The sequence below is a fragment of the Cervus canadensis genome, chromosome 24 (assembly GCF_019320065.1).
Source record: "Cervus canadensis isolate Bull #8, Minnesota chromosome 24, ASM1932006v1, whole genome shotgun sequence".
NCBI lineage: Eukaryota > Metazoa > Chordata > Mammalia > Artiodactyla > Cervidae > Cervus > Cervus canadensis.
In genome coordinates this window covers 6,714,178-6,827,512 of record NC_057409.1, presented here as the reverse complement: position 1 = coordinate 6,827,512, position 113,335 = coordinate 6,714,178, and the positions used below count along the sequence as shown (strand labels likewise).

At 47.8% G+C, this 113,335-nt stretch overlaps 6 protein-coding genes and 1 non-coding gene across 12 annotated transcripts; 3 read left to right on the top strand and 4 right to left on the bottom strand.

Moving 5' to 3' along the window:
* Window positions 1-4,103: 4,103 nt before the first annotated feature.
* Window positions 4,104-22,071, top strand: HMGCL (3-hydroxy-3-methylglutaryl-CoA lyase). Of its 3 annotated transcripts, XM_043444940.1 has the most exons (9): window positions 4,104-4,234; window positions 7,930-8,013; window positions 9,853-9,960; window positions 10,625-10,720; window positions 13,012-13,160; window positions 15,677-15,740; window positions 18,785-18,973; window positions 20,260-20,385; window positions 21,400-22,071. In XM_043444940.1, exons 1-9 carry the CDS (start codon window positions 4,175-4,177, stop codon window positions 21,499-21,501), a joined length of 978 nt encoding a protein of 325 aa, XP_043300875.1. In that variant the 5' UTR covers window positions 4,104-4,174; the 3' UTR covers window positions 21,502-22,071. The 3 variants fall into 3 exon arrangements, with proteins under 3 accessions (XP_043300875.1, XP_043300876.1, XP_043300877.1); XM_043444941.1 differs by lacking the exon at window positions 9,853-9,960; XM_043444942.1 differs by lacking the exons at window positions 13,012-13,160; window positions 15,677-15,740.
* A 1,175-nt stretch (window positions 22,072-23,246) lies between these two features.
* GALE (UDP-galactose-4-epimerase) lies at window positions 23,247-27,806 on the top strand. Of its 2 annotated transcripts, none has more exons than XM_043444938.1 (11): window positions 23,247-23,401; window positions 24,996-25,212; window positions 25,369-25,484; window positions 25,564-25,677; window positions 25,886-26,062; window positions 26,310-26,423; window positions 26,497-26,563; window positions 26,647-26,732; window positions 26,846-26,923; window positions 27,136-27,250; window positions 27,420-27,806. In XM_043444938.1, exons 2-11 carry the CDS (start codon window positions 25,092-25,094, stop codon window positions 27,476-27,478), a joined length of 1,047 nt encoding a protein of 348 aa, XP_043300873.1. In that variant the 5' UTR covers window positions 23,247-23,401; window positions 24,996-25,091; the 3' UTR covers window positions 27,479-27,806. The 2 variants fall into 2 exon arrangements, with proteins under 2 accessions (XP_043300873.1, XP_043300874.1); XM_043444939.1 differs by having other exon boundaries at window positions 23,298-23,390.
* Window positions 27,807-27,858: 52 nt separating this feature from the next.
* Window positions 27,859-32,333, bottom strand: LYPLA2 (lysophospholipase 2). 2 transcript variants are annotated; one of them, XM_043444944.1, is made up of 10 exons: window positions 32,199-32,333; window positions 30,612-30,715; window positions 30,332-30,363; window positions 30,173-30,238; window positions 29,642-29,689; window positions 29,481-29,551; window positions 29,265-29,338; window positions 29,088-29,189; window positions 28,810-28,983; window positions 27,859-28,730 (listed from the first exon to the last, which is right to left on the bottom strand). In XM_043444944.1, the coding sequence occupies exons 2-10, from the start codon at window positions 30,687-30,689 to the stop codon at window positions 28,680-28,682; spliced, it is 696 nt and encodes a 231-aa protein (XP_043300879.1). In that variant the 5' UTR covers window positions 30,690-30,715; window positions 32,199-32,333; the 3' UTR covers window positions 27,859-28,679. The 2 variants fall into 2 exon arrangements, with proteins under 2 accessions (XP_043300879.1, XP_043300878.1); XM_043444943.1 differs by having other exon boundaries at window positions 32,176-32,283.
* Window positions 32,334-34,472: 2,139 nt separating this feature from the next.
* Window positions 34,473-41,582, bottom strand: PITHD1 (PITH domain containing 1). The gene is made up of 6 exons (XM_043445689.1): window positions 41,261-41,582; window positions 40,575-40,618; window positions 40,120-40,197; window positions 36,898-37,002; window positions 36,152-36,260; window positions 34,473-35,399 (listed from the first exon to the last, which is right to left on the bottom strand). The coding sequence occupies exons 1-6, from the start codon at window positions 41,456-41,458 to the stop codon at window positions 35,298-35,300; spliced, it is 636 nt and encodes a 211-aa protein (XP_043301624.1). The 5' UTR covers window positions 41,459-41,582; the 3' UTR covers window positions 34,473-35,297.
* Window positions 41,583-49,554: 7,972 nt separating this feature from the next.
* On the bottom strand, window positions 49,555-66,223 carry ELOA (elongin A). Its single transcript, XM_043445232.1, has 11 exons — window positions 65,192-66,223; window positions 60,475-60,531; window positions 59,380-59,486; window positions 56,823-58,002; window positions 56,361-56,475; window positions 55,251-55,406; window positions 55,060-55,157; window positions 54,055-54,235; window positions 53,644-53,755; window positions 52,908-53,089; window positions 49,555-52,002 (listed from the first exon to the last, which is right to left on the bottom strand). The coding sequence occupies exons 1-11, from the start codon at window positions 65,342-65,344 to the stop codon at window positions 51,941-51,943; spliced, it is 2,403 nt and encodes an 800-aa protein (XP_043301167.1). The 5' UTR covers window positions 65,345-66,223; the 3' UTR covers window positions 49,555-51,940.
* A 27,295-nt stretch (window positions 66,224-93,518) lies between these two features.
* Window positions 93,519-93,591, top strand: TRNAE-UUC. The gene has a single exon. It is a non-coding gene; the product is annotated as a tRNA-Glu (tRNA).
* A 6,994-nt stretch (window positions 93,592-100,585) lies between these two features.
* On the bottom strand, window positions 100,586-104,465 carry RPL11 (ribosomal protein L11). Of its 2 annotated transcripts, XM_043445571.1 has the most exons (6): window positions 104,350-104,458; window positions 103,415-103,565; window positions 102,579-102,685; window positions 102,220-102,351; window positions 101,096-101,206; window positions 100,586-100,664 (listed from the first exon to the last, which is right to left on the bottom strand). In XM_043445571.1, the coding sequence occupies exons 1-6, from the start codon at window positions 104,353-104,355 to the stop codon at window positions 100,635-100,637; spliced, it is 537 nt and encodes a 178-aa protein (XP_043301506.1). In that variant the 5' UTR covers window positions 104,356-104,458; the 3' UTR covers window positions 100,586-100,634. The 2 variants fall into 2 exon arrangements, with proteins under 2 accessions (XP_043301506.1, XP_043301505.1); XM_043445570.1 differs by having other exon boundaries at window positions 100,586-101,206; window positions 104,350-104,465.
* Window positions 104,466-113,335: the final 8,870 nt, after the last annotated feature.

Below are 113,335 nucleotides of genomic sequence, written 5' to 3'. Positions count from 1 at the left end.
AAGTCAGACATGACTGAGCAACTAAGCAGAGCAGAGAGAACATTCTATTAGGGCTTCCCAGGTGGCTCAGTGGTAAAGAACCCGCCTGCCAATGCTGGAGGTGGAAGAGATGCAGTTTGATCCCTGGGTTGGGAAGATTCCCTGGAGGAGGGCATGGCAACCCACTCCAGTATTCTTGTCTGGAGAATCCCATGGACAGGGGAACCTGGCGGGCTACAGTCCACAGGGTCGCAAAGAGTGAGACACGACTGAAGCTACTTAGCACTCATTCAGCGCACACAACATTCTATTACACGTACATACCACATCTCTTTATCCATCAGTTTTTATTTTGTTTATTTATCTCTGGCTGCCCTGGGTCTTCGTTGCTGTGCGCAGGCTTTCTCCAGTTGCAGCAAGTGGGGGCTACTCCCTAGTTGCAATGTGTGGACTTCTCGTGGTGGTTTCTCTTGTTGAGGAGCACAGGGTCCAGTGCCCGTGGCCTTCAGTAGTCGTGGTGCACGGGCTTACTCGCCCCGCAGCATTGGGAATCTTCCCAGACCAGGGATCGAACCTGCAATGGCAGGTAGACTCTTAATCACTGGACCACCAGGGAGGTCCTATTCATCCATCAGTTGATGGACGTTTGAATTATTTACACCTTCAGAATACTGTAAATAACTTTGCTGAGAACATTGATGAACAAGTTTTCTCTTTGAGTTCCTACTTTTCAGTTCGCTTGGGTATATACCTAAGATTGGAATTGCTGGATCGTATGTTAGTTTTATGTTTTACTTTTGAGGAACTGCCAAACTGTCTTCCATAGAAGCTCCACCTTTTATAATACATTGCCGCTAGTCATGTAATGAAGGTTCCAATTTCTCCACATCTCTGCCAACATTTATTATCTGTCCATTTTATGATAGCCATCCTAGTGGATGTAAAGATTCTTTTATTTTCAATCTACTTTTTAAAGCTATAATAGTCTAGGGAATCCATTTCAACAAAGTTTTCAGATTTATTGTCCAAAAACTTGTACATTACACAATGCAATGTCTTTAATTCTGTCCTCTTGTTTTATTCATGCTTTTTTGTTGTGTGACCAACGTGGTCACATAATGTTGTCAGTTTTATTGGTCTCAAAGAGCCAGTTTTCTTTTCTTGTTTTTTTAATTGGACGATCCTCTTTCAATTGTAATACTTTTCCTATGTCATTCAAATTTCTATCTTCTATTTTGTCCATTCTACTTAAGAGTTTTCCAGTTGTTCTTTTTCTTACATCTTGAATTAAAATAAGATTCTGTCTCACTCACTTCCCACAAACACTCCTTCTAGAACCCTGGTTGAAATGAAGCTTTTTGAAATATTGCTTAATAGTACAAAATCCGTACGAGATTTGACAGTACAGCATGGTATTGCCTTGTGGCTTATGTACCATAGATAAGGAATCTATGGAAACTACTATATATAAAATAGATAATAAGTACTTACCACATAGTACAGGGGACTCAATACTCTGTAATGACCTACATGGGATAAGAATCTAAAAAAAGAGTTGGTAGATGTGTCTATATTACAGATTCACTTTGCTGTGTACTTGAAACTAACACAACATTGTAAATCAACTATACGCCAACAAAATTTATAAAAATTTAAAAAGTGATAAAAAATAAAATGATTCCAACTGCAGGAATCTAGTGACCCTAGACAGATTCTCATACATTTGCTAGTATTACTCTTAGGGTAAATATTTAATGCTAACCATGTACCTGGTATTATGTACTCCACAGTGAATAGCCAGTTAAAGTCCATTAAATTAACTCATCCATTTTGAGTTAATTTCTGTACATGGCATCAGGAAAGAATTCAACTTCATTTTTTTGCATGTGGTTATCCAACCTTCTCAGCACAATTTGTTGAAAAGACTCTTCTTTCCCCATTGAATGGTTTTGGCATTCTTGTTGAAAATTTTTGATCATATATGCAAGGGCTAATTTCTGAGCTTTCTAACCCCTTCCATTGGTCTGTATGTCCTCATTTATGCCAGTACCACATTGTTTTAATTAATACAGTAAATTTTGAAATCAGGAATTGTGAGTCTTTCAACTTAGTTCTTCTTTTAAAGAACGTGTTAGCTATTCTGGGTCCTTGAGATTCCTTATGAATTGTTGTTATTGTTGTTCAGTCTCTCAGTCGTGTCTGACTCTTTGCAACCCCATGGACTACAACATGCCAGGCTTCCCTGTCCTTCACTGTCTCCCAGAGTTTGTGCAAACTTATTCTAATAAATCAATAATGCCATACAACCATCTCATCCTCTGTGGTCCCCTTCTCCTTCTGCCCTCAATCTTTCCCAGCATCACGATATTTTCCAATGAGTCAGCTCTTCCCATCAGATAGCCAAAGTATTGGAGCTTCAGCTTCAGCGTTAATCCTTCCAATGAATATTCAGTGTTAATTTCCTTTAGGATGGACTGGTTTGATCTCCTTGCTGTCCAAGGAGATTATGAATTGTAGGATTTTTCTTTTCTATTTCTGCCAAAATCATCACTGGGATTTAAATAGGGATTGCAGTGAATCTGTGGATCACCTTTGGGTAGTATTAACACCTTAACAATATTAAATCTTCCAATTCATGAACACAGATATCTTTTCATTTATTTATGTCTTCTTTAATTTCAGCAATGGTTTGTAGTTTCCAGTGTACAGGTCTTGAAAATCATATTTATTTTAAATGCCATCTAGTGTGCTCGCTTCGGCAGCACATATACTAAATGCCATCTAGTACTTTGGGGTCTCAGACAGTAAAGAATCTGCCTGCAATGCAGGAGACCCAGGTTTGATCCCTGGGTGGGGAAGATCCCCTGGAGAAGGAAATGGATTCCTGGAGAAGGAAATTCTCCAGTATTCTTAACTGGAGAATTCCGTGGATAGAAGAGCCTGGCAGGCTACAGTCCTTGGGGTTGAAAAGACTCAGACAGAACTGAGTAACTAACACTTTTCACTTTCAGCCCTCTAGCTGTAGGCTTGAGGAGTCTGTCAGTTCTCTAACTGCTATGATGGAGGACATTTGGGGGGCTGTGGAAGCATAACAAAACACTTACCATGTCTTGTTTTCTCCTAGCTAAAATCTGAGTCCCTTGAAAACAAGGACAGTGACTTCCCCGCCTCTCCCAAGAATGCCAGTCAGTGAACGTACTTACCCACCCAGTAGCCTCAGTGCCTATTTGCACAATGTGTATCCTCCTGCTTAAAATCCTTCCAATGCGTTGCTATTAAGATAGCTATTATTAAGGAGTTCGCCAAAGCCCTGTGGTATAGTCCCTGCCAATATCTCCCATCTGAGTAAGAGGACCTCTTCTCTCTGCCTGCTCTCTAGTCATTCTGGCCTTCTTTCATCTTTCTAAAACAATGTTTTCAAACATTTCTAATTGCAGCGTACAGTAAGAAATGTATTTTACAGTGCAACCCAGTTTGTTTTGTAATAAAAAACAGAAGCTTTGTAAAGCATTACTTAGCTTTCCTGCTTATACAAGGCACTCTGATATTTTCTGTTTCTTTTAAAAAGTACCCACTAAATTGATATTATTTTGAAAAACGCCGCTCATAAGCATTCAATTTCTTTGCCTCAGGGCCTTTGCATACACCGTGCTCTGTCTGAAAAGCTTTTCCTGTATCCGCTTTACCTAGGTAAAGTTTATTTATTCTTCAAGGTATGTAATCAAAGAATGCTTCTCTCTCCGGAGTCGACCGCCTGCGCCCGCCTGCATTTAAGTCCTTAAGATCATGATGAATGAGTTAATACATGCAAATAACTCAGAACAGCGCGTGGCAAAATAGTAATGCTTGATCTCATTATTGCAGAAGGTAATTCTACAGCTGTGCGTGTGATTGTTCACATCTGTCTTTCCACACCTCCCAGACTACAAAAACTCATTAAGTCAGAGACTGTGGTTAATTTTTGTTCATCTTTATAGTCTTCACTTCTCCCTCGCGCACAAAAGGCTCTCAGAAATGACGGCTAAGGAAACTGCCGAGAAGGAACAGAAAACTGGGACAGGCTGGGGGCGGGGCCAGCACGCGGCGTCACCACGGAGCTCCAGAGGCCCCGCCCCGTGGGCGGGGCCATGCCAGCCGGGCCGTCAGTGGTCACGTGGGACTCCGCTGAAGCGGCCGCAGTGGAAGCTGGGCGGAGATGGCGACAGTGAGGAAGGCGCTCCCGCGGAGGCTGGTGGGCTTGGCGACCCTCCGGGCTGTAAGTGCCCCGGCACGCCCAGGGGCGGTCTTGACGACACCGTGAGGGGTGTCAAGGGTCTAGGACTTGGCCCCTAGCGGCTGCTCCCGGAGAGCCAGAGCCTGGGACTTCCCTGGTGGTCTAGCGGGTTAAGACTGCGCTGCCAATGCAGGGTGCAGGGGTTTGATCCCTGGTAGGGGAACTGAGATCCCACGGGCAGTTCTGCGCAACCAAAAGATTAAAAAAAAAAAAAAAAATCAATACCATTTCTCTGAGAGGCGAAGCTGGACGGCTCTTTAGGCCGGAGTTGGGAGGTCTTTGAAGTTTCGGACACTCCACTCTCTGACCCGCCCAGATCCCTTGAAAGGCATGGGAAACTAACGGCCAGAGATGGGGAGCGACTCTCCCGGGTCGTGGAGACTTGGAACGCCATCCCAGGCGTCCTGCTTCCCTGGCTAGGGTTCTTCTTGGTGACCCTGGCATCTTTCTCTCTATCATAGAGATTCAGACTTCTTCAGGTTCCTCCTTAATGAAAGTCATGAATACTCAAGAATACCCTGCCAGCTCGAGTGGAAAAAATCAGGCCATCCCCCTCTGTCCGTCACCATTTCTAGTTCTTGTTGCGTTTGGGGACGCTTGGCGAGCCGTTCCAGCAAGCCGAGCAGGACTTGGATCGCGTGTTGCTGGATGTGATTTCCTTGGAATTGTACTTTGGGCCAGTTCGATCCTGATGTTCCCCCCTTCTCTTCCAAGCTCAGGTAGTGGAGGGAAAGTGTTGGAGACCTAATTGGGTAAAGAGTTGAATACATTGTGTTGGTTAAGGCTCAAGCTGTGATGCCCCAGCGGTTCTGAAGCTACTTTTTAGGTTGAGTGACAAATCTCTAAATTCCAGTAATATTGACCTTTAACATGGAAAAAAAAAAAATCCTCAGGGTTGGTTTGGAGGTTAAGGAAAATGGAACTAAAGCATTTGACATTCTTCTAGCTTTTAGTAAGTGATAGGTCACTTGTTGCCTTAGAGTTTAGAAGGAGTTAAAACTGTGTAGTGGTAAAAATTAAATTGTCTTGGCAGTGGGGAAGCGGGTAGGGGGCTCTCAAAAAGCCACTTAAGTGTCTACTAGACCACCCTCCCCCACCAATCGCTCATTACAAATAAATCCGTGAAGTCCAACTTGAGAAGTTAAGAAAATTAAATGAGATGGTGAATGTCAGTGTTCTTTGAAAAAATTCCTGTTATAATGAGATGGTAGTGATAGGCATTCCATGGGGTTACTAGCATAGATTTGATGTCAGAATCGGAAGTTAAGTCCAAACTTCCTCACTTCCTAGCTGTGTGATTTGGGGTCTTTCTGAGGTCATTTCTTCCTCTGTGGAGTTGGGAGAGTGACATATGATAGTCCCGCATCATATAGGGACCAAATGAGGTGCTGATGGCTGTAAGTTGGCACTGGACTTTCGTCAGTATTAGCTGTTGATATAGGTACCATAGCTCAGGAGGCTGTGGCTCAGGATTTGTATGGTTAGAGGGGATTATTTCTATGCAGAACTGTACAAAGGGAATTAACTAGGTGTTTGACCCAGGCAACTCAGGGTAGCTCAAACTGTAAAAAATCTGCCTGCAATGTGGAAGACCTGGGTTTGGTCCCTGGGTCGGGAAGATCACCTGGAGAGCAACCCACTCCACTATTCTTGCCTGGAGAATTCCATGGACAGAGGAGCCTGGTGGGCTGCAGTCCATGGGGTCGCAAAGAGTCGGACATGACTGAACAACTAACACTTAACCCAGGCAAGAGAAAACTGGGGGGACCAGGATGGCAGAGATAATGTGGCCTAGGGGTTAAGAGTGTGCACTCTAGATCCACACTGCTGGGTTCAGATATGGGCTCAGTAACTAGCTAACCAATGTGACCTTGGGAAAATTACTTAATCTTCTTGAACTTCATATCTCTCATAGTAAAATGGGGACTTTAATAGTTCCTACCTAATAAGGTGTTGAGAGGATGATATGGGTTAATATGTAAAAGGCTCTTTTATGTGCCTAGAAAATAGTAAATGCTTCATAAATGTAAATTGTTTTGTTGTTAGTATATGGAAGAGTTCTTACGATGAAGTGTGTTGTAGAATCAAGTTGATTCTGTTCTCATAAAAGGAACTTGAAACAAGCTTAACATTCTTTCAACAACATTCACCAGTTATTTATTGAGTGCCTGTTAGGTCTCAGGGCCTCAGGGAAATATAACAATTAATAAAACAGAGTTCCTGCCTCTTGGAGCTTACCTTCCATTGGGATCCTTTTAGGGTAATGTACCAGCAGAGGCTGAACATCCCTACTGGAGGGAGATTCAGTTTGCAAGGACCTTCCAACCTAGTCTGTTGACTTCATGAAATTCAGTGGCTCGTCACCTTAGTCTCTAGGAAGCTTTGCTGGCTAAAACCAAGGCCAGTTTGGGCAAGTTAAGTTCCAGCTGATTGATAGCCAGGAATATTTCCTTCCTTAAGGGTTTCGGGAGTGGGGATCCTTAGCAGATTGCTAGGGTCTTCCCTCATAGCTCAGTCGGTAAAGAATCTGCCTGCAATGCAGGAGACCCGGGTTCAATTCCTGGGTCAGGAAGATCCTCTGGAGAAGGAAATGGCAACCCACTCCAGTATTTTTGCCTGAAGAATCCCATGGACTGAGAAGCCAGGCGGGCTACAGTCCATGGGGTCGCAAGAGTTCAGACACGACTTAGCAACTAAACCACCACCACCAAGTAGATTGCCAGTACCCCGTCCCCTTCCCTACTGCGGTATGTTTATCCAGGTTAAATCTGGTGAAATGAAATTAATTTAAACAGTAATAAGTAGTACTAAGAACAACAGAGGAAAGGGAGAAAAAAACCTCGTATTACTTGGTGGTGAGGAGGGAAGGATTTTCTATAGAAGACTTTATATAGGGCAGACTTTATACAGAGGAGACTCCAGGCTGTTTTTTTTAATATCTTCAACTGCTGAAGGTTTCGTCTCCTCTCAGACTCACTCCCCTTGTCACCACCCACCCTGCGATCATAACAGAACAGAGCCTCTTCGATGCCTGCCAGCCCACAAAGGCCAAGACTGCTCCTCTCCACACTTAGTAATTGTCCTCCTCTGGGGCAGCTATGCCCCGGGTGTGTGCGCTAAGTCGCTTCAGTCGTGGCCAACTCTGTGCGACCCCATGGACTGTAGCTCACCAGGCTCCTCTGTCCATGGGATTCTCCAGGCAAAAATACTGGAGTGGGTTGCCATTTCCTTCTCCAGCAGATTTTCCTGACCCAGGAATCGAACCCCCGTCTTTTGGGTCTCCAGCACTGGCAGGGTTCTTTACCACTGGGAGGGTTCAGCACCACCTGGGAAGGTTCAAGTCAAACTGGGCTTTAGGGGAAATCAGACAGTTCTGTTTGGGACTTCTAAGTTTGAGAGGTACAGATAGGTTTGTTTAAAGAACAGTCCAAATGCTCAGCTGTCAGGTGGTTGGAAATGGACCTGTACGGGGAGCGTGAATCTCTTACTCTGTTCCTAAGTGAAATATTCTTTTTGTTCTTGATTCTAAAACAGAGCAAATATGGATAAAAGGTTGAGAAATATTGCTTCTAGTCTCAGTATCAATGAGAGGATGGATACATTCTTTCTGATTTGTCCCCCTGGAGAATTGTGACAGTCTCTTCCTGTTACTTTTTGTTTCCTCTTTTAAACCAAAGGTCAGCACCTCATCTGTGGGTACTCTCCCAAAGCGAGTGAAAATTGTCGAAGTTGGTCCTCGAGACGGACTACAAAATGAAAAGGTAAAGATGGAAATCACCCAAAAGAGTTTTTACAGGTATTGAGAGTTCCATGTCGTGGGTACAGAGCTGTTCCTGACTTCGGGCCCGTCGGGGAGGCCAGGCAGGCACCTGCAACTGTTCAGCCCCAAGTGTTGTGACCCTGGGTCCACCCCAAGGCCCTGTGGGGCGGAGTGGACGGTAAGTGCCGCAGGAGTGTGGAGGAAAGGTGAGGGCGTGCCTGATCCAGCAATGACGCATCAGGGGATTTGTCCGAAGGAAGTTATGAAGGTCACATGCAAAGATTTAACTTGGGGATGTCCATTACAACCCTGGTGTAACAGCAGGACGGTTGCAAATAACCAGTGTGTTCAGTATGAGGAAAATTAGATCAAATACATTAATGACTTCATAAAATGGAATACTGTGAAGCTGTTAATGATATAGGAGTATATTAAGTGATATAAGCAGATTATAAAATGTGTGTGTATATATATAATATATATAAATATACATTAATATATATTAATATACATTTAATCTTATATATAAACAAAAAAGTTTGTGTATGTGTGGAAGCATCTTCTGAGAAAAGGATCTTAGAACAGTGCTGTGTGATAGAACTTTCTATGAAGATGGAAATGTTGTAGACTTGAGCTGTCCCATACAGTAGCCACTAGATACATGTGGCTGTCAAGCACTTGAATTGTGGCTTGTATGGCTGGGGAACTGAATTTTTAAAATGTAGTTTCAGTTAGTTTACATTTAAATAACCACATATGGCTCATGTCTAATGTACTGGACTGCATAGATCTAAAAAGTTACGTATACGGGGTATTAAGAGTGTTATCTCTGGCAGGTGTTAGGGTGGTTTTCTTTTATTTTTGGTGTGTTTTTCTGAAATAATCATGTGTTAATTATTCTTTAATTAAAAAAAAAAACCCTTAAAAATTTTTTAAAGCATGCTTAGCCTACCTTTAATAGTGAATGTTTGTTGTAAAAGTAAGTTGTAAGCTCTCTGAGGGCAGGATTGTGTCTGTTCTGCTCACCACTGTATCTGTAGCTCCTAGCACATTCCTTGGAACAGGGTGAGCTCTCAAAAGTTACTTGTGGAATGGATTAAATTAAAGCAGCGGGAGAGAAATTGGGGGTGGAGGCACCTGGTGAGAAGGACTTGGGGGTTTTAGGATTTTGGACGCAATCTTGTGAGTACTAGGCAGCCAGGGGAAGCTTTTGAGCAGGAGAGTGAGATAATGGAGACTGTGTTTTAGAAGGATTCCTGTGTGGGATGAATTGGTAGAGGAAGACCGTGGCGTAATCTACATGGGATAATGATGGAAGATTTGGAAATAGAAATCCACAGAGTCTGGTGAGCAGCTAGACGTGGCGTGGGAGGGAAAGGAAGTAGTGGCGCATGGGAGGGTGAGACCCTGCGCCAGCTGAGAGACGGAAGGAGGCAGGTGTGGCCCGGTGGAGGCCACATCTCACAGGGCCCAGAGAGTTAGTCACCTCTGCCCTTTCAGGCCATGGCTCATTGGTCTCAATTTGTTTTTGATGGGGTCATAAAGTAACAAAGCTTTAGTTTAAAAGCCCATATGACAGGCAAATATTGTTTCCATTGTAAGTATTAACTCCTTTTCAAGTGAGAAACTGCTTCCACTGCAAAATGCAGTTCTAGAACTGGAAGACAAGCCTGTACTGCACCTACTGGCAGGATTACATGTGAATTCAGGTTAGTGTCTGAAGGTTGAGATAGTGAAGTGGGTGCTGTAGAAAAAGCTTTGAACTGACTGCATTCTGAGACCATTTCATGACTGACTGGGCCAGCCTATCTTTTTCTGGTGTTTTCTCTCTGCATTACAGAATATTGTACCTACTCCAGTGAAAATCAAGCTAATAGACATGCTTTCCGAAGCAGGACTCCCTGTCGTAGAAGCCACCAGCTTCGTATCTCCCAGATGGGTTCCCCAGGTGAGCCCCAGCCTGCAGGCCTGTCTCAGATGCACTGGAAGCAAGTGGAGTCAGGAATGGAGGTTTCCAGGCCTCCGCTTTTGTGAGCTCTCAGCGCTTCACGTAACATGTGCAGCAAAGGAGGGCGACTTGGGAGGAAGACTCGGTCTTGGCTGTGCCCCGCCTTGCCTGGTGAGGCAAGGTGAAGCCGAGGTTCACGGTGACGTCTCTGACTCTAGAAGTCTAGAATCTCTAGGCCCGTCTAGAGATGTGGCTTCTGTGTTTGTCGAAAGGGGAAGATGAGCAACTCCTGCGTCACAGAGACAGTCAAGTGGGAAGAAAGATCCTGGTCCAGCTGAGTGTTAGGTGATAGAGAGCTGAGCCCAGGGTCGGGCTTGGAGCATGTTCTCAACGAGTGGCTAGAAGTATCATTGGCGCTGGTGCTGCTCATGTAGAGTCGACAGTGTTAGCCACATGGAGAAACTGGGGTTCTCACCCGTGCGGGAGCCTTCTGGCTCATCAGCTGTCAAACAAGTAGTGAAAGCCTTGGGGAGACTCAGCTCTGCAAAATGCCTCTTTTCTCCAAGGATCCTGGAGAACAGAGCTTTTGTGTTAAAAAGGCTTTCTCTACCCGAGCTCTCTGCTGCCTTGGTGGTGAGTTGGCAATGTCTCCTTTGGCTCCCAGATGGCTGACCATGCTGAAGTCTTGAAAGGCATCCAGAAATTTCCTGGCATCAACTACCCAGTCCTGACCCCAAACTTCAAAGGCTTCCAGGCAGCGGTAAGAGACTCATTTTTGGTTGGGGAGTGCCCCCGAAATGAGTTGGATGGCTTGGGCCCCTGTCTTGTCCCTGGGCCTCAGTCTCTGTCCAGGATTCTGTCTGAACGACTTGTCTCCAGCGGTGGTGGGCACCGTCAGACAGACCCGGGGGCAGTCCTGGCCCCGCCACTCTCAGCTCTCTGATTTGACAAGCTGCTAAACCTCTTTGAGCCTCAGGTTCTGCCCATGAAATAAGGTTAATGGTAGGTACTACCATTAACCATTGTGAGGATTTCAGAGGACAGGATGCACATAAATTGCTTAGCAAGAGCCTGGTAGAAGGTGAGTGTTTAATAAATGTTCACTCTTGTTCCTATAGTCCATCTCTCTTTTTTTTTTTTCCTTTTATTTTTTATTTTTTTATTATTATTATTTTTTTAATTAATTAATTTATTTTTTGTCATACATTGATATGAATCAGCCATAGAGTTACACGTATTCCCCACCCCGATCCCCCCTCCCACCTCCCTCTCCACCCGATTCCTCTGGGTCTTCCCAGTGCACCAGGCCCGAGCACTTGTCTCATGCATCCCACCTGGGCTGGTGATCTGTTTCACCATAGATAGTATACATGCTGTTCTTTTGAAATATCCCACCCTCACATTCTCCCAGTCCATCTCTTTAGAGGTAAGCAAACTGTCCACAAGATTTAGAGGTAGTTGCTAGTATCTACCAACTTTTTTATCATTTCAGATGAGAATTTCTTTGGAGATGTTGATTCTGAATTTAGGCCAAAAGTGACTTCCGGGGTGGTGCCGGCAGCAGCAGTGTTGGTCCTTGGGGGAAGGCCAAGGTTTCTTTGTCATTGGGATATGATTCACTGTATTAATTTCCTACGGCTACCATTACACAATACCAAAAACTCGTTGAAAGAGGTGAAAGAGAACAGAAATGTTCTCTCTCCTAATCAGCAGGCCGGAAGTCCACACTAGGTGGTGGTAGGTTCCTTCCGAGGGCCCTGAGAGGGCATCTTTCCCTGCCTCTCTGCTAGTTTCCGGTGATGATGAGCAGTCCTCTGTTCTTCAGCCTGTGGGCACATCACTTCAGTATCTGCCGCTACCTTTGCCGGCCTTTCCTCTGTCTTCACACGGGCGCCTTCTTATTATGGAGTGGAGACCAGTGTGACTTCATCTTAACTCTGTGCATCTATCTGCAGTGATCGTACTGTCAGACAGGGTCACATTCTGAGGTTCTGGGGGTTGCTGTTGTTCAGTCACCCTGTCGTGTCCGACTCTTTGTGACCCCATGGACTGCAGCACACCAGGCCTCCCTGTCCATCACCATCTCCTGAAGTTTGTCCAAGTTCATGTCCATTGCACCAGTGATGCAGTCCAGCCATCTCATCCTCTGACGCCCTCTTCTCCTTCTGCCCTCAGTCTTTCCCAGCATCAGGGACTTTCCCAATGAGTCCACTGTTCGAATCAAATGACCAAAATCCTGGAGCTTCAGCTTCCGTATCAGTCCTTCCAGTGAATATTCAGGGTTGATCTCCCTTAAGATTGACTGGTTTGATCTCCTTGCTGTTCAAGGGACTTTCAGGAGTCTTCGCCAGCACCACAGTTTGAATGCAGCAGTTCTTTGGCACTCTGCCCTCTTTACAGTTCAGCTCTCACAACTGTACATGACCACTGGAAAGACCATAGCCTTGACTATACGGACCTCTGTTGACAGAATAATGTCTCTGCTTTTGAACACACTGTCTAGGTCTGTCATAGCTTTCCTACCAAGAAGCAAGCGTCTTCTGACTTCATGGCTGCAGTCACTATCTGCAGTGATTTTAGAGCCCCAGATGAGGAAACCTGTCACTACTTCCACCTTTCCCCTTCTATTTGCCATGCAGTAATGGGGCTGGATGCCATGATCTTAATTTTTTTTTTTAATTTAGTTTTAGGCTGGCTCTTTCACTCTCCTTCATGCTCATCAAGAGGCTCTTTAGTTCCTTTTTGCTTTCTGTCATTAGAGTGGTATCACCCGCATATCTGAGGTTATTGATGTTTCTCCCGCCTGTCTTAAGACTTTAAGCATGACCTTCCTTGCATGGGAAATGAGTGCAGTTGTCCAGTGGTTAACACATTCTTCTAGTACTACCCTTTTTGGGAGTTGGGTTGAGGATTGACCTTTTCCAGGATAGTACTGGGGGTTAGAGGGACACAGTTCAACTTACAGTAGTACTCATATATCATAAAATTCACTCTGGGTGGGTCTTCCTTCAAGAGAAAAGTGCTGAAAGGAATTCACCTGGCTGTTGGCAGGTTGCTGCCGGAGCCAAGGAAGTGGCCATCTTTGGAGCCGCCTCTGAGCTCTTCACCAAGAAGAACATCAACTGCTCCATAGATGAGAGTTTGCAGCGGTTTGACGAAATCTTGAAGGCAGCTCGGGCAGCCAGTATCTCTGTGCGGGGGTGAGTCTGGCCACACTGGCGCTGCCTCTCCTTTCCTCAGAGCATTCTGGAACAGGGCCAGCCTCTGACTCCAGCGACCTCCCTCACAGGCTCCTTATCCTGGGTGCAGGGAGCCAGAGCTCCACACCCAGATGTCTTTTCCCAAGTAAACGGGGTCAGAAGAAATCCTGGCAAGTGCTTTCTCCAAACCTGATTTTTTAATCCTTTCATCCCATGAATCTAGCAGGACAAGGTCCTAAACAGGGCTTGTGGAGGTCAGCGTAACCCTGGCTCCACCACCAGCTCGTCACACATCCCCGAGGAATCCCCTCGGCCTCTGAGGTGTCTCCAGCATCACATCTTTAATGGCAGTAGTGCCAGGCATTGTCCGGGTATTACCTGATGGTAGCGTCTCAGTCACCCAGTGCGGAGGGCACTCTCCCCGCTTCCAGACAACGAAACTGAGGCTCCAGAAAGATGAAGAGTCTGCTGTAAGGTCACAACTAACTGCAGCCAGAATGCGCATCCGATCACATCACTGCCTGGTTGAAAGTCTGTCAGTGCTTGTCAACTGCAGAGTTTTCAGCCGGTTTACAGGCCCCTACGCAGTTCAGCCCCTGCCACTCTCTGCAGCTCATGTCTCCCCTCCGGCCCCATTTCCTCTGCACACTGCATTCAGCCAGTGGGAACTTCTTTCTGTTTGTCACATGGGCCAGTTCTCTCCTGCCCCTGGGCCTTTGCACATGCTTTCCGTAGACTCAGAGCACCCTCCTTCTACATCCTACCTGCCAGGGCTCACTCCTGCTCATCTTTAGGTCCTCTCCTGCTACCAGTTTCTCCAAGAGCTTGCTTCTCTTCCCTCAGGTGGAGATGGTGCCCCTCCTCTGGGCTTCCAGAGTCCCCTGGACATCCTCTGACATAGCACTTACCCGCTTGCTACATTCTCTGCTGCTTCCCGCCTCCCACTGGACTCTGTGCTCTATGAAGGCAGAGCCCACATCTCCGTCAGTCCCTGGTGTGTGCTGTCTCCCGGCTCTGGGCCTAGCACATAGTAGGTGCTCAGAAACCGATGAGCGGATGGATGGATGGGAAAGCGAGGACGTGTCAGGTCTGCCTGACTCCCAAGTCTGTGCTCTTTGCTCAGCATTTCTTTTAGCTTTTCCATGCTCAGCAGTGATTGGAGAGTGAGGAGAATGAAGATGGCAAAATACACTGAGTTGTTTGAGTCTGAAATTATTTATCCAGCAAACATTCGGCCTCTTAATATGCAGCATCGTTTGTTAGACTCTAAAAGATTTTAATGGGGCCTCTGCCTCAGTGGGATGAGTGGGCTCAGAAGCCGTCTACACTCAAGATCCAGACTCCTCACCACACCTCAACAAGACCCCATGCTCAGGCCGGCGGCCTCCTCTCCAACCCCCTGCTGTGCCCCTCTGCCCCTTGCTCCCCACTCCTCAGTTTTTCTGTCCTTTGTTGTCTGTTTTGAACATACCTACTCTTAAATCGGACTTCCCTGGTGGCTCAGCGGTAAATAATCTGCCTGCCAATGCAGGAGCTGCAGATTCAATCCCTGGGTCGGGAAGATCCCCTGGAGAAGGAAATGACAACCCACTCCACTATTCTTGTCTGGAGAATCCCATGGACAGGAGCCTCGTGGGCTACAGGCCATGGGGTCGCAAAGAGTCAGCCACAACTGAGCGACTAAACAGCGCTTCCATCCTGGGGCCGCTGCCTTGGTTCTTTGCCTGGAACAATCCTCTTCCCCCATCTCAGCTCCAGTGCCGCATCCTCACAGAGGTCTTCCCGGGCCGTCCTCGCTGCTGTCGGCCTCTCTGGGTGCTCCTGCCACACTTGCCTTGTCTCTCCTTCACGGCACATCACTTTTTGAGATTACCTCCTTCCCCTACTAGATCCCTGATTATCATCTGTCTCCCTCACTTGAAACCTTAAGCTCCGTGGCAGTGGGGACCTTCTCGGCCTTCTGCACTTCTCCAGTGCCTGGCACACCGCGGGCAGCTCAGTAAACACCAGCTGAATAAATGAGTGTACGCGCCCCCTGGTAGCTCACCGGAGCCGCGGATCCCTTGGGCCTCAGGCCGGCCCAGCTTTCTTGTGCCCGCTTCGGTTTCATCCACTCTTGGTCCTCTCCTGAGGGGAGCCCCACCCGGGCCCACGTTCTGCTCTCCTCACCCTGTGTGGTCGGCTGGCTGCTCTAGCTTCTCCTTCCCCGCGGCTGGTCTCTGGCTGCCTTTCCTGAGACCCGGGCATCATCAACCTCCTCACCCGCAGGACTGTTGGCTTCTTCCCTTCCCTGCGTGGCGCGGCGCTGCCCACTCCTGGCGCTGAGCGGCACTGCCTTTGTTTGGCGCCACCGTCTGGCTCACCAGCATGGAATCGGCCTTTGCCCCTCGGCCTCCTGCCGGCCTCAGGTTTGGGTGGGGCTCACCAGGGCCATGTGTCAAACAGCCAGCCTGCCCCAGCCCTGTTAGCCAGACGGCCCAGGCACGCTGACACCATTCCTTCCTGTTTTCCCACAGGTACGTCTCCTGTGTGCTTGGATGTCCCTACGAAGGGAAGATCTCCCCGGCTAAAGTCGCTGAGGTCTGTGTGTGTGTGTGTGTGTGTGTGTGTGTCCGGCAGGGGAGGGGCGGGTTCACGAGGGTCTAGCTCCCATGCCAGCCCATGAATGCAGGTTACTCTTGCCACCCTTTCCTGTGGGCACTGATTTCATTCGTCCCCTCAGCTCCTTCCTTGAGACCCTCTGAGAGCACAGCCCTGCACTCACCCCAGCGGGGGGGCCACCTCCTAGCCTGGCAGGGAGTCTCTGGAGCCCCTGCCCTCTACCCCAGAGTGGAAGCCTCTGACTTAGTTTCCAGTGGAAGGTGATGACTGAGGTGAGGATCCTCTGCAGAGGGCTTCCTTCTTGTGCTTGGGGAGACATCCTGGAGTGCTAAGTGAAGTGGGCCTTAGGAAGCATCACTACGAACAAAGCTAGTGGAGGTGATGGAATCCCAGTTGAGCTATTTCAAATCCTTAAAAATGATGCCATGAAAGTGCTGCACTCAATATGTCAGCAAATTTGGAAAAATCAGCTGTGGCCACAGGACTGGAAAAGGTCAGTTTTTATTCCAATCCCAAAGAACGGCAATGCCAAAGAATGTTCAGACTACCACACAATTACACTCATCTCACATGCTAGTAAAGTAATGCTCAAAATTCTGCAAGCCAGGCTTCAACAGTATATGAACCGTGAACTTCCAGATGTTCAAGCTGGAAGAGGAACCAGAGATCAAATTGCCAACATCTGTTGGATCACTGAAAAAGCTAGAGAGTTCCAGAAAAACACCTACTTCTGTCTTATTGACTACGCCAAAGCCTTTGACTGTGTAGATCACCACAAACTGTGGGAAATTCTTCAAGAGATGGGAATACCAGACCACCTGACCTGCCTCTTGAGAAATCTGTATGCAGGTCAAGAAGCAACAGTTATAACTGGACATGGAACAACAGATTGGTTCCAAATTGGGAAAGGGGTACATCAAGGCTGTATATTGACACCCTGCTTATTTAACAGAGTACATCATGCATAGTACATCATACAGAGTACATCATGCGAAATGCCAGACTGGATGAAGCACAATCTGGAATCAAGATTGCCGGGAAAAATATTAATAACCTCAGATAGGCAGCTGATACCACCTTTATGGCAGAAAGCTAAGATGAACTAAACAGCCTCTTGATGAAAGTGAAAGAGGGGAGTGAAAAAGTTGGCTTAAAATTCAACATTCAGAAAACTAAGATCGTGGCATTCAGTCCCATCACTTCATAGCAAATAGATACGGAAATAGAGATTTTATTTTTGGGGGCTCCAAAATCACTGCAGATGGTGACTGCAGCCAAGAAATTAAAATATGCTTGCTCCTTGGAAGCAAAGTTGTGACCAACCTAGACAGCATTTTAAAAAGCATTGACATTACTTTGCTGACAAAAGTCCGTCTAGTCAAAGCTATGGTTTTTCCAGTCGTCATGTATGGATGTGCGAGTTGGACTATAAAGAAAGCTGAGCACCAAAGAATTGATGCTTTTGAACTGTGGTGTTGGAGAAGACTCTTGAGAGTCCCTTGGACTGCAAGGAGATCCAACCAGTCCATCCTAAAGGAAATCAGTCCTGAATATTCATTGGAAGGACTGAATGCTGAAGCTGGAATTCCCAGTACTTGGCCATCCTGATGCAAAGAACTAACTCAATGGAAAAGACCCTGATGCTGGGAAAGATTGAAGGCAGGAGGAGAAGGGGACGACAGAGGATGAGATGGTTGGATGGCATCACTGACTCAGTGGACATGAGTTTGAGTAAGCTCCGGGAGTTGGTGATGGACGGGGAGGCCTGGCGTCTTGCAGTCCATGGGGTCACAGAGTCAGGACACAATTGAGCGACTGAACTGAGAAGAACACAGGATGGGAAATGAGTTGGAGCAGCCCAAGAGCTTGTGTCATTTTGTCCTTAAAGCCACCCTGCAGGAAATTCCTTGGTAAGAGCTCCATGCTCTCAATGCCACGGGCCCAGAGTTCGATCCCTGGTTGGGGAACTAAGATCCTGCATGCAGCACAGAGCGGCCAAAACAAAACAAACAGATCACCCTGTACATCTGGAGTTATTGTTATTCCATTTTACAGTTAAGGAAACTGACCCTGATTGACTTGCCATGCAGGTTGCATGTGGAGAAAGCAGTCTCAGCCCCTATCTGTTTGCTCTTCCTACACACCAGCTAGCAGCCAGAAGTGAGCAATGGTTAACAGTAGCCACTCCTTACTGAGAGTGGCCGCTGCAGTCCAGACCTCAGCCTCCTGTTCCCCCAGTCCTCCCCAAAGGCTTGTCCTCGTTTTTCAGGAACAGAGATTGCAGCTCAGGAAATTAAGGTCCGCTGCCAAGGTTCCCCAGCCAGTGAGCAGCAAGACTGGGGCATTACTCCGGCAACACGTCACTTGTTGCATCCTCTCCTGCCCACTGGTTGCCACGGGCTCCTTGTCACTCTGCCTGCGTGGCAGTGGAGGAGGGGGCCCACCGTTTCCTTTATCCCCCAGACCATCGTTGAGTATCGAGTATCGTTTCCGTCCTCGGCCCCACCACATCCTTCCTCCCCCTCTCCCCAGAGCAGCGGAGGGCAGCATCTCCTCGTGGAGCAGATCCCGCCCTGGTTCTGCCATGACCTTAGCGGTTTACGGATGGGCTTCTGAATTTTTCATGGCCAGGTCCTTCTCTTATAGAACTAGCACTTCAGACCCCTGACTTCACACATCTTCTTACCAAAGATAGAGCCACATGAAGGGAATCATTCTCCTCATTCCCGCCCGCGGGTCTGACGCTGTGTGTGAAGGTGGTGAGGGAAGGACCAGCTGGAGTTGGAGACTCTCGGAGGAGAGCCACAGGGGTTAGAGCCTGGGGCCTGCACGGATGGCCAGCGCTGCTCCTCAATGTCTGTCTCCTGATGAGCAGAGTGAGGATTATCAGTCCCACTCCCAGTTAGTTGCAGGGAGTCTCTGGTCCAAGAGGAGCTTGGTGCCTTGGACATGGAGGTGTTCTGCGTAGGCCAGGGACCCCGGCTTTAGGAATCGGGGTTCTCCAAGCCCACTTGTCTCCCCAGGTCACCAAGAAGCTGTACTCCATGGGCTGCTACGAGATCTCCCTGGGGGACACCATCGGCGTGGGCACCCCTGGGGCCATGAAGGACATGCTGTCCGCTGTCCTGCATGAGGTGCCCGTGACAGCCCTGGCCATCCACTGCCATGACACCTACGGCCAGGCCCTGGCCAACACCTTGACGGCCCTGCAGGTAATCAGGGCATGTCCTCGGATAAAGGCACACATCCGTTTTCCCAAAGGGCAGGGTGGCAGGACAGCTGTGTTTCATTTATTCTTTTAGCAAGCCTTCACTGCGTGCCCACACCTGTGTGCCAGGCCCCAGGCTGGCCACGGTGGACACGGACATGCCTCCCTGCCCTGAAAGTGCCTGCATCTGTCAGGAGAGACAGCGGAGAGTTAGGTGGTAATCCTAATGCACTGTGACAATGCCATGGGGACTGAGGGCGGTCCCCATCCCAGCTGGGGGTGGGGGTGGGCAGAGAGGATTCCCCAGAGAAGGCTTCAGTGCGCCTTGAAGGACTTGAAGCTGAGCAGTTGAAAAAGGGAAGCGGAAAGGTGACCAGGCAGCCTTGTAAACAAGACTAAGGTGGGGTCGGGAGGACCGGGGTGCCCTGGCCCCACCACGGCATACACGGCTGTGAGTGCGCATGCGTGCACCAGTGGCGGGGGTGGGGGGGCAGCAGGTAGAGATCACTCCAGAGAGCACTCTGATGCTCTTTGCCCAGAGACTGGACCATGACCTCAGATTGCGTTTCTCTTGAGGTTAGCTTCTTGTGGGTTGGCCCAGAACAAGGGTCCCATGGCCCAGGAGTCCCTTAGAAAGAAAGTTCTGGGTGTCTGACCACAGGCTGCCTTGCTGGAGGAAGTCTAGTATAGTGTTTAGGTTAGTAGAGCAACCCTGGGCCGCCTTTTTTTTTTTACCCATTTTTATCTCATGTTCTCTCCTTGAGGCTCATGTCTTTAAGCCAGATGCTTCTATGACTTTCTGGGTCTTATTTTCTCAGCGTTGAGGCTTAAGGAGAGAGAAAATGGAACAGTCATCTAGGAAAGTGGGAGCGACTGAGAGAAGCGACCCTGGGGTCAGAGGCCTGACGTGGGGTGCAGGAGAGGGGGCAGGACATGAGCACAGTAAAACAGGAGTCTGAAACCTCAACAGCGGGGAGGGGTTACTTTAGGTGAGCGATCAGGAAGGGCGTCTCTGAGGAGGCGGCTTTTAGGCTGAGAAGGAGAAGTTGAGTCAACCACGAAAGGAAGGAGAAAAGATTCCTGGCAGAGTAAACAGTGTAGCATAAAAGACACACTGTTTTAGGAACCAAAAAGAGGAACAATTTCTTTCAGTGGGATTTCCATAAACTGAAGCAATGAATAATTTGAGTGGAATTTCAGGCAGTCACTGAGAGGGAGGTTTCCCAGGACCGGCTTGGTAGGCTCAGACCCCCCACAGTGACAGCCGTGTTCCACCGTCCTTGTTTCCAGATGGGAGTGAGTGTCGTGGACTCTTCCGTGGCGGGACTGGGAGGCTGTCCCTATGCACAGGGGGCGTCGGGAAACTTGGCCACCGAGGACCTGGTCTACATGCTGACCGGCCTGGGCATTCAGACGGTAAGCCCGCCTGCCCCCTGGTGGTCACAGCCCCGAACTGACCGGAGCGCTGCCTGAAGCCAGAGGACAGCTGCTGGGTTTGTTCTGGGATTTTGTGGTGTTGGGGCAGTTAAGAGGGGAAGGGTGCCGAGGAACTCGGGCCTTTCTGTCCTATGATCTGAGATAACAGAGTGTGGTCGATGGGGGCTATAAGAAGGCCAGGCCCTTGGCGTGGGTTTGAGAGCTCCATCCGAGGCGGCACCAGGGTGCAAGGAAGGAGCCCTGGAAGGGGCAAGGCCACGGCCTGAAATGAGTCAGTTCTCTCTGGACCTTTGTTTCCTCCTCTGGAAAAAATGAGGGTAATAGAATTGCGTGCTCTCTCCACACCCCCCTACCCCCGCACAGGGCTCTGCCAGAGTCAGTGAGGGCCCGCAGTGAGGGCTGGAAGCACTATAGCATCTGTGCTTGGAGATCAGACAGGACTGGGTTTAAAACCTAGTCCTGCCACTCACAGGCTGTGTGAGTTGACAGACTACTTCAGCACTTCGGGCCTAAGAAATAGGAATAAATAACAGCATTTATCTCATAGGATAAGTAAGAAAATGTAGCCCAGAGCTAAGCAAATAGTACACAGCAGTAAATAGGAGCTATTGTTATTAATATAAAGAGGTTTTCGGTGTGGCCTTTTTAGTTGGTGTTCCTACCCCTGCTTCTCTGCCTTGTGACCCTGACTTCACACGCAGTGTTTGACCACTGTGGGCCTGGCCTGTGCCAGACCCTGGAGTACCGAACAGGACTACTAGCTCCCTTCCGGGGTGGCGGCACCCCAAACCATGCCCTGAGGGTAGTCAGAGGGGAACCCCACATGCCAGGAGGACAGCACCTCACAGCCATCCAGTGTCCCGCTGTCAGAGGAACAAGAGCATGGCTGTCGTCACCTTCGCTTTCTCAGCATCATTCTGTCCAATCGGATGTTTCCCTGGGTGTTGAGGGCAGGTTGTGACTTAACTGCATCCTCTGACCTGTTTCTCAAAGGGTGTGAACCTCCAGAAGCTCCTGGAAGCGGGGGCCTTCATCTGTCAAGCCCTGAACAGAAGAACCAACTCCAAAGTGGCTCAGGCTACCTGTAAACTGTGAGCCACTTGCTCCCCGAAGCCCTGGGGATGGTGTGGGAATAGGGACTCCTGTGGATGAATCATGGATGGTCATGTGGAAATGGGAATGCAATCAACCGGAGCAGGTACTTCACTGTGAGCTCTGTACATAGGTCTCTCCTGGAAGGAAGGAGGTGGACAGGAGCTGCCTGGCTTCAGGCCCTCCCTGCCTGACCTGAGTATCAGTGAGAGGTTTGGGCAGCTGGAGTTCTCCTTCCACCTGGACCCAAAGGCCCAGGAGTTGAAAGGGCTCTTGGGAACCCAATTCTACGGCCTGGGTTGATCCTCAAGTCTCATCTCTGGGTGGAACCTGCCAGCTGGCCACTCTCCACAACTTGTTGCTGCCATATTCTTGAGGGCCATCGTTCTGTGACTTTGTAGGGCAAAGGGGCCTGGAGGAATTTTTCCCTCAGCGGGCAGAGGGCATTTGGTGAAGGGGTGAGGGCTGAGCGGCTGTGGTGGCCACCCGCCAACTCCAGCACCTCTGCAAAATCTCCACATTGAACACGATTGTTGAAAACAGATTATGTAATTAAAGGTTTAATGAGAACCATTCCAGTGTTCTCTGGTGCAAATGTGTGTATACATGAGAGGCGGGGCGGGGGCGGGGGCCATCTTTACATTTCCTCTGAGAGGAAAACGCAGGCCTCTGGATTTTCTCCCTCCTTGCCCTCCTGAGAATTGGGGAAATCGGTGGTAATGACTTACTCAGCACCGACCAGGGAACCCTGGAGAGTTGTTGCTGAGGCTGTTGGCTCTGTGACCAGGGCTGTTTGTGGCACAAGGCCCTCTGGGCCAAGGCAGGCGCAGCTCTAGGCGCCCCGGGGACCAGGGGACCAGTCAGCATCCCTGCTGGACTCCAGCAGGCCCAGGGCTCTCCAGGCTGTGGGACCCCGTGTGCATTTCTTCCTCTGCCCGGGTTTCCTCATTCAGTATGTGTGTATGTTAATGGCTCAGTCGTATCCAACTCTGCAACCCCACGGACTGCAGGCCACCAGGTTCCTGTCCATGAAAGAATACCTGAGTGGGTTGCCATTTCCTTCTCCAGGGGAATCTTCCCGACCCAGGGATGGAACCGGGGTCTCCTTTACCATCTGAGCCACCAGGGAAGCGCCTCATTCAGTATGTCACACCTTTATACACACCATTCCTTAGCCCTCCCTTTATTTTAAAGAGAAACAGAACACTATTTTCCAGTCTACTATGGTAGGCAAGGTGCAAACCGTTCCGCGAGGTTTGGGGGCCACGGTGTGCGTGAAGGCTGGGCGCAGTTGGCGCTGTAATTCGTGTTCTAGTCTCTCGGCTCCCTCCAGCCCTTTGGCGGGTTTTTTAAACTAGATTTTCCAGAACGGCAGCCTGTGAGAAACCCCGACCCACTCCCTTCCGTCGGCGCCGCCCCTCCTGCCTCTCCGTTCCACGCAGCCATCTACTTCACGCCAGGCTTACTGACAAAAGGTGGGAAACCTGGGGCGAGCGTGGAGCCGCGGTCTTCCGCGCCGCGCTCGGCTGTGGCTCCCGCTGCAGGATGGCTGCCGGGTGCTCCCGACCAGCCGCATCTCCCGGGGCGCAGCGCCTGCTTCCAGGGTTCGGGACCGGCGGGTACGCCAGGTCTCCCGGGCCCCAGGTGCCGACCGCGCGTTCCTCCGCCCACCGCCCCGGCACCGGTCCGTACCGCCCTCTGCGGACTGCCGCGCAAGCGTCCTGGAGCCGCGGCGCTCTTGGTCCACCCGGCACCCCGTACTGCCGGCTCCCTACCGACACGTTTCTTGGGGGCGTGGCGGGGGGGCGGGTCCAGGGCGGGGCGTCGGCTCTTAAAGGGACCGGTCACGGAGCACGGGAGGCGGCGCCGTTCGAGACTGCGCGGGGCGCGTGGTGCGGAGCAGGTTTGGGAGGCTGGTGGGGGGTGGGGCCGAGCGGGTTTGCGAGGGGCCGGGTGGTCCGCTGGGAGCGCGGGGGAGTCTCTAGGGTCCGGGCTGCGTTCTGGGCAGAGTTCCGCCTAGGCGGGCTCGCCCCCGCGGCTCCCAGCTCCCGCTGCCTTGGATGGGGCGGCCAGGATTCATTCATTCCCGGCCGGGGGAACTCCTAGTTCTGCCCCCATCCAGCCACCGCCCGAATCCCCTGCCTGAGACTTTAGGGCACTCGAGTGCTCACGGCCCTACGCCCCCCTCCCCTCCATTTTACGGATGAGGAAGACTGAGGCAATAGCTGACCGAAGATCACCCCGCGTGTCGGAGGGAGGGCAACCTCACCGGCCTTCCTGCCTCCCTGGGCCCCCCGCCACCATTTTTGGGGGGCCTGCACACTGTTTGGTGCTCGGTGGGGCGGGGGCGGCTTCAATGTCTAGGGCAAAGTCCGGCGGGAACCAGTGGGGGCAGGGGCCGAACTGTTTGGGGAGGGGCGGGACTAGATCCAGATTCTAAACCCGCCGTCACTGGCTGTGTGACTTACGCAAATTACTTAACCGCTCTGACCTTAGTATCCTTCTCTGTAAACTGGCAGTAATAACACCTGCCTCATTAGGACGTTGGAGGAATTCAGGGAGATAATGCAAAAGTGCCCAGTACAGAGCCTGGCGCGCAGCGGGCGTTCAGTCTAGTGGGTTAGGAGCTGTATGAACCCAGAACAGAATTAAGGCTGCTTGGAGGAAGGCGGCTGCGGGCCAGGCTGCCCCAGTGAAAGGCCTCAGTGTCTGGACTTCCTCCCCCGCCAATCCCCCCACCGTCTCTGCCCGCGGAGTTTGTTCAGGGCGGCGGTGCACACCTGGCAGTGAAATCTGGAGCCAAAGCCACGTCTACACCGCCCTGTTGAGTACCGCCTAGAATTAGGCGGGATTCTTAGCGCCAGGCCAGGAGTGGCATCCGCACTGGCTGAACCAGCCTGACCGACCTGGGGGAGGGGCCCACTCCAGGACTACAGTGCTGCAACCCCAGAGCTGGGCTCAGCCCGCCGGGCAGAGGACCCACCCTGAGGCCATCTGCTGTATTTCCTGCCTCTCCCAGTTGACCTTTGTGGGAGAGGGTGCTTACCCCAGGAGGTGTTAGTCACCGAACCAGGAGCCAGTTTGTACCCAGTGATGGCGGAGGGACTGGGGAGGTCTGGGTCTGAGCAGACAGACCTCCTCCTGGGCTCTTGGGAGTCCAGTGCTGCTTGTCTTGTTTCCTTCTGTCCAGAATTGTCCAGTCCCCAGACGCCTCAGGGAAGCAGTGTGGAGACTCAGGTTACATCTTCCCAACCTCCGGTCAATTAGGGCTAGAAGTTATGGCGCCTGTGTATGCGTCTCCACTGATACCGTGTGACAGGCCTTTAGAATCACCTCATCTGACCCTTACGTGACCACATACTGGTACAGTTATAAACTCCATGTTATAGAGACAGAAACTAGGGCCAAGAGAGAATTGGTCTCCAAGGCCTAAGGCCAGATGGTGATGCTCTTCGACCTTGGACCAGGGCTGACTCCAGACCCACCCTATTAACTAGGACACACCACCCCTTTGGACACCAGACTCCAGGTTGAAGGAGGCTCTGAGCGGACCACCTCGGCCACTTCTGAGTCTCTGTCCTGAGCCGGGCATAATGGCAGAGAAAGTGCTGGTAACAGGTGGGGCTGGCTACATTGGCAGCCACACTGTCCTGGAGCTGCTGGAGGCGGGCTATTCGCCCATGGTCATTGACAACTTCCATAACGCCATTCGTGGTGAGTGGGGCACGGGGAGGGGGCGGGGGCTCCCGGGGGGACGGAAGGGAAACCCTGGGTTCTACGTCCACCTCCAAGGGGTGTATGCATGGCCAGTCCCTTGGGAACCAGCTCCCCATCACCTCTGATTTTGATGGCCTCTGTGTGCCCAACCAGGACGGGGCTCCATGCCTGAGAGCCTGCGGCGGGTTCAGGAGCTGACAGGCCGCTCTGTGGAGTTTGAGGAGATGGACATCTTGGACCAGGCAGCTCTACAACGTCTCTTTAAGAAGGTGGGCACTTGGCAGGAAGGCAAGCAGTGGGCACTGCCAAGGGCCGGGCCTGTGAGCCACATCTGATCCCACCCTGCAGCACAGCTTCATGGCGGTCATCCACTTTGCGGGGCTCAAGGCTGTGGGTGAGTCAGTGCAGAAGCCCCTGGATTATTACAGAGTCAACCTGACGGGAACCATCCAGCTTCTGGAGGTGAGACCTGGGCTGGGGACAGACCCCGGGAGGGCCCCGGGCCAGGCAGGCAGTACCAAACACGGTGGGAGAGCCCAAGCTGGCTCACACATTGGACACGTCTTCAGCTCTCAGCCACAGTCTCCCCTTCTGTAAACGAGAGTTCATGCCTCGGCCCCACCCACCTTGGGGGAGGCAGGGGCCACTGACGCCTCTCCTCCGCGGGCAGATCATGAGGGCCCATGGGGTGAAGAACCTGGTATTCAGCAGCTCGGCCACCGTGTACGGGAACCCCCAATACCTGCCCCTGGACGAGGCCCACCCCACAGGTGGCTGTACCAACCCCTATGGCAAGTCCAAGTTCTTCATTGAGGAAATGATCCGGGACCTGTGCCAGGCGGACAAAGTAAGGGCCCCTTCTGCCTCAGCCTGGGCCCCGCTCTCGGGCCCCTCACAGCCTGTCCCGAGCCTAGGACGGGGTCCTGAGCCACCCTCCCCGAGGCCAAAGCTGGGGCTCAGGAAGCGGCGGTGACTTCAGGCCTTTCAGGACAGAGAATCAGCGGGGCGGGGGGGGGGCGGGGGCAGCGGCTCTGGATTCAGGTGGGACATAGAGCTTGCACCTCAATCCCCTCTGTCTGACCTGCATCCCACAGGCCTGGAATGCAGTGCTGCTGCGGTATTTCAACCCCATAGGCGCCCATGCCTCAGGCAGAATCGGCGAGGACCCACAGGGCATCCCCAATAACCTCATGCCCTACGTCTCCCAGGTAAGGGAGAAGGGAAAGGGGGTCAGCTGCACGGGTGAGGGTCTGGGAAGAGCTAAGCTGACCTCCACCCCAGGTGGCGATTGGGCGGCGGGAGGAACTGAATGTCTTCGGCAACGACTACGACACGGAGGATGGCACAGGTGAGCCCAGGAGCCACAAGGGAGGCTGGGGCGGGACAGAGACAGTAACGGGCCCCTCCCCACAACCCCGTCCTCCTCCGCAGGCGTCCGGGATTACATCCACGTCGTGGATCTGGCCAAGGGCCACATCGCAGCCTTGAAGAAGCTGAAGGAGCAGTGTGGCTGCCGGGTAGGGGGAGAAGGGAGAAGTGGGGGAGACAGAGACAGAGGCCGGGATCAATGGGGCCCAGAGGGGAAGTCGGTCCACCCCCACCGCAATCTCTGCCCTCCTTTCCTGGGCAGATCTACAACCTGGGCACGGGCACAGGCTATTCGGTGCTACAGATGGTCCAGGCCATGGAGAAGGCCTCCGGGAAGAAGGTAGGCTGGCAGCCACCCTGCCCCACCCAGCCCCTCACACTGACATACCTGATGGGCACCCGAGTTCCGCTGTCTACTCAAGCCTGCCTGAGACCTCGATGCCTGAGAGCGAGACCCTGCTCCACACCTCCATTTCTGGAGAGCTGGTCGGCAACTTGGTGGGTGATGCCAGGGCTGGTTCAGCTTGACTACAACCACCCCCTCTCCTGCAGATCCCATACAAGGTGGTGGCCCGGCGTGAAGGCGACGTGGCTGCCTGTTATGCCAACCCCAGCCTGGCCCTCAAGGAGCTGGGCTGGTCAGCAGCCCTAGGGCTGGACAGGATGTGTGAGTGCTCACCTGAACCCCTACCCTGGGTGCTTGCCTGACCGCTGGGAGAGACTCGGGGACCAGGAAAGGGCTACTGGGGTCCGGGCTGGCCCATCCTGGGCTGCCCAAGATGCTGTGGGCCCTGCATTCAGTGTGGCCCCTGAGCACGGACCTCGTTCTGTTCCAGGTGAAGATCTATGGCGCTGGCAGAAGCAGAATCCTTCAGGCTTTGGCTCGCAGGCCTGAGACCCTGGCCTCCCACGGACCAGAAAAGGGAGAGAAACAACTGCCTGCTCTCCAGCCTCTGGCAGGAACCCAGGGGCCCCAGAGGCTCTGCTACCTTGGACCCCAGCTGGGCCCACTGAGCCCACCAGGCCCGAGGCCAGGGTCTCCAGTGACCGGGTGTCAGGGGTCTGTGTGCCACAGGGGCCAGGAACCCATGCAGACCACCAAGGCTGAGTGGTGTCAGCAGGGCCTGAAGACACACACAAGCCCCTCCTCCCAGGCACTAATTTATACGGCTATGAAGGAGCATCCCAGAGTATTTAAAATAAACAATTTTCCTACACTGGAACAGATACTTGCACATGGTCACACTCTACCCCTTGAATAGAATCGCCCAGGCCTGAGAGTTGAAGCAATTTCTTTAATTTTATCGGAATCCAGGACACAACAAGAAAAACACCCAAAACTACATGGAAACAGAAGACGAGACACAAGACTCCTCCCCAGCTCCCCCAAGACCTAGCGTGGGGACAACGTGGGGTGAAGTGGCTGGGGGAGACCTTGAGCCCCAGTCCAGCCCGGCAGGCTCCAGGCCCGCGGGAGGCGGAGGGTAATGGGGAGGCAGGGCCCAGCCCCCACATCAGAACGGCTGAGGGGAGGCCCCCTCGAAAGACTTGGCCCCGTCACCCACACTCCTGCGCAGGGGCAGGGAGCCCACAGCGGCCAGGGGTCGGGCCATGGACACATTCATGATTGAGAAGCAGCTGGAGTGGAGGCAGGAGACACACGATTATCTGGGCAGAATCAGTTGGGGGAGCTGGGAGGAGGTGGGGCCTGGGAGGGCCCCATGGGCCAAACCCTGAGGTCACCGGAGGGGGCCCAAAGCGGGGCTAGTGAGTGAGGTCCTGAGTGAGTGGGTCAGCGGCTGGGCCCCTTTCTCCCGCTGCCTACAGCCCCTCCAATACTGCTGCCAGGGGGGTAGCCCCCACCTCCAGGGAAATGGGATAAGAAAGCAGCCCACCCCCTACAGCAGACAGGGGGCTGAAGCCAGGAAGGAGGGCCTGGCCAGGCTTTGGCCTGTCTGCCCCAGAGGCCTGTGGGAAGAGGGGATGGGTCCAGGAAGGTGAGAAAGGGGCTCGACCGGCTCAGATCCAAGATGGTGCCACACGTGCCAAGTACCCCCCGTAAGCGGGGGGACTGTGCTGGGGGACAGCAACTCTGGTTAGACAGGAGGCAGCAGCTTCTCAAGAAACTCCTTCACAGCTGCCATCTCCTGGGGGTGAGGAGGACTGTGAGATGCGCCTGGCCGGAGGGAGGAGGGCGGGGAAAGGAAGGAGCCCCTCCACACTGACCTGGGGACAGGAGCTGTGCATGACACCTGGGTACGTCTTGAACTGGACCCTGGCAGGTGTGACAACGGACCGCAGCTTCTCGGCTGTCAGGGCCCCAAACCGTACGGGAACCATGGGGTCCAGCTCCCCATGGCACTGAAGGATAGTCAGGTCCTTGGCACTGCCGTTGGCTGCCTATGGGCCGAACCGGACTTAAGAGGGCAAAGCCTGGGGCTTGGGCATGATCCCCCCAGCCCCGAGGAGACAGAGGGCAGGAGCAGGGTCGTGGAGACGCTCACCTGGGGGAAGGCCCGATGCAGAGGCAGCCAACAGCTCAATGCCACAATGCCAGCCAGAGGGTGGGGGCAGGTGAGCGCTGTGTAGAGGGACAGAGCTCCACCCTGGCGAAAGGAGAGAATGAGGGGTCACGAGGGCACAGCTCAGCACCCATTACCCACCCACCCCTCTCCCCTCACCTGTGAAAAGCCTCCCAGGACGATCCGATTGGCAGGGATCCCGTTCTTCATCTCATGCTCAATCAAGGCCTTGACTGGGGGGAGGGGGCATAACCGGGTGGGGGGAAAGCTGCTGGAGGGACTCCAGGAAGGGAGCCAGACAAGAGGTTCTGCCCAGCACTTTCCTGGGGGGCCGAGGGGGACAGGGAGGATGCCGAGGAGGGGCTGGGGCCTTACTGTTCTCTGCTGCTTTCTTGATGCCAGCCTCGTCCTCTGGCGCATCTGGACTCAGCCCCATCAGGTCAAACCTGGAGGAGTAGAGGCGTTGGCAGCCACTGGGAGGCCTGGACTGGCCCCGGGGCAGCTCCCTCGGCTCCTGTTCCCCTCCCCAGGCTCACCAGGAGGGCATCACCATCTTCATGTTGAGTGTCACAGGGATCCGAGGCCTGCCAAGGGACAGCAAGGAGGACCGTCATGTGCAGGAGGGATGAGGCAGCCACAGCAGACAGCCTGAGAGGGGGCAGGGCAGCCCCTGGGGAACCTCCCAGCGGGCAGGGCCTGTGTTTAAGGTGTTGCCAGGCAACCTGCCACGTGGGGCTGGAGGCTGTGGTTGGGGCATCGGCAGTGGCAATAGAGAAGCAGAGCCCAGCACTCGGTGTGAAGGGGTTCCAGCTCACTGGGTGAGTATTTGGGGAAGGGGGGACATGGGGGATCCTGGTCCTAGGAGTCTTGGGTCTAGGAGGCCTTGGGCTGGGGGCTGGGGCTGAACCCCCCGTTCCCAGGGGGTTCCACAGGAATGAAGGCTGAAAAGGGCCCTTTGGACCACTCTGGGCCTCAAGCCCCAGCATGCAGCTGGTAGCAGAGAAGAGGCCTGGGACCACAGGACCACCCCCCTTCCTTAGTCCCTGCCTTGCTGGGGTGACACTCACGCATGGGGACAGATGTACTTGACGTGAGGGAGCCGGATGGTGGAGAGGGCGTCAGCCCAGCTGTGCCTGTAGGAGGGAAGGGAGAAAAGGCGCCAATGTGGAGAGGGAAGGAGGAGGGTGCGGGCCTCCCCGGAAACACCCCCTCCCCAGCTCACTCACCCTGTGTCTCCAAGTCCATGTAAAAAGATAACCTGGAAGAGGGTCGGAGACGGGGAAGAGGGCAGTCATCATCCTGCCATTGCTCTCTGTCCTCCAGCTTCTGGTCACCCCTCCCTCACCCCCGAGGACCTGGGGGCGGGGGGTCCTGAGGGAGCAGCCCCCTGCCTCCTGGCTGCAGGGCCGCCCCCCCTCATCACTGCCACCTCCATCCTCCCTACACCCACTCCAGTCGGCTCCCCAGGCGGCCTGGGGGCTGCGTGGGGTAGGAGAGGCCCCTTACCGCAGCTGTTTCCCGCTCAGCTCCAGACACGGTGGCAGCGTCGGTGAGCAGGGGCACAGACATGGTGTTACCACACATACACTGCAGGGCTCCACGGCTGGGGCCTGTGTAAATGCCGGGCAGTGGTCAAGGGCAAGGCCAGGCAGGGGAGAGCATCCTGACCCAGCAGCAGAAACACACACCCGGGCCATGAGCCCCTCAGTGCCCCTAGGTTCTATCTCCTGGGCACAAAGGGAAGGCAGGCCACACAGTCCTGGGGCTGAGTGGGGAGGAAGCGTGCCTTCGTGTCAGGGCAGAACAGCAGAGGCAGCCACCCTGGCAGCCCTAGGTCTGGCCCCCCACACAGCCTCAGCTTGGGCTGGAGGTGGGCAGAGGCTGGGCTCAGGAGCCTTGGTGGGAGGGGAGCCAGGGGCTCCCTGCAGCCTTCTCCCCACCCGACAGCCCTCAGCAGGTGACTGCCTCCTCTCCCTGCTCTACAGTCACCTCCCTTCTCTAGAGCCCTTGATCCCCTCCTCCCAGCCCTACTGGAAAATGAAGGGGAGAAAAATGCCAGGGAAAGAGGCTTCAGGCCCCTACCCTCAACCCCACACAATTTTGTCCAACTCCCCTCCCATCCAGTCCTCCTCAACCATTCTGAGAGCCCCTCGGGCTGCCCGTGTCCGCAGGAGGCACACAAACTCTGATCCACCACCCACCCCCTTAATGACGCCCTCCACGCGCCCCCACACCGCCCCCTCCCCGAAAGAGGCTACCTGCTGCTGCCCACCACTCCCAAACAGGTCTCCCCACAGCTCGACCACGCTCCGGGATGCCCAAACACACAAAAGAATGTCAAGCTGGCGGGCTCCTCCCCATCCTTAGCATCCTCCAAACTCCCCGGAAGCTTCTGCTACCGGAGCCTAAGTGCCTACCCTTCCTGGCTGTGTCCACCCCTCCCACCCTACCAAAGGGCTTCCACCTTCCCCCTCGGACCCCGAGTGTCCCTCTTCACAGGAGGATCCCTCCTCACCTCTGACCCCGGGGTCCCTCTTCCCACACAGGAATTCATCTTTTGCCCCAAGCTGGGATTCCCTTCCTTCCCCCACTGAGCAACTTCCACCTTTCACCCTAGGTCCTTCCTCTCAGAGTGGTGCCTTCCCTCCCCCCAACCCCCGCGACCTGGGGTCTTCCTCCCCACAGTAAAAACTTCCACCCTGATTCAGGGTCTCCCACTCCCCACAATGGGAACTTCTGTTCTGACCGAGGGTCGCCAGCCTCACAGTGACATTTTGTATCCTGATCCCGGACCCGCTTCTGCCCACACAGGGGCGTTCCACTTTTAACCCTGGAGAGCGCCCCCCCACCCTGCCCCACAGTTGGATTCTCCAACTTCCGACCCTGAAGCCCCTCTCATCATACCCGGACCCCACCTTCTTCCCCGTCTCTACCCCGAAACTCCCCAAGACCGGCCGGCGCCTCTTCGCACCTCACTCCCCACCCCCATCCCTCACAATTGCGGTTGCCCCTCCTCTCTCGCCAAGACCCTCGTGGTGAAGCCGAGGACACCCCAGTGCCCTTTCCTCGCCTGCTGGCCCCAGATCAGGGTACCTCCACTCCCTGGGGGGTTTCAAGACCTCTCGGGCGATTTTCTCCTCTTTCTCCAGCACAGACACACACACTCTTCCCCTCCTCGGCCGCCCCCGCCGGAACTTCCGTTCGAGTCGCGGGAACCCAGCCATCGCGCTGCCGGAAGTAGCCTGGCCAGCGCTACGGAACCCGGAAGTGGGCGTCAGGGTTTCCTCGGATGAGGGCTGCCATGTTGGGTACGGTGGGACGACTCTCCGTGATTAGGCCACGGAGTTTCCTCAGGGTCTAGACGACGCACTCGTGATTCCCACTTGCTACCACCACATGCGTCGGTCTCCTAAAGGAAACCTTCTTGAAGGAAAGGCAGTCTTCCTGAGGCTAAAGGCATTCTCAAGCGTCGTTTCCCACCTTCCCATCCATTATGGTCTTGGGGCACTCACCACTGGTCCTATCCCAGGATCATGGAGTCATACACTCCAGCTGACAAGACCCTTTGAGACTGTCTGGTCTTCCGGTCTCACTTTTAAAGATAAGGAAACAGGCTCAGGGGAGGGAAGTAAACAGCAATCTCAGGATTACTCTAATGCTGCCTCTGCATCTGCTTCCTCAGCTATAAAACGGCGGTAATAACCACCCTGCTTGCTTCACAGCTTTGCTGTTAAGGCTCAAATGAGGTCGTGTGGCAATGCTTTACACAGCGTAAAATCCCAGTGTGAGGACTTAATGACTCTAAAAAGGACCCTGGGGAAAAAGAACACTGGCATCAGCAGTGTCCGGACCACTGGTCAGGAATCGGAAGTGTTCTCTTAGCTCTGCCCTCGGCAAGCTATGGCATGCAGACAGTGCCCAAAATACTGGCGTCGGTGAGCTCCAGTTGTTAACGAATAGAGTTTCAGTTGGGGACCACCGAGGTCACTCTTTGCTCCTTGTTGCACTGGTAAGATGGAGCAGGACTCAGGGCCCACATAAAGGCTGGAAGGGGAGGCAAGCTGATTTGAAGGACCACGTCCCTGACGGAGCCTGTGGACATCCGCACACAGGAAATGAGTCAGCCCTCAGCAGCTCAGGACTCACTTGCCCAGTGTAACCTACGCTGGTTTTTCTTTGAACTGAAAGAAAACAGTATCTGGAAGCTCAGCAAAGCACTTATTCCCAAGTTAAGAGGGGCTTTGGTCTTAAGCACTCAGCAGGTCAGAGATGGCCCTGAACAGGAAAAGTTTGGGTCCAGAGGTCCACAGCAGGCCAAGGACCCAGGACTGGAAGGGGAATGAGTGGATGAAGACAACACAGCCGCCCCTTCTCCGACTCCTGGTTGGGTCTGCTTGTGGAAAAATAAACAATTCCTCCGGCATCCCAATCACTTGAGACACTGTGGCAATTAGAGCAAACTCTTCAACTGCTATTGCTGCTAAGTCACTTCAGTCGTGTAAAGGGAAGCTCAAATTCAGAGGCCTTGCCCCAGAGGCTACCTATGAATAGTGCTTTAATCAGTGGGATTAATGAAGGGCTAGTCTGCTCTAACATTTCTAACTTTATTTTCCCCCTACTCCAAATTAAACATAGCCATTCTTTTTTATCTCCAAATGACCCAAGTGACATAGAGAGCCTGTGGTAGACTGAGTACTACCCTCAGTGCATCAAGAATAATGTTTGCATTCTGGTTGATTTCAGACTGCATATTTAGAAATTCTGAGGCATGACAGGCTTGGTGGTGGCAGACTTTCCCCAGGACAGGCTGGAGAAACAGGCTAACAACTGTGTGGGCCAATTCAGAGGAATTTTCTCAAGAGGATCAAATTCAACACTAATTCCCATTATCAAGTGTTTCTATTTTCTGCAAGGGAGAAAATACTATTTCAAATCTCTTTTAAGATACTTAAGTCCAACTGCTGTACTGACTTTCAAAACTTAAGTCCAAAGTCTTGGGTCCACCTTCAGACCATATCTCCTGCTCACTTAATTTCCTCACCATCATTTCTTCTGATGAGCTCGAGAATCTGTTCTCCCTTATTTTTGTAAACTTCACCCCACAAGTTACTTCCTTACGTGAGAAATGAAATGTAAGGGTTTTAACCTCAGCTTCTTTACAAAATGTGGGTTAGTGGGTGTAGGAGTGTTTTTACCCTACTATACAGAACGCGGCCTGACCTTTCCTGGAGACACTAATCTAGTGTTGATACAGTTGTGGCACTTATGATCTACCTAGTCCAAAATCACAACAGATTTCAAAATTTCATACAGTTCTCAACAAAGGTTTCATAATTACTACCAAGAACACAAAAGAACATACAAACATTAAGTCTGGCAAGGATTTATTAGGAAGCTGATTAGTCACAGTGAATAAAAAGCCATGAACAGAAGAACTGAGATCTCCAAATTCTGCCATTGGGCTTACAACACTAGTTAAAAGCTGACAAACATTAAGGATGTCCCAAAGAGAAGCATATCAAAGTCCCAATCTTACCCCGACCAGGATACCCACAAACACAGCAACAATGCTCTCCTCAGACTGCTTACCTGGGCAACAGGAAAAAAAGACCCTCTCAAGCTATTAAGCAACATCAGATTTCTGCTCTTCAAGCTATAACATGGGACACTGGTGCATGACAGACAACTCCAAGCTGGGCAACTTGACAAGAATGTTGAAAGATGACAGGGAGAAGGAGCAAGCAGGGACAAGTATTTCTAGCTGGAGACCCTCCTGATGGTTAATACAAACACAATGCTGAGGCTTCAGAAAGTTTACTGCAGCCCAGGAATAGTTTCCATTTTAAAAACAAGTCACACAATAATCCTGCCACAAAGCAACAAGACACTTGGGATCCCATGGCCACATAAACTGGGAAGGCAGGCATTATCCACGGCTGCCAGGTACTGACCAGCCCAAGACCCAATTTCTGTAGGGTCCTAGAGAACCACGATTGTCCCTTGGCACCCACACAACCCTTCCTGGGGTGTGGGGTCTTCCATAGGCCAGGTTTCTGCAGCAAGCCCCAAAGACAGCTTGGCAGAGGCTGTGGCAGCCAACTCTCTTTGGAGCCCCATCTCTCTTTGTCCTTCCCAACAGGATGTCACACTTCTTCACCAACACAACACCTCTGTGGGAGTCTTGGCCAGCCCTTAGGAAATAAAGTGTGTCTGTGGGGTAACCTGATGGACCTTGTGGTCAGCTGGGTTGGCTGATGCTTCATAATTGCAGATGGTCACCTCATGTCGGCGAAGCTGCAAGAAAATTAAGAGGCTGGGTCAGCTGGCCACTTCCCAGACCACACACTGGAGTAGTCCTTATTCAGGTTCATTTCTAGACACCATCCTCTAATTTCTTCCCCATTCTGATGCCTTTTATCCTGAGAAGCCTGCACTGTGTGCTCAGTTGCATCTGACTCTTTGCGACTCTATGGACTGTATCATCCCACCAGGCTCCTCTGTCCATGGGATTTCCCAGGCAAGAATACTGGAGTGGGTTGCCATTTCCTCCTCCAGGGGATCTTCCCGACTCAAGGACTGAACTCACGTCTCCTGAAGCTCCTACTTTGGCAGGTGGATTCTTTACCACTGAGCCACCTGGGAAGCCCATGAGAAGCCTGGATAAGATCAAATCAATGATTCACCCTGTAACTTAGAAGATTCATTTCTCCACTATAATGGAGGCACCATGAGAAGAACTTGTCTATCTTGTTTATCACCCTATCTCTGGTGCCTGGAACAAGAAAAGTTATTAACAATGTTAGGTCAAGGAAAGAATTTTAAGGTGAAAAACCAAATTGATATCAACTGTATTATTTCAACCCTCTTAAAATTCCTATAGCCTGTCAAATGACATAGTTTACAGTGATGAAACCATGAAATAGAGACTCAAAGTAATCAATGTCTCAATTGCTCTTTTTCCTTTCCTTCAAGCTCCTACTAACACAGCCTATAGCTACAAATGTGCACATCATGGAAGGGCAAAAACACTTCCAACCCCGTCTTACCTCAGTCCATTCTCCTCTCAGGCCAATATAAAAGACCTTTGTGGTATCGGCTCCAAAGTTTTTTGAAATATGAATTGAGAGATGATAGACATTTGAAAAACGAGAAATTCTAGAGGATGAAGAAGTAGAGAGAAGACAACAATTAGAGGTCAATGAGCCTGCTCACACCAATGTTAAAAATGTCAATTCCAGCTCCATCTTGTGGTAAAACCCAGGCAAATGTCAGAGAATAATCTTGGGGTCTTAACGTTTCATTCTCCTCTGGATAAGCAATTTTACAGTGAACATTTACTGAAATCGGCCAGATCTTGTCCAAGTCAATAGGGACGAAAAATAATACTGCCCCCAGTGCGGCTACACAGGGATTTGAAAGCAAGCTCAAAAAAGAGAGAAATCAGTGAAGAGATATGTGGTCACATGTAACTTGGCTGCTGTAAGCCCACTATGCGAAGAGCAATTCTGAAAACATCTTTCCTAAGACCCCGCTAGGAGCTCATTCAGATCTGTCTATTGATTCCAGGTTAACAAGTCTATGGCTTGCACTGAAAGTCTGCCAAAATGTGACCAAGCCTAGGATTAGGATTCTCCACTGTTTTAACTTGTTTCTGATGCTAAGACAGCAGGAGACCGGCCAAAACCAAGTTGCAAGCCTAGTAAGCGCTAATGCACAGATGCTCACTGCAAACAAGGGAGTGCCTGCTATTCTCAGGAGAAGCCAGAGAGTGGAAGAGAGGCCCAGTGCTTACTTTGTAGCATACTCTAATTCCCCTGTAAGATCCCGGTTCAGACTAAAGGTCTGATCTGGCTCCCTGTCTGTATCATCAAAGGACATCTGTGGAATGTTCTTGTACCTGAGAAAGGAAAGGGGAGAAAAATCAGAAATGTGCACTATCACATTTTTCAGGTTCTCTAAACTTCCTACTGACTCCCCTCAGTTCCATCAAAAGGAGATAAAATTTTGGAAATGACATTTTACTGGCATTTATATACAAGTATCTTTAACCCAGCAAGAAAAGAGCTGAGAACTGCAACACAAGCCAATAACATCTTTGAGTGGGTTAGGATCACATGAGAAGCAAAACACAAAGAGACAGCTCAAACTGGTCACAGGCAGCAAATGCATGGAGAAAATAAGCAACTCAGCACATTCGGACCAAGCTGAGGACGTTAAATAAAACAGCTTACTCATGGGGAAAAAATACTTTGGCAGAAACATAGTAAATACAGCTAAGAGATAAGATCAGGTAACCCAACATTCACTCTTTTCTCTCTGTCCAAAATTATCCTATATACCGAGTCACTTTACAATTCTTAAAAAAATACAACCAGGGGATTTCCATTCTGAAAAGGGTATACAAGGCCATCAACTCACAATGGGCTTTGGAAAGTCAAGTAAAACTGCTGAGGAAAAAAAAATTTTTTCAAAGACATATCTAAGAAAGAACAGTCTCCTCTATAACTCACAAATTCTAAAAGACTGAGCCATATACCCCAGTCTCTATACAGTGTTTTATTAACACACCCACATGGGATGGGTCTAGATAGCAGCTACAGCAAAACACATGTAATATAAGAAAGCAAATGTTTGCTTCGAAGTGTTTCTAAGAATGATGCACAGCATAGTACTACTACCAACAGTAAGCATTTATGAGCAGCATTATGGGAGGCAGTGCTCTGAAGCCAGACTTCCTAAGTTTAAAGCCTGAGTCACTGACCAGCTGTGTAATTTTGGGCAAGTGATTTAACCTCTCTCTTAGATCCTCACCTGTAAAACGGGAATAGTGATAGTAGTACATATCCCATACAGCTGATGTGGATGTTAAACTGAACCAATTCTAAGAGACACACTTGTTAAAAATTTTTACTACTGAAAATTTCAAACATACACAAAAATAAGAGAAAAATATAATGAATCTCCATATACTTATTACCAAGTTTCAATAATCAACATTATGCCAATTTTGCCTATCACCCCCATTTTGTTTGTGCTTGATCCTTTTTTTTGGGGGGGAGGGGTAAACTGTCAGATGACTGTTTTTTGGTAGGGCTTTTTTGTTATTGTTGTTTTTTCCAACTTATTTATTTTTGGCTTCACTAAGTGGCATGTGGGATCTTGGTTCCCTGACCAGGGATCGAACGCACGCTCCATGCAGTGGAAGCACCGATTCTTAACCACTCCACCACCAAGAAAATCCCTATGTTTGATATTTTAAAGCAATCCCAAACATATCATTTCACTCATAAATATTTTTGTATGTATCTTTATAGAGTAAGGACTTCTTAAAAAACCTATGATACTATTTTACAATTAACAATTTAACAATTAGCAATAATTCTTTAATATCATCTAACAACTAGTCTGTGTTCAAATTTCACTGATTTAAGCCTCAATTTAACTTTCCTAGATGTGTCAATGACATGTCATAGTTGAACAGATGCTACGTATTTCTTTATCATTGGTTCACAAAACAATGGTGCATTTTATAATCAATGATATCTTAGATTTAATAAAGTACAAAGTGCTTAGAATGGAGGGCTATGTAAGTATTTGCACCTCGGGTGCAAATCTGGGGACATACTAAGGAATTCCCTGGTGGTCCAGTGGTTAGGATTCTGCACTTTCACTGCTGAAGGCCTGGGTTCAATCTAAGATTCCACAAGCTGTGCAATGGAGCCTCCAAAATACCCCCCACACACACACCAGAAACAAAACCGGGCACATACTACCTTCCAGATTTCTTCTAAGCTCTTTATATGTTACAGCTCATTTCTCCACAATCTTAAGAGGTTCAGACTATTATTACCATTTTACATATGAAAAAATCGAGATATAGAAAAGTATACTGCCCAAAGACAAGCAGCTAGCAAGTGGTACAGCCAGAATCTGAACTCCAGTTTATTCCAGAGTCCACGCTTAACCAGAATGCAGCACAGATGTCTAGTCTTGTCCAGCCAATCCATCTCCCAAGTAAATGAGTCTCAAAAAGCATCAACTCAAACCTACTTCATTTCCTTAAAATCATTAAATATGTGGGTTTATTTTCCAATTCATGTTTCTAACATTCAAAGTGAGGTCCATTTCTTAAATCTTTCACTTAAATTGATCGAGTTTTCAGAAGAACTTTTTATGTAAAGTTCTTCTGATTTCTGTTTCTCCAGCACAAGTGGTGTCCCCCTTCTTCTAGAAAGGCTGCACTAAAATAAGGCAATTTGTCAGAAAGGGAGTACTAGCTCTGGTATCAACCGATTCAGTGTTATAACGAGGTATACGTGTGTGTATACCTCATTTGCTCAGTCCTGTCCGACTCTTCGCAACGCCATGGACTGTATCCCACCAGGCTCCGTCCATGGAATTTTCCAGGCAAGAATACTGGAGTGGGTTGCCATTTCCTACTCTACAGGGATCCTCCCAACCCAGGGATTAAACCAATGTGTCTGCTGCACTGGCGGGCAGATTCTTTACCACTATGCCACGTGGGAAGCTGCTACAAAAGATATACTGACCTTTGCTAACTAAAGGCTATGCAAACTCAGATGGAGTTATTCCGTCTCAACAAAACACACAGAAAGATTGTAATTGTCTGAGACAGTAAGGGAAAACGTTGAAGCTAACCCCAAGAGTAGAGTCCTTAAAGATAACTTGAGATCTGCAGCTGGGTTATTAAGAAAACTGCAAAGTCATCAACAGTTGGCATTTAGAGGATGCTCTCTGAATGAATGGTGCTGCAACAAGTACTGTGAAGAGAGACAAGCTGCTGGTCCAAAAGATACCTAATCTAAAAATGTCGTTCAGGAAGAGATTCGTGTATTCTGATGCAGAACAAATACACGACTTTTTTTTTTAAGAGGAGGAGGGGATATTTAACCCAGTAAAAAGAAAAAATTTAGCCAATCTAGAATAAAGTGCTATCAGAGACCAGAGAAAAAGGGACAGGAGCTTCTTGGGGGCCAAGACCCTTGCCACTTACAGTCTCATCTCAGAGGGGTGTGAGTCATCATCTTCTCCCATTATAATGATGCCTTTTAGCTTGACATTGCCTGTAAATCTGCCAGAATGCAAAAAAAGAGGGTTGTCAACCTGAGTTTGAGTCTCTGCTGAGCTGTGTGACCCTGGGCAAGACCCTTCCCCTTTCTGGGCTTCAGTTTACTCACATGTCAGACATGTACTAAATAATTTCTAAGATTCTGTCTGCCTCTGGCATTCTGCGGTTCTAAGGAATTTACCTTGACCTCTCAGTTATGTTTTAACAGATGTGTCTTTTTTTGCACCAGGAAAAGTTTTGATCCTTTCCTACTCACACACCCACCTCAGTAATTTAGCCCATTTCTAGAAACAGATGTGTGTTCTTGATATAACCACTGAATGAATCCTGATAAGGCAACTGGGTTCAGCCTATTTAGCCTGAGGCAAGAAGATACTCACGGAATATTAAACAGAAGCTCTTCATCAGCATCACTTTCAACAAACTGGAGGGAAGAAGGAGAAAGCAACAAATATTTGCTGAGCGCCCACAATTCCAGGCATCTTCCACCCTGTTCTACAACTGGCGTGCAATGCAAATAAACAGTCAACCTCCCTCTGTTCTCCAGCACATACTAAATTCCAGGGCGAATTGGCTCCTGAAATTCTGTGCAAAGATCTGTACCTCTGCGGTCCACAGCTTTCAAATGGCTCTGCAACCCCACAGTGGTAAATGCTCTAGATAGGATCACGTGCTTCATCTCCCAAAGACTGGTCTTTGGTCTTCATCAGGTGATTAAGTTGATCAGGCAGCCATCGGGACCAGTGGTCAAACGGTAGGGAACACGCCGTCGTGGACATGCTCCCTCACTAACCCCTTCCTAAGCCCTGGTACTGCATGCTGGCCGTGTAAAAGCAAAGCGCCCCTTCCCGTCTCTGGGCCTCAGTTCCCCGACCTGCAAGATGGGGAGATTCAACCCTGTTCGCCTCTCAAAGGGCTGGAAGAAGGGCACGGGAAAGCGCCTGGCAATCGGGCCGCGGTTATTTTTAACTTCAGGAACTAGGCTGACAGAGCAGCCGGGTGGCCTGAGGCCCCGCGCAGGTCCCTGCCTAGCCTCGGCCGCCCGCCCAGGCCCCCGAAGGCCCACCTTGGAGCGGTCCGTCCGCTCCTCCCACGGCTTGAAGACGCCGCGGCCGCTGCCCTCTCGGCTCTCGTTGAGGCACTGCAGCCGCTCCAGGTCGATGCGCAGGTACAGGCCGTAGGCCAGGCCGCGCTGCTCGGGCGGCTCCTCCCGTTCGGCGGCGCAGCGGCAGCCGCCCCCGCCGTGGCTGTGGCCGTGCGACATGGCGACGCCACCGCCCGCGCGTCCCCTCGGCCCCGCAGCCGCCGGCGCCGGCGCTCCCCGCGACTCGCTCTTTTCGCTCTGGCCGCCAAGCGCGCCGCTGCCGCCGCGTCGTAAAAGGCGCCGCCTGTGCGGCGCTTGCGCGTGGGTAAAAGAGGGCGGGGCTCGGAGAGGGCGGGGCTCGGAGGGGGTGGACGTTCGCTTAAAGCGCTTCCCAAGCCTGGGAAATTCGCGTTGACTATTTCAGTCCTGAAGATGGATGCTATTGCTCTCTCAGCTTCACAGATGTGGAAACTTGGGGGTGGGGGGGAGGCAGAGAGATTACGCTGGTGTTCCGAGTAAATGGTGAGGCCGGGTTTCGAATCCTCCTCCTTAGGCTTCAATCTGTTCTCTCTTCGTTTTACCCACCAGCGTTTTTTGGAGGAGCTGGTGATGGCAGTGATAAGGCCCTGAAGCGTGGGGAACACAACGTTATCACTACCTCACATGTACAGGCTTAGGCGCTTAGAGCTCTCGAACCTGCATGATCACTTTCCTCACAGTGGGCTTCGTGTTGGAGACCACAGGCTTTACGGACAGCTGAATCTGAAACAAGTCCCGTGTCTGTTATTGACCGTGTGAAAGCCTGAGTAAGTCACATTCCCCATCCTGAGACTTCGTTCTTCATCTGTAAAGTGGCAGTAGTAATATCTGTTTCATACGGTCACAGTGAGCATTAAATGAAATACTGCACTTCAAGAACCCAACGCAGTTGCTGACACATGGTAAGAATTCAGTAGTCGGGTCAAACCTTGGTTCACATCCAAGCTGTACCACTTACTAGCTGAGGGGCCTGGGGCAATTAATTTAACCTCTCTGAGTATCAGTTTACCCCCTGTGAAGTAAAAGGATTGGGCTAGATGACCTTTAAGTCCCCTCCTCATATGACATTTCAGAGCAGTTTTTTCAAACTGCTAGTTATGACCCATTAATGTCTTAAAATCCATTTAGGAGGATTGTGACCAGCATTTAAAAAACTAAATAGAATAGAATTAAAAACTCAGAATGTATTACACATTTTAGTCTAAGTTTATGGAACTTTTGTTTCAGCTTCAGATTTGTATACTCAGGTGCAAGTTAAAATGTTCTTCATCTTGTGGGTTTGTTACTGAACCCAGGTCCGGCTGATTGCTGCTCAGAAGTCATTATATAGGTTGGTGGAAAGGAAAGTTTGCTTTATTTTGGATGCCTGAAATGGAAGGCGCTGGGTTTTAGCAAATGCCTATCCAAAGGCTGACTCCCCAGCTTCCCTGACAGTCAAAGGGCAAGAGTTTTTCTAGACTGAGGGAGGGGGCTACATGCAGAAACAGCACAGTCAGCTCTGACAGTCATCTTCAAATTGGTCATTGGTGGTCCAACCAGTGTCATCTTGATTGTTTTAGGTACAGTTAATTTTCAGTTTCAAGGTCAGTTTGTTTGCATTTCTTGAGGCCAGTTCTTGGAATTATGGCCACTTGTGTCATGACATTGTGTAGTCAATTTCTTCCACCTGGTGGGGGTTTCAGTATCTATAAGACAGTTCACAGGATATGGCTCAGAATATTATCTATAGCTCTCGAGAAGGAAGTAAGGGTCCTTGAATATGCTTCACGACTTCATTATTATTATTTGGTCTCCTTTGACTGTTCTATGTTTCTGCATTTTCTCACTTCTCTGATTAAACTTATTCTTTGGCTAAAGTTTTTTTCCACAGACAAAAGGCAGGCTGAGAGCGTGGCAGGGGGGCAAGGACTGTAGTCCTGCTCTGTTTCAGGTTGAAATCAAGAGTGGAAAGCGCTCTTTAGAGCTGGAGTAATTCTGATTTTGGGGTGAAATGCATTCTTATTCCTTGGTGGAGATGGGGAAAGATAGGATGCAGGGAGAGTTAAGGGATCCTGTGAATATCCCCTGCCCTTCACTTCTGGCTCTGAAGTATCCAGACGAGACTGAGGGCAGCCACCAAATATCCATCTCCTCAAGTTCCATTCAAAAATTTTTTGATGTCCTAGTTCAATTCTTTGTGAAGGCAAGCTTGATTCTGATTCAGATAGCTCAATGTCATGACCTATTCCTGCTTTTATATTTCAGTTTCAGGGATGGGCCCAGCATGTGCTAAACACTTAGCAAATACTTGTTTAACTGAATGATACACTCAGTAGTCCTTCTTTGGAAAGACTGTGTCCCACTGCAGGACTAACCCAGGCCTTGCCCTGCCCTTCTACCCATTTTTGTCTTCTTTCCTGTCATTTGCATCACTGTCATCCTTACTGATTATCACGCACCCTGCGCCATGCTAAGCACATTGTGTAGTTTGTACGCGTGTGTGTCAAGTTGCTTCACTCATGTCCGACACTTTGTGACCCCTTGGACTGTAGCCCGCCAGGCTCCTCTGTCCGTGGGGATTCTCCAGGCAAGAATACTGGAGTGGGTTGCCATGCCCTCCTCCAGGGGATCTTCCCAATCTAGGGATCGAACCCGGGTCTCCTCCATCTCCTGCCTTGGTTGCTGCTGCTGTTCAGTTGCTCAGTCGTGCCCGACTCTTTGTGACCCTGTGGACTGCAGCATGCCAGGCTTCCCTGTCCTTCACCATCTCCCTGAGTTTGTTCAACTCCCTGAGTCGGTGATGCCATCCAACCATCTCATCCTCTGTTGTCCACTTCTCCTCCTGCCTTCAATCTTTCTCAGCATCAAGGTCTTTTCCAAGAAATCAGCTCTTTGAATCAGGTGGCCAAAGTATTGGAGCTTCAGCTTCAGCATCAATCTTTCCAGTGAATATTGGGTTCTTTACCACTAGCGCCCCCTGGGAAGCCCATGTAGTTCATGTGAAATGAAGGTTGGTCTGTCGTGTCTGACTGTTTGCGACCCCATAGACTTTACAGTCTATGGGATTCTCCAGGCCAGAATACTAGAGTGGGTAGCCTTTCCCTTCTCCTGGGGATCTTCCCAACCCAGGGATCGAACCCAGGTCTCCCACATTGCAAGCGGATTCTTTACCAGCTGAGCGACCAGGGTAGTTCATGTGGTTCATCTTAATTATTTGTCACATGATCTTTAAGAGATAGGGAGTGTTGCCCGGTATTTTCTCCAGTTTGAAGGTGAGGAAAATTGAGGCTGAAAGAGATGAATTAATTTGCCCAAGATCAGATAAGTTTGAGAAGAAACTAGGCTTTGAGCCTCCTTTGGTTTCCTGAAACAAAAAGGTATACATAAACAAACATGTTGTATCAATTAGCTTATACCGTGTCACAAATCACCCCAAAACCTAAAAGCTTTAAACAACAACATTTACTGTTTCTCATAGTTCTGCAGATCACCAGGGCAGTTGTTTTCTGGGCAAGTTGGCTGGGCTGATTAGTTCGGAATGGCCTCACTCACATCTCTTGTTGACATGAGCTGTTAGCGGAGGTGATGGCCAGGGGTCTCCAGCAGGCTACCTGAGCTCACTCACATTGCTGCAGTTACTGAATTCCAGGAGCACAGGAGGGAAGAGCTAATTACACAAGCATTCAATAACCTCCGGCTTCTATCGTTTTTGTTAATGTTCCATCAGCAAAAACAAGTTTTATTGGCCAAATCCAAATTTGAGAGTTGAGATGTAGACTTTACCTTTTAATTGGAAGGACTGCAAAATACTGTGGCTCCCTCCTCCTCTGCCCCCAGTATACTCCTGTTCACCATTTGTTATGTAACAAATCACTGCCAAATTTAATCTTAAGGCAACAACTAACCTCCATCTCACAATTTCTGCAAATCAGGAACTTGGAGTGGCTTTGCTTGGTGTGGGGAGGGGGTCTGTCTCTTCTCTCATGAAACTCAAGTCTTCTGAAGGCTTGGCCGGGACTGGAGGATATACTTCCAAGATGGTGCACTTGCACGGCTGGCCAGCTTGTGCAGGCTGTTGGCACAAGACCTCAGTTCTTCCTATGGACCACTCCATAGGACTGCTTGAGTGTCCTCCTGACATGGTGGCTGGCTTTCACCACAGCAAGTGATCCAAGAGAGGGCAAAATAGAAAATACAGTGTCTTTGATGGCCTCACCTTAGAAATCACATATTGTTCATTCTGCAGTATTCCATGGTTCCATAGGTCAGCCATATTTCATGTGGGAGGAAACACCGTAAGGGTGTGAATACCAAGAACCTATTAGAGGCCCTCTTGTAGGTGGCTACCATGCTACCATACATAGGAAGTGACCCCTGAAAATGTCTTTAAACTTCCCTTATATTTAATTGGTAATTGGGATGAGGATGGAATCTTAAGATTTTGAAGCTATTATTCTATTTTCTCCTAGCTTTGAGAAATACAGTGTCATTCTGATTCTTTGTGTGTATTTCCCGCATTTCCTCCCTGGAAGCTTTTAAGATCTTCTCTTGGTCCCTAGTATTCTGATGTGATGCTGTGGCTCTTTCATCATTCTCTGTGCTGGATACCTGATGGGCCTTTTCAATTTAGAAACCCTGCCATAGAGTGTGAGCATGCAGATTAGGACACCTGCACATCTGTGCTCAAGCCCCCTTGCAGGGAAACATATTCAGGGGTATGAAAAGAGGGGTGGGGCTAGGGCCTTGCCTTTTCCCATTCTATGACCTTCTAGTGCAGAGTTCCAAAGGCTCAGAAATCTAAATGTGGCCCCCAGGTCATCGTTAAGGTATTTATTTGTCAAGGTGGCACAATAGGCTGTATTTTTGGTTTGTTTGGCTGTTTGCGGCCAGGCCATGAAGTCTGCGGGATCATAGTTCCCTCACCAGGGATCAAACCCAGGCCCGCAGCAGTAAAAGCTTGGAACCTTAACCAGTGGACTGCCAGGGAATTCCCTAGGCTGTATTTTATTGAACAGCTCACTAGTTCCATTTATAACTTTTTTGGGGGAAGTCATATGGTCTTTATTAATTTGACAAACTACAGGAAAATCTGCAGTCATCAAAATTATACCTTATGAAGATTTTGAAAAGTATTTTTAAAAGATATGTTCACAGTCTGTCTGAATCAGATAAAAAGCAGCATCTGTAGAAGCAAAAGCCAGACAATGAACAAGTGAGGGCAAATGATTGCATTGAAATTCGCAGCCAGCACCTCAGACGCACTACCGTCCTGTACTGGCTACTCCACCCCCATTGACTTTGAAGCTGTTCTGCTGCAAAGCTTCCTTATTTGTACTCTTGCCCAAGTCCTACAAATATTGGGTATGGCCTGCTGGGCAAGTCGCTTAGCTTCTTTAAATCTCGTATATAAAAAGGGAATAATAAGAGTGCCTACTTTATAGTGTTTTATTATGAGGGCTTTATAAAATGATGTATGAGAAAGGTTCGAAACACCATCTGCTGGGTAGGAAAAGGTTAAATAGTGTTGATTGCTTATTGCTAGCCAGACTTTCAGGCTTCCCAGGTGCCCAGTAGTAAATAATCTGCTTGCCAAAGCAAAAGGCAATTCAGAGCTAGTCTACCCCTCCCTGCAAGAGCTGGTTTCCTCCAAAGCCACCCCGCTTAGCAATTGCAATTTCCCATTGAACCAGGCGGGGGCGCTGAGCTGAAAGTCTAGTTGTGTGTGTATGTGAACGTGTGTGTGCTCGGTTGCTAAGTTGTGTCCGACTCTTTCTGACCCCATGGACTGTACCCTGCCAGGGTCCTCTCTCCATGGAATTTTCCAGGAAAGGATACTGGAGTGGGTTGCCATTTCCTCCTCCAGAAGATCTTCCTGACCCAGGGATGGTCTCCTGCGTTGGCAGGCGATTCCTTTACCACTGCGCAGGTGGGAAGTCCTTCGGTGTTGGGTACTTCCCCTAATTCATCATCAATGTCCTGGCTGACATGCTTTGAGCTCTTTTTATGTGCCAGGTCCTATTCGAAGCACTTGACATGTTTTTATCTCATTAAATCATTATACGATAGCTCTATAAGGTTGGTGTATTTTCCTCATTTTTGGAGGAAAATATTGAGACACACAGAGCTTGCCTGACCTGCTGAAGCTCAGAAGTGTGGGATCCAAAGTTGGGTGGGCTTGTGGATTACCCGAGTCCAGGCTACTATGATTGCTTTTGGAGTTAGCAAATATTTCCGGTGCTCTGCATCAAGGTGTATGGATGGATTGCACTTCCTTGTACCCTTGAGTTCTGGTGCAGCCAGTGAAATGTGATGGAAACGATGGATGTATCCTCTGGACACAGCTTAGGGTCCAGTGCAGTATTCCTCACTCTCCCTAAGGGACACGGAGTAACAAACCTTTTTTTTTTTAATATTTATTTTTCTGCCTCAGATCTTAGTTTCAGCACATAGGACCTTCATTTTGTCATGCAAGAACTTTCATTGTGGTGCATGGACTCTCGAGTTGTGGTATGAGGGCTTCAGTAGTCACAGCCCATGGGCTTAGTTGCCCCAGGGCATGTGGGATCTTAGTTCCCAGACCAGGGATCAAACCAGCGTCCCCTGCATTGCAAGGCAGATTCTTAAGCACCGGACCACCAGGGAAGTCCCCAAAGCTTGGTTGTTTTGAGTCACTGGGATTTTAGTTGTTACTGTACTATAGCCAAGCCCCAAGATCTTGGGGAGCTCTTCTCTTTGCTTTGCAGTAGTTTAAGTGACCTTGGTATTATCTGATCTTTAAGGCTGAAAGAATTCCCCTATGACATCTTGGGTCTGGAGCTTTTTTTATAGGGCAAGCACTGCAACCACTTTCCCTATTTCTTCTATGGTAATTTGTCTGTTTAGATTTGCCATTTCTAAACAGAAAGTTGTATTTCTGGATAATTATCCACTTCATATATAGGTTTTCTGAAGTATTGCATATAGTTGTGACACAGGGTTTTAGAAACTGGGAAATTTTACATAGATATCTAGATTTCTGTCTTTTACTTAAAACTTGTAAAATGTGGCAACACAGGACCCTGCCTTCTACCTGGAAACAATCAAGTGGAGCTGGGTTAATAGCTCATTTTCCTTCTGTTCCCACCACTTCTGTCTTACACCAAACTCCTGGTATTTGTGATTCCTGAGATAACAAGAAATTAGGTAGTGTCTGCCTTCTTGGCGGTTAGTGGGGGCTATGGTTTAAGGGATCTGGAAGAGACAGGAGTCCGAAACAGAAGTTGGACTAATCTATCTGGAGCAGCAGGGGCTAAGATTTCAGTTATCAGGAAGGACTAACTGACCTCAGGATAGTGCTTAGCTTGTGACCCTAAAACTTTAATTCCTGTCAACTGGAAACAAAACTTTGCCTTTCACTCCACCTTTAGAGAGAATGAAGAAGGACACTAACATTTATTGAGCTCTACTTCTCTCATTTAATCCTTGTAAGAATTCCTGCGAGGTGTCACTATTCCCATTTCATAGATGAGGAAACTGAGGCTCAAAGAGATTTCACAAAGCTAGAGTGGTGGAGCCAGGATTTAAACCTGAATCTGATTTATCCCAAAGTTCATGCATTGTCTTCCCATTGTACTAGGCATTCCCAGACCAGGCTACTCATCCAACTCGAGGGAGGCCTATGAAAAAGTACCTTTTCCCAGATCATACTTCTGACCAATTCAGGTTTCTGTAGCGGGGTCAGAAATCTGTATTTTAAACAATGATTTTGGGAATTCCCGGACAGACCAGTGGTTGGGACTCTGCACTTTTAACTGCTGGGTTCAATCCCTGGCTAGGGAACTGGGATCCTACAAGCTGTGTGGTGCAGCCAGAAAAAAGAAAAATACAAACGATTTGTGTTGTTATTTCAATACTCTCTCCCCTATTAGATGAATACTGCATGAAGGCAGGCCGTGTCTGTCTTACGCAGTGACAGAGTGGGGGCAACACAAGTATTTGCTGTGTGACTGAATATGCAAGTTCCCCAGCCCAGCGAAGAGCTTTTGAACTAAGTGCTCACTTTTATCTGAGTTGCCTTGCTTTTGCTCATACGGTTCTCCCCACTGGGAGCCCCCCTTTTCCAGAAGAGCTGTGCTACAGTACAGACAGAAATCCAACATCCTTTAAGGCCCAGCCCAGGGATTAAGATCTCTGCCTTCAGCCCAGGAACCAGACATTGTGACGGACTACCATTCTGACACAATAAGGGAGAACGGAAGAAAGACAACAGAATATGGGTGTCTGTTTGTTTTTTTTTTTTTATTTAGACATGGAATTTTCCTTTCTTTTCATATAACTTATCTAATTAAAATATTCATCTTGGTAGTTACCACAAAAAAGTAACATAGAAAATTGTATTTACATTTTGGGACCAAAATACAAATGAAGAGCAAGATAATACCTTGCTCCTTTCCCTCCCACTTCCCGGAAAGAAAGAAAAAGCCCCAAAGAAACTGTTCATTACACCAAGGACCACAATGGGTTAATTTGCAATTTGGTGATTTGTGTGTAGTGTAGCACAGAAAAAAGGAATTGCACAAGTTTCCACAAATGAGACCAAAGGTTCAACATCAACCTGTGTCTGCTCTGCGGCCATTTCAACAACCCAGGAGAGGCGAGCGTCTGGAAACTCGGTTTCTCCTCTTCCCTCACCCTTCCCACCAAGTCACATCCCTGATACAGACACTCTTAGAGGGGGCGGGAGGAAGATCTGGCTCTGTGTAAACAGGGGTGATCCAAAGTGATGTTGGGGTGTGTCTTTTATTCCCTCTCTGCCCAAAGACTCCTAATGAAGGAAATCAAATCACACACAACTGAATCAAATATGGAAAACTGGTTTCAGTGGCAGAGACTTCAATACGCAGGTAAAGAGACAAATTCAAGGTGTGGACACTGAGAGGAAGCTATCCCAGGCGACAGATGTCTGGCACCTGACTCAGGTGCTCATGTGGTTTTAAAGAAGAGGCTTCCTAGTGTCACATTTGGGGAGTGGGCTGGGGGACTGGTGGAATGGTAATACATATGATCAAGAGAAAGGATGCTTTTACCCAGTTCAAAAATACAGCAAATTAAAACACAGCAACACGTGCGTTCCTCAGGCACCTTGCGCAGCAATGCACACTGAACAATGCGGCTTCTGCCGCAGACTTCTTGCTGTGTTGCTCTGCAATCTTCAGCATGAGCCTGAGGTCTACAGGATGGTTAAAAACCGTGGACTCCATACTCTGAGCTTTGAGCGACCTTGTCAAAGGGACTAGCCACTGCCACGCTCCATGGGCTGCCACACCAACCACACCCTCAACCTGCTTCTCAGATTTCTAAAGGATGGGCATCTCCACTTTATCGTATCTACTTCTATCAGGGTCACGACCAACGGGGTTCCTACTAGGCCACTGCCCTTCAACAGCCAAGAACACTGACGCTGTCCTAGTTCTAATCTTTCCTCCTATGTCAACTCCAAAGTGAGATTCTCCCTTTCCAAACCTGTCGATGCCCCGTGGCTCAGACCCTTTCCTTAAACTGGTCCTTTCCTCCAAATTCTAGCTTAAAGACTCAAAAAGTAGAGAGAGTTTCAAGCTGCAAAGTTCTCTACAATACATAGCAAATTGTGCTCTTTCAATCACATGATCTTAAAGAAAGGCAAAAACAAAACCGATTTCCAACACAGCATTACTTTTTAAAACCATTCAGCAATTCACAGGGAGTAAGAGATTAAAGTGCTGGTTTTTAAAAACTCTTGTAAGTTGCATTTGGGGGCCCACAAAAGCCCAGCCAGGTGTTTGCGTTTTGCCCCATGCCAGTGGGGAGAAGGAAAAATAAGGGAGGAAAAAGGAGTCTAAAGTTTTGAATTAGAAACTGGAAACTGTAAAAATACTGGGGTTCTGTGTCCTCAAGTTAAGCCTCAAGAGAAGCGGGACCTGGCAAAAAGGGGGGGGGGGGGAGACTCTAGAATGTCCCTTAATAAATACTATGTGATGAGGAGGGAAGAGATGCACCGGGGCAGGACCGCAGCACGACACTGAAATAGGTCCCAGAGGGAGGGGGGCCGCCCTGCACACGTCCGGTCTCCAGGCCGGGGCTCCCCTTCCAGCACAGGCAGCCCGCAGCGCAGCGTGCCCCACACAGACTCCCGGGGTGCCCAGGTCTCTCTCTGGACCGCAGTCCGCTCAGGAGAGATGAACCGGGACAGGAGAAAGACTTCCACTAGGCTTCTAACAAAGAACCCTAAAAATAAAAGGCTAAGTGTGTGGAAGAGGACTGAAACAGAACAGAAAACTTGGGGGCAGGGGGGAGGTAATATAAATACAATCTGGGGGCAATATTTATTAATTAAAACTATGTCTTATAGTTTACAAAGAAGCTAATTAACAACGAAGGTACAATTGACCTTAGAATCCTCAGTGAGAGCGAAGCTTCGTGTCTTCAGAATGCTGAAGTGCTCGCCAGGCAAGGAGGCAGCGGCTGTGGACACCGGCTCAGGCACACGCCCGTTGATGGAGCAGGACTCGGGGACTGAAAGCTTCCACGGAGTGAAAGGCTCTGGTCTCCTCTCGAAGTTCCATTCCCCAACCCCCACCGTCCTTGTATTCCTCCCCCCAGATTTCATTTCCAAGGTAAGTCCTCGGTTTATCGTCGGGAGAACCTGTTCTTGAAAGCTTTAATCGTCTTGGCCATCATTGGGGCGATTTCTGTGAAAAGAGAGACAAGGCAGTTGTTTCAGAGCCGTGGCAGTTTGGACACCAGACACCAGTGGTTTAGGCAAACCAAAGGCCTGCTACTCATGGCGCTACACAGCCAGATGAAGGGATCCAAGTAGCAGCCCAAAGCGAATGATTCCCGAGCATCTGCCGGGGCGGCGGCAATCACTCCCTCTAAGTCTCACAACTCACCAAGGCTCAGGCTGGCCCCTCTACAGTAAGTGGAGGAACTGGGGTTCAATCCTGCCAGGCCATTCTGAGCCACGATTTAACTCTGCTTCACCAACATCCAGACCAGCACAAAGCCCCCTCTCACACCTGTCTGTCCTGGGCAGCAACAGGCCTGAGATGAGCTAAGTGCAAACACCACCTAAAAAGGACGAGCCTGCTTCTGAACCGGTTAGCCTGAGCCCCGCCAGAGCTCCCACCCTCCTGTGGGCCCTGAAGTCAGTACAGAATAATGCTTAAGTCAGGGCACTCCTGTAGAATACTTAGGATCATCTATGGTAGTAAAGTTAGTAAAACATGAACTAGATTCAATTAGATATAAAAAATAAATACTTGGAAGCTGAGATTATAAAACTTCAACAAAATCATTCAGCTGTTAACTCCATGTTGTTGCCTAGAGAAACAAGTTTACATTTAGGCTTGAAAAAAAAAAAAAAAAGAACAAGCAGAGCACCAAAATGAATATTCACTACGCTCAAAACTTAACACACACAACACGCCTATGAACAAAGGCAGAGGAAGGAGGCGCTGGCGTTTAGACCAGCCATGTGCGAGCTATCACACGCTGCAGCTCACACAGGCTGCGCTGGTGGCGCGGCACTGACGACGGGAAGGGGCCCGAACACGAGCTGGTTCTGAGACGTCTGAGCGGGAGCCCGGTCACTCACTCTTCACGGCCGGTTTCCTCGGATCGTAGGAAACCGTGCTGCTGAGCACCGGAGCCGGGTGGGTACCGCTGGTACTCGGGCCGTCGTAGGCTGGCTCCTCGGGGCTGGCGTTAAAGCTGTTGCTGCTGCCACTGCTGAAGGAAGCCCGGCTGCTTCCTGTCGGGTACGGCGCTGGCTTGATCCTGGGACACAGAGCAAAGCTGAGAGTCAAAAGCAGGAGAAACCAAGCCTCGGCACAAACAGCCTGAGGTGGGCTGGTCTGCAGACGCAGTTCTGTGGCTCTGACCAGTGGACCTGGTACCTAGATTTTGCTCATGGCTTGGAAGTGACATGGTAGTCCTTCAGGATGAATGATAATCTTGACTAACTTTTCACTATTTCGGTGTAAATCTGTATTTTGAAAATGCAAACATACTTAGATAACATAGTCACCGCAGTGATACGTTTTCTGTTTAAACAGAGAAAGGGAAAGCCTTAGGGAATGTGTCCCAGAGGCAGGCCCTGTTCTCCATGTAATCCTGACCTCTCTGAGGGGCAGGGGCTCATCATCCAGGCCACAGTGCAGCCACGGCAGCTGAGGCTCAGGGAGCTAGGGCCCAGGGGGGCAAGAGTCAGCCTCCAGAACCCACTCTGGCCTCACGCGTCCCCCACCTCCAAAATGAACTGCTTCCTGCCCTGGGGCCACCCCTCAAGCTCTCTCCCTGAGCAGGCAGAACCAGAGCAGCAGAGATCTCACCTGATTTTTTCAGGCACAGCTGCTCCTCCTGTTCCAAATTTCTCCTGCCTCCTTCGAACATCACGAGGTGGCTTGGCCACAGAGTTGACAAAGGCCATTTTTGCTTGTCGGCCTGTGGATAAATGGAGGTTAATACCTGCCTTCTTGAGCTGAGACGCTACTGTTAATCTATGCTATTAAGAGACAAAGGCTTTTCAAGGGCCTCCAAAAGTAGGGGATACTCGAACAACCCTGGAAAGCCCTCTGGAGGGTAGCATGGGTAGTGGCAGAACAAACACCTTACCCTCTGCCCGCTTCTGCAAATTCGAGAGAGCTAGGGGCCAAAGGTTCCACCCTGGCTGAGCCCGCCGCAGCCCTGACATGACCGGAGCACAGGGTTCGCTCTCCTGCCGGCCCGGCCTGCAGCCGTACCTTTGGGCTTGTTGGCGTGTGCAGATCGGATGTTCTTTGTGAGGACTCGGAGCCGCTGCTCTCGTGCATCCTGGAGCCGCAGGTACATCTCCCGCCACGACTCGTACTCTTCCGGCCTCTCGTCCTTAAAGTCTCGGTGACAGTGCACTTTCCATAATTGGTCCGTTTCTTCAATTAATACCTAAACTCAGAACCAGGACATCACTTACATGCATGCACTCTTATATACCTCTTTTCCATCCTTCATCACCCAGGGTGACCAGTTTCCTAACAGTATTTTGGTCCTCACAGTAACAGTAGTAATATAGTAAAACACCATAGTTCTAGGAAAAACAGAATCACTGAATTAAAATATTAAGTGCAAGGCACTACTAACTGCAGCCGGGGGTTGTGGGGCTAGGAGAGAAGACAACATCAAAATTAGTTTAAAATCAGTCTTTTCCTGTGCAGGGAAGGAACTGAGGTGAAGTCCAGTCCAAGCATCCCCCGGCACTACACGGAACTGCCATGGCCAGGGGCCACCTTAGGAGGAGATGTCACAGATCCTTTCGATCAGAGAGGGATAGCTCATGCAATCAAATGAGGATCTCCAGCCTTAGGAGGATTTGGGGATAGATCTCTGCCTCTAGAAGACACTCAGTCAGTCTTACGTGTTGACACTCAGGTGTCTGGTGAACACAGCTCTATCCCTGCCTTGGATCCTAACGGCTGTGCTTCTAGAATTGTCCCTTGATTTCTGTATCTAGGAAAGCTCAAGGGACGTGTGGGAAATGGTCTGCCTCTCCCTGCTCCCACCTTTTAATCCCACCTTGATTCGAGCCTAAGAGGCCTACTTAAGATGCTAGGGGCAGGGGCTGACATTCTGCTTGTTTAAAGGCCCATAGGCAAACCCAGAACAGTGCTATGACCGCTGCCTGCCCATCACCGTGGCAAATCAGAGACAAACCTGTTTTTTCAGACACAAGCCAGCAAACTGCCCTCTTGCCATCCAAGCAGGATACTCACGTGATTGTACTCTTCTATTCGATACAACTGATCAGGTGTACACCTCTCCAAAACAGGTTCAAGGACAGAATATGGGACACCTCCCACTTCAAAGATCGCTGAAGAGAAACAAGGGAAAAAGGGACTGAGTAGCAGTCAAGTCACCCAGTGACCCAATGTGCCTAAGAGCAGGAGGGGAGCATGTGACTTACAGTCGATGTTGTTTTTAAGCACCCGGATGCACTGCTCATGCAAGGTCATCATTTTGGGGAGATAGGCACACTTGGAGCCGGAATAGACCTGCATCTTAGAATTCATTCTTCTTCCGGTGAATCCAGCTTCCTCCTCTTCCTGGGGTGAGGAGAGTGCTGTAAGGCAAGAAAAACAGGAATGGAAGTTATAAAAGGCACTAAGCTGGACCTCCCTAGTGGTCCAGTGGTTAAGACTCTGAGCTGCCAATGCAGGGGGCGCAGGTTCAATCCCTGGTCAGGGAACTAAGACCTCACATGCCATGTGGTGCCATCAAAAAATTAAAAAAAAAAAAAAAAAAAAAAAGGTACTGGCTCATCATTGAAAACTCTCCTTCCTCCCCCTTCTTCAGCCTCCCAGTTCCCTTTCTCAGAGGCAACCAATGCCACCAGTTATGTCCTTCCAGAAAGTCTATGCAAAAACAAGCTAATATTTATTTTATTCCTTTTAATAACATACTATCATTTTGTCATTTACTGAATTTTAGAAATCACCTCAATATATAGATTTTCCACTTTAAAAAACAAAAACAATAAAAAAATAAAAATAAAAAACAAAAACCATGGCATATGATGCCACTGTGTGGATGAACCATGATCTACTTGTTAGTATCTTACTAAGGAACACCTAGGTAGCATCTAATTCTTTTGCTATTAAAACTAACCTTAAAAAGAAAAACAAAAACAGAAAATACCTAGACTTTTTTTTAAGCCCCTGTGGAATGTACAGAACAGAAGGCTGCTAGTAACAGCAGCAGCTAAGATTTAATAAACACTTACTCTGTGCAAAAACCCAGAGCTCAGAGCTTTATGAGCATTATCACTTTCAATCCACCTCATAGGCAGATATCATTATTACATCCATTTACAGAGTATGAAACTGAAGTCCAAGGAAATTAAGTTATTACCCAAGATCATATAACTTGTAGTCGAGGCCAGAGCTGGGATTCAAACCCAAGCCATCAAACTCCAGAACCTGCACTCTTAGAAAATGCACCATTCATGATGTCAGATCATGAATTTTTTATATCGCTTTTTCCTTAACAGAAAAAAAAAAAAGACAAAGCAAATTACCTTTTCGCTTTGGTTGGAAGGATGACATCAATTCAGGGGAAGGAAGTGGACGGTAATTGGCCTGGATCACAGGTAATGGGAGGTCAGGTAATACTGGCAACACATCGCTGGGGACCTGCAGAGAAGAGACCAGTGACTGGAGAGCCCCTTTCTGCCAGCACAGCTCGTTCCCACAGTCGATGCCCAGCGGTGCTGACGTGGCAGTAACTTCACAGGCAGCCTGGAGGAGAGGCAGCAGCCATGCCTGACACCACCTGAGTCAGGAGACACAGAGATGGGCCCAGCGCGATGGAATGCCTCAGAAAAGACTTTTCTCGGCTTCTACCGACCCTGGTGGCCAGAGAGGCCAGGAGGACATTATTTCAGACTGAAATTCAGCAAGTCACAGAAAAGCCAGCCAAGCAAATCAGCAGTGGGGTTGCAGGCCCAGGTGCTCTGGGTGGAAGGGGCCGCAGGGGTTACCTTTTTCAGCTTGGCTGAGTCGGCTCCAACTGGCGGAAGCTTCTCGGGCTTGTTTTCATTCACCTTAGGTAATTTCTGAACTGAGTCCAAGTTTTTACTAGTGCTTTTTGAGTCATTTTTTTTAAGTCCTTTTTCTCTGGGAGTCGTGGTTGAAGTTTTCACAATCTTTTTCTTTTTCTTCCGGGGCTGGTCATAGCTGAGGTATGACTCAAAAGACATGGTGGGCTTCTCGAATTCATCATCCGTATCTGCCTCCTCACCTTTAGGGAAGGAACCCACCGACTTTCTATCTGAATGCGAAGGTTTGACTTTCCCTTCTTGAGTCTTCAGGTTGTTAGAAACCTTCTCTTTTGCCTTGGGCAACAGGTCTCCTGCCCCCTTGCCTACGTCTGAGTTTTCCAGACTCTGCTTGTTTTTGTCTGATTTGGTTTTCTCGGAGTCTCTAGGTTTTGGCTTTTTAAGGTGGTTGTCTGAGGCCAGCTCCAAGGGGGGTAAGCTCTTCCTCTTGGTGCTGCCCTCCTTCTCCTTCTCTTTCCTGATGCCAGAGGGCGGTTTCTCCTTCGTGCTGTCCCCGGAGGGCGGCCTCCGGTTTTCCTCTTTGGAGACCCTGTGTGATTTTTCTTTGCTCAGAGACTTCTCGTCTCCTTTGGCATCCGCCAGGCGTTTTTCTTTATGGGAAGATCTGTGCTCCTTGCTCTGACTCATGCTCTCTCTCCCCTGGGCTTCCCCCAGGTGTCGTTCTTGACTGACCCCCAGTCTGTCCTGAAAGGCGTTACTATGGCCTTTGCCAGGCTTCTGGTGGGGAACAAAGGGCTCATGGTCCTCCTCCAGGGGTCTGTAATGGTCCAAAGACACCTGACGAGGGCTGGTGGATGGTGGAGGGGACTGAACATGGCCGTAGTCGGAAGACTCATGGTCTGAAGAGTACGCTGGAGAAGCTCTGTGGTACCTCTTTCTTTCATCTCTCCTCTCATGACTGTGAGATACTTTGTGAGGCCGCTCGAGCTCTGGGAGTTTTCTGTGCTTTTTCTGTCTATTATCAGGACTGTACGACTGGCTGCTGGAGGCTTTCCAGCTTTCCGGGTAGTCCCCCTGTATCTCCGCCTCCTCCCTCAGGGCATCCCTGGGGCGCTTCCGAGAACTGCTCTTCTCAAAGTCCTGTTCCTCGGGCTCTGTGGTTCTAAAACAAAAAACAGAGAAAACGTTCAGGGTAATCCTTGGTCACAGGACAAAGTCACAGAACCTGAACTCACAAAAGAGATGAAGAATTTACATAGTTAGAAACAAGGGCTTGGAAAGAAGGTTCTGCTTAAAGATACCCAACTAGGTTGGTTTGTTTTTTTTTTTAAAGGAGAAAAATAAAGTTTTATTTGTACAACTTGATAAATAATTCTCACCCCATACAATCCACACAAAGTGCACCAATTCGGTGGTTTTTAGTATAGTCACAGAGTAGTACCTCCATTACCACAAAATCAATTCTATAACATTTTCATCATCTCCCTCCCCAAAACCCCAAATTCATTAGCAGTCACTCCCACTTCTCCCCAACACCCCCCAGCCCTAGGCAACCACTAATCTACGTTCTCCATATAGAGATTTGACAATTCTGGACATTCCATACAAATGAAATCACACAATATGTGGCTTTTCCTGCCTGGCTTCTTTCACTTGAAGTTTATGCACGTCATGGCATGTATCAGTACCCAGTTTCTTTTTAACTGCTGAATAATATTCCATTGTCTGGATATGCCACATTTTGTTTATTATTTGATGGGTATTTGACTTGTTTTGATTTCTGGCTGTTACGAATAATGCCACTATAAACATCTGTTTACAAGCTGTGTGGATACATTTTCATTTTTTCTATACCTAAGAGTGGAATTACTAGATAATATGATGAAAGTGAAGTCGCTCAGTTGTGTCTGATTCTTTGCAACCCTGTGGACTGCAGCATACCAGGCTCCTCCGTCCATGGGATTTTCCAGGCAAAGGTACTGGAGTGGGTTGCCATTTCCTTCTCTACCAACTAGGTTTTAAAACTGAGAAAACTCAAATATTCCATAAATGGGATATGATGAGTTTAACTACAGGCTACAAAGAAGATCAAGTATTTTGTGTACATGAAAATGCTTAAAAAGCTTTTCAACACAGGGAAATATTTAATTTGTTACATTAAAATGGGGCAGTAAAATATGTCAGTTTATTCACAAGTGTATAAAAATGACTTTTAAGACCAGCTTAGAAAGAAACATTCCAAAATGTCAATAACGCTGATCTCTGGAAGGTACAATTTAGAAATTTTTATTCTTTCGAGTTCCCTGGTGGCCTAGTGGTGAGGATTCTGGGCTTTCACTACTGTGGCCCAAGGTTCAATCCCTGGTCAGGGAACTGAGATCCCATAAGCCATGAGGCAGTACCAAAAAGAGAAATTTATTCTTCTATTTTTTAAATATTTTATAATATTCTTTAATGATCATGGATTGTTTTTTATAATTGAGGCAGAATAAATATTTTAAATAAGAAGTCAGAGAAAGAATAAAAAAACTTGTCCTACCGTTCTACAGGAACCAGCTTCTTCCACTGGGCCACTAGGTCCCTGGCAAAGTTTCCAACGTGCTCGTGTTTTCGCAAGCTGTTTACTGTTTTTCCAACTCCAGTCTCCTACAAAGTTGACAAAGGAATCGTTAGAAGGTTGTGGAAATAGGCTCACAATTTTCTAAAGAAATAAAGCCTCCTACTTTCCAACAAACCAATACTTCATTCCAAAAACATACAAGTCTCAGTACAAAATTAGTTTGTGTCAACGCGCCAAACCTCTAAAAACACACAGTAGCAAAGCATAGCAAATTCAGAAGAGAAAAACACAAAATTAAAACACTTCTGGAGGGACTTCCCTGGTAGTCCACTGGTTAAGAATCTGCCTGCTGGTGCAGGGGACACAGGTTTGATTCCTGGTCCCAAAGATTCCACATGCCTCAGGGCGACTCAGCCCATGTGTCACAACTCCTGAAGCCCATTCGCCCTGGAGTCTGTGCTTCACAACAAGAAAAGCCACTGTGATGAGAAGCCTGCTCGTAGCAACTAAAAAAGCCTGCACACAGCAATAAAGACCAAGTACAGCCAAAAATAAATACAGTTAAAAAAAAAAAAAGTCAAGCCCATGGATTATAAGACAAAAAGCACTTCTAGAACTTTACAGATAATAACAAGAGTGATCATGGCAGGTGTCAGACCCTGCCCTAAGAGTACTGCATCTGGTGTCTGAGTTAATACTTTTTTTGGCCACACTGTGCGACTTGTGGAAACTTAATTTCCCAAACTAGGGATTGAACCCAGGCCCATAGCAGTGGAAGCACAGAGTTCTAACCACTGGTCCATCAAGGAACTCCCTGAATTAATACTTTAGGACATTTTCATCACCCGAAAAAGAAACCCAGTTCCTCCCACCCCTGGTAATCACTAAACTACTTTCTGTCTGTGGATTTGCCTACTCTGGACATTTCATATCAATAAAACCACACAATATGTAACCTTGTGTCTGGTTTCCTTCACTTCTAGAGCCCATGGTCTTAATCTTACTGTATAATCTCTCTGATTGCAAAGGGGATGGGATACAGTTGCATAATACCTAAAATTACACAGCTCTTACCGCAAGAATATCTACTGTAATGGGCAAGGCGGAGAGTTTCTTCAAATATTTCAGTAGCTGCAGAGAGAAATTAAATACACATTAATTTTTATAAAATCATAATCATTCCCTGAATATCAAAGAATAATATCTAATGGCAAAGTGCTTACTCTGTTATACAGTATTAAGTATGGTTATTATCCTATTTATAAGAGTGAAAACAGACTCAATAAAGTTAAATTACTTGTCCCAGGATGCATGTAGGGCAAGATTCACTCAGGTCTGTGGCTTTAGATTCTGTGCTTTCAACCACTACGCCAACACCAAAGGAAGACCTATCAGTTCTAATATAAGTCATCAACAACTACTGTTCTGCCCCAGCTAGAATTTCTGAGAAAGGTGCCGAACGTAGGAAATTACTCATGGAGTAAAGTAAAAAGAAGAGGTCTCTACAAGAAAAGGTAATCACATTTCCAGAGAAAGTGTGTTTAACACAACTGGGGTTTTTGTTTGTTTGCTTTTTGATGTTAAGTGGGAAGCCAAGACCAATTTCAAGTTGCTAGAATCGGAGCTTTGCATTGCAAATGGTGAACGAAAACGTCTGGGTAGACTGGAGAGGCAATCTGGGTTCGGCCACATATCCTTTCTATAGTATAGTCTCTTGAACTTGATCACAATCAGGATAGCAGAGCTGTTGAGATAGAGTCTCAGGCAAAGACAGGCTTCAGTGTGCCCCTGCCAGTTTCTTGCGGGGTGATCTTGTGCAAGTCACTGACCTCTCTGAGCCTCAGTTACTTCATTTGCAAAACAGGAACTGAATCCAGGAACTGAATCCTGTCTCTACTTCACAGGTTGTGAAGATTCAAACCATGTCTGTAGCCCTAGTGCCTGGAATGCTATACAAGCTCAATAAATGCTTATTAATCATTTCATTCATCAACTGACCATTTGTTAAACAGTTACCCTTAAAATTCTACCAGACATTCTCAGCCAGTTCCTACTTGCTCCACTTCTACCCAAAGTCATGATTGCTATGCCATTCTCTAGGCAAGGTTTATGTATATATAAATAAATTTACATTCAAGGAGTACTGAAAAGTACACATTGTTCAAAATAGATTAACTATGACTGCCTTTATATTTAAATATCTGATAACAGGATCTGTTCTTTTTACATGTGTAGCCCAGGCTATAATTAGTATGCCATATTGCTACTAGGTGGAGTAGCAAGTATGTTTTTCTGGTCATTCTACTTCAATAATTACTGAACACAGTCGCTAGGCAGAGCAACTGGATCCCATGTGATCATCTTGTTTGACTGGGAACAACTGAGAAGCCAAGTAGTGTATCTATGAAGTTTTACCTTCATAGCTGAGCGAAAACTATGCTCTACTTCCAATTCAATCACCACCACCATCCAACTCAGGACAAAGTATATGTGTATTTCTTGTCACCCAAGTGATGGGTGCAAAGATTCCTGCCAAATCCTTTTCTTAAAAAGTAAAATTTAGAATATCTGAAGAGATCAAAAAGAGATTGTCTCCTCTAACACCATTCTCTGGAAGGCATTTATATATTGAATACTATTTATTGTGCATTGACTACCATGTTAAGTTCTTACACCTGTTCGCTCATTTCATTCTCATTAACCAACCCTATAAAATGGACTTTATGTTCTCCATTTTACAGATATTGAAACTAAGCTCAGTGAGATTAAGCTGACTTGCCTAACAAGCAAGTCAGTCAAGTGTGTTTAACACAGCAGGCACTGGGTTGGTAAAATGTTACAGAAAAACCCCTTTGGCCAACTCAATACTACAAAGCCACATTAAAAAAAAACAAAAAACACTGTCCTTAGAAGATAGGAAAAGAAAACCTGCCTCTTAGCACACTTGACACAGAGCAGAAGAGTCCCTCCCTAGTGTTACAATGTCAGACAGTTTAGAGTCTGCAGAGGAAAGGAGGTCACTACGAGGACCTCTGTAAAGGCCACATATAAGAATGGGGCTAGAAGTCACTGAAGGTGTGTTCATCTTGAAGCCTAGCACTAACTTGAAGTGTAAATCCTGTCTTTCTGCTTCCTTTTCGGTTAGAAGGGGCCACTTAAAAGCAGACAAAACTAAAACCCTGGAGACATTCAAACCAATTTAGCCCAAGCCAAGGGAAACACGGCTTCAGAGCCTCTCTATTTTCAATGAGGTTCAAAGAAGAACAAAGCATTAAAAAGTAAAGCTCTTGGGGCATCCTCAGGTAGGTGGAAACTTGCTGTAACCAAACTGAGGGACCAGTTGTAGTTTGCAAGAATTGATAACGAGTCATTGAGAAACGGAAAACATTTGCACAGTCCATGCTTAGGAATCTCAGTTGTCCTTTGCATACTACTTCATCCCAAAGAGCTAGAGACGTTCGTAGTGTTGACCCCTTGCTCCCCACTTGCCTTCAAACTGTGTTCCTGGTAGTTTCCATGTTCAAAGGATAACATGTGACAAGTAACTTGACCAGCCATGAAAACGGTTTCCACTTAAACAGTAGGAACCAAGTGACCCTAGTTTGTCTGATACATTTCCCCCAAGTAAGCTAGATTATACATGGGCTTAAAGTGAAAACAGAGTTATAGTCAAACATCTAAATGTTTAACACTGGAAAATCCATGCACAGAGGTGTAGAATCAACCCTTTGGCTAATAATGGTTTTGAAATCAAGATTTAGTTTCAAATTTCAATACTGCTATATAATCATCTTGCAATTTCAAGAACAACCTGTGGGAGCTTGTTGGGTTAACAGAAGGTTGAGAAGGCCAGTGTGCCAGCTTGCAGTTTTCCCTCTGCATTAGCTCATTTGTGAATGCCAACTATTGTGCCCTTTGCAAAAATGATCTTCATAATGCAAAGTCAGAAGTTTAGGGTGTCTATGCCCAGATACTCACAATCACTCCTAGTTGGAATAGGTTGAGAAGTCAAACGAACCTTTTCTTACTTTGAAATTTCATGCACATCAACAACTAGAAAAGCTACTTCAAAATTTAAGTTCTAGTGGGAAAATGGCTATAGATACTAACATGGTGCCTTCTTTTTTTTTTTTTTTTAACCCAATGGAAGATGAAACTGGGGAGATAAGGGGATTTACATAATGTTTTAAGGTTTGAAAAAGTCAGTAACAAACCTACAGTGTCCGAGAAAACAAGCTAGTACTCAGAAATAATGACCATTGATTAGAAGCCCACAAAGGGTTATTGTAAAAAGAAACTTGTAAATATGCCTGTCCACTAGGTACTGAAGCCAGGAGAGAAAATATAACACAAAACAAGTGAAAGCATTTCAGTTTTCACGACTTAAAGCTCAAATGTCTTCCTGAAGAAGTGGATCTTTGAGCTAGGTATGCATGAGGCAAGTGGTCTGATAATGAGATACAGCCTTCAGAAACAGAAAAAAACCCCACCTATGACAGACTGAGAACAAGGTGAAGAGAAAGGGACCCATCAAGAAAAACTGTACAGAGTGGAGATTAACCCCTACGGAGCACTCCCGCCTTTGGTACTGTCCTAGAAGAAGCAGGTGAGGAAAGTGGCTTAGCAAGGAACATTCCACCCCGCCCCGCCCCCGCCCCCCCCCCCCCCGCAAATGTCTATGGCTAGCAAATAAACGAGAACTCAAATCTCACCATTTTATCTCTAATGACCCCCTGGATTATTTCCTCTTTAAAAGGCACTCTGGGATTTACAGATCCAACTCTTAAGGACTGTACACAGCAGCTATAATGCTGACAGAAATGTCAAACACCTTGAGTGTTTTCATCACTGTATTTCAATTAAAAAAAAAAACCCTAACATCCACCGGACCCTCACCCAGACACTGAGAAGCTGGATGAGAAGAAAAGTCGGAGGAAAAAAAAAAAAAAAAACAACAAACGCATTTAACTTATGGAAACAGTTAAGGAGAGGGAATAAAACTAGCCGAGCACAATTAAAAATGGTTGCCCATCATTCGCAGCTGCCAGAAACGGTAGCCCTTACCTTTCTAGCAATGCCAGAAGAAAAAGGAAAATTTAGCTGCAACTTCTAACCCTGTTCCCCCCGGCCCCCCTTCCTATTACAACCTAAGTTTTTAGTTAGGGTGACATGAGGTTTATTTTTGCTTTGAAAGAGATTTACTGAGAAAGCAAAAAAAAAGGGGGTCCACGTTCTAATTATCAAGGCGGAAAGAAATTTTAAAATGTCTTAAAAGACGCAGAGACCACACACCGAGCCTAGGTTCCATCAGGCGCAGGCAGAGAACCACCGACCCGCTACCCCTTTCTCCCCAACAAACATCAAAAAAGACGGGAAGAAATCAGGGGACGGATCGCGCAGAGATAGGAGCTAAGCGGGCAGGAGTTAACTCCGGGCGGGGAGCTCTCCCGACAGGAAAACAGCTGGCCCGGGACGCCCGGGGGAGGGCTCCGCGAGCCCCGCCGGCACGCGGCGTCCGCGCGGAGCGCGCCCCTGGCCCTCCGCAGCCCTCGGGCTCCCGGGCCCGGCACAAGCCGGCCGGGCCCCGCCGAGGCCGGCCGCCCTACGGGCTCCACCGCGTGGGCAGCGGCCGGACGGCCACGAAGTTCCCCGCCGCAGGCCGCAGCCCGGCGGGGACCGCGCCGCGGGTCCGAGCCCCCCGCGGCCGCGCCCGGGCCCGCGACCGTTACCGGGCCGCGCCGCGCCCAACGCCCTCCCCGCGCCGCGCCCGCCCGCCCGCCCGCTCGCTCACCTTCTTCGGGTCTGCGTTCGTGGCCAGGCGCGCCTGCAGCTTCTCCACAACTTGCAGCGCCGACTCCGCCGCCATCGCTGTCACTGGCGCGGCCTCCTCGCCGGAACTGGGCTCGCGTCGCGTCCTCGGGCTGCGGCTCCGCCCTCCGTGCATCCCCGGCGGAGACGGAAGCGCGACCGGTCCCTTCCGGGCCTCAGCGAAGTAGGAGGCGGGGGGCGGGGAGGTGCGTCTGGGGCGCCGCTCGGCCGCAGGCCCCGCCCCCGCGGCCCGGGACCGGGGTCCACTGCGCGCACCCGCGGGGCCGAGCGCTCCGGGAGCCGGCGTGGGGGGGCGGGTCGCTTGGCCTCGGCGCGCCGGGTGCTCCGCACTGGTCGCCGCTGGGCAGCCCCGCTTCTGGTCCTCGGGAGCGCGGAGCCAAGTCCCCGAAAAGACCACGCTCCGATGTCCAGCCGAGGCGGAATGTAGACCGCAGCCCCGGACCCTGGTTTTATAAACCCGGGCCTGTCCCTTGCGCTGTTAGCCACGCCCTAAATAACACCTGTGTGTAGTTCCGGAGTGGGTCTGCGGCTAATGAAATCAGCAAGGATTAACTCTAGTGACCACTCTTGATTGGGCGCACTGAAGCCCAGTGATTGAGTTAGCTTAATTTCACTCTCAGTACAACCCAATGAAACGAGTCATGTTATCCCCACTTTACAGATGAGGAACCCGTAGCTCAGGGGGATGAAGTTAACTTGCCCGTGGTCACATAACAGCAAAGAAGTGATGCTGGAATTTGAATCTAAACAGTCTAGGTTCACTGTGAACGCATACCTCTGAATAGGTCAAGGATCTGAGGCCCAGAGTGTGAAAGGGATACGTTAAAAGTCAAACAATTTAGCTACAAGAGGTAACAACAGGCCATGTCTCACTTTCACCCCAAAACAGTGCCTGGTACCCCAGTACCAAATAAATACTTCTTGAATGAACCAATGGCTATTTCCTCTAAACTAGTAGGGCCTAAATCAGACCAGTCCAAGACACCATCCCTGAGGGTTCTTACCCTCATCCCAGAAGCACTAAATTTAACTATTAATAAACTATTATCATGGCTAAAAAGAGCTACTAAACAGTTGAAGGGAGAAGGCAATGGCAGCCCACTCCAGTACTCTTGCCTGGAAAATCCCATGGGCAGAGCCTGGTAGGCTGCAATCCATGGGGTCGCTAAGAGTCAGACACAGGACTGAGCGACTTCACTTTCACTTTTCACTTTCATGCACTGGAGAAGGAAATGGCAAGGACTCCAGTGTTCTTGCCTGGAGAATCCCAGGGATGGGGGAGCCTGGTGGGCTGCCGTCTATGGGGTCGAACAGAGTCGGACACGACTGAAGCGACTTAGCAGCAGCAACAAAGAGTTGAAGGGGCTTCCCTTGTAGTTTAGCTGGTAAAGAATCTGCCTGCAATGCAGGAGACCCTGATTTGATTCGTGAGCCAGGAAGATCCCCTGGAGAAGCGATAGGCTACCCACTCCAGTATTCTGACCTGGAGAATTCCACAGAGGAATCTGGCAGGCTACAGTCCACGGGATCGAAAAGAGTCCGACACGACTGAGGGACTTTCACTTCAAACAGTTGAAAATTGGTTTAAAATACCAGCATTGATTATGTCTTGTTTGATTAGATCAGATCAGGTTACAAACTAATCTGATCACCATCAGCAATTCCCCAATGTACCCAGCCTGACTCCTCACCCAACCTGGGAAAGCCTAGTGGCTCTTCAGGTCTCTGCTCCAGGAAAAGTAAAAGAAATGACATAAGTTGTTTCTTCCAATGAGCTTTCATTCACTAAATTGAGAAGCCCTCCACCCCTCTCCTCCAGGCCCTTTCCTCTGCAACTAACCCTGTTTGGGTGTAAATTGTCAATTTATTCTTCTGTTTTGTCACTGGGCTGTTTATTCAGCATAAAGTGCAGGTGACTGACCTGACCAACTTTATTTAAGCCGCAACGTGCAGTGTGAGGGGTCTTAGATCCCCAACCTGGGACTGAACCCAGGCTCCTGGCAGTGAGAGTGCACAGCCTTAACCACTGGACCTCGAACGCAAGGGAACTCCCTGAGCTACCCAACTTTAAACCTCTGTTGCCCAGCACCAGCCAATCCCTATAGTCAGCAATGGATAAAAAGTCCATGAAGATTAATACTCATTCGGTGCTCTAGAACTCAATCACAGGGTGAAAGGAAAAACACATCAAACGGGGTGAGGAGCCTTGCATTCTAGTCCCAGGCCTAAAATCTCCCTCTCCTGCACAGGAAATGCTTAATTTATATTTATATTTTAAATGCATTCCATTTTGAAAATGTAACATTGGTATAATGGATACATGGGCCCATTCCTGAAGCAGAATTGCTGACTAACTGACCTGGCATATACTTAGGGCACTGGAACAGGATCTACCCAGGGAGAGAGCTCAACAACCAGGATGGAAACAATGCTGCTGCAGAGAGTGCCCCCAACCCGTCTATCCCAGCATGAGGCAGGGTCACCTGCAAAGTAAAGAACTCTTACACTTGAATATTGGCCTACTTCTCACATCAGTTAATTATGTTGTCATTCTGATTAAAAAGAAGGTTTTTAACCTGTTTTAAAAATGATACTCTGTATATGTTCACTGGGGGATTACCATCTCATCCTTGGTTTAAGGAACAGAGTGAGTTCCTTAAAGTCTGCCGTTGTTTTGTCCATCTTGGATCAGCAACACCTAGCATACAGGTGACGTCCCTGTAAATTGAGCTAATTACTATTCAACTTAAGGCCAGTCCAGAGTGTCATCTGAAAACCCGAGGGGGTTAGAGCACTCAGGTTAGATACCTTTGTGAGAGAATGTAAAAGACCCATCTTTTAAAACAACAACAAAACATGTTCTGAAGGCATGTTTAAAGCTATATTGGCGGGAGGCGGGGTGGGGGGAGAATGGGCACAGACAGGCTCATCTTCTGCTATGCACACTTGACTTTTTGTAACAAATATGTTCTACTTTTATAATAAACACAATTTAAAAGTCTTTTAATTTTGGAAAAGAGCAATTTCAGGCTGGTTGGCAGTAGAGTCATTTAAAACACTGAACGACAAGAGGAAAACAGAAAAAAAAAAAAAAAAACCCAAAAAACAAAAAATATAAACCAACCAGTTTGTCTTCAATAGCAGAAAGGAGCTCTTGCCTTTCATGGAAAAAGGTCCAGTGGGATTCTCTGGGCTGGACTCGCGTGTTGGGTGAGGAATCCTGGTGGATGGAGGGCTTTCCCCTTGGACCTCTTCTGGCCTGGGCTCTGCCATTCCTCTGTCTTACCAAGTGAGCAGCGTCTGAGGTTTGTGGGTGGTGGGTGTCAAGGACACTGGGTTGGGGCTCAGTGACAATCTGAGCTCCAATCCCCACCACTACCAACGCTGGTTGTAGTCAAGTTACTTAAACTGGCTGAAATTGTTTCCTTATAGATTTTCTTATTAATATGTCATATTAAGTAACTGACATACAGAAGGTATTTTCTTTTTTTTTTTTTTTAAGAAGGTATTTTCTTAAGCAGAAACTGTTAGAGAAAAATCATGGCCTTGGTAAAAAGAATGTTACATCAAACCTCCCTCCTGGCAGCTTTGCTCTGCCCAGCTGTGGCCACTGTTCTCTTCCTCAGTGGGCTCATGTTTCTCAACTGACTACATTCACCTTTGTTTCACATCCTTCAGACATGTTCAGCTGGTGATTTTACTTAGGCATGGCATCTTTCTGAGTTTAACAGACTGGATTTGCCCTCCTCAAATTGGTGATGCACGGAATGGTGTCTGAGATCCAAAGTCCACACCTTTCATAGACTTGCCTTGAAATCCGATTTGATTAAACTCTCTATTAACTAAGGCTATTAACTGAGGCCCTCTTGTCTAAGAGGGCAAGCTCAAGCATTCTATAATGCCCTTTAAGAGCAGTCCACTGAGAATCTGTATTTAACAGGGGAAAAAAAGCTACCATAAAAATTAAAAAAAAAAAATTTTTTTTAATTAAAAAGTAACAAGGATATACTTTGATACTCTTATACTATGAATTTATACAAGCTATATCCATGTAGAAACCTAATCACCTTCCCTTAGCTCTTGTTTCACATTTGTTACATCGTCTATCACAATTTGAAACTGCCTTATTTAGTGGTTCATGTTTTTATAGTCTCTTCCCACTATGTAAGCTCCATAATACATCACTGTGGTTAAAACTACCTAGAACATAGTAGGCATTCAATGTTGACTGAGTTGAATGAAAGATCTACTTCATGAAATTATTGTTTGGACTTAATGAGACTATGTGTGAACATACCTGGCAAAGTGTTATCAACCAACAATGTTTTCTTAATTAACCCTCACCATTTTACTTTTGTTCAATGCTTTCGAACTGTGGTGTTGGAGAAGACTCTTGAGAGTCCCTTGGACTGCAAGGAGATCAAACCAGTCACTCCTAAAGGCAATCAGTCTTGAATATTCATTGAAAGGACTGATGCTGAAGCTCCAATACTTTGGCCACCTGATGTGAAGAGCCAACTCATTGGAAAAGGTCCCGATGCTGGGAAAGATTGAAGGCAGGAGGAGAAGGGGACGACAGAGGATGAGATGGTTGGATGGAATCACCGCCTCAATGGACATGAGTTTAAACAAACTCCAGGAGGTAGTGCAGGACAGGGAAGCCTGGCATGCTGCAGGCCATGAGGTTGCAAAGAGTCGGACACAACTGAGCAACTGAACAACAACAACTCCATTTTACAGATAAGGAAATTCATGCTTTGGAAACTTAAGGGACACCATGCCCTTAGCCCCAGAAACTGAGAGTGTGGGCGCAGTCTTTGCTGAAAATGCCCTTGGAAGGAAGTTGTAAGATCTGAGAATGCCCTTGGAAGGAAGTTGTTAGAAAAAGTGTGAGATAAATAAAGGCATCTTGCCCAGAACACATAGGGCTGTACAATGAAGAGAAGGAAAAGACAAGAGGGAGCGAGAAGGAGAGATCGATTGGGTTCAGTCTGGATCTATTACATTTTCACCCCCACTATTAGCAAAGGTTTAGGAACCTTCTGAGTTTGGGTATCCACAGATTCTCAAAGGGGTCCATGTCTCCCTTATCTCTTTGAGAAAACAAACTAACCACCCACTGGGTGAAGTACAGAAGAAAGCAGCAGCGCCGCCGAGGTGGGGAGAACCGCTGCTTGCTGAGCGCTTTCGAAGTGGCCCTGCTCTCCACTGCCTGTACATGTGTCCTCTCTCCACTTTCCAACCATCTCATGCGGCATTTTAAGGATGGAGAACCCAAGGTTCAGAGAGGTCAAGCAACTAGTTCAAACATAGTAAATGATAAACCCAAAATGTGAACCAAGGTCTCCTCAGCTTGGAAGCTCACGCTGACTTACACGCCATGCCTCATCACCTGGGTGCTGGTCACCGCTCCCCCTTCTCTGACTCACTGCTTACCTCTGGTGAGACCTGCTTCCTCACCTGTTAACTGAGGAGGCCTGATGTAGTAAAGCAATGGTAACAGCAGGGATGGTAACATTACTCCCATTTCTTGGTGCTTACAGTGTACCATATATTATGCTAAGCAATTTGCATTAACTATCAACTCTACCTAAAAAGAGTCTTGCAATATGGATATCATATCATCTCCATCTCACAGATAAGGAAACTGAGAATGTGTGACCTACCCAAAGTCAGAGAATCTGTAAGTGGCACAGCTAGGAATCAAAGCCAGGTTTGTCCAGCACCAAAGCTTAAGCTCTTTGATCCTAAGATCCTACCTGCTTTCCCTTGCCAAAGAGGCCACTTGGGAGGACACCATCCAAGTGACACACTTCATTCATTCATTCACTTCAGCTTTGGTGCTGGAATGGACCCAGAAAGGGGAAAGACAGTACTAGATTAATTTTGTGAGGAAGGCAGGGGGCAGATTATGGAGGGTTTTAGAGACCGTGGTAAGGACTTCGTATTTTATTGCTGGGTAGGGGGGTGGTAAAACCTATCAATTAATTATTTTAACACTATAGACAATATATCAAGAATTAAGGACTATAATTTATTTGATACTGTGCTTTAAAACAAACTCAACAACAACAAAAAACCCCACAAACTCAACAATGCCTTATAACAGCCATTTGATCAGAGACTTTCATCGCTTTACGTAAAACAGCGCACACACACATGCACACACACCCAGACCCCTTTCAAGGCACTTATCAAGACCTAATAGATAGTTGATCCTTAAACAACACTGGAAGGTTAGGAGTGCCAACATCCCTCAAAAATCTCTATATAGCTTTACAGCCAGCCCTCTGTATCCATGGTTCCCCATTTGTGAACTCAAACAACCTTGCATGGTAAACAGGGTAGTATAAGTATGGGAAAAATCTGTCTATAAGTGGACCCATGCAGTTCACACCCACGATGTTCAAGGCTCAACTCTATTTTACACAGTGTCTGCCTCTCCATCCCTAGAATATAAAGCCCATGTTTTCGCTCACTGTTTTATTCGTCATCACCTACCACAGTGCCTGCACACAGCGGGCAGTCAGGAGATACTTATTGCATGAACAAATAACAAAGGTATGTCATATGCCCCCTGCAGAGAACAGTCTACGTCTTCTGTCTATGCTTGTTCATTTCCTCGATCAATATGAATGTTGGTTTCTATTCTCACCACTTTACTGAAAATAACTTTTCCAAGGTCATCAGTAAAATCCCAATTGCAACACCTGAAGGTGTCTTCCCCATGGCAGACCTCTCTGCTGTTTCTGACATGGTGATTTCTCCTCTCTGGGCAACTCCACTTGTTGGCTTCCTTGACACTTCCTCTCCTGATTTACTCTGAAGGTTTCTGACTGCTCCTTCTCTGTCTCTTTAATGGCTTCCGCTCCCACCACTTTTCTCTCAGGGTTAGTCCTGGGCCCACTGCTATTATGGTACTATATTGTCTTTGGGCATTCTCATCTGTTCTCAGGGTTTCCATCACCAGCTATTGACTGGTTATTCCCAAATACAGTCCCAGACTTTAGACTGCCTGAATGGAGAGCAGGATCTATCTGGACGGACATTCCCCACTGATGTCCCCCATGGTCCCATGGCTCGGCAGATTCAAGACAGAACTTGCCATCTTCTCCTTTCCTCTGGTGAGCTAGGAGCTGCTGAGACCAAGGTGACTGAGAACACTGATGCCCCTGGACTTCCATCTACTCCTTCCTAGAGGAGGGCAAAGGTGGGTTTTTAGCCTGGGAGGAAATTTGGGGAAGCACCAACACCAAGACAGCTGCCCCGTAGCTGGTCTATTAGAGGCTCATGTCCTCGGTCTCGAGGACTGCCTGTGCCCAGCGGCTCTGCTCTGAGCCCTCATCCTGGCTGTTTGTGGGCATCTCCATCTAGGTGGCCCCAAGGGCATCGCAAATGCAAAATGTGCAAAACCGACCTCATCATCCTTTCTTCCTCAATCATTCTTCCCCACATCTATATCTGGTGCCATCACCTAGTTTCCAGGATAGAAACCTAAATGTCATTCTTTTCTCTTCTTTTCTCTCCTGTCACATTTAATTAATCCTGGTGATTTTTATTCCCCAATATCTTTTGATTCCATCTACTCCTCTAAAATTCTATTGCCCTGAACCCTTCTGGGCTCTTAAAAGACATCTGCTCTCTCAGACTCTCTGAACACTTCTCTAACAATTGCCTAGACTCCTTTTATTTGTGGAAGGGGTCATTTTTACACAGAGCAAGGACCTAGCAAGAGTTTTATTTTCATTGAGTTTCTTTGTACAGCTAACTTATGTCAAGTAACAATTTTTAATTTTGATATGAAGTTTCATTTCCTTCTGAATAAATTTACTTAAGTAAAAAAAAAAGAAGAAGAGTGAACCTCTTTACATAAAAATTAACTGGGTATTCAGTAGTACCCACTTGGGCTTTACAAGTGGCTCAGTGGTAAAGAATCTGCCTGCCAATGCAGGAGACACAGGAGACACAGTTTCAGTCCCTGGGTCGGGAAGATCCCCTGGAGGAGGAAATGGCAACCCACTCCAGCATTCTTGCCTGGAGAATCCCAAGTACAGAGGAACCTGGCGGGTTACAGTCCATAAGGTCAAGAAGAGTTGGACACAACTGACTGACTGAACACACACAGCAGTAAAAATCATGAAGGTGGTTTAGGAATGACAGAAGTGTGGGAAACACTAAGATCCAAAACCCTAAAGGGAACATATCAGCTGGAGCCATGTGAAACTGATGATAGCTATTTTTGTTTTGACCTATGAAAATGACAGTTTCGTATGGCTCAGCCTACCAAGTCCTAGGAGTTCCCTGGTAGTCCAGTGGCTAGGACTCCAGGCTTTCACTGCCAAGGGCAGGTGTTCGATGTCTAGTCAGGGAATTAAGATCCCACAAACCTCAACGCAGAGCTAAGAACAAACAAAAATAACCCTAGAAAGCGTTATGCTTTCTAGCCCCTGCCTGTGTTCCAACATAACCAACTGCTTGCCACTGTTCTGCACACACCAAGTCATTTCTCAACTCTGTGCCTCTGCCCAAGCCAGTCCTTCCCCCTGGACACCCCACACTCTTAGGGCTCCGGTGTCACCACCTTCAGGAACCTTCCTTGCCATCTGTCCCCTGAAGGGTGGGAGGCACTCCCCCTCAGTGCTTCCCTAATGCCGTCAGCACGTGTGTCTGCACATCCGGGTCTGTCTCTGCAGCTAGCCTATGAACTCCTTTAGGGCAAGGACTCTTTTTAAATGAATCTCTGTAGCCTCTGCCTGGCACACAGTAGCCCCTCAATTAATCTGCAGCCAACCAAGTGAGGGAGTAAATGGAGATCTATAAAGAAGGGAGGCCTGATTCTGCCTAGAAGACCAAAAGAAGCTTCAGAGAGGAATCATTTGACCTAGACCTCCTTGAAGGATGAAAAGGAAGGAATCTGCTAGGTGAGGAGTGAGTGCGAAGACACTGCAGGTGAGGCAGCAGCAGGCGCAAAGGGACTGGAGGTCTGAGAGGGTCTGCAGTTCTGCAGGAAATGGAAGGATGGCTCGAGCGGAGGGTAAAAAGGAAGATGAGGGAACAGGCGGAACTCAGAGTGTGTATATCCCCGCACCCAGTTTTGGTCAAGGTACCCCAAACTGATAAACACATCCATCAGTTCTTCCCATGGCTGTTGCTTAAAGGGGTGTGAGGCTGGCGCATTTCTCTACCTTGAAGACAAAAAAGATCATCTGAGTACAGAAGCAGAACCAGCCATGCAGAACCACCCTGTTCAAACCAGCATGACCGCCCTGCAGCCCTCAAGGAACTTACTCTCTAGAAAAGCAGCTGTGTACCCTAGAATCAGAGAGACCGCCACCACAGAGACCAGACTCAATGTGCAAATCCACAGGAAGACCATTCCCGGGAACAGCGTTGCCCAAGACAGGCAGATTGATTCAGAGACAAACATGCATTAGATCCCTAACCACCAGATAAGACATCCCTTCACCTAGCAGGAAGGCAGACTAGTTATGGTAATCACAACAAAAACCAAATGGGAATCTTAGTATTGTTAGGAGAAATGAATGTTTTAAATATTTTCTCATTTAAAGGACAGCCTTTTTTTTTTTTTATTACTGTGCCAATTAACAGAAGAAGAAGCTGAGGTTTGGTGAATAATGAGAACCACTGGGACTGAAATCCAGGTCTCTGACTATAAAAACAGTGCTCTTCCCACTTGAACACAAGAGGCTTCACTTCAAAACTGAAACCAGTAAAGGAGGGAGGACCCTCTACAACATGGGGGAAAGGGTACGTTCAATTCCACATATTACTACGCTGTGCTACCAAGTGAGCACTCATACCTCAGGCTTATCGTCCTCAGCCTCCGGTCAGGATAATTTCTAAGCAATTGGCTATCAGAGTTCCAATCTCTCCCTCTTTTAAGCTCCAGTACCTCCTTCAGCAAACACTACCCTAATCACCTACAAGAATCACTGTTTCCTTAAGGCAACTCTTTTTACTTGTTTCTAAGTTCCTCTTTTTACTTCCTGGTTTTAAAGGGGCAAGACACAGACAAATCTCTTCATCTGTCTTCTCACCAGACTGGGGGAGGTGTGCCTGTTGAACAAGTTGATAGCTAAATCAATATTATTTGTGCCTGGAACTGCAAAATAAAAAGAAAGAAACATCATACGCTTGAAACGGGGCCTGATTCATTCAAATATTTACTGAGTTCCTACCCCGTGTGTAGCAGGCAGCGTGCTTGCTGCCGGGCCCTCTTAAGATGTACGGACAGCCTCAAAGCTATAAGGAGTCCAGTCTAGTGGGCGTGATGTTATTCAAGAGCAAGATTCCATTAGGGAAGCCTTAAAACGATCAGTGACTAGAGCCTGATCTGAAAACTTGAAACAAAAATTCTGGGAAAGAAAACACTTCTATAGATACATAGAGATGTTCAACCTCAGTAGTAATCAGGGAAATGCAAATTAAAACCACAATGAAATACCATTTCAAACCCACCAGATCGAATTAGTACCTGACAGCAATACCCCCATGGACTGTAATCCACCAGGCTTCTCTGTCCATGGGATTCTCCAGGCAAGGACACCGGAGTGGGTTGCCATGCCCTTCTCCAGAGCAATACGAGGCCACAGACCTGAGGCTGCAGAACAGGACGCGTGACCAGGTGCTGCGGAGCTCAGGTGGAGCAGGCGTTCAGTAAATGTTTTGCTAACCCAAGCACAGAAGAGCTGGGGCGGAGACAGCAGAGCGGCAGCTCGTGGGCTACGTCTGGTCTGCCGCCCTGCTTTGTTTGCCCTCGCAGTGTTTACAAAATTGAGCTAATTGCCAAGAGTTAAAAATCAGAGATTTCACAACTTCTCCCGAAAACTGGTTAACAGCTAACAGTGCTTGGCCGGTCCACAGGGCAACATGCGGCTGGGGCCAAGCAGCCGCTGAAGCCCACCTCCCACCACGCACCCCCACTCACCAGCGGGCGCTGCTGCACCCGCTCCCATCACTTCAAGCCCCGAAGCATGCTCCCACTCAACTGAATATCGAAGGAGACACACGCCCAGGCAGAAGATCCAGCAACTGGTATTACCAACTCTGCAACGGGGCCAGGATCCACATCCAAGGACAAGTTCCTCAGCAAGATATTTACATACCATTAACCTAAATCCTTGGTGGCTCAGACAGTAAAAAATCTTCCTGCAGTGCGGGAGACCCTGGTTTGAACCCTGGCTTGGGAAGATCTGCTGAAGGGAATGGCAACCCATTCCAGTATTCTTCCCTGGAGAATTCCATGGATAGAGGAGCCTGGCGGCATACATCTAATGGGGTTGCAAAGAGCTGGACACGACTGAGAGACTAAAACACACCCCAACCCAAATCCTTCCCACCCTACCAGAAACCAGGACTCAGAGAAGTTAAGAAACTTGCCCAAAGGGTGGCGAAGCAGGAATGGAAACTCAGGAATCTCTGATTTAGCTAGTATTGCTTAAGCATACTTGATTACTTAAGCAATTCAAGGGCTGTACATGAACTAATAATTCTCACTGCAACCCTATGAAATAGGAACAGTTATTATTATTTCCATTTTACTTAAGAGAAAACGGAGGCACAGGAAGGCAATGGCTTGTCAAAGGCCACACAGGCAGTAGGAGGCAGAACAGGGGTTTGAACCTGGTCCTTCACTGAAGGGCCTGAGTCTCAGGGCGAGGCTGACAGGCCTCTGGAGCACCGTCAGAACAAGTCCTCACCTCCCAGATCCTGGGCCTCACCAACGCACAGTTCAGGACCTCCCTTTTGAGACAAACATTTAGTGCTGGCCTTTAATAAGAAAATGGAACACCACACACCATCCTGTCAAGTATCCCCCCACTTAACAACACACCACGGAGCGCTTTCCAAAGCAGCACGGTCTCCCACGTCTATGGACTGTCATCGTTCGCTTCGTTTATCTCCCTATAAGCATCAGTCTCCGGTTTTTCCTTACTTCAAAAAGTGATACAGCAAACATCCTTGTTCACCTAAATTTGTGCATTCTGAGTAGAGTTACCGGGCTCAGGCCATGCATGTATAAGACTTTGATAGATGTTGTCAAGTTGCCCTCCAGAGAGGCTCGATTAACACACACTCCCAACACCATACCAGCAGGTCTGTTTTCCACGGCCTTCCCTCCACTAGGTATATTTTTTCTACTGCTTTCTGTGCACCATTCTCAAGCTGTCTCCCTTAAGCTGCTTCATAATTTTTATGAATCAGTTTATGAACCAGTGTGATTACAACTATATAAAGAACATAACAAAATAATCTATGTCTAGCCAAAAAAGGGGGAGGGGGCAGGAAACACCCCAATGATGGCAGTGACTGGATCTATGCAGGCATGATTAAATTTTTTCCAAATGTTCTTAAATGAGTGTTACTTTGATAGTAGTAAGGGAAAACCTCTCCCCTATTCTTGTACCATGCTCCACTCTAATTTTTAAAGTTTTTTTAGGCCTAGATTATGTCTTTGGGGCAGCATGGAGGAGAGGAACTAAAGAGACATGCCAGCAGTCAGATTTTGTGGAAGAAGTATGGTCCACCCCACCTCGCAAGCTCAGGTGGACAGTGAAGGTGGGGAAGAAGAAAGTAGCTAGAGTTCCCCGAGGAGATTAGGGAAGCCTCGGGACTTAACAGTCAGAAGGCCAGTCAAGGAGCAGACAGCTGTTTATAGAGGCCCGTTAGGTTTACAAGGCCAAGAAAGTGAAAGTGAAGTTGCTCAGTTCAGTTCAGTTCAGTTGCTCAGTTGTGTCCGACTCTGAGACCCCATGAATCACAGCACGCCAGGCCTCCCTGTCCATCACCAACTCCTGGAGTTTACTCAGACTCATGCCCATCGAGTCGGTGATGCCATCCAGCCATCTCATCCTCTGTCGTTCCCTTCTCCTCCTGCCCTCAATCCCTCCCAGCATCAGGGTCTTTTCCAGTGAGTCAACTCTTTGCATGAGGTGGCCGAAGTATTGGAGTTTCAGCTTCAGCATCAGTCCTTCCAATGAACACCCAGGACTGATCTCCCTTAGGATGGACTGGTTGGATCTCCTTGCAGTCCAAGGGATTCTCAAGAGTCTTCTCCAACACCACAGTTCAAAAGCATCAATTTTTCGGCGCTCAGCTTTCTTCACAGTCCAACTCTCACATCCATATGTGACCACAGGAAAAACCATAGCCTTGACTAGATGGACCTTTGTTGGCAAAGTAATGTCTCTGCTTTTTAATATGCTATCTAGGTTGGTCATAACTTTCCTTCCAAGGAGTAAGCGTCTTTTAATTTCATGGCTGCAGTCACCATCTGCAGTGATTTTGGAGCCCCAAAAAATAAAGTCTGACACTGTTTCCACTGTCTCCCCATCTATTTCCCATGAAGTGATGGGACCGGATGCCATGATCTTAGTTTTCTGAATGTTAAGCTTTAAGCCAACTTTTTCATTCTCCTCTTTCACTTTCATCAAGAGGCTTTTCACTTCCTCTTCACTCTCTGCCATAAGGGTGGTGTCATCTGCATATCTGAGGTTATTGATATTTCTCCCGGCAATCTTGATTCCAGCTTGTGCTTCTTCCAGCCCAGCGTTTCTCATGATGTACTCTGCATAAAAGTTAAATAATCAGGGTGACAATATTCAGCCTTGACTACTCCTTTTCCTATTTGGATCCAGTCTGTTGTTCCATGTCCAGTTCTAACTGTTGCTTCCTGACCTGCATACAGGTTTCTCAAGAGGCAGGTCAGGTGGTCTGGTATTCCCATCTCTTTCAGAATTTTCCAGTTTATTGTGATCCACACAGTCGAAGGCTTTGGCGTAGTCAATAAAGCAGAAATAGATGTTTTTCTGGAACTCTCTTGCTTTTTCGCATGAAGTTGCTCAGTCGTGTCCAACTCTTTGCGACCCCATGGACTATACAGTCCATGGGAATTCTCCACGCCAGAATACTGGAGTGGGTAGCCTTTCCCTTCTCCAGGGGATCTTCCCAACCCAGGGCTCAAACCCAGGTTTCCAGCACTGCAGGAGGATTCTTTACCAGCTGAGCCACAAGGGAAGCCCTTCCTAAACCTGCCCATGCCAGTATTTCAGATTCCAGGAAATAGTCCCAGTATTCACCTAAGTTTTTCAAACCTGAAGAGAGAGGCCATCCTAGATTCTCACCTGTCCACCCCAGCCACCAGATCTTGACTGTATCTTCCTAAACTCTCTCCAAATCCATTTACTTCTCACATCACGCTAGCTGGGGCTCTCATTGTCTCTCACCTGGATCGTTAAACTGTCAATACTTCCACCTCTAAACCCGATTTAACTCATTTCCCGTGGAGTTGTCAATTCAAAGCATTTCCAATCTGCTAGTATGATTTGGGTAGAACATTTCCATGGTGTGTGGCCCATAGCCCTGATTCTTAGCCTGGACTGCACATTTAAATCACCCAGGGAATTTTTTAGGTGATTTCAATGCACCAAGTGCCCACATCCTGAGATTCAGACTAAATTGGTTTAGGGTCGGGCCCTAAAAACTACAGATTTTTAGTTTTTAAAGCTCCCCCAGGGACTTCCCTGGCGGTTCAATGGTTAAGACTCCAGACTTCCACTACAGGGGACAGGAGTCCGATCCCTGGCATGGGGGGTGGTGGTGGTGGGGGGGGGGGGCTTCCCCAAGTGATTTGAATGTGCAGCCAGGGCTGAAACCTGCTGGCCTCCAGGTTCCTCTGGACAGTGTTCAGGAACTCCAAGTCATTCGGTCTTCCAGCAAATACTGAGCACCAGCTATGTACTAGATGCCTCATTGGCACAGAGGCTAAGTGAAGAATAACATGTGCTCCTCATGAAGCCTATGGTCTATCAGGGTTAACCTGAGGCTCTTAGTATTTTAAGCCTTTGTTCTGCCTCCTCCCTCCTCCCACTCTTTGTTCTAGTCATCTTGTCTGATTTGGGATTCCCCAAATTTGCCCACTACAGCTTCAGGGCCTATGAATATGCCACTCTCTGGACCCAAAAATCTAGGCCCCAGCCTCCTGGCCTAGTTGAGACTCTGTTTGAGAACCACTTCCTCCGAGAAGCTTCTACCAAACCCCACCCCCAGATCTGCCCAGATTAGCAATGCACTCAGCTCGGTACCCACAGTTGTCATGGCCCATTTCACTCTCTGGCACCCTCACTAGACTGAGAGCTGCTTGACGGCAGGGTTAGTGACTACGCTGTTTCTGTATCCCCAGTGGAGGTGCTAATTAATTGTTTGGTGAATCCATAAATGAGTGAACTTGAATGATGAGAGGAGGACGGTCGGTATAAGACAATGTATAGTATGAACAAGGTATGAGCAGATAGGAGGCTACTTAGAGGAGGGATACAGCTTCAGAAGCTTCCACTTCAAGGAAGCCAGGCTCTGGATAGGAGGTTCAAAAATAGACAGCTTTACAACCACCAGGGAGTCAGATAGATACATGACGTAGTATCAAAAAACTGAGTAAAAAAAAAAGACAGTGGTAGTTGACTTTTCCCTTACTTCTCTTTGAGAAGTGGCCTGTGTGGATGATACAAAGGTTTAAGAGAGGATCTGCGTTCTAATTTGGACGTTTCCTTGTTTTGTGACTTCGGGTTAGGTCTACCCTCAATATTTGGAGGGCCAGTAGCAGAAGTGCAAAATGGAGGCCACATGCCCACAGATTCGTTTAGTCACCAAGTCGTGTCCAACTCTGCAACCCCATGGACTGTGGCCCGCTAGGCTCCGCTGTCCATGGACTTTTCCAGGCAAGAATACTGGAGCGGGTTGCCATTTCCTTCTCCAGGGGATCTCCCCAACCCATGTCTTTTGCGTCTCCTGCATTGCAGATTCTTTACCACTGAGCCACGTGGGAAGCCCAAATATCTAAAAGTTATCAATTAAACTAATAGACCATTTAAATACAGTTTTTATTCTATTCTCCTGTTTTGATAAATACATCTTCATAATGACCTGCAAGTCTAGGTTTGAATTTTGAATTCTCAAGAGTTCTTGGGAATACACTGGCACAAGAAAAACTGTTTCTCTTCCTACCAGTGGTGGGCAGAATAATTTCCCAAGATGTCCACGACCTAATCCCTGGGGCCTGTGAACAAAGGAGAATTAAGGTTGCTGATCACCTGACCTCCAGGTAGGGAAATTATCCTGCTGGGCCTAATGTAATCACAAGGATCCTTCCAAGTGAAAGAGAGAGAATCAGACTCAGAGAAGATGTGATAATGGAAGCAACAGGACTGCAGGCTTTGAAGACGGATGGAACCAGCCACAAGCCAAGAAACATGGGTGGCCTCTGGAAGCTGGAAAAGGCAAGTAAGTGGATTCTTCTCTAAAGCCTGCAGAAAGGAGCACAGCCCTGCAGACACCTGGATTATAGCTCATTGAGACCCATTTCTGAATTCTGGCCTCCAGAAATGTGAGAGGATACGTTTGTGACAACTTTTTACAGCAGCAACAGGAAATTACTTAACGGTCCAGGCTCTGCCGTGAACCATGAGGTCTCAAGTTCACCTGCGGGGCCACACCAGTCACACGTCCTAACTGGCTGCCCTTAGCCACTGCAACACACCAGTGTTCTCAGGAGGAGGGACCCAGGAAAGAGGCTCTAAAAGAGAGCTGGGGCCATTTAAGCAAGGAAGTGTGGGTTTTCTGTACTTGTGGTTGGCCTGGAAGCAGGTGTGGGCTCTGGGCTGGCACAGTTCCTGGGTCGTGTGGGGAGGCCCACAGCTCCTAGAGGGGGGTCCAGTGAAGGACCCTTTAAAGCACAGAGGCCAGAATCCCGCAGGCAGTACGGTCTTGAGTCAATTGGCTTCACCTCCCTGAGCATCATCTGGAACATCAACCATTCGGACCATTACTGAGCACCTCTGTGCCAAGTGTTACACTTACAGACAGTGGAATGGTAGATAAGGAGCTGGCTGGCACAGAACAATCCCTCGATAAGCTTTCATTTCCTTCCCTTTCTATTTAATCTCATCTGAAACAATAGCCTTGCAGACTGAAAATAAAAACCCCTTGCTTAAGTCCTTTGGTGGCTTTCGTTTGCTCTTGGGAGGAGCCTGAAACCCTTTGCAAGGCCCTGCAAGTCCACCCTTCCCTTCCCACTCTGCCGCCTCTCTGCTCCACACACAAACCTTCTGCTTCCCTGACTGCACCAAGGGCCTTTGCTGCTCCTTCCCCTGCTGTTCCTTCCGTCTGCAACATTCTGTCCTCCAGACATACCCACCCCACTTTCACCAAGCTGACTCTTTCAGGGCTCGGTTTCAATGCCATTCCCTTGAGGACGCCCTGCCCTGTTCCCTAACCCTGCTAACCAGAGCAGGTTCTCTTCTCTCCCAACTCTAGGGAGCACCCTCTGCAGCACCTGACGTGACGGCCATCATATGACTATTTGTATCACCTTATTGTGGTTAAACATAAGATGAATCTATTTTCTTAGTTTTTCATTTCATTTTCTTCAAGACAAAGTCCAAAATGCATTACTTTTTATTGTGGTGAAATACACATAGTATAAAATTTACCATTCTAGCCGTTTCTAAGTGTATGACTCAGTGGCGTTAAGGACACGTGTCATACAACCCTACTACTGTCCATCTCCAGAACTTTTGATTATGTAAAACCGAAACTCAATACCCGTTAAACAATAACTCCTCATTTTCCCCTCTCCCCAGCTCTTGGTAACTGCTGTTCTTTCTATGAACTGACTAGTCCAGGTACTTTATATAAGCGGAATCATACAATATTTGTCCTTCTGTGTCTGGCTTATTTCACTAAGCATAATGTCCTCAAGCTTCCTCCATGTTGTTGCATGTGTCAGAACTTCCTTCCTTTTTAGGGCTGAGTAATATTCCATTGTATGGATGTACCACATCTTGGTTATCCATTCATCCATTGATGGACACTTGAGCTGCGCCCACCTTTGGCTAGTGTGAATAATGCTGCTTTGAACAATGGTATATAAACACTGGTTGCCCTGCTTTCCATTCTTTTGTGCATATACCCAGAAATGGGATTTCTGGATTCAATGGTGAAAAACTGAAAAGTGTTAGTTGCTCTGTCGTGTCCAACTCTCTGCAACCCCATGGACTGTAGCCCACCAGGCTCCTCTGTCCATGGGATTCTCTAGGCAAGAACACTAGAGTGGGTTGCCATTTCCTCCTCCAGGGAATCTTCCCACCCAGGGATCAAAGCCAGGTCTCTTGAATTGCAGGCAGATTCTTTACCATCTGAGCCACCAGGGAAGCCCAAATCAAATGGTAACACTGTGTAGTACATATTGCTTTTCTCCATTCTTTTACACTCTCCCTGCCCTCTTCCTTACCATAGACTTTAGCACCATGAAGAAAGGAACTATGTCTGTCTTACTCCTGGGACCAGCACAAGCTGGTGTTTCAATCAATGTTTATTAAATGAATAAATGATTTGCAACTTAGCTGACTTGGGTGAAAAAGAAACAGAAGAAGAGCGACAGCAGTTCCTCAGGGATCTGAGCTCCTAGAAGTCCCACGGAGGCTGCCTACACTTTTTTAAGTTTTCACACGTTACTACAGGATTCGCCCTGACTATGGCTTTACACTGGAAGTTATTGGGTAGAAATACATAAAACCACATCCAAGTGTCTGTGGTTCACTCATGGGGCAACCGGGGCACACTGTGAACTGCAGCTTTGAGTCAGAGGAACAGGGTTAGAATTCAACCTCGGGGTGTTTACTCTTGAGCCTCTCTCCTTACCTGTAAAATGGGAATATTATGTGATTCACAGGAATGGCAGTATTACATTATTCATCAGGCAACTACAAAGATTGTCTCAAGTACATAAAGGGCCTGGAACCAAAGAGGTGCTGTCGATGAAACGTGAGTTCTCCCTTCTCCCCTTTAATTGCCCCCGCCACACAGTGTGTGCTCACCTGATAGGCATGATCGTCTGTTTTGGAAAGCCTTTAAGGTTTTTGATCACCATGGGGGCAATTTGTAGAACAAAGACCAAACGAAACATATTCGAGAGCACAGAGGAATTCATTATACTCCACACATTCTCCCCACAGAGGCTCAGTCCACAATTAGAGCTGAGAGTCTCCTTACAATTCCCAGTTCTGAAATGCTTAGGCACATTGACAAACACTGACCACACATGAAATGATGATGATGGAAATGCCTCACAAAGATAGACAAACTATGTTGGTGTTCGCATGACACCGATATTCTCTTTTTCAAGCCAGGCAGCACACAGATGGAGAGCTGAGGCTGAAAGGTGGGTCTCAGGTTCCGCAGGCTGCATGTGGCAGCAGGGGATCACGCAAAGCATTCAGGAGATCTGAGTTCATATTCTCACTCTGCCATTCACTCATGCTGGGATTTCAGACAAGATAAAGTGAAGCAGGGGCTTCCCTGGTGGCTCAGCGGTAAAGAATCCGCTTGCCAAGCAGGAGATGTAGGTTCAATCCCTGCATTGGGGAAGACTCCTGAAGAAGGAAATGGCAGCTCACTCCAGTATTCCTGCCCGGGAAATCACAGGGACAGAGGAGCCTGGCGGGCTAAAGTCCACGGGGTCACAAAGAGTCAGATGTGACTTAGCAACTAAAAAACAACAACAAAGTAAATGAGACTCATACTACTTGTTTTTCTAAAAAAATAAATAATAATTACTTGAGGCATATGACTTCTTGATACTTGTCCTCCAGAGTATGATATTTTGCCTTCTTACAGAGAGGAAGGAAAAACTGAATACAGAGGGGGAAAGGCGAGCACCAAGTCCTACTCAGAGTATGCTTGGAAGACCAGCGGCCTCAGTATCACCGGCTGAACTGTTAGAAATGCAAATTCTTGACTCCACCGAACAGCTACTAAATCAGCATCCCTGGGAGGCCCAGGAATACATTATTTAATAAACTCTCTAGGAGACTTATAAACCCACTAAAGTGTGAGAAGCACTTTGCTACACACAGCGGATAAACCGATTCATTCTATATCCTGGTTAACTCCCAAGTTTGTATCAATTTCCCCCATTGATCCAACTGCTTATGTGACTTCTCCATTTGGACGACTAAAAGACATCTAAAATGAAATGTGTCTAAAACCAAACTCTTGATTTTTCTCTTTGAACCTGCTGCAGCTGCAGTCTTCCCACTGGGAACAAGCACAGCTACTGACCCAGCTCTTCAAGCCAAAAACCTAGGTGGAATTCTTGATGCCGTTCTCGCTCAGGTCCTGTATCCAACCCATCAACAGATACTGCCCATCCAATCTTCAAACATCTAGATTCCCCCCCCTGCTCACCATGGATGTCTTCACCACTGCCAACCTAGTCCCTGCCCTCTCATTGCAAGGGCCTCCACAACTGTTCCGTGACCCTACAGCCTGCTCTCCTCATAGCTAACACTGCTGATGTTCATCTTTTTCTTTTTTTAAATATTTATTTATTTGGCTGCGTTGGGTCTTAGTTGCACAACGCAAGATCTTTCACTGTGGCTCATGGGCTCAGCCCTTGTGGCACATGGGCTTAGCTGCTCCACGGCATGTGGAATCTTAGTTCCCTGACCAGGGGTCGAACCCACGTCCCCTGCATTGCAAGGCGTACTCTTAACAACTGGACCACCGGAGAAGTTCCCTGGTGATGTTAACCTTAATTGCCTGGTTTAGGTGGTGTTACTCGGGTGTTCCTTTTTCTAGGCCTTCTCAGCAGAAAGAGCTAGAAAATACATGTGTTTAAATTAAGTCATGTATCCACACATATATATCTCTGTTTCAAGCTCCAACCAATATTTCAAACTTCAACCCTGCACCACAGGGTTCGTTCCAGTATTTATTTCCCTTTTGCTTACTGGGAATTCTTCTGGTCACTTCTTTTTCAACACTGAGAAACCTGGTTCTCATTATCTGCAATATAGTACTTATTGTTCAATCCTAGAATAAATATCAGGTAGTTTCAGAGTTGCTAGCGCACACTCCTCTTCTTCCTCTCTCTTCCCCTCTCCCAGTGTGATGAACAAATCTACCAACTAGTACAGCAGTAGTCTACAGTTCTTTGTGTATTTAGCCTTACACTTTACAATCGGACACTACTGTCCAAAGTTACTATGTCAGATGTTTTTGTCCCCTACCTCTTTGAGGGCACATCACCTCTGAATGTGCCAACTCTATTCCTCCCCAAATGTATTAATAACCTCAGTCTAATCGTGAGAAAACAGCAGACAGTCCCAAGGTGAGGGACACATTCTACATAGGAACCGATCAGTACTCTTCAAAAATATCAATGTCAAGAAAGACAAGGAAAGATTAACAACTCCCACAGACTAAAGGAGACTAAGGATAGATAACAACTAAATGCAATGTGGCGTCTGGACTGGATACTGGAATAGAAAAACTGGTGTAATCCAAATAAAGTCTGCAGTATTCTTCTGGCAGTATTAACTTCTAAGTTTTGATATCATTGTGCTCTGGTTCCATAAGATGTTAGTATCAGGAAAACCTAGATGAAGGATCTATAGGCACTCTCCACCATTTCTTTAATTGAAAATTTTATTGAGATGACTGTAGATTCACATGCAGTCATGAAAAATAATGGAGATCTCTTGTACACTTCATCCAGTTTCTCCCAATGGTAATATTTTGCAAAATGATAGTACAATATCACAATCAGGATACTAATATTGATATAATCTACCCATCTCCATTTTACTTATATTCATTTGTGTGTCTGTGACATCTATTTTTTTGGAAGTCTAAAATCAATCCAAAATAAAAAAGATTTTTTAAAAAAGGTTGATGAATTGGCACAATTGAGATTCCCCATCCCCACTTCCTCTGAGAAAGTGTCCACCACCATACCTGCTTCACCCATCTCTTTACTCATAGCCCCTACAGGGATTTAAATATGTCAACCCTGGAGCATGTAATTTTTAGGGACCATTCCAACAATAATCCTGTGTAATAGCATTATTGCTATTTTGCAAATAAGAAAACTGAAGCTCGCAGAGGTTAATGCACACGCTCAAGTTCAACAGTACAAGGCAGGTCTGAATTTAAAGCCTTTTTATTTCATCTCTAACAGCTGAGGCTCAAGGGGAGTCAATCCAGGCTGAACCCACTGGCCTTGACAATTATACGCTTCTAGGTTAGATGAAGGAGTTGTATTTGCACAAAAGATCTCAGACAGTCTAGACATCTTTTATATTTTATTCCTGGAGGCCCTCCTTGGACCTTATTTTGTCAAAACTTCCAAATTGACCCCAGCCTTCCACATATGCTAGAGAAGGGAAAGGCTACCCACACTCCACTGTTCTGACCTGGAGAAGTCCAAGGACTCTATATTCCCTGGGACTGCAAAGAGTCAGACACGACTGAGCGACTTTCACTATCACTTTCCACATATGCTGTGGTCAGTGGCATATATTTTGAAAGACTGTACCGGGATACTGGATTAACATATCTCAAACTAAGCTCCGTGACCTGAATCACTTTTCAGAATCAATCAGTCAGTGGTTGATTCTGACTTCATTTGTTGCTGCCATCTTTGAAAACATGAGAAAAGTATTGCCTTGAAAATTACAGGCCAAAGCTTATCCATTCTACAGAGAACACTTGATATTCTGGAAAGAGAAGAGATTTTTAAGACTTCCCCAAATTCACACTTCCATGTAATTGCCTCCAAAACATGATATAAGGTATACCTGAGGGGAAAACCCCCAAAAACCCCTTAGATATCCTACTGGTCACATAAATCCAGGACAATGGTGCTTTATAGAGCTATTAAATATGTCATCTTTTATCTGACCTTTTCCTTCTCCTTGGATGAGTAATTTTTACTACGAATGAAAATGATGGACACAGACAGCTGTTCCTCCCCGCTGCAGAGCACACGGCATTCTGCCCACAGGAGGGCATCTCACAGGGCGGGCACAAGACCGCCTCATCCGGCCTCCACTCTCACCCCCGTGGGTCTGTGTCACTGAAACCAACTTTCCTGGCGGCACATCATTTTCTCTTCACCTCCATCACCCCCACTGGCAAGTGATTTTCCTAACAGATACCTCCAAGGGTGTCCCAGCAAAATTACAAATTAAAATCTGCTACAGATTTTCAGGTTTGCTTGCAAACAGCTGCAATCCTGACTAAAATTCATAAACGCCAGACACCACTCAGCTATCCCTACTTGTCATCCCCTTTCCAGCTGCCTCAACTCAGGTCACGTTGTCTCACGTCAGGAGTGTGGCTAAACGTCCCTGGGGCTTCTGTCTCTGACTAGGTTTGATGTCCCGATAGTTTTGATGCTGCTAGGAGGAACTTTCTAAACACAAAGGACACTGATAATAACTTGAACATTTGGGTCATAATAACTTCACTTACATTATTTTCACTTTTGATAATAACCAAGTCAGACAGGACTTATCTATTCCTATTTATCAAGGAAACTAAATTCAGAGAAATTAAGAAATTCACCAAGGGCAGAGGGTTAGCAAAGCCGGGGTGGGGGGTGGCGGCCAGAGCCGGTGCCCTCCCCATCACAGCCAGCAGACTCCCAGCCCTTCCTGTCATGCCCCAGACACTGCTCTCAGCTCCAGACACAAGTAACTCAACACCCTTCTTGCAGCATCCATATCTCAGAGATCACTACTGCCTCGTCCGAAATGATTTTCCTCAGCCCTTTTCTTTGCCTGGTTCACACTGACATTTAAATCAAGTGAGTTTTTTGTCATTACCAACACCCCTCCCTCCTCCTCACCCACACCACCCTCCCCCCCGACACACACACTCCTGACCCGACACAACTAATCACAGAACGGCCCGAGCAAACCTCTGGTACACCATCCATCAGTCTTCTAACCTGCTGTATCCTCAAGTGTGGGATGGGTATATTCATATTCATTCAATATTAAATAATATTGAATCACAAAGTGAGACAGCTATTCCCTCTCCAACGCTTTTTCAGTCTCTGACTACAAGGAGGAAGTTTCAACACAGAGACAGTTATCAGGCGGTGGTGAAGAGCATGGACTCTGGAGCCAGCCTGCCTGGGTTCAGTCCCTGCTGTGCCACCTAAGAGCCAGTTGACTTCTCTGTGCTTCTTCACCTGTACTATACAGATGAGAGTTCAAATGGGGTCGTTCCAAGGATTAAGACGGTTAATAACACATTACCTGCTCAGGGTAGGTGCTCAGGAGCAGATAATTATTATAGTTCTCCTTGCTTGCCTGCTAAGTCGCTTCAGTCATGTCTGACGCTTTGCGACCCTATGGACTATACCCACCAGGCTCCTCCGTCCATGGGATGCTCCAGGTAAGAACACTGGAGTGGGTTGCCATGCCCTCCTCCAGGGGACCTTTCCGACCCAGGGATCAAACCTGTGTCTCTTCTGTCTCCTGCACTGGCAGGCGGCTTCTTTACCACTAGCACTACTTGGGAAGCCTAAGAGTTCTCTTTCGCTCCTTTAACTACTGCTATTTGCTCTTGAATAGAGCAAGCCTCAGGCCCAGGGTCTTTAGTAGGCAACAGAATCTAAGCAGCTAGTGATATTGATGTTCCTTTTATAATAGGATACAGAGACATGGGCTTCCCAGGTGGCCCTAGTGGTAAAGAACCTGCCTGCCAGTCCAAGAGACATAAGAGGCATGGGTTCAATCCCTGGGTCTGGAAGATCCCCTGGAGAAGGGCATGGCAACCTATTCTAGTGTTCTTTCCTGGAGAATCCCATGGACAGAGGAGTCTAGCAGGCTACAGTCCATGGGGTCGCAAAGAGTTGGGCATGACTGAATCGACTGAGCATGCAAGCATGCGCACAGAAAGAGGCATGGGAGGCCCAGTGGCTCAGCAATAAAGAATCCGCCTGCCGTGGAGGAGATGCGGTTCAACCACCGGGTCGGGAAGCTCCCCTGAGAAGGAAATGGCAACCCACTCCAGTCTTCTTGACCGGGAAATCCCATGACCGAGGAGCCTGGTAGGCTACAGTCCATGGGATCGCAAGAGTCAAACACAACTTAGTAACTAAACAACAATAATAGATAAATAAACTTAACAACTGAGTCCACTTAAACATTAGGTAACTACCTTGATATGGCCAAAACAAACAAACAAACAAACGAACAGACAATAAAAGCAGCGTTGGAACAAAGTTAAACAAGTATATGCAAGTGTTCTCACATACACACAAAAAAGATAACTCTATGAGGTGATAGCTGTGTTAGTTAACTTGATTGTAGTAATAATGTCACAATTATACATTAATCAAATAATTACACTGTATACTCTAAATATGTAGGCTTCCCTGGTAGCTCAGTGGCAAAGAATCTGCTTGCCAAGCAGAAGATGCAGGTTCAATCCCCGGGTCAGGAAGATCTCCTGGAGGAGGGAATGGCTACCCACTCCAGTACTCTTGCCTGGGAAATCCCATGACCGAGGAGCCTGGTGGGCTACAGTCCATGGGGCTGCAAAGAGTCAGACACGACTCAGTGACTGCGTAACAACACTCCTCTGCTCTGCGGCTCAGCCACTCAGGCATGTCCGGCTCTTCGTGACCTCATGGGCTGTAGCCCACCAGGCTGCTCTATCCAAAGGATTTCCCATGCAAGAATACTGGAATGGGTAGCCATTCCCTACTCCATGGGATCTTCCCAACCAAGGGATGGAACCCAGGTCTCCCGCATTGCAGGTAGATTCTTTACCATCTGAGCCACCACTCAGCTCCAACATTCCTCTAGATAGATAAAATTTAATTTGTCAATTATAAGTCAATAAAGCTGAGGGAAACAAGCCATGGAAGTATACTGATGATTTCCTCACTTGTCTCCCTCACTAAACTGTGAGCTCCTCGGGGACAGAGACTGTCTTCATTGCTATAGCCCCAAGACCCCAATACACATTGCAAGGCCACAGTATAAATTTGCTGAATGAATGAGTTACAGAAACATAGATAGCCTGGTCCATGGTTCTCAAAGAATGATTCTTGAGTCAGTAGCCTGTTATCACCTGGGAACTTAGAAACACACATTTTCAGACACCACCCCAGATCTACTGAATCAGAAACTCTTGCCAGTGTGGGTCCTAGCAAACTGGTGTTACAGGAGATTCTTACAGTCTTACAGGCACTCTTAGGTCTGATCATCACTGATCTGTAGGACAAAGATAACAGAGCAGGGCTGGAAGACAGCCAAGACAGAATCCAGAGACCAAGAGCAGAGATGAGAGAAAGCTCGCACGACAGACAGCACTCTGGACAATCGGGACAGACCGCAGGCTGAGTGCTGCCAGGAAGAGCAAAGAGTCCATCATGGAAAAGATAGTTCCTCACAGATCTACCAAGTCTCAGGCCAGGTGACCGGGCAATCTGGGTTGGGCTTGGCTCTGCCTTTCACCAGCTGTGTGACCTTGAATGTGACCCGTTAGCTCTCAACCTGATTCTTCACTCACAAGTGCTTTGCTGAGAGGGCCCTGCCCTTCAGGAGTGTTTTTCTGTATTTAGTGTGAGACTCTTTCAGGTGATTCTTTCCTTCCTTCTCTAATGCCTAACACCTCTCCCCCCGACCCCTCACCCCAACCATTATTCTCCTACCTCACTGAGGAAATAGAAGCTCAATCACAAGAGAGCATCCACGGAGTTTCATCTCACATCCTACCACCTACCAATATCTACACCCGCACACTCAGCCTCCTGACTTACCAACCACGATTCTATCCAAACCGAATCCCTCCACTTGTGTGCTAGAAGCAACCCCTCTCACTTATTCAAAGGTACTGTTACAGCATGTCTCCTCTCTCTCACATCAATTTTTTTCTCCCCTTACTGGACTTTTCCAATCACCAGAAAAAAAGATATTTCACCCATCTTTGCTCCCCCGACAGCAAAACTGTCTGTGAGAGCTGTCTATGCCCGCTGTCTCCTGTCACTCTGCTCAGGCTGTCATGTCTACCATCCTTCTGGCACCGCTCTGGTCAAGGTCACTAATGGCCTCCGTGCTGAGAAACCCAGTGGTCTCAGCGCTCCCCTCACTTGACCCCCATCAGCAGCGCTTCCGAGTTCATCACGCCCTCCCTGTATACTCTCCCTCCGGGCTTCCAGGACACCAAGCTCGCCTGTTTTTCCTCCTACTTTACGGGTCCCTCCTTTTAAGTCTTCTTTGCCAATTTCTCTTCTTTTCCCAGACTTCTTACTACTGAAGTAATCCAAGGTTAAGTCCTGGACTGCCCTTCCATCACTCACTCTCTTGTGATTTCATCCAGTCTCAAGACGTTAAACACGGATATCTTGATGCTGCAGACCCCCAAACACACACTGGCAGCCAAGACTCCAGACTCTGGCTGCCCCTTCCAGTCTCCTCTTGGATGATTAGTGGACATCTTAAATACGTTCAAAATGGCATTCTTAGTTTCCAGTCAAACCGGCTCCAAACACAGCCTTCCCTGTTGAAATTCATGGCAATTCCATACTTTCTGTTGCTTGGGTCAGAAATTTTAATCATTCTTGATTTCTTTTTCTCCCATATCCCTCCTCCATTCATTCAAAGAAATCATGCTGGTTTACCTCCAAAACCTATTATCTGACCATTTCTCCCCACCCTCAGCACTGTTGCCTCACTCAACATGATTGCTTGGATTACCGCAATCCTTTCCAGCAGGCTTTCCTGCTTCTACGCACGCCCTCACATTCCAGGCTCAACACAGCAGAGCTGGCTATAAAATGGAAGTCAGCTCCTGTGATGCCTCTGCTGACTGCAGAGTGATTCATTTCACTCTCAGAGAAGGCCGGCGGTCTACCAGGCCAGCGGCTCCCCCCCGCGCCCCGCCCCGACCTCTCTGACCTCAGCCCCTCCTCCTCTCTGCACCCCCGCCCACCCCCCCCAACTCTGCCTGGCTCTACCCGACCGGTGGGCTACATGCTCTTCTCGGGGAGGGCCTTTGCTCAAGCTGTTCCCTCTCTGGAAAGCTCTACCTCACAGACCCATTTGGCCAATTCTTATCTCCTTCAAGCCCTCTCAGATCTCACTGAGGCCCCACCCTGACCACCTTCCCCATCCCCCTCACCCTACACTACTTTTTCTTTTCTCCACCGTGCACATTGTTTTATAGCATATAAAATGTATAATTTACTTGTGCGTTATTATCCATCTCCTTCCAAAAAGTTAAAAGCTCTACGAAGGCAGAAATCTGTTTTTGTTTGCTGATGTATCCTAAAAACTTTACAGTGTCGGGCATAGAGTGGGCACTCAAAAAATTTACAGAATAAGTGACTTGAGCAGGACACATTTCTTAAAGACAGTTACATATCTATTTGGTATATTATATTTAGTATATTATTATAAAAGTAGAGGCGTTCCCTGGCGGTCCAGTGGTTAGGACTCGGCACTTTCACTGCCATGGTCCTGGGTTCAATCCCTGGTCAGGGAACGAAAATCCCACAAGCCTCACAGAGCAAACAAGTAATAAAATAAACATGTGAAACCTGTAAATTCAGTGACAGGTTCTTTTATGAGTTTTAAAGAAAACATCTGGTAACCAATAGTACTTCAGAAATTATTTAAAGATGGTTTACAAATTGAGAAACTCTGTCCTCTATATACACACAGGCAAACTCAAATCCTCTCATTCTGGAGAGCCTTCACAACGTAAGGGTTACATACTAGAACTTTCAAATCTGACTGTGCACACAAATCATCTCAGAAGCTTGTTATATTAAAAAAAAAGAAAAAGAAAAAAAAAAGCCTATATCCTACTCTAAGCGCTTTAGGGTTGGGGCTGGAATTTATATTTTAAACAAATGTCTCATGTGATTCTCCTGTAACCAGCCCAGTACTGGACAAGGCTTAAGGCTCAGATAACCTCTGAGGGCTCTTCTAGCTCTGAAGTTCTGACTTTGTGATTGAAACACAACTGACTAGCCTAGAAAGCAGGCCTTTTCAAAATGCAGATTCACTGGGCTAGAACCAGCATTAGGGGAAAAAAAAATACAAATTAACAGACAAACCATAAATTGAGAATGCATTACCTGTAGTAAAGGTTATGGTTTCATGAAATATTTTCCAGAGGTGAGTATATATGTAAGTAATAAGTGGTAATATTAAAATACTTTTGTGGTAAAAAAAACTCAAACAGAACAATGAGTCTCAACTTTCAGTGTTGTAACAGCGTGAATTTCTGAGCCCCAGCAAGTTCAAATCTTTGAGTGGAGTTCAGGAATCTGCATTTTTCATGGCTGACTGATGCAGGTAGCCCTAGACCACACTTAACTGAGCTCTGTGAACGCAAAGCTACCTCTAGAACCCATCTCATGCGGCGCTTTTCAGTACTGGGGGAGGGGGAAGAAGAGGGTTGGAATGCCCTCGGGAGGAGCAATTTCCAGCCCTCCATGTTTATAAGGGATGATCTGGGAAAGCACAGGTAATGTCACCATACTGCAGCACTGGGGAAGAACCCTACTTCGTTATTTATAACATTAAAAAAGGACACTGGATTTTTTTTTCTGTCTAAAAAGTGCAGCAAGGAGAAACATGTACTTTGGTCCACTTCACAGAAAGGACTGTTACCTGTCTGGTTCAATGTCATGCATCAGCTAGGTAAGCACTCGAGTATTTGCTGAATGAATGACAAGAGAGAAACGCTGAACTGAGAGAACCAAGCTGCACCTGGTTCCTCTGCAAGTTGTCATTCTCAAGGCCCACTTCTCTGAAGATAACCCCGAGTCTGAGCTTGCTCAGTGCCTTTACAGTGAATAACCACCATCCTCATCTTCTTTCCTCTCCAGGAAAGAGAAGCCCTCAAGTCACAGAACAAAAGCTCTCCCATTGAAGCCTACCACAGGCCACAAATATACATTCAATAAACCTGTAATACTGCACATCCTGATAGCAACTCCTACACTATGCGATTTGCATTTACTACCTTTAATTCTTGAAAATAACCCTGGAAGGTAGGTGTTGACCTACTTTACACAAAACCTTAGGCCCAGAGAGGTTGGCTGACTTGTCTAAGGGCTCACCCTGGCAGTCGCGGCCAGTGTGGCTGACTGGCTGTGCTGCATCTGAGCCGATCTTGATGGCCAGACACTGGGAGCACGTGATGAGACACAGCCTCGAGTCTGAGGTTACAGAACACCAGCTACAAAATGCACACATCTGGCAATCTGAAGACCTTTCTTCCTTTAATTATGACTAAGCTGTTAGTTGGGCGTTTGTCCCTATAGACCCAGTCTTTGAAAAGTAGAGACCAACTCTGTTTCTATGACTGTCAGCCCTCTTGGGGACTTGGAAAATGTAGGCCAGCATTTTGTGGGTTGGTCAACCTAATTTAAAGAAAAATTCGATACAAGCATATGTCAAGGGGCAGATGTGTGGTTTAACCTTATTACAACAGAAGCTACAAAAAGGCTTACCCTTATTACAAGAGCTATAAAACTGTACAGAAAAGACAGCGGGTCTCAAGGTTCTGGAGTCTTGACTGCCTTCATCTGAAGACTGGTTCTACCACTACTACTTGTGACTTTGGGCAATTATACCCTTCTCTATGTCCTCATTATTGTAACACCTCCCAGAGCTATGAAAACCAAATGAGTTAATATGTGTGTCAGGAAAGAATCCCAACCAGCATCTGGGAAGGCATGCCCCTCCCCTGGTGTGTGCCTGACCACCACTCTGAGAATAACAACTACTACACAGCTATTTCCTAAAATGAGAGTTGGAAAACAGTTGAAGTAGCAGCCAGTGGGACGCTTCATGGAAAACAAGCCTATACTATCTGCCAGGGACCTGCAAGGGATTTGACAGGCTTAAATTCCAAATTCTGTGCTCCGATCCACTCTGAGGTACCATGCAATGATTAAGCAGAACCAGTCTGCCCTTCCGCACCCCCCCCATAGATGCTTTTTTTTTCTGGCTGCGCCACACAGCATGTGGGAACTCAGTCCCCTGACCAGGAATCGAGCCCATGCCCCCTGCAGCGGACCACCAGGAAGTCCCTCAATAGGTGGTTTTCAACTACCTGACAGTTTTCGGTCATTTTGGAGTACAATAAGAAATTTGGAATTCTGAAAATAGAGATAATGTAAACCGTATTTTCTCATAGAATTACACTCTTTTTTACATATAGATTCATAAGAAGTTGCACACGCTTTTTTAAAAACAAGGAAAGCAAAAAATAGAAATACTTTTAAAGCAAAAAATAGAAATACTATCTTAGGGAAATACTATTATAAGGAAAATACTTCCAGAGGCAGTCACCGTAGTATTAAAGGGTTAGAAGTCATGTTATCAAAGCAATGTGTTCAGTAGAGTAACTGGGGGAGTCTAAAATGTGGACGAGGGTGGAGGGAGATGGGTTGGTAGCAATAAACTGGTAGAACTAAAAAAATAAATAAATAAAATGTCACTTCTGCTTAAGTTGTTTAATATCTTTGCCTTTTTAAGCTACTTTCAGATTTTTCTAACTATTGAAAATTTATCACGTAACAAATCACATCAATAGTGATAAATATATAATTGTGAAACAGAATCCTAAAATCATGTTACGTAAGGTCCTTAATTGGTACAATCACACATCATTTTGCTCAAATTTGTAAAAAGAAACCATCTGCATTTGCTTCCTAAGCTTTCTTGCACCTGCACCTTGAACAGTCAAGTTCAGTCCCCCGGTGCCCCCAGGTGCCTTAGGCTGGGTTCCCCCCTGACAACAGCAACTGCGGTTTCCATAACAAGCTGCACTAAAGGTGTTCTGCACCCCCAGGCACCAGCCAGGTCCCCAGTGGCAGGCAGCTTCAACTGTGGGTGGTTTCTGGGCCCTGACCTCACCACTCACCCAGACAGCATGGGCCTTAACCCTTTAAGACTCAGACCCCTCTGACAGCCTATTCACTGCAGTCTTTACCCAACAGTTGGTTAGAGAGTCTCAGTGTACACGCGGAGTTTAACAGGTTGGGACTGATAAACTCCATGTGTGGTTAAGCTGCAGGAAAGGGCAAAAGCACAACATCAAACAGGCTCTGCTATAAAGTACCAGAAAGGAGAGTGTGCTGTTACTTGCCTCTGATCACAGTGCTGGCAGAAGCAGAGCATAAATTACGTGTAGTCACTTCAGTCATGTCTGACTCTATGTGACCCCATGGACTGCAGCCCGCCAGGCTCCTCTGTCCATGGAATTTTCCAGGCAAGAATACTGGAGTGGGTTACCATTTCCTTCTCCAGGGGATCTTCCCGAACCAGGGATTGAACCCGCATCTCTTATGTCTCCTCCATTGGCAGGTGGGTTCTTTACCACTAGCCCCCCTGGGAAGCCCATAAATTATATGATACTATCTGACAGCTTGAAGATTCAAGAACCTTACACTCACCGGACACACGGACAAGTGCTTCTACTGGGATGGTTCCATGGAAGGAACTGACATTCCTGGCATTTGGGGCTGGCTGCATAGATTAAGGCAGTAGAGCCTATACATCTAAAGGAATGGCGTATTATGAAGCCACTAGGACATGAGAACATATTATGCGAAGAGGGAGAAAAAAGCAGGAATCAAAATGATACCTACATTTTCAATTTGTATAACAATTTTGTTTCTGTTTTACCATAACCCAGGTGGAGCCTCCAATGGCAGGCTCCTCACAGGTCTGATTTGACCTACTATCCCCCCGCCCACCCTGGCTCTCTCTGGTTGTGGTAAGTTTCTCAACCAGACTAGGACCTCCTAGTGTTTGCACAGCAGACCCCATCATGTAGCCGAGGTCATCAGTAACCACCCTGTACCTACCCTCACAGTGCTTCACACATTTTTGTGATCGTCTCAGTTGGTGAAGAATCTGCCTGCAACGCAGGAGACCCTGGGTTTGACCCCTGGGTCAAGACCACCCTGGAGAAGGGAATGGCAACCCACTCAGTATCCTTGCCTGGAGAAGGCTGGCAGGCTACATACAGCCCATGGGGTCACAAGAGTCCATATGCTGCTCTTTTGTTGTAACACTTTAACTTTTCTAATGGTGGAATGTTTGATACCCTTTACCTCCAGGTACTAGTGTCAATAGCAGCTCTAGTTAATGTGAATCAAAAGCCTACCTACAACAAATACCCCAGGATGGGGATGGGCAACATCGACCCTGTTTGAGAGCTGTCCTAAAGACCAGCTGCAGGACACATTCAGCTGAGCCTGAATGTCCCCGGGCCTGAAACTGGGACACAGCCAGATGCCCGCCAGGGACACCACCTTATTCTGCAACCACATGTAGCATGGGGGCAGTCACCTAACATCAAGGTAAGCTTTCACGGGAAGCAGCTGAGGAAATGAGAAAAACAAACACAGCAGGAACCTTGGAAGACTACATTTTATTAGAAACCTCCCCGGACGTTATGCCTTCCTTCCCTCCCTCTGACATTAGGATGTGGGGAACGCTTCTACTCTTTAGGTCCATACACATCACCATCAGGTCTTGTTAAAAGGAATTCAGGTCTCAAGTGGGGTCTAGTAGTTTTGACCGCTCCCCAGGCAATTCCAGCAAACACCAGTGCTTCAGACTCTGTGTTTGGAAGCCGAGTTTCTAATAGGGCTTCCCAAGTGGCTCAATGGTAAAGAATCTGCCTGCCAATGCAAGAGACCCGGGTTCAACCCCTGGGGTGGGAAGATCCCCTGGGCTAGCAAATGGCAACCCATTCCAGTCTTCTTGCCTGGAGAATCCCATGGACAGAGAGAAGCCCGCCGGCTACAGCCTCAGACACAACTGAGCACGCACACACACGCGCCTCTAACTAGAGGGGCTGGGGTGGCACACTTTCCCGCACTGCTGCTCCAAACTGGCTAGGGATGTGTCCTCGCCTGTGCCAGCTCCCAAGGTGTTCACACTCACTCACCTAGAGCATCACTGCTAGAGCTAGAAGCAAAACCCAGCTATTCCTCAAACTCCTGAGGGCCTTTGTTCCCTCTGGGCCAGAAGCCTAGGCAGTTTTTAAATGGGAAGTGAACTCACTCACAAGTCAGCAGGACAAAATGAAGGGTGGGCATGTACACTGTTAAACTAAATAGGAAGTACCACAATAACTTAAAAACACAGCCACACATCAAGTGGCTAACAGCCAAGCGCAGAGGATGGCAATACCATTAGAGACTTTCTACCTTTCATTTTCCTGCAATGCTTTATTTAAATGAGTACACACTCCCATCACTAGAAAATATTCTGACTTCCACAGCACCCAGTACTAGATAGCCAATATATTCACCAAGAGTTAGTTTGTTCTCAAAGATATTTATTTCAGTTGTAGTTATTAGTATAGAGATGTTAAAACAGTGAAGCCATTTATAAGGTGGAGTCCCACAGTAAAAGGCTGAGAAATGAATGCATGCTGATGTTTTTAGTGAAACAGAGCTTATGCTAACACATTTCAAGATCCTCCCCTTCAAGCATCTGGATCTGACGGATAAGACTATCAGGAAAACAAAGCAAGCCACATTTTCATAAAAAGCTAGGTATACCAAATAACCTCCAGGTTTAAAAATACCTTACAAAGGCAGCTAATAAATTAAAGAACCATTTAACAGCAATGAAAAGGTGGCCCAGGGACAACTGAACTCATTAGTCACAAGTGACGATATTGAGTTAACTTGTACTAGAACCACTGGCCAAGTATTATGTCCAATAGAGAAATGGTGACTTTTGAATGTCACTGTCTCGGTGACCTGGAAAAGTACAGACAAAGGTCCCACTTTCATATCAAAGGAGGGCACTCTGGTAGCAGTAACATTTCTCAACGACAGTAGCACAAAACTAATCCTTTTTGAGCACTATGTGCCTGGTGCAAGTTAAAGCAATCAAGAAATATTAAACCGCTTAACCCTGAAGGAGGTTAACCATCACTGCCCCCACAATACAGATGGGACGCTGACGCAGATCTAAGGTGTAACAGAGCTAATAAGATGCAGGGAGGGGAATCAAATCCAGCCAATGGGTCTCAAAGACCACCACCCCCTTCTCTAATTACATTCTCATCAACCCTAGATTCTCATTTTAAAGGAAAAAACAAGTCCAGTGTTTAACCCCAAAGCACCACATCAAAGACTCTGATCCTTTCAGACATCAGTGCTGGTAAAAGCCCTAGTGGACGGCAGAATCACTGGGCAGAGGGGAGCCCTGCACCCCACTTTAATCAAGGCTCTAAATTCAAACCCAGCCCCAACCACGCCGCCCCCCTACAATCAGTTTCCACCGGGCCACGGCACCACAGCCTGCCAACAAGGGGGCGGTGGGCACGGGCAGTGCCGCGAAGCTCTCGGCCTGGGGTCTGCCAGGAAGCACTGGCGTCCAAGGGGAAGTCAGGGTGGTTACCAGCTATTCCCATCGAAGCTTTAAGTGGCTTGAGGTCCAAGGACTTGAATAGGGCCAGGCTCCTTGCACAGAACACACAACAGTAATTGTACATTTCATTGAAAATATTTTATTGGCCTTTTGGATAGAAACGGGAATTTATTTGCCAGGAAGGATGATCCCATCATACTGAAAGAGAAGAGATTTTATTTTTTCAGAACAGGAGGTAACAGTAATGATTGCAGCAATGGCTAACGCTCGAGAATCAAATCTGATACATGAATTTTGTTGGAATCCCATATCCCTAAGCAGCAAGCTGGCCAGTTTAACAGTCGCTCCACTATGCTCAACTGCACTGGGCCCTGAGAAAAAGGGGTTCCTATTTAAAAAAGTCACATTCCTCCCCTTCCAATTACCTGCATTCACGGGGCTGGGGAGAAGCCTGGTTCTGGGTGTTCTTTTAAACCACAAACCCTGGAAGCCCATTTGCCAAGCTGCCCAAATGTTCTACCTTTAAAAGAGCTACCCGCCAAAGGGTGCTAGGCTCTGCATCCCCACATCCCAACTCCATTCACCAACACCACCTTCCGCCACTCCACCTGAGACAGGTCAAGCTTTACCTTCTGCTGGAACCAGCGCATGGCCTCCTCTTTGCTGATTCTGTGTTTGGCCCCAATGCAGCCTGTCCTGCGCTTCTTGTCTGCGATGCTGAAACCTGGCCTACCCAGCACCTGTCCCAGGAATAACCAACAGTCACCTAGCCAGCTCAGAGTCAAGAGCAGACGGACAAGACTCACACACTGGAGCGATCGATCTTCGAGAGTCACCTGGTGGCCCCGTGAATTCTGGTGCAAGGGACCCATGACTCCAAGGTCTGATGGAACCAGCATCCTGGACGACTCATCACCTCTCGACAGGTTTGCTCTGGAGGCTGGCCTCCCAGCGCCTCCCCTCTCCCCACACCTAACTCCCAGTGGTGGCCAAGGAGTCACCACTGCTCCCGTGTCCCAGACTGCTTATTTAAAAAAACAGCAGATGAAAAAATCTTACTTCAGCATGTACATTGTACAAATCTTAACATTTCAAGAAGCACAAAGAAATAGTTGTATTTCTCTCCTCTGCTTCAGCTCAAAAGTGCTTCTAATTAAAGGTTTGTGGTGCCTGTGAGCACCGAACTCAGTCTGTCTGGATATTCAAATCTAATAGGCCGTCCTTCACGTTTACACTAGTCAGGACTTCAGGGTTTTGCTATTTACTTTGATTTTGGGGGGCCAAAATATCACAGTGACACAAATGGTCATGTCTACCTTGAAATTCCCATCCCAAGCAAATAGTTCCATCATCAAACCTGCTTCTATGCCCCCAGATGGAAGCCACCCCATTCCCAAGATCTAAGGGAAGAAGCAGAGAAAGAACAGCTAACCCAAACACCAAACGCAACCTCAATACCTTCTCTCAAAATGTTAATTCAGTGGCTGGAATCGTTTCCTCCATCCACCTTTGAGCCACATCAGGGCTCACTAGATCCTAGACCCTAAGCACCACGACAGTAGGAATCTTTGTCCAGCTATAGTGCATAGTCAGGGCTACACCCCCACGCCTGCCACCAATGAGGTGTATCCTCCCCAGGGAGCAAAGACAGACAACACTCAAAGCCCCAGTCCAACGTGTGACCGCCAAATAGCACAAAGAGAGGAGCAGCGCCCACTCCCAGGCCGGAGTGGGAAAGACTCAGTGCTCATACCACGTAGAAGTCCAGGCCGTAGATACCGATGCTCGGGTCATACTTGATCCCCAGGTCGATGTGTTCTTGGATCCCAAAGCCAAAGTTTCCAGTATCTGAGAAGTTATTTTTTCTCAACTCGTACTCTCGCACCTGAGGAGAAAAATGCAGAAATCACTCCCTGTCAACTCAACACCCCAATATCTAGCTCAGCCTGCAACACTCAGGACCCCCAAACACAATGCAGTGTAACTTGGCCAGGAACATCTGATTTCCCCAACACAGGGAAAAACCCTTTAGAAGTTCCCCCCACATCGGAAGACTGACTATGTGCTATGTTGGTGCTGTCTACTATTACCCCAGGAAGAGACACGCCTCACCTTTAGACCTTTCTCCAGGATTTCTTCTGCCTTGGCCCCACGGACAGTGCAGTGGACAGCAATCTTTTCATTTCTCCTGATGCCGAAGGATCTGACAGTGTATCTAGCTGCAGGTGGGGATAACAAGGAGTCAGCTGTTGTCATAGAGCCACTGCACTCTCCTCTTCCCACAACATATCTCTGAGATTCCAAAAAAAAATTAGCATTCTATATCAATCAATATTTGCTAAAAACCTACTGTACTCTTATCCCCATTTTACAGAAGCTGTGAGAAGCTACCTTGTACAAACCAGTTGCTAATAAAGAGGCAGGCTGCGAACCCCCATATTCCATTATCCTAAGGCAACAAATCTCTAAAAACAAAAAATGCAACGCCTGCATTGTGCTTGCCGGGCAGCAGGCATTTCATATAACCCTGTCTACCCTCCACAATCTTATATAAAAGTATTACCATCCCGTGTATGCAAATAAGAAAGCTGAGGCCCAGAGGAAGAAATCAAGACTTGCAAGTGATGGAGCTGGAATCTGAAGCGTGAAGCAGGTTAGCTTAGGTACGCATCCTTGTTCTTACCCTCGCCTAGATTATCCTCTCTGCTAATCGAACCAAATGCCATTTTCTGCATTCCCAACATTTCCACCTGACTGCATATTCTCCTAACTTGGAAAAAATCTCTACCTGGGGCTAGTCTGAGCTTAATCTCGACTCACACAAAGCTCAGGAAAGCAATACTTTTAAGAGATGCCACTTGTCCCCTTCCCACTGGGTACAAAACGGGCCTGACGTTTTTCGGGGCATCCCCCAGCCGCCAGCCCTCCCGCTGCCGACCACCACTCACCTTTGGAGAACACTGGGGTCTGGCCCGTGAGCTGCTCCAGCACCTTGGCCGCCCGGGTCAGCCTGTCTCCGCTCTCCCCGACGCAGATGTTGAGGCAGAGCTTGCGGATGCGAAGTTCCCGCATGGGGTTCTCCTTCTCACCTTGATCCTGCTGCAAAAAGGGAAGCGGCGGCGGTCAACACGCCTCAACTCCGCCACGGTGGCCAGCCTAAACGCAGAGCGCCTTTCCGCTCATCCCCCAAAGCAGTCCTAACAGGTTTAACAGCGATCATCACCCTTTCATCTAGGAGCCACCGAGGAAGGCCTCTCGGGGAGGGTCTTGTCTCTCCTTCCCCTACGTTCGGAGTAAGAGAAACAGGACAGGTACCGGGTGGTAAACTTACAGACGCTTGAGAGTGAACCCCACGGGGCCCAAAGTATAGGATGACGGAAGGCGCCCCCCTTTTTCCGATGAGCGGGGGAAGAAAAAAAAAAAACAGCCAGCACGTGGCTGTGCAGCGCCCCCCACTCCATCCGAAAACCGTCTAGATAGAGGCTGCGGCCAAAGTCTGGGGTCGGCCCCGAGGGGAGAACCCGGCGGAGGCTTCCCCCAGCACCGGGCTGAACTGTCGAGTTCCCGGGGCGGGCAGCCACAGGTCCCGGACCCCGCATCCCAGACTCCCCCCTCCGATCGGTCCGCTGGCCCTCGCTGCAGCCTGCGGGCCGTGTTCCTGGGCCTCCGGCGGCTGCCCGAAGCCTACTCCTGGGGGGTGGGGGGGAGACAGGCGACAAGGTCCATCTCCGCGCCCTCGGCGCGCACGGTTCTGCCGGTTTCGGCACGGCCGGCACTGTGGGCTCCGTTCTCCTCGGGCGGCGGGCGAGGTAACCCCCAGCAGCTCGGCCGGCCGTGGATGGAGGTGGATGAAGGACAGCTAACCCGGGTATCAGCTACTCACCGCCATGACGGGAAACAGGAAGAGAAGGCGAGCTTTCCGACCTAGGGCCTTATGGGCCAGGAGGCGGGCTCTTTTCCCAGGCCAGCGAGATGAAGGAGAGGAAGAGAGGCGCGCCTGAAGCCACGTAGAGTCGGCTGCCCCCTCGTGGGCGTAAATGGCAACTGCAGGAGACTCTGGAGGTCCTGGGGCCGACTAGGGCTTTTTGCAACCCCGGTTTTTTTTTAAAGCTGAACGCTTTGATTTGCGTTTCTCTGATAATGAGTGATGTTGAGCATCTTTTAATGTGTTTGTTTAGAAAAATGGTAACGATGACCCTATCTGCGAAACGGCAAAAGAGACACAGATGTAAAGAACAGACTTTCGAACTCTGTGGGAGAAGGCAAGGGTGGGATGATTTGAGAGTATAGCATTGAAACATGTATATTACCATATGTGAAATAGATCGCTAGTCTAGGTTCGATGCATGAGACAGGACACTCAGGGCCGGTGCAGTGGGACGACCCTGAGGGATGGGATGAGGGGAGAGGTGGGGGGGGTTCAGGAAGGGGGACACATGTACACCCATGGCTGACTCATGTCAATGTATGGCAAAAACCACCACAATATAGTAAAGTAATTAGCCCTCAATTAAAATAAAGAAATTAATTTTTAAAAAATTCCCCAAAATTGCGTTTCAATCACAGGAATGGTATTAAACTTTAAGTTGAAAAAAAAAAAAAGCTGAATGCTGTTTCCCCACTTACAGCCTCAGGAACAAGTGGTTCTTGCCTCTTGAGAGGAGCCAGGACTACACCAAGTCAAGTAGGCAAATTATGAAGTGAGAGTTTTATTCTATAACAGTGTAAACACATGGAATTTAAATATTTAGGGAAATTCCCTGGTGGTCCACTGGTTAGGACTGTGTGCTCTCACGGCTGAATGCCTGAGTTCAAGTCCTTTTCGGGGAATGAAGATCCCACCAGCAGCGCAGCGTGTCTATAAACAGATAAATACATAGTAATTGAACAGCGTTGGCCTAAGAGTCTCAAGCTGTGAAGACAGATGTGGTCCTGTCTTGGCTACCTCAATAGCAATGAGATCTTGGGGGCAGGTTACTAATTATTAGCAGATCACCTTCAGCCTTAGTTTCCCTCAGATTTATTTTTTTTAATTAAAAAAATTTATTTATTTTTACAGCTGCACTGGATCTTCATTGCTGTGCATGGGCTTTCTCTAGTTGTGGCAAGCAGAGGCTACTCTCTAGTTGTGGTGTGTGGGCTTCTCATTGCAGTGGCTTCTTTTGTGGCAGAGCACGGGGTCTCAGCAGTCCGGCTCAATACTTGTGACTCCCCAGCTCTAGAGAACAGGCTCAGTAGTTGTGACACCTGGGCCTGGTTATTCCCCAGCATGTGGGATCTTCCTGGACCAGGGATCGAACCTGTGTCCCTTGCATTGCAAGACAGATTCTTAACCACTGGACCACCAGGGAAGTCCTTATTTTTTAATCTTTAAAAATAATTTTATTTAATTATTTTTTGGCTGTGCTGGATCTTTGGTGATGCTCAGGCTTTTTTCTTGTTGTGGTAAGCTGGGGCTACTGGTCACGGTGTGCTGGCTTCTTATTGAGGTGGCTTTTCTTGTTGTGGAGCCTGGGCTCTAGGGCACTGAGGTTTCAGTAGTTGTGGCCCACAGTAAGTGGTTACTCCTATTAATAGAATGGAGAAGGAAATGGCAACCCACTCCAGAATTCTTGCCTGGAAAATCCCATGGACTGAGGAGCCTGACAGGCTACAGTCCATGGGGTCACAAAGTGTCAGACACGGCTGAACGACTTCACTTTCTTCTTCTTTTCTTCCTAGTAATATAAACCCAGTATATTCAAGCAACTTCCTCCCCCTGCCCCCAAGAAATGTTAGACATGGTACATAGTTAAGAAAAGGTCATCCTGCAGGCACGTGGCTTACAGATTAGTCTCTGACAGACAAGGACCCCGATCTCAGACAGCGACAGACCCTCTTTGGTTGGACTGAATCTGCATCAGCAGGACCCAAGGAGGTGCCATGCCAGGACCACAATCTGGACGAAAGCTGGCCTTGAGTCAGAGAGTTTCTTTGATGGGGAGAAATAGAAAAAAGAGAACATACAGGGCTTTGATGGAAAAGGAGCCAGGGGCTTTCTTCTATAGCCATAATTCCATCTCTCTTCTATGGAGGGGAGGTAGAAGCCTCTAGGTTCCCCTTGTATCATCCTTAGGGACAAAAGGACACTTCTGGGAAGCTGGGATGATGGAAGAAAGCCAAGAGAAAAGGCGCACCCTTTGAGCCTTCTCTTCCAAGCCCCCAGCACTAGTCCAGAGCAGGGGCCTCTGGAAGATCCCTAGGATGGGCAGAGCCAAGGAAGGGATTGCTCCAGAACTCCAGAGATAAGACAGCTGAATGTAGTCCGTGACCTTGGATTTTCTCTTCCTATAAAGCACATTACTGGGACCACTGGCAAAATCTGTCGACTTCAGAAATGCCCGTTCAATAATGTTTATAGACACTATTTAAGTCAGGAGGTCTGACCCCAGAGTCCAGTCCTGTTCTAGGACTAATGAACGAAGCCAGGGCCAGAAGCTGCTCCAGGCTTCCCCAGTTTATGCCTTTTCCTCCCCATGACCCCAACTCTCTGGGTCTTGCCCCAGTGAGGTCCCGAGGAGGAAGGCAGAGGGGCAGAATTAGACCCAGTCCCCCTCTGCTTCCTCCTTGCGTGAGGCATCTAGGTCAGTAGAAACGGAGGCCAAAAAACTTGTGTTTTATTCCTGTGCCTGAAACTCATCCATAAAAACAAGACCAAGTTAGCAGGGGCAGGTTTAGCACAGTTCAGGCATGAGAAGGGCAAGTTCAAGTCTTCTCCTTGAGCCACTCTTCCCGGGTGCAGCCCTGCCTGGCCGCCCCTGGCCTGGAGAGGTTGGGTGGCCATCGCCTCTCACTTCTTTGCAGGTTTATGGTCACTGTGGTGACTCTGCCTTCTAGTAGCTGCTTTTTCTCCATGGCTATGATGACTGTGACGGCCGCAGTCTGCCTCATGTCCTGCGTGGCAAATTGACCTACAGGACATGGAGAAATTGTGGGGAGCACTCCCAGCAGACAAGTGATGGGGACAATGGCAGAGCGGAGTCATGTGAGCAAATAAATGATAGTTGGAGTTGCACAGGGGCTTCCTAGGTGCCCCTAGTGGTACAGAACCCGCCTGCCCATGCAGGAGACGTAAGAGACACGGGGTCGATCCCTGGGTCGGGAAGATCCCCTGGAGGAGGGCATGGCAACCCACACCCGCATCTTGCCTGGAGAATCCCGGGGACAGAGGAGCCTGGAGGGCTGCAGTCCATGGGGTCACAAAGAGTCGGATACGACTGAAGCAACTTAGTACGCGCGCACAGAGTTGTACATACAAGCTCATTTAATTCTCCCGACAACTCACAGTAGAGCTCACTGTCTCCATTTCATAGGTGGGAAAACAGGCAGAGAAATTCAAGTTTACTTGGCTGTAACGGTTGGAAACCCAGAAGCCTCAGCACTCATAGTCTTCGTTACTCGAGTCTCCTGCTTCCATGAGTAAAAGACACAGGGAAAGCTTGCTTTTGAGGCATCCACCACCCAACCGTTCGAATGCCTCCCGCCTCCAGGCTCCTAGCATATGCTCTGTGCTCATCACAACCTGGGGGATGGATTTCATTTACATTTCATGGTGAATCTGGCAGTTGCTTCTCTTGGAGGTTCTTGATTTCTCCCCCACCTTCATGTGGTGGAGGGCAAGGCTTTGGCAGCTGGCTTCAAGTCTCATAGAGTTTTTGGCAGGTGGAGAAACTAATGCAGTATTGCAAGAGTCAGGTGGCAGCCTCTGTGGCCCACTTCTAAAATTAGCCGTCGGATTGTCCACCTGAAGCTGTCACATTTCTTTCTTAATATATATTTATTTTATTGAAGTGCAGTTGATTTACAATGTTTCAGATGCACAGCAAGGTGATTCAGTCATACCTATACAGATACATTATTTTTGAAATTATTTTCCATTCTAGATTATTACGAGACTATAGTTCCCTGTGCTATACAGTGAACCTTTGTTGCTTGTTGCATATTTATTTTTTTTTTAATTAGAAATCTAGCATTCTATTTGTACCAAATCAAACAATTGGAAACAAAATGTCATAAATTTTTTAGCTGGGCAAAAATTCACAAGTTTGCTAAAATATGTATATCACACATATTATTTATACATGGAGCTTCTCCCATGGCTCAGTGGTAAAGAATCCACCTGCAATGCAGGAGGGTGGTAGGAAACACCGGATCGATTCCTGGATCAGGAAGATCCCCTAGAGAAGAAAATGGCAACCAACTCCAGTATTCTTGCCTGGAAAATACCATGGACAGGAAGAGCCTGGTGGGTTACTGTCCTTGGGGTTGCAAAAGAGTCAGACACCACTTAGCGATTAAACAACAACTTTTGTTGCTGCTTTTCTACTATGCTTGATAAAGGCTGGAGAAAGAACATGAAAAAAAAAAGGAAGAAGAAGAGATGGAGAAATTGGAAAACAAACTAAATGAAATGGGAGTGCTGAATATGAAGTAGAAAAAGTGAAACAAACTAGATAAGAGGAAATGACTATCATAAAGTCCAGTTGTTTTTAAACATGACTGCTCATTAGAAATGTATCTGGAGCTCTGGAGGGAAAAAAAAGCAATAGCTGAGCATTTGCATTTTTCAAAAATATTTCAAGATAATTCTGATATGCATCTGAATTTTAAAAAATGAAGGAAATGGCAACCCACTCCAGTATTCTTGCCTGGAAAATCCTATAGATGGAGGAGCTTGGCGGGCTACAGTCCATGGGGTCACAAGAGTCAGACACGACTTAGTGACTAAACCACCAAAATGATTTTGTTCATTAAATTTCTGAGCACTGGAATAAAAGCAGGGGGAATGCTCTAATGAAATGTGGAAGAATGTTTTTGTAAATCTAATACAGCTAAAATGCACATTTTTCAGTGGAAAAGATTAGAATTAGATTATGAGATAAAATAAAAGCTCTTATTGACATAAAAAAGTGATTGAGTTTTTCTATTAAATCATAGTTTGTTCTATTATTTTTCTGTTGACCAATCATGATACAATGATATTAAGTGAGTAATCATTATATGATCACAATAGAAACTATCACATTGTTAATCAGCTAGACTCCAACATAAAATAAAAAGTTAAAAAGAAACCCGTAAGAAAAAAAATAGCCATTTTAAGATCACTTCCTTCTCTGATAACTGGGAGACCCTGAGGGCAGGGGCTTGTTTATTTGTAAATATCTAACAGTTAGCACGGAGCCTAGCACAGAGTATGAATTGCCTACTCGCTATGGTTTGAGTCCAGAAAGTTCTAGAGGTTCAAGCCCAGCCATGCATAAGATACCTGGGGGATCTTAGCAGTTGGAGAACCTGAGCCTCTGGGTTTAATAGGCTCCATCAGTGGTTCTGGTGATACACTAGGTTTGAAATCCACAGCATCAGAGAGTCGGGGAAGGGAAAAAAGTCCCTACTCATCTCTTTATGGTCCACCTCTTCCGGGTCAGTGCTTCTCAGACCTTGATGTGCACCCCAGTTGCCTGGGGATCTTGTTAAAATGAAGATTTGAATTCAGCAAGTCTGGATGGAGCCTGAGATTCTGCATGTCTAACCAAGTCTCGGGGGATTCTCATGCTGCTGGTGCACGGACCTCGCTTGGAGTTAGCAAGGCTCTAAAGTGGCCTCTGCCTCCCTGTGTGACACTAGGCAGGCTGCTTTCCCTTTCTGGGCCCTTCTAACCTGGCACACAGATCCTCTGACCAGGGTCTGCTTGCTGGCTCAGGTGTGACATGTTGGTCAACCAGCTTCTTGGAGCCGGGAGGAGGAGGGGGCAGTCTGGTTAGTCAGTTGCTGCTGGAGCTTATCCAGGGGTGGGCACTCAGGGAAACTTCCCACACACACGGGCTTGCTCAGAACCATCTGGATGATGCCTGCCTCCCTAGACTTCAGGGCTTTGGGCTTGTCCTCTGGTTTCATGCCCGAGCGCCAGTCAAGCTTCTCTCTCTGCTCTGCAAACTTGCAGGTGGTGTGGCAGACCAGAATGGATGAGTAGCAAGCTGCAATGCTGCCAGGGTGGCTAAGGATGATCACCTGGAACCAGGGAGAAGGAGGTGGGTGGAATGGCAGATAAGGAGGGCAGTAGCCAAGCATCCTTCAAAGGAGGTGGCTCTTACCAGATAAGGGGTCAGCTGCCTTGGACACATGGTAAGTTATAGTGAATGTTTATGGGGTGCACCAAGTTCTGTGCAAAGCAAAACTCATTCATTCCAGTTTAATTTTCACAGCAGGGAGTCCAAGAAACCCCAAATTTCTTATCCAGGATGTGGCAGAGCTGAGGATAAATGGTATCTATTAGTGATAGATAGTATTATGTGTACTACTTCTCCTCACCTTTTAGAAAAATGAATTATAATAATTGCAGCTATCTAACTTGTTAGGTGGCCCCAGGCCAGCTGTTTTATACATCACCTCATTTAGTAAATTCCGAGATCACTGCAAGGTAGTCCTAGTCATAGTCCATGCATAAGAAAGAATGTTCTAGACATTGCATTAAGAAAGGGCTTCAGGGACTTTCCTGGTGGTCCAATGGTTAAGAATCCACCTGCCAATACAGGGGACATGGGTTCAATCCCTGGTCTGGGAAGATCTCACAAGCTGTGAGGCAGGGGCAGCCACAGGGGCTTGTAGGGAGGGCAGGGGGCTTGATGGAGTCTAGGGCTTCTAGTAGCATTGTGCCTACCACGTTCTCTTGCTTCCTAGTAATCTTCCAGTCTCTGAACCAGGGCATCTGGAAAAGCCACCAAGGGTGCAGCTTACTCAGCCCTGAGAAAGCCTGTCCTAGGTACCAGCCTGTACTTAACATGGGACTTCAAGCAATTTCTTTATACATTCTGAGCCTGGGCTTCCTCAGCTATGAAACGGCAATATCAGTGCCTATTTGCAGACCAGTGTAAAGACACAAAAGATCACAATCAGTCCACCAAGTGCAATACTTGACACATACTATGCACCCACTAAATAGTGGCAGTTACTCTAAATCTCAGAGGCATTGCCCCTGAGTTGAGCCCATACATTTTAGCAAGCAGAGATTCCTAGAATCTGAATAGCCCTTTGATCTCATTCCTTGTGCTCATTACGCAGATGGGAAAACTGAGGTCCAAAGAAGAGAAAGGACTTGTTAACACTCAGCAAAGTTAAGTAAGCATTGGGGATTTCCCTTGTGGTCCAGTGGTTCAGACTTCACCTTCCAATACGGGGGCTGTTCAATCCCTGGTCAGGGAACTAAAATCTCACATGTTTCATAGCCAAAAAACCAAAACATAAACAACAGAAGCAATATTGTAACAAATTCATAAAGACTTTAAAAGTGGTCCATGTCAAAAAAACTTCTAAAAAAGTTAATCAGGATAAGAAGAAGAACAAGTGTCAAGTACTATAAAACTCAGACCTTCTAAAGACTAAGATGTTCTCCAACCAAGGTACCCCAAAGAAGGTGCTGCAGTGTCTGAAGACCAAGGAAGCTGACTTATAAGCAAGGGTGCATTACTGATGAAAGACCTTCCCAGAAGGTGACTTTCAGTATGACAGTGCATTGTATGCATGCCTTTGAAGCAGACATTATATTTACTCCTCTAAAAACCCTACTCAAAGCTCATCAGAGGCATCACCTTTGCCCTCAAAGATGTATCAGTTAACTGGAAATCCAGGACAGAGGACACACAGAAAGAATCAAGGTGGTTGATATTAAGGGTCAGGTGGGCTGACCACGAGCTGGCCAGCACTTGGGCCTTATTGATTGGGTAGACAATTTGAATCCTGATGAAGTGCCTCCTTTTCAGCTATTGGTCCTCGAGTAATCCTCTAGGCTTCCAAACCTCAGTATCCCGTCTGTATCAATTAAACACCAGCCCCCGCCGCAGCACTATACAGAGGTAGGTTCCCTGGTCCTGAGATCACACACAGCAAGCTCTGTGAACGGTCACTCTCAGTTCTCGGTGATACTCTCAGAAGGGGGAAGAGGTGACATCTGCATGGGTGAAAGGGTTGGGAAAAGTGATCAGGAAAGGTTTTGGTGGATGGAGGAGAAGGTTCTGGTCAGAAGCCTTCTTCCATGGAGGAGAAGCAGAGCTGGGCAACACAGGAGCCACAAAGAACCATAAGCCTCATGGACTCAAAAATTAGTGACCTGAGGAAGGGAGCTACCATTTCTATCAATAACTCAGAGGGCTGAGCTTCCCTGGTGGCTCAGATAGCAAAGAATCTGCCTTCAGTGCAGGAGACCTGGGTTCAATCCCTGGGTTGGGAAGATCCACTGGAGAAGGGAATGGCTACCCATTCCAATATTCTTGCCTGGAGAATCCCCTGGACAGAGGAGCCTGGTGGGCTGCAGTCCATGGGGTAGCAAAGAGTTGGACATGACTAAGCACAAGAACAAGAACAAGAGTGTTGGGGAGAGGGGAGAGATAAGAGCTAATCAATGTTGCAGGATACAAAATTAACACACAGAAATCCCTTGCATTCCTATATACTAACAATGAAAAAACAGAAAGAGAAATTAAGGAAACAATACCATTCACCATTGCAACAAAAAGAATAAAATTAAAAAAAAAAAAAGAATAAAATACTTAGGAGTATATCTACCTAAAGAAACAAAAGACCTATACATAGAAAACTATAAAACACTGATGAAAGAAATCAAAGAGGACACAAACAGATGGAGAAACATACCATGCTCATGGATTGGAAGAATCAATATTGTCAAAATGGCTATTCTATCCAAAGCAATCTATAGATTCAATGCAATCCCTATCAAGCTACCAACGGTATTTTTCTCAGAACTAGAACAAATAATTTCACAATTTGTATGGAAATACAAAAAACCTCGAATAGCCAAAGTAATCTTGAGAAAGAAG

Excerpts from the sequence above, each read along its gene's own strand:
- HMGCL (XM_043444940.1), top strand. The coding sequence starts at position 4,175 with ATGGCGACAGTGAGGAAGGCGCTCCCGCGGAGGCTGGTGGGCTTGGCG. Across the intron at positions 9,961-10,624 it reads CTCCCAGATGGGTTCCCCAG|ATGGCTGACCATGCTGAAGT; the intron begins GTGAGCCCCAGC and ends TTTGGCTCCCAG. Across the intron at positions 13,161-15,676 it reads GCCAGTATCTCTGTGCGGGG|GTACGTCTCCTGTGTGCTTG; the intron begins GTGAGTCTGGCC and ends GTTTTCCCACAG.
- GALE (XM_043444938.1), top strand. The coding sequence starts at position 25,092 with ATGGCAGAGAAAGTGCTGGTAACAGGTGGGGCTGGCTACATTGGCAGC. Across the intron at positions 25,485-25,563 it reads TACAACGTCTCTTTAAGAAG|CACAGCTTCATGGCGGTCAT; the intron begins GTGGGCACTTGG and ends CCCACCCTGCAG. Across the intron at positions 26,924-27,135 it reads AGAAGGCCTCCGGGAAGAAG|ATCCCATACAAGGTGGTGGC; the intron begins GTAGGCTGGCAG and ends CCTCTCCTGCAG.
- LYPLA2 (XM_043444944.1), bottom strand. The coding sequence starts at position 30,689 with ATGTGTGGTAACACCATGTCTGTGCCCCTGCTCACCGACGCTGCCACC. Across the intron at positions 29,690-30,172 it reads AAGTACATCTGTCCCCATGC|GCCTCGGATCCCTGTGACAC; the intron begins GTGAGTGTCACC and ends GTCCCTTGGCAG. Across the intron at positions 28,731-28,809 it reads TGCACAGCTCCTGTCCCCAG|GAGATGGCAGCTGTGAAGGA; the intron begins GTCAGTGTGGAG and ends CCTCACCCCCAG.
- PITHD1 (XM_043445689.1), bottom strand. The coding sequence starts at position 41,458 with ATGTCGCACGGCCACAGCCACGGCGGGGGCGGCTGCCGCTGCGCCGCC. Across the intron at positions 40,198-40,574 it reads GAGCTTCTGTTTAATATTCC|ATTTACAGGCAATGTCAAGC; the intron begins GTGAGTATCTTC and ends GCATTCTGGCAG. Across the intron at positions 35,400-36,151 it reads TGAGAGGAGAATGGACTGAG|CTTCGCCGACATGAGGTGAC; the intron begins GTAAGACGGGGT and ends ATTTTCTTGCAG.
- ELOA (XM_043445232.1), bottom strand. The coding sequence starts at position 65,344 with ATGCACGGAGGGCGGAGCCGCAGCCCGAGGACGCGACGCGAGCCCAGT. Across the intron at positions 59,487-60,474 it reads TTACAGTAGATATTCTTGCG|GAGACTGGAGTTGGAAAAAC; the intron begins GTAAGAGCTGTG and ends TCAACTTTGTAG. Across the intron at positions 58,003-59,379 it reads AAGCTGGTTCCTGTAGAACG|AACCACAGAGCCCGAGGAAC; the intron begins GTAGGACAAGTT and ends TTTTTGTTTTAG.
- RPL11 (XM_043445570.1), bottom strand. Across the intron at positions 102,686-103,414 it reads GACCCCAGTGTTCTCCAAAG|CTAGATACACTGTCAGATCC; the intron begins GTGAGTGGTGGT and ends CCCCACCTGCAG. Across the intron at positions 102,352-102,578 it reads TCCTGGAGAAAGGTCTAAAG|GTGCGAGAGTACGAGTTGAG; the intron begins GTGAGGCGTGTC and ends TTTTCTCCTCAG.